The 142,834-nt window shown below is 45.8% G+C and overlaps 5 protein-coding genes, 1 long non-coding RNA gene and 1 other non-coding gene across 22 annotated transcripts in view; 4 read left to right on the top strand and 3 right to left on the bottom strand.

Annotated features, from left to right (window-relative positions):
- mier2 (mesoderm induction early response 1, family member 2) overlaps positions 1–16,920 on the top strand; it is a 19,167-nt gene extending 2,247 nt beyond the window's left edge. For 3 of the 6 annotated variants that reach the window (XM_023843853.2, XM_023843854.1, XM_023843855.2), the window contains exons 3-12: positions 1,250–1,375; positions 2,666–2,786; positions 3,111–3,196; positions 3,349–3,418; positions 3,642–3,793; positions 5,149–5,230; positions 5,888–5,982; positions 10,367–10,497; positions 10,878–11,014; positions 13,461–16,920. In XM_023843853.2, the coding sequence (XP_023699621.1) occupies positions 1,250–1,375; positions 2,666–2,786; positions 3,111–3,196; positions 3,349–3,418; positions 3,642–3,793; positions 5,149–5,230; positions 5,888–5,982; positions 10,367–10,497; positions 10,878–11,014; positions 13,461–13,939 (1,479 nt within the window). In that variant the 3' untranslated portion in view covers positions 13,940–16,920. Of the gene's footprint in view, positions 1–11; positions 44–1,249; positions 1,376–2,665; positions 2,787–3,110; positions 3,197–3,348; positions 3,419–3,641; positions 3,794–5,148; positions 5,231–5,887; positions 5,983–10,366; positions 10,498–10,877; positions 11,015–13,048; positions 13,172–13,460 lie in introns of all 6 variants that reach the window. The other 3 variants (XM_023843856.2, XM_023843857.2, XM_023843858.2) reach the window with 3 other exon arrangements.
- An 8,958-nt stretch (positions 16,921–25,878) lies between these two features.
- Positions 25,879–45,927, top strand: plpp2b (phospholipid phosphatase 2b). Its single transcript, XM_023843554.2, has 6 exons — positions 25,879–26,433; positions 37,426–37,577; positions 39,379–39,641; positions 39,786–39,843; positions 42,616–42,792; positions 43,637–45,927. Exons 1-6 carry the CDS (start codon positions 26,364–26,366, stop codon positions 43,784–43,786), a joined length of 870 nt encoding a protein of 289 aa, XP_023699322.1. The 5' UTR covers positions 25,879–26,363; the 3' UTR covers positions 43,787–45,927.
- A 5,801-nt stretch (positions 45,928–51,728) lies between these two features.
- LOC111860433 (uncharacterized) lies at positions 51,729–54,157 on the top strand. The gene is made up of 4 exons (XR_002842021.1): positions 51,729–51,771; positions 51,962–52,134; positions 52,782–52,886; positions 53,378–54,157. It is a non-coding gene; the product is annotated as an uncharacterized lncRNA (long non-coding RNA).
- Positions 54,158–56,369: 2,212 nt separating this feature from the next.
- Positions 56,370–56,441, bottom strand: trnaq-uug (transfer RNA glutamine (anticodon UUG)). The gene has a single exon. It is a non-coding gene; the product is annotated as a tRNA-Gln (tRNA).
- A 6,472-nt stretch (positions 56,442–62,913) lies between these two features.
- On the top strand, positions 62,914–93,793 carry tle2a (TLE family member 2, transcriptional corepressor a). 6 transcript variants are annotated; one of them, XM_072700055.1, is made up of 21 exons: positions 62,914–63,593; positions 70,953–71,107; positions 81,022–81,085; positions 81,980–82,024; positions 83,249–83,311; positions 83,954–84,028; positions 85,765–85,975; positions 86,216–86,222; positions 86,313–86,358; positions 86,497–86,592; positions 86,679–86,723; positions 86,817–86,978; positions 88,324–88,450; positions 89,129–89,316; positions 89,486–89,556; positions 90,678–90,927; positions 91,055–91,302; positions 91,415–91,562; positions 92,107–92,257; positions 92,592–92,668; positions 93,012–93,793. In XM_072700055.1, exons 1-21 carry the CDS (start codon positions 63,570–63,572, stop codon positions 93,117–93,119), a joined length of 2,361 nt encoding a protein of 786 aa, XP_072556156.1. In that variant the 5' UTR covers positions 62,914–63,569; the 3' UTR covers positions 93,120–93,793. The 6 variants fall into 6 exon arrangements, with proteins under 6 accessions (XP_072556156.1, XP_023699312.1, XP_023699311.1 ...); XM_023843544.2 differs by lacking the exon at positions 86,216–86,222 and having other exon boundaries at positions 83,954–83,995; positions 85,768–85,975; positions 86,342–86,358; XM_023843543.2 differs by lacking the exon at positions 86,216–86,222 and having other exon boundaries at positions 83,954–83,995; positions 86,342–86,358.
- Positions 93,794–95,294: 1,501 nt separating this feature from the next.
- tle2b (TLE family member 2, transcriptional corepressor b) lies at positions 95,295–124,672 on the bottom strand. Of its 4 annotated transcripts, none has more exons than XM_072700056.1 (24): positions 124,588–124,672; positions 124,059–124,196; positions 123,789–123,904; positions 123,406–123,521; positions 120,881–122,697; positions 115,598–115,695; positions 114,587–114,650; positions 109,883–109,927; positions 105,830–105,892; positions 105,279–105,353; positions 104,879–105,056; positions 104,090–104,106; positions 102,809–102,943; positions 102,109–102,162; positions 101,415–101,582; positions 101,027–101,168; positions 100,201–100,370; positions 99,923–99,996; positions 99,288–99,537; positions 98,913–99,160; positions 98,653–98,800; positions 98,201–98,351; positions 97,819–97,895; positions 95,295–96,560 (listed from the first exon to the last, which is right to left on the bottom strand). In XM_072700056.1, the coding sequence occupies exons 5-24, from the start codon at positions 120,902–120,904 to the stop codon at positions 96,453–96,455; spliced, it is 2,289 nt and encodes a 762-aa protein (XP_072556157.1). In that variant the 5' UTR covers positions 120,905–122,697; positions 123,406–123,521; positions 123,789–123,904; positions 124,059–124,196; positions 124,588–124,672; the 3' UTR covers positions 95,295–96,452. The 4 variants fall into 4 exon arrangements, with proteins under 4 accessions (XP_072556157.1, XP_023699533.1, XP_023699535.1 ...); XM_023843765.2 differs by having other exon boundaries at positions 104,879–105,053; XM_023843767.2 differs by lacking the exons at positions 123,406–123,521; positions 123,789–123,904; positions 124,059–124,196; positions 124,588–124,672 and adding an exon at positions 118,474–118,549 and having other exon boundaries at positions 120,881–121,024.
- Positions 124,673–133,544: 8,872 nt separating this feature from the next.
- tle5 (TLE family member 5, transcriptional modulator) overlaps positions 133,545–142,834 on the bottom strand; it is a 20,826-nt gene continuing 11,536 nt past the window's right edge. For 2 of the 3 annotated variants that reach the window (XM_023843821.2, XM_072699607.1), the window contains exons 2-7: positions 141,607–141,695; positions 139,269–139,332; positions 138,484–138,528; positions 137,433–137,495; positions 136,863–136,937; positions 133,545–136,481 (exon numbers count right to left, since the gene is read on the bottom strand). In XM_023843821.2, the coding sequence (XP_023699589.1) occupies positions 136,254–136,481; positions 136,863–136,937; positions 137,433–137,495; positions 138,484–138,528; positions 139,269–139,332; positions 141,607–141,695 (564 nt within the window). In that variant the 3' untranslated portion in view covers positions 133,545–136,253. The remainder of the gene's footprint in view (positions 136,482–136,862; positions 136,938–137,432; positions 137,496–138,483; positions 138,529–139,268; positions 139,333–141,606; positions 141,696–142,834) is intronic. The other variant, XM_023843822.2, reaches the window with a different exon arrangement.

The raw sequence follows: 142,834 nt of genomic DNA, 5'->3' as shown, positions 1-142,834 counted from the left end.
CTGGTCAACAGGTTTATGCAGTGGTGTAGTGGTGTCTTGGTAGGTGGGTATACTGTTATACAATATAATTGTGTGTATGCATTTCTCTGATTTATATGCATTTCTGTCCATTTTTAGGTGGGTTTAGGATAAATCAATTTTTTTGAGCGGGGTATATACCATATACCTGCGAATACTCATCACTACACCTCTGGGTTTGTGTGTAGTAGTATAATAGACATATTGGCTGTGTCTGAATTCAGGGGCTGCATCCTTAAAAGGATACGTTGTAAGAAGGCGTAGACTTTATAGACTGTGTTCTTAGAAGGTTGAACAGAAAGCGTTGTCATATGGGACGGTCTGGCTGTCGCCAGCTGTTCCCACCATTACCCTTGAGTCACGAAGCGCCGCTCCTATCATCTGGCCAGGACACAACCACTTTACCTGTGCATAGGGTGACCAGATAATCCATGTCAGGGAGGACACTTTGAGCTACTTCGGGTTTTACAAACTACTTTCAAACTGAAAGGCTCCTGTGCTCGGCTAAATAGTTCAGCTCTTCTTGTGCTTTGACTGGTTTGTTTCCTTGACTGAAAGACTCATCCAGCTGTTTCACATTAGTATTAGTGACACATGCAGGGGCGGATTAAGGTGTACGGAGGCCCCTAGGCTACAGTAGTCTGTGGGCCCCCCAACCCAGCCCCGCTCCGCGCCAATGGGGGCCCCCTTGCAGGCTGGCACACGTGGGGCCCCTAGGCTTAAGCCATATCTAGCCTGTGCGTTAATCCGCCCCTGGACACATGCATGATTATAGGAGACTGACCAATCAGCACACAGCAAGAGCTGAGTGCTCAAGTGAAATCCAGGCCCTTTTAATTGAAATTGTAATTTACAATTCCTGTCCTAGCTCAGAGTGTCCTCCCTGACATGGATTATCTGGTCACCCTACCTGTGCGCTGTGATCTTTTGCGACTCAGCAAAAGGGGGACCTTTCCAAACGGGACAGCCTTGTCGCGTCGCTGTGACGTATTCGGTCTTCGAATGCAGCCTTAGAAGGATGCCACCCCTGAATTTGGACTCAGTCGTCGACACTCATGGGTGCACACTTTGTGGACCCCTTCTGTTGATTTTTTTTTTTCCTGATACACTAAAATATTGGGTAATTATGTTTGCTGGTTTAAAGGTCTGAAAGCAGTGATACCTATGGTAAATTTCTATTTGTAGTTAATGGTTTCTGTTCAGGTTTTATCCATGTTCCTTCCATGTGTAGGGTGGCGAGATGCCTCTGGAAGAGTTGCTTTCTCTGTATGGGTACGAGGTGTCAGAGCCCGTTTTAGAGCACGACAGGGAGCCCAATGAGCTGACGGCCACCCTGCCCGACATGACACTGGACAAGGTCTGAATGCACTCTCATAACATTCCTCCCGTGCCCCCAAAATGAGCTGCTTCTGTGTTGGTGATGTCACGTGAGGGCGCCCCCAGGGCACCACGCCTTAATCAGTGTCCCATTCATAGTGAATCCCATCTCATACCCTGCGCTTCAGGGTATCCCTCAGATCACCGCCACCTTAATTGGATAAGCGCGGATGAAAAGATATCCAACAATCATGGAGTCATCCACGCTTTGTCACTTTAGCCGTGAGCTTTGAAATACCGACAGTTTTGCTAGCTTATTGGTACAAAAATTCCCAGTTAGTCGTGAAATACAATGAACCTTGTAATCTGTATTGTCTTGAACGAAAACCATTACGTGTAACTCCACAGACACTGGGAAAGAGTTGTAATTAAGAGAGAGCTCCCAAGTGTTTATGCAGATAAAGGCTCTTAAAAAAATCCTGGAGATGCTGGTTTGGTTCTGGTGTCAACTACCAGTTGTGAGTGAAAGTTCAACAGTGGGACCACATAAGCTGTCTTCTGGAGGAAGGTGGGAGCATTAAATGGACCAGGTCCTCAGCTGTCTGCAGAATAAGCCTTTCAGACAGTGTTTAATTGCAGGCCAAAAATAAAATGTTGCATTTTGAATGAGACAAATGACAATAGACCCCAGTTTGCAAGTAATTGTGCATTTGTTGCATGCCCTTAGTTACTTTTATTAGGTTTAGTTTGATTTGTCTCACAGAATATGATGCTGTTCTTTTGAATCATTGATTTAACAGCAAGTAACCACTGCTGCTGGTTGATCATAGTCCTTAAATTTCTTCCTGTGTCTGAGAATGATTTGACTTTTGAATTTGAACCGTGCCTTGATTATGAATATTGTTTAGGTGACATTGACTGATGCCTACTCATGGCGTTTGGCAATATTCTGCAGACAGGTGATTGAAGTACACCGGAAACACTGAGACCTGTCAGACCCATATAGGTTGCTGGCTCGCAGTGGTGTTCAGTTCTGCTTGGCTGGGATTGTGCTGGAGGATCTCCTTTAAGGAGTTTGGCCAGGGAGTTGTATGGATTACCAAGTATGGTACTGTGATGGTCAGGGAAGATAGGTAATTAAAATATGTTTTGATCAGTGAGTTAAGGAAGTAGATGATGGTGATATCTATTTCAGTTGTGTCAGTTGCTTCTAAGACATTCAGCATCTAAATTTACCACCATAATTCAAAATTTTTGGCCTGCGCAGCTAATTGAGTAGGAATGACTATGGGTCAGGTGATTTTGATTCATGGTGAGTTGTGCTCTCCAGGATCAGATAGCAAAGGATCTGCTTTCGGGAGAGGAGGAAGAGGAGACTCAGTCATCGGCTGATGACCTCACCCCTTCCGTCACCTCCCATGCCTCCGACATTTTCCGGCGCCACCTGCGTGGTAGGACACGTGACTCCCACAGTGATACTTCCTGTTCATTGGGAACAGTGTGTGCTGCTTAATACTGCTGTAGGAGTAGCTGTTATAACAAATACATGTACATGAACATGGCAGTATTGTTAGAGGAGGTTTTATGCTTGATCTTCAGTTTTTGGTCTGACGTATGGGATCTGGATAAATACATAAATGAGTTGCTCTGAGTATGATTGATCCATCCCTGTGCTTCTGAGATGAAGTAGTTTTTTCTTCTGTAGTCATACAGATGTGATACCCAGGTGTAGCAGTATGCTTCTGCCTAAGAAGTAACTAAGTGTTGTTTCTTAGCCCAGTCCCTCGGAGACAAAGACAAGGAGAGTTCCTCAGAGGCAGATTCCGACGGTGCCTCCATTCACTCCGGCGATGGTCGCAAGGTGAGGCACGGCCGAGATGCCCAGAGTTCATCCTCGGTGGCCGTTCTTTAACGAGAGCGGGAGGGGTGCACCCAGGCGGAGATGATCAAAGCTGGTATTAAAATTCATAATATCGCAGGATGTAAATGCGTGTTTTGTCTGAATTGTTCAAGGATATCATGGTTGGCCCGCAATTTCAGGCCACAATCCCTCCACTCAACACTCGCTTGTACCAGGAAAGAGGTAACGGCCTTGCTCTCTATTCTCTTTACATTCTTCGTAGTCTTCAGATTCTTTTGTGTTGCCTTTACTACGCCACCTACCATACATTTATCATAAGAGCCATCTTCTGCTTCTCATTCGCAGCTGTTAATCAGATATTAAATAACTGGTGGAATGTTTTCACCAGTCTTGCCATATGCTCGCCTGCACTGAATTTGCTGTCCAACCCTCCCTCTGTCCTCAGCCTATGAGAATGAGGACCAGCTGCTGTGGGCCCCGGGGATGCTGCCAGTTGCGGCTGTGGAGGACTTCCTGTTGCAGGCCCAGAGGCAAGGGGGCCAAGAGGGAGCGACAGAGACCCCCACATCAGGGGACATTATCAAGGACAACGAGCAGGTGACGTGCTGCTCTCACTGTGCTGTCCACAGTGAGTGGAGGAATGATGGTCTGTGCTGCAATTTTGCTGCTCTTTGGCATTCGTTGAAGTATTCCATAGGTTGGCCAAGAAAGGCTTGAACATTGATCAAATTAAGAACTGGTCTCATTCATTGCCTGACTTAACTCCCATTGAGAATTGCTGGGCCTTACTAAAGCATGAGATTTACCAAGGTGGCAAGCAGTACACTTAGAGCTGCTTCTGGGAGGGGGGTTCCAGCTGCCTCTGCTTATGTAGGATGTGTTCAAGTCAAAAGACTTGACTGGTTCAATGAATAACAGGCTCAAGATGGTCATTGAAAAGAAAGGTGGCTATATCAGAAAATAAACTTGGTAAAGTAGACTGTATAGACTGGCTGATAGTTTGTTATTCCTTATATAGACTGAATAACTGAAACCTTTTTATTGTTTCTGTTGATGGTGAAATAAAATCCACTTAGTTTCTGATTTCCTAATAACCATGCATGTTGATAAGTGTGTATCTTGTATTTTGTTTGTGACAGACTAACATTCTCTCTCTAAAAAAATTTCTTTGGAGCAAAAGAAAACTTCTGAATTCACTTTTATATCTAAGTTTTGCTAAAAATTATCTCCAGGAATAGTACTTGCCTAATAATTCTGCACAGAGTGTTGTGTTCTTGTGGGTTTGCTTTAATTCTTCTATTCATTACACACATTCTTTAGCTTGAGTTGTCCTTCATTGTCTTTCTTTGCCAAATACATCTTGTGCAATTTTGATGTGATTTGGGTTGTTATCTTGTTGATGAGTGAAGTGCTGCCCATTCAGTCATAATCCTGATGGATTGGCATGCTTTTGAAATGTGCTGTGATATAGCCATTTTACTTGAGATCTGATAAAAGGTCAACACCTCAGTCACCAGCAAAGCAACCCCAGGCTTTGAATCAGTCTCTTGCATGCTTGACAGTAGCAACCACCCATGCAGAATTCATGCTCACTTGTCCATAAGACCAAAACCATGCAGTCACTTAGTGTAAAGCATGGATGCAGTTTTGGTTTCAACATGGACATCCTGTAAGGTCACTGCTTCTATGCCTTTCTGGTTAGACTCCAGGTATAGCACAAGCCTCTACTGCAATGTTTCCTAAACCAGTCCTCAGGGACCCACAGTTGGTGCATGTTTTTGCTCCCTCCGAGCTCCCTGTCAGACAGTCCGCATTTTTCGTCCTTCCCCAAAAATGTGGACTGTCCATGGGTCCCCAAGGGCCGGACTGGGAAACTCTGCTGTACTGGAGGAACATTATATAGAAGGTTCTTTCCAGTGTCTCTTCACTGATGGGTGCTTCCTACCTTGCAGGCTCTTTATGAGCTGGTGAAATGCAATTTCAATGCAGAGGAAGCCCTCAGACGACTGCACTTTAATGTCAAAGTGTTCAGTGGTAAGTCAGACTGAACCTTCTCTTCTCTTGGTGTCAGCCTGTGCTTTTTTGTGTAACTGGAGTTTAATTGCTATGAACTGTTTTTTCCACCAAAATGCATGCAGGGTGTTTAATTGACCCAGGATGTCTAGTACTTCTTGGTCACAGACTCATGAAAAAAGGCTCAATTTCTTCAGTTTAAGTAGTTCCTGCCCCTTTACGCCAGTATTTTTCAAACCAATCCTCCGGGACCCCGAGACAGTGCACATTTTTGCTCCCTCCCAACTCCCAGGGTATTGGGAGAGCAAAAAGGTGGACCGTCTCTGGGTCTCCAAGGACTTTGAGAAACACTGCTTTACGCTGCTATGATTTACTGGGGATTCTCCTGGGATTTAACCAGGCAGCTTTAAGCTTAAGAACCAGTGTCCTTTGCTAAAGCACTACCTGTTGCCCCCTTCACATTGATTGCACTGGGCACATGAATATGTGTGTCATATTTTAATCTCCTCGGTCTTCTGTGGCAAACCTCACTTGTTCAGCAAAAGCCACCAGAGATGTCAGCCTGAGGCATTAGTGTTGTTTCATTGATCCAGCCACATCACAGTGCATGTTCACTAACACCTGCCTCCCTTTGGATCCCTCCTTGCCTAATAGTGCCTGTTTTTTTTTTCTTCACAGAGGAACTTTGTGCCTGGAGCGAGGAGGAATGCCGAAACTTCGAACATGGATATCGAGTCCATGGGAAGAATTTCCACCTCATCCAGGCAAACAAGGTGAGAGTGTTTGCCCTCATGCTGGCTTTTCCTGCAAAGCCTTGTCACTTTGACGCTGCGTTGACCACGTATGAATATTGATGGTGATTTCTCAAATTGGGGAATGAAGCAGCTGTGACATGTTGCCTGTGACTGTCCCCCGCCCCCCCCCCCCCCCCGCGCAACATTTACTATCTCTTCTGGTCTCAGAAATAACTTCGATATTAGTATTGTGTAGTCACAACCTTTAAGCCAAGGACTACTATAGGAAATCTGAATTTTAGATGTTCCTGGGTCAATTAAACTAAATTGGAAACCAGCTGTTTAGCTGTTTTTAACGTAATAATATAGATGTATAGTGAATTTTTCACTATGAGTGATAAGTTATTTTTAAAACTGTGTGTGTACTACACTTAGGATACCATTATCATATGTGTGGGTTGTATCACATGACTGAAATAGGTGTAAATATTGACATTAAAATACTGATTGTAGGCAGGATTAAATATGAGAGATCCCAATTTCAGATATTATCTGCCATTGTATTTACAATTCTCATTCTTTATCACTGCATAATTATTTTAGTTGTGAATACATGGGTGAACTAACTAAATTCCATAGACTAATTTATGGTTGGAGCAAGAAAATTACGTCAAGATAAATCTGTTGGTTTTGATATTGAAGATGGACTGATCTTTTATCTTTTGTGTATAATTTGTTGCTCTGTTTTGTCATTTATATGCCTCAAAAGTTTATAAAGGACCGTTGCAATGCTGGGCGTCCTTCTGTGGAATTGTGATCCAGTTTTTGGGCTAATCTGTATAAGAAAGAATAACCCGCTGTTATCAAACTGTCATCTGGCTACAAAAAATGTTACTCAATGTAAAATTATTCCCCTTTAATTTTAAATGGAGTTAAGAGCATTTTCTCTTTGTATGCTTGCCATGTGTGTGTTGGCACTTAGGATTTTAATGATGCGGTTTTCCCTTAAGCCTCGATTCCAAAGCAGTGGAATGTCTTTGCAGCCGTTCTGCTATTCCAGTATTATCCTAGTTCTGTGTTTCCCGATCCGGTCCTTGCGGACCCGCAGGCAGTCTGCGTTTTTGCTTCCTCCAAAAATGTGGACTGTCTGACAGGGAGTTGGGAGCGAACGAAAACATGGACAGTCTGTGTTTCCGAGAACCAGGTTGGGAAGCGCTGTCCCAGTTGTCCCAGTTGACTGTTTTCGGCTCCCTGAAATTTCCTGATATACAGTTTGTGATGAAGAGCATGGATGTGTTTGTGTAAGCAGTGGTTTCGACTCTGGGTAAATGGTTAGTCTGGAACATCGTACTATTGCTTTTCCTGTACACCTGCCTTTTAATATGGTGCCATTTCCCACACATCGGGATATTTTGGTGAAGGGAGAGATGTCCAGGCTTCAGGTCAGTACATGCTGGAGGCTGAAACTCCATAGAATCCACCAGAATTTGCATAAATCTAAGTTTTTAAAATGATCTCCTTGTAATATCAAAATTGGGACTTAAATCGAGAAATGTGAAAGGAAAAATAAATAAATGCCAAAATGTCAAGAGATATAAAAACAGCAAGGTTTCACGCATAAGTTTTAGTAAGAATGACACTGGCAGGCTTGTCCCGGTGTGACAGCCTGCTTCATGAATATCTCATGTCTCGGCTCTGATGAGCTGGCAGGGATCTAGCGCATGTAAAGGATCTCGATGAGCACCGTGCAGTGTTTTCTGTACCATCTTTCGTGGTGTAACTGCTGCAGGTTATATGCCAGCTTACTCGCTGAACAGTATTGTGGGAAAACATCTTTCAAGCAGTGTCGGTTGTATTATACCTCTGTGTCAACTGTGTTCCTGTTTGGTTTTTGTGGTTTCACCATGATTGGCTTTTAAAATTGTTCAATCAGATGATTTAATGAGAATGTATTTGTTTTGTAGAGATCGGCTTGTTACACCTTAAACCAGGGAGTGGCCAGTCTTATCCGCAAAGGGCCAGTGTGTATGCAGGCTTTTGGGATAACCGTTAGGTCAGCTGTTCAAACCCATGTGTGAGGACTCTCCAGCCAATCAGTCCTCTAATTAGTAACCTAATTAATTAATTAATTTAATTTACATTTATTAATCCCCGTGGGGAAATTCTTTTTACGCCTCCCTCAACTTGCTCTTTGTAGAGCAAGTTGTCCGCGAAGGGCAGCCACCCGTAGGCTGGGCTTGAACCGGCATACACAGCACTCCTTTCTGGATAAGATTGCATTTACGTTTACTGTATTTGGCAGACGCCCTTAGCCAGAGCGACATACATTAGTGCTTAGAAGTGGAGACATTCTGATACTGCTTCAGTAGAACCTGCCCTCCCCTGCATTAAATCCTGACCAGACTAAGTGGTTGGAACATGGATGGATGATTAGCTTGTTGCATACATAGTATTTCAGGTATTTGGTCTATAAACTTTTTTATGACTTACAATATTTTGGCTTCATTTTACTGAGCCTCACCCCCCCCCCCCCCCCACGCCTGGTTGCATACTTTTACTGTATTTTATATTTGACCCCCCATCATCAGCCTCATATCTTATATGCTTAATACATCTTTGCTCATGGAATATTCTAGAGTAGTCTGGCTTTGGCTTTCTTGAGAGTTGCCAGGATTTACCTGCTGGTGGCCTGTGCTGTATTTGCAATCCTACAAGTAAGGCAACACAAAAAGACAGAGTTAATGCAAAGCAAAGACGGAAGTAACATGTCATGCCCTGCCTGTGTATTCCTGGGCCTGATGCGGAAGTATCTCATTTGAGTCGTCCTTGATAGTTATTTAGCAGAACTCATATAAGAAATAGTCCCTGTACGTATTATATCTGCACAGTATATGCATTTAAAAGAGGTTTGTGGGGGGGGAAAAGTGTTTTTGGTAATTTTTTGATGATTGCATAATCTGAATCATTTACTCATTAATTCACCGAGATATAAATTTCATTGATGATGCAGAGATCAGGGTGCTGGTAAAGGATTAGTGTGTATATTCAGCTAACTTTGGTGACAGTCGGCTATTGTCGTGTGAATTTCCTGCGATCATGGCAGCAGTGTGTTCGCTTGGAAACGCAGGGTTTAGGATGCATGCTGAGGAGTTATTGCTCTTTTTCAGGTAAGTAGGAAGTAGGAGTAGGAATAATGATCGCATGGTTAAGCAGTCATGTAACACTCAGGCTTATAACATATTACACCCCATCACAAATAGTGTCTTTGGGAGCTTTACAGGGTATCTTACGGTGCCTCACCAGTGGTGTTAAAGATCAAATAAGTTATAGATGCCTTTGCACAATAAGCCCATGAATAAACCTTAAATGTACATATTTCATATATTACTAGGCTCTGCATGCTTCTTTCTACATGCGTCTTCCATCTTCTTTATATTTTGTAAGTCTTGTAACATTTATTTTATGCAGTAAAGAAGTGCCAGTCGTATTTCATGATGTGAAAATGATTAACACCCCAGCTTTTCTCCTGTGTAAATTTGCCTATGTTTTTCCATGAAGTTTTACTGCTTTCATTTCAGACATCCATATACCTCCATTTGCTTGTAAGACTTCCTGTCTGTACAACATCTGCAAGCTTGGTCACCTTTGTGCTGATTGCATTTGTCATAGAACCGGTTTTAACGCATAATGAATTGCGGATCCACAGTCCTCGACTAGAGCAGTGTTTCTCAATGCAGTCCTGTTTTTGCTCCCTACCAGACAGTCCACATTTTTCTTCTCTGTCAGCTCCCTGCGGAGACCTGGAAAGGAGCAAAAAGTTGGACTGTCTGTGGGTGCCTGAGGACCGGATTGGGAAACACTGGTCTAGAACTGTGCATGGCAGGGCAGCATGCATTTGAGCCCTCTGGCCTATTTGTCAGATCTGCAGATTGTAATTCCTCCAGGCCTGTGCCCCTTAACTGTTGGGTAAATAACCTTTCAGGAAAACACTGCTAAACTAACCGACCATGCCAGTTTCCAGCAAAGGGAATTGTTAATAATATTCTTAATGATAATCATCAATCATTTTTGTAACAAGATTTTGTCTGCACTGAAAATATTGGTCCCTCCGCTATGAATTTTAAAGAAGTCTTTGTACCTTCTCTCCATCCTGCTTTCCCTGCCTTGAGTCTTACCTGTTTATTTTCTTTCTATCCACTGATCCACTGGTACATATGCATTCATCATCTGAAAATTCCTGTTTTCTCATATTAATCCATGCATGCTGGTGTCTTGTTCCTTTATTTCTTGTACAAAAGACTGTCCTGCCATTTTGCTAAATGAATTGATGGAACGGTTTTCAGAGATTGTACTCGTTACCCTGTGACGCGCGTTAAACATTGGCGAAGGATGTGACGAAACTGGGGTTCCCCCTGTCTGGCAGGTGCGCACACGCTCTGTCGGGGAATGTGTGGAGTATTACTACATGTGGAAGAAGTCGGAGCGCCATGAGTACTTCACACAGCAGACCACAAAACTGGGGCGTAAGAAATACAGCCTGCAGTCAGGCATCATGTGAGTAAGGAAGCTGGGGGGGGGCAAATCACCGCTAATGACTGGTGCTAATATCACCTGTGCCTGCTGTAACAGCGGGCAGTCCCTCATTATGTACCGTGGGGGCTATAGGGCATGTGACTCTACGTGTGCTTTTATCCCAACCTGTTGGCGTTAAGTGTGTGTGTGTGTGTGTTTTAACTAGCAGCTTTAACCCCACAATTTCTAAAATGCAGAAAGAACGATTGCCTGGTGTAAAACAGGTTGAAGATGACATCGGTTGTATAGGTGGTATAAGGGAATCCCAGTAATCTAGCTGCACAGAGAGATCAGGCAGCAGTTTGAGGTCTCCTGATCTCCTGGCTGTTGTTGTGTTTGTGGCGGTGCTGTCTGCGTCTTAGGGAGGATGGGGAGCAGGATGGTGATGGCGCAGAGGTGGAGGGTAGCAGCCACCCTCTCAGTTCGCCGCCTGGAGCCTTGGCCACCTCTCAGCCTGGCCCCCCTTCTCCTGCAGCCGTCCTAGATCTGGAAAAGCAAGGTAGGTCTCACCCTGTCCCTTGGGAACCTTGAAAGTACTTTCCTCAGTACTGCCCTTTCAGATTGGTGGGGGGGGGAGCTTTTGTGATGTGAGACACATAATATCAATCATTCCAGTGGCTCTCGTGCTCACACACCTGAGGCCGGTAGCAAACAGAGAGAAGTGGGAAGTGCTGTTGAAATGATGGAGGCCCTGACGCTGTCATGATTTAGGTGGAGGCTAACATTGATCGTCTTTCTACCGTGGATGAGCTGTTTCCCATTCGCTACATTAACTGAGAAGGTGATAAACCAGGATGCTGAGTTTGTATCCTCTTCCAGCGTTTTATAGAGCTTTATATGGTCCCTGGGGTTGCTACCCGCCATTATAAATGTGCCATAACTGATCGTGTAAAGTACCATCAGTTTAAATGGTAGCAAAGATACTTTGGCTTTTGACTTCCGAGTTTGAGTGTATAGCTAATGATTAGTAATTTGTTTGTTTAATTGATACATAGTGGCATGTGCTGCCAGCCAGCAGAACGTCATCCTTGGGACATGGCACATGCATCGGCATGCTTGGTAAAATAAACAATGCACAGCAGCCATTTTATCCATTGTCGTCCGAACGCATCGCACGTGACAAACTGCATTGGCACGGCAGCCAGGCTGTGGTCGCTGCCTGCGGTTTATCCCCATGCAGTGGTACATGCCTTCACCTCCCGTGTAAGGTCTGCGCCATCTGCTCTGGACACCCCTCACTTTGGGGGGAACGAGACGTGTTCGGTTAGAATCTGCAGAGATTAGGATGTTTTCCGACCACGTCATGGGAGCGGGGATACTGTGGCACGTGAGGCATGTGTAGTTCATCGGGGTTAATTTGAAGGTGAAACGTTAGCAGGCAGTTCCCGTTTGTCTCCCCCGTCGGTTTATGGCTCTCTGCGAGGCCAGCGTACCCAAACGGTGCCAGGTCAGGTTAGCGTGACGCTCCCATGTGACACGCATGCCGCTGATGTTAACTCCCTGTGACACAGTCCCCATTGGCTAAGTCCCTCACTGAGAAAGAGCCCTGGGTAGCGGCTGAGTGGCCTAAGGGGACTCGTTAAGGGGGCAGACCTCATGTATTGGCCGCACATTCCCGTAGCAACTCCTGGCGTCTACTGTCTTGACTTCTGTTCAGCCGAGCCTTCCGTCCACTCACCTTGGTTTAGCTGTGGGCCCTGTGATTTACCTTTTGTAATGGTTTCATCATCAATCGTGGTAATATTATTATTTTTATTTATGTATATATATATATAAAACCACATTTACATGTGTATATACGTATATATATATATATATGTGTGTGTGTATTATAATCATTAGTGACATGATTTTTATAGTGATTTTTATAGTTTAGTTTACAAAGAGATTACAGCTGTGCTGTTTTCATTTTTATTTTACTAGGTTTTCTTTACTGTTTTAGTACTTACGAGTCTGTTATCCTAAGGGTTGAGTTATTAGTGTTTTAGATCTATTTTTTATGTTCATACCTCATTTTGTAGTGTTCATGTTTTGAAAATGTCCCGTCGTTCCTTGTCGCCCACATCTGCTGTGAACAGACTGGCTCCCCAAAGAGTCCCGTCACTACTGGGATCTGCCTCGTAGATTTGGTGCCTGATAGCGGCAACACAATTTGCACTGCATGATAAACACTTTTTTTTTTTTTGTAGTGATAATTGCACTTTGTTAATTTGATGTTGCCTTCTTACATTATCTTTCCTGTCAACTAAGGACTGCTCATTAAGAGGACATGTAAATTAATAAAGTTCATTGGAGCACCACGTGTATTAAACACTAGGGGGAACCCTATATACGTGGTATTTGTAATCAGTTTTTTGTTTCATTTTGTCATTCTTGCTACATTTTGGTTTTCTTCAAGGTTTGTGCTTACCCCGTCTGAAGAACTACGTTACGTTGCGTTCTTCATTTCTGTGTTTACCCATTCTGTGTGTGTATGTGTGTGTTCATATTTTGGTGTCGTCTGCGGATGCTCGTTGCCGGTTTTCCCCCGAAGAGGAGAGTCTGGCGTTCGCGGCTCACATGCAGGGCCGTCCTCGGAGGAAGCGCACTCCCCGCTTTCTCTTAAAACCCTGAGCTCACAGCACACAGACCAATCACAGCAGGCATATGCTCACAGGTAAAGGCAGTGTTAGCGAGTGCTGGGGGAGCAGGCTTCACTAACCCACACCGCCCAGACCGGGCCCTGTCAGGGCATTCGCCGGCAGCACACTAACCCCACTGTTATCCAGACTGACCTCTGATTGTGACTGGGATGCGGTGTTTGAATCGGCACTGAGCTTGTAGGCCTCACGCAGTTAGATGGTAGGAGCTTGCTCTGGTTGTGGGTGCCAATGTTGCTTGGGTGAAATGCGTGGGATGTACCTCTGTCTCTCTGTTCAGACTGTATCCCTCTGACTCCTGGGCAGATGCGGAGCTGGGTGGAGGGATTTCGGACCTGTGTGGGAATCCATGCCCGAGTCCTCCCAGAGAGCCACTCCTCAATCAGCTCTCCCTCTTGTCCACCAAGGAGGACCCGCCGCAGCCTGTCAAACACTGTCCTGGCCCCACCGGCCGCCTGGCCCCACCCTCTGGCCCGCTGGCCCAGTGCCACGCCCCACAGGGACCCTATGACAGCGCTCTCCCTCAGCCATCGGGACCTCAGCTCCTGGGTCCTGGGTTTTATCAACTGCAGCTGGGGCCGTTTGTCACAGACGGTATGTCGACAGAGTCTGGCGCCACCAAGAGGCTGCAGGTGGGCTTTTCGCTGCCCTCGCCACCCCCGCCCTCGCCTGCCGTTGCCTCCACGGTCTCCGTGACCTCTGAGTTCGGGGTCATCAGCAGCTTCTTGTGCCCCCGTGCCATGCACACCCCCCCCGTGCGACACCCGCGCTCCCTCAAACAGTGAGCGCAGTCGACGCCTGTTCCCTTTCACTTATTTATTTCCTTCCAACTTCATACTTCGCGGCCCACATCATGTGACATCCACCTTCCGTCACAAAATGAATATGGATTAACGCCACTCAACGAAGAAGCGCAAACGCGTAACGTGATGTGACCGTTATTTCGGCTTTGAGCCCCCCCCCCCCCCCCCGCTTCCACATAGCAGTTGCGGAGTTTTGTCCCAGGAGAGCATTTGCCCTTCAACTCAAAGAAGCTCGAATTTGGGAATTGAACCATACAGCTTCGAAAGTGGGACTTGGAGGTCCTCAACCACTACCGAGACCCCAGCAACAGCGTGAAGACACACTGCTTCCGAGTTGAGGATTACTTCCTGTGCAGCTTATGGACCTGGGATCTCCTGGGTTCTTATCCTTAATGGGGTGTTCCTGATCCTAAAGTATGGTGAATCTAAACATTATGAAATGAACTGATAACCATGTGCACCTACAGTATGCCGGGTCGAGTTACTGACACCCTAGATAATGATGTCTGTCAGGAGGGGCGTTCTGAACAACTACATGTATCTGGTACTGAAGCTGTGGATCATGGACGTTTAGCTCACTCCATTTACTTCATTCTGGTAATTTATTTTGTAAGGGGACTTTATCAGATGAAAGCTAGGACAGATTATGGCTAATATATATATATATTTTCCTTTTGAATATGAAGTGTTGGGTATAAACACAATGAAACTTACTTACTGTGTGTAAATTGCATTTTAGAAGTATACTTTTTCTACTACCCTGGACTTTCGGTGTTGTTCTCCTTCAAAGTTCAGTTCCCAGATCCTTTAACCAGATCCTTTCCCAGAATGCTCTGGCAGCTTCTGAAGACGAGACAAATGCCAATGTTTTACTCGCTGACTCAGGTAACATGGCTCCTGTTTTTTCTCTCTCTTTGTTTGTTTTTTAAATTTTGGTTTTTGATGACTAGCTGAGGTGCAGCTCTGCTGTGTGTCGAGCGGTGATGATGTCACCTTACGGCATTAACTGCAAAGCCAATAAGCTGCTCAGCTCGTCTGCATGACGCCTTGGCTGTGGTGGGACCTGACCTACCGCCCCCCACCCTGAAAGAGAGGGACCTTTTCTCCCCTTTCTTTGTATTATTGTGGGTATGGCTGTATTTTTCCTGTCCTCAGCTTTTTCGTTTACAGTTTCTGACAAGTTTTTGTTTTGGGACAAGGGTTATAGAGGAGAAACACTGCCTATATTCTTTTTTAGCAATTTGTATTATATTGCATCCATTCTCGTTGGTTTGTCATTTATATTTTGTAAAAAAAAAAAAAAATGAAAGAAAAATATGAAACGGCACATTGAGCCTCATAACACTGGAAATACACACACACACACACACTCACACACACACATTCACAGTAAAACATCCATTGTAGTTTTTCTTCTCAAAAAAATAAACTTGTGTTCTTTTGTTTCAGACTACTATTTGTGCTTTAAATTAAGTAAACTTGTGGCAATGCAAATCATCACAAAACTTAATATAGATATACCAAGAGCAGCCAGCAGGTGGCCCTGTCTTTCCATGAAACTCTTCAATATCTGTGTCTTGTGTGAGTTATTAGGAAAGTTGGCTTTCCGAAATGTGTCCCCATGGTGGTGTTTCTTGGTACAGCTGAGAAGTTATTCCTGCGTTATTTTCTTTTATTGGATATGGTGGTCAGGTCTTGTGGGCACCATTTAATTTTGTGAATCACAGTTAAGAGTCGGGCTCGGTAACCATCAGATGTTGTATTGACATGTTGAGACAGTCACCCAGTCAATGACTGACCTAATTATGAGTTCAGCTTACCTCAGTCCACATCAACAGATTCATCATCATCAAGAAGGAAAGTTAGGGGAGGTGGTGGCTCTACAGTACTGTATTTTTTTAAGCTGCTTGATCTTGAGTTAATATTTGAGCACACTGAGCCAAAAACATAGTGAAACCGTTGGCTGAATAAATTTCAGTGTTTACAAAATGTAAATGATTGCATCCCTGTTACAAATGGATCTATTGTCTGTGATTAATGAAATCTACATTAATGAGGTTAATTTAGCTCCCAGCTTATCATGCATTCCACAGGAGCAGAGCATGTGCAAACTTGGCACACTTATGCTTTGCATATCCCTGTTGCTCAACTGTTCTGCATTTGAAGAAAAGAGAAAAAAGAACATAGCCAAATTTGGCATTCATGAATATTTAACAGAGAAAAATTGCTACCTGACATTTTCTGGCTTCCAGCTACAAATAACCTTGTACCATCTTCTTAATCAGTGTTTAGCAGTTTTGTTTGAAGGTGGTTTCACCCAGTCACATTTAAATGTTTAAGGTTCATGGCGTCCCGATTTGAATATCAGACTTCCCTTAGAATCATCCCTCAGCTTGGAAGAGCTGCATCAGTTGGTTGCAAACAAAAGGTTTGTGGATGAACTGGAGGAATGATGCTGCAGTGAGATGATGCAAACTTCTTTTCAGTCTAATTCAATAGTGCAGGTCAGGAAAAGGCCATATTTACTCTTAAATGTATGAGGATTTCCATGACAGCTGGTTTTAGGGGAATTTGGCCGTTTGAACACAGCATGGTAATCTTTGCTCTAGTTGATGGCTGTAATCTGGTTTCAGAATGGCTGTATACATCTTTAAAACACTGACAGCAATCAAAATGGACTATTGTAAGATAATCAGTTATTTTACAGGTAAATACTAATTATCAGTATGCATTTGTTTAACTTTTTCAAGGATTTGCTGCTGCGTATTTTCATAAAGCTGCCCCACTTGGTCTGGTTCTAAAATTGTTGTATGCAACTTCTAATGGAAAGTGGGAAATTTTACAAACTTTCCTAAAATATTGAAGCTGTGTTTGTGGAAATATTTTTTTTTAAATCCTGTGAATTTAGTCATTTCCCTTCAAACAAACTCTTGTAATTACTATTAAAGATAATTAAGATGAAATGTTGTAATTCATTTCATTGTTTAAGGGCAAGGATCTGTTTTTACAAAGAATTTTAAAATGATTTAGCCTTAATAAAGTTAATTTTAAACATACAAATAACAGTAGGCTGCACTGGATAACTAAAATTTAATGCATTTGATTCAAAACACATTTTTTCTATTTGATTTTGTCAGATTGCAATTACCTATTTTCTTGTCTAATAATAAGACTTTTTTCCTCAGCCAAGTTGTCCCAGTTTGACACTGCTCCCCGAAAACTGCTGTGTGTCTTCACATGAAATTATGTTGTAGCACAAATGGGCACTAGCTGCAGGTCCGTCAAGTAGAGTTGCAGTGCGCACCACCGTGTAAATAAGTGAAAGAGCGGTTAATCTTAAGGGCCTTGCTCAAACCCACGACCTTCTGGACAAAAGAGTCTGCTAACTAAGTAATATATAAATGTTCTAGAATAGGGGTGGCCAGTCTTATCCGCAAAGGGCTGCTGTCTGTGTGGGTTTTCGCTGCAACTCCCTAATTAGATTAGTAATTAGAGGACTGATTGGCTGAAGAGTCCTCACACCTGGGTTTGAACAGCTGACCTACAGGTTATCCCAAAAACCGGCCCTTTTGCGGATAAGATTGCCCACCCCTGTTCTAGAACATTCATACTATTTGCGAAGGGAAATTTTAATTCTACATTTCTTTTAAAAATTTCCAGTGAGCGTTGTCTTGAAAGTAGATAATGCTATGAGAAAACTGATATCCAATGAGTATTGTGAATATGCAGTATATTCATAATGGAATCTAGTTTTCGGGATATTCCAGAAGAAGCAAATGATTACCATGCGATGAGGGTGAGGTGTAAGGAGCTGTCCAGCTGAGAATGTCTAATGCTGAAATGTAGCACATTTATGGACCTGGACATTAAAAATCATAGGACAGTAGGGAACAGCAATGGCCTGCAGAACATCAGAGAGCTTAATCAGATTCACTCCCGTCATCAAGATCCAAAAATCCCTTACGATGTAAGTGGAGAGCGGTAAAGAAGCTATAGTGCAAGTTCATGATCAGCTGGGTAGGACAGCTTTGTACCGGAGTCTCAATGCCTCCTAACAGAAGGGTTATCATACAGTTTTACAGAAATTCTGTGTATCTGTCCACCTGTCTAAGTCAGGGTTGCACTGGTATGGCCTGAATGGAATGTGAGGCCATTGACGAGCTCATATGTACAAGCAGGCAATCAAATTTTATGGGCAGTTATTCTTTGAGCTGCATGAAGAATGTTCAGCGCTGCATGATTGCAGATGGATGTAGGTGTGCAAGCAAAATACATTGTGTATTAAAAATGGATTGTTTTCATTTGGTATACTGACCCATGATAAATTAACTGTTAGATTTTTATCTAAGGCAGGGGTACCCAATTTTATCCGAAAAGGGCCGGTGTGTATGCGGGTTTTTGCTGCAACTCCCTAATTAGATTACTAATTAGAGGACTGATTGGCTGAAAGAGTCTTCACACATGGGTTTGAACAGCTGATCTACAGGTTATCCCAAAAACCTGCATACACACCGGCCCTTTGCGGATAAGATTGGGTTCCCCTGATCTAAGGACTACAGAACCAGTGGCTATTCTGACATATTGTCTCCAGTGAAGCTTTAATGCTGAATATATCACACTGAAGACTACAGTCTTTGTTACAGCTAGGAGACAGACAAATGGATTTTATCATTTTAAACAGGAAAAAAAAACTATTAGTATTGCCTAACCTCTAAAATGCAGAAGATGGACAGTGTTAAAGTTTTATGTTTTGCTTTGAAGAACAAAATGTGCCTTTAGGAAAAAAATCTAAGCATATATATTTTGCCATGGTACTGTACTATAGAAATTGTTGTACAGCATTTTTTTACTTCAGCATAATACAAAATTTAATTGCAAGAGCTGGTGTCATGTTTTGGTTTTGAAATGTCCATTATATATTTTTTTGCTAGAAATATACATTATGCAAAACATTTAATAAAAACATCAAGAATCATAACTGCAAAACAATGCTACTGTAAGTATCAGGTTTGTATACAAAGAAATTGTTAGGAATACTAACTGGAACGACCAAGCTGGTGGTGAATGTCTACCACGTGTCACCACGCGTTCACATCTGTCAGCAGATTCCAAATCGCTGAAGAAAATTTCAGACGGCAGCTGAACAGTAAAATGTTTCAAGACGTGATTCTTTTTCTGCAATACAAATATTGCATAGATTTTGTTTTGTCCCTCTTTGTGTTGCTGTTGTGTTATGACTGGAATGGAATGGAAATCGGCTGTAACATTACAGCTGCAAAGCATTATGGGAATAACTATTTCACAGGATCCTTGGGTGCAACATTATGCACTGAGAGTTTAATATGGGGGACACTACTTAATAATTTACAGAACTCTATGTAAATATTGTACACGCCCCTTTGGCTCCTGTGCCCCTGCTTGAGAGAATTATTTAGCAAAAAAAATTCTTTGCAGAAAAAGAAAATGAGCCTGCTGGTTCCACACACCAGTCCAGGATGAATGGAAGAAGCTGCTTGTCCGCCAAATGCTGTAGTCCTGTCTAAATCCTGCCAGCAGGGTGTGCTATTTCCACACTTTAGATGTAATAAATGCAGGGTGTCGGAGTTGTTCTGGACGTGCTTTAGATCAGGCCTGCTCATTCCTGCTCCCGGAGATCTACCACACTGCATAGCTCATGCACAGCCCTAATTTAACACACCTGATACAGTTAATCAGGCCCTTCTGCAGCATGTCAACAGAGTTGGCTCTAATACTGAGATGCAAATGAAGGACCAGTTTTTTTATATTTGGTTTCAAAGCACATCAAGGGATTTACATCAGGAAATTATAGACAGAAATCACAGTTCTTTTCAGTGAATATAAGAACATAAGAACATAAGAACATAAGAACTATACAAACGAGAGGAGGCCATTCGGCCCATCGAGCTCGCTTGGGGAGAACTTAACTAATAGCTCAGAGTTGTTAAAATCTTATCTAGCTCTGATTTAAAGGAACCCAAGGATTCAGCTTGCACTACGTTATCAGGAAGACTATTCCATACTCTGACTACACGCTGTGTAAAGAAGTGCTTCCTTAAATCCAGTTTGAAATGTTCTCCCGCTAATTTCCACCTATGGCCACGAGTTCTTGTATTTGAACTAATGCTGAAGTAACTATTCGGTTGAACAGCATCCAAACCTGTTAGAATCTTATAGACCTGGATCATGTCCCCCCTCAGTCTCCTTTGCTTGAGGCTGAACAGATTTAGCTCAAATAACCTTTCCTCGTATGACATTCCTCTAAGACCAGGAATCATTCTTGTGGCCCTACGCTGCACCTTTTCTAAGGCCGCTATGTCCTTTTTAAGATATGGTGACCAAACCTGTACACAATATTCTAGGTGAGGTCTCACCAAGGAATTGTATAATCTTAGCATTACCTCCCTTGACTTAAACTCCACACACCTGGAGATGTACCCCAACATCCTATTGGCCTTTTTTATTGCTTCCCCACACTGGCGAGAATGAGACATGGAAGCATCAACATACACACCAAGGTCTTTCTCATAATCAGCTACCTTTATTTCAGTAGGTCCCATAAAATACCTGTACTTTATATTTCTGCTCCCTACATGGAGTACCTTACATTTGTCTATGTTAAATTTCATCTGCCAGGTGTCAGCCCAGTCACTAATTAAATTAAGATCCCGCTGTAGCTGCTGAGCCGCTAGTTCAGTATCTGCTACACCACCCACCTTGGTGTCATCTGCAAATTTCACCAGTTTACTGTATATATTGGTGTCTATATCATTTATGTAAATTAGGAACAAAAGTGGTCCTAAAATTGAACCCTGCGGTACCCCACTATGAACGCAGGCCCACTGTGACATCGAGCCTCTTATAACTACTCGCTGCTTCCTATCCGTTAACCAGTTATCAATCCAAGTCGCTACAGTTCCTAAAATACCTGTCGCTTTGAGTTTAAGTGAGAGCCTCTTGTGGGGAACAACATCAAAAGCCTTTTGGAAATCTAAATAGATGACATCATAGGCCTTCTTATCATCAACTTCCTGAGTAGCTTCCTCAAAAAACTCCAACAGATTTGTTAAACAGGATCTACCTCTCCTAAATCCATGCTGGCTATCCCTCAAAATGTTATTTGAGTCCAGGTAATCTACCATTTTCTCTTTGATTATAGCCTCCATAACTTTACCAGTTATACAAGTTAGACTGATTGGCCTATAGTTTGACAAATTACTTCTATCCCCTTTTTTGAAAATGGGCGTTATGTTGGCATGCTTCCAATCAGAAGGTACCACACCTTCAGATAAGGATTTTTGAAACAGTAATGTTAAGGGTCGGCAAATAATATCCCTCATCTCTTTTAACACTATAGGTAAGATGCCATCAGGGCCCTGTGATTTATTTATTTTGAGCTTAGCTAGGCTTTGCAAAACATCAGCTTCAGTTATATATATATTAGTTATAGACGATGTTGAATTAGTAATAAGAACTGGTAAGTTACTAGTGTCCTCGACAGTGAATACCCGTGCAAAACTATCATTGAACTCATTTACTATGTCAATGTCGTTTTCAATTATAAGACCCTTACTATCCTGCAGATTAGTAATTTCAGCTTTTAGAGCTCTTTTAGAGTTAAAATACTGGAAGAAACTTTTAACGTCATCCTTAGCCTCCAATGCGATCTTCCTTTCGACATTCCTTTTAGCTCGTCTAATGTCATTTTTTAATTCAGCCTGTAGATTTAGATACTCTTGCTTTATTATGTCATCATCAGTTATTTTCCATCTCTGGAACAAAGCCCTTTTCCTCCTTACTTTATACTTTATGTCCCTATTAAACCACCTAGGTTGCAATTTCCTAGATTTATTCTTGCTAGAAACAGGTATGAAGTCCTCTTGTACTTGCAATAATGTGCTTTTAAAAAATTCCCATGCCTCTTCAACAGTTTTGTTATTTAACTCCATCCAGTTCACGGTTTCTAGTTTTAATCTCATACAATTGAAGTTAGCCTTCCTAACATTATATATTTTTGATTTGGACTTTGCTCTTCGGGCACTAAACTTAACCTCAAATTTAACCATGTTATGATCGCTACTGTCAAGTGGTTCTAAAACATCTAATTTACCAATCCTGTCCTGGTTATTAGACAAAACAAGATCAAGAATGGCATCTCCCCTGGTAGGGGTGTTAACAAACTGAGTAAAAAAACAATCCTGTACTAATTCCACCATCTCAAGTTCATTTTCAGAAGAGCCAGCAACAATGTCCCACTGTATCCCCGGTAGATTAAAATCACCCATAACTACCACATCATTTTTATTGCTCATAATCCTAATATCACTGTATAACAATCTGCTTTCCTCAGCAGCTACATTGGGTGCTCTGTAACAAACACCGACAATTAGGCTATTTGAGTTTGTAGCATCTAATTTTACCCATATAGCTTCCGTACTTTTACTTATATCAGTAAGCTCCCTTGCCTGCAAGATTTCCTTTACATATACTGCAACACCACCTCCCTTCTTACCTATACGGTCTTTACGGAACAATGTGTAACCATCCATATTATATTCTTGTCCATCCTTATCACTCAACCACGTTTCAGTTATTGCTATAATATCATAAGAGTCCAATGAGATAAGAGCCTCTAAATCATGAATTTTATTCCTAATACTCCTGGCGTTTAAATACAGACAACAAAGGGTAGGCTTATTACAGTGCCTACTTATAATATGATTTTTTTGGGCTTTCCGTTTCCCCCCAGTTACATACTTAACTAACCTCCCTGCCCCCCCAGTCCCTAGTTTAAACATTCCTCAACTACTCTACAAATACGCCTTCCCAGTACACTGGTTCCCCTCCGGTTCAGATGCAACCCATCCGGCTTGAACAGGTCCCACCTGTTCCAGAAGGTCCTCCAGTGCCCCATAAACCTAAACCCCTCTTTCCTACACCATCCTTTTAGCCACGCATTTAATCTCCTTAACTCAGCTAACTTAGCCTCACTTGCGCGTGGCACGGGGAGTATTTCGGAAAATACTACCATGGACGTTCTGCTTCTAAGCTTATTGGCGACTTCTATAAATTTATCCTGCAGAACAGCCCTTCTACCCTTGCCTATGTCGTTGGTGCCAACATGCACCACGACAACTGGATCCACCCCAGCTGGGGCCAAAAGCTTGTCCACACGATCTGGAAGGTCTCCTACCTGGGCACCAGGCAGGCAAGACACCGTACGGGACCCTCTATCACGCGTGCACACATAACTGTCTACTCCCCTAATAATTGAATCCCCCACTACCACAACCTCCCTCTTTCTGGGGGGAGGGGGCTCCTCAGTGCCCAAGGGCCCACCTGCTTCCCCAGTCCCTTCCGGCTCTAAAGCTGGAAGCACCTGAAACCTGTTAGACACAGACACCTCAGGTGATGCCGCCTCTGTAACGTGTGTACGCCTTTTCCTGCGTCTACGACCTACGGTCACCCAGCTCTCTCGACCTCTCTGCTCTTCATTCTCCCTCCCCCCCGTTAGTGGCGTACACACCGTCTCCCTAAACGGCGTATCAACTAGCTCATCTAACTCACTGTTGCATTGGATGCGAGCCAGTTGCTCCTCAAGGTCGCGAACCTTGACCATGAGTGAGTCCACTAGCTTACATCGCTCGCAGATGAAGTCCGACTGGACACTAACGTCCAGAAGGGCAAACATCTTGCAAACGCAACACTGAGCTGGCCCCATAATTAACTAACTCACTATGACCCCGTACTCCCAGCCCAGTAAATTTATATAGTGTATTTAACTATAAAGATTAATTTGCGTAACAATAAATGCAGTAACGTGCGGAGTACACTAAAATAAGTTATTACTTGTGTTAAAACGGAACTTAATTATTATTTTATTAAAAATTTTAAACCTGATAAACTTACTACTACTTACCAGAAGAACTTCTGCCTGAACCAAGTATGAACTAAAAACAAGGCGAAATCGAAGTTGCTCTTGGGAGGTCGAAAAACCACAAAAACCCCCTCACAGCAGGCTACTGCCGGAGCGGGAAAAAAGTGGAAAATGTCCTCCCGGCCCCGACTGGCGACCGAGCAAAGCTCAGGAGCAACTGTCCTTTTCCGACGCTTGGTAGCGATACCGACGTTAGATGTTGTTAGTTATAATCGCCCCGCGGGTGTTCGTTACTGAGTTTAAACGCGGACAGAAAAACGCCGCGCACGCGACACCCGCAGCTCTCCGTCGGTAATAATCGCGCTGTTGATTAACAGACAGGACAGACAAGCACTCACGCTGACCGAAATAAGAACAATAAATAGAAATAAACAGCCACCCACGTAAACAGGTAAAGCACACAAACACTCAAAACACTCCAAAAAAACAATCCCAAACAATCGCTGCAGCTCAACACCACTCTCTCGCAGCAATCCCAGCAATCCTCGCAGCAATCCCAGCAATCCCTGCGCCTCTATATCAATATATTCTTTTAACTTTGTTCATGGGGGGTCTCCCTATGACATTTTACTTCGGGGTTGTCCACCTTGTGATTAAATGTGATTACATAAAATATGTAAATGTTTAGCCTATATTGGGGATGGACGATACCACTGAATTTTCAATCCGATACCAAGTAATACCATGGTTAGTACCGATATTCACTGCCGGCCCAACCTGGACGAGGGTGGGGGGGAGTGGTGGCATTAAAATTTTCAGAGGGAGGGGTACGATCGTTTCGATTTTCAAAATGAAAACATTCAGACAGAAAGAATCAATATTTAAGTGCCGTTACGCACATCCCTAGTGTATATATATTTCTTATACAAATGTTTAAATGTTAATTGAATATATATTGACACTTTCGAACGTCTTTACAACGATACACCAGGGGATGGCGCCCCAGAGATGGTATGTCAGTCCTGAATAGTATCATCTATTATTCTATTTCACTCCTAAACAAATCAGTGCGGTGACTAAGATCATTTTGTTCACATTTTGTTCAAAACAGTAGTTTAAAATACAGAATCATTCAGGGGCGTCACAAGTCTAATTCACGCTGCGTTATGGGCTGTTCAAGTGCTAACGCTAGATCCTACTAGCATGTTATATTCGTGCATTATAAACAAGTTTTGTAGACTCTGCATGGTAACATTTCTTACCTGTATAAAAAAAATTGGTTCAAGTATTGTCTGATGTGCGGATTTTAGCGGCGGGAAGTGGACCAGTTTGATTATAGTTCCGCAATTCATCTCACAAACACTTAAAAGCACTCAGTCCTGCAGTTGAACAGTATTACTGAATAATGTCATCCTGTTTCATTTCTTGCACTCTCAACTCCATGCTTGGATTCCACTCAATCTACTGCTCTCTTCCCTTCCCTTGTCTGCATACCAGTCTTGATTTTGGGAGCAAAGCAAGATCACATACATTAAAGCCACCATATATGTACAATGCGTGGGGAAAGTATAGTAAAGATGTCGATTGCAATGTATTCAGTCTCAAATCGATTATTACGTATTTAGCGGTACAAATCCAAAGGATCAGTTCCGTAATATGAAATAGCAAAACTCGCACTTCTTAGACTTTATTGCGTTGTTACATGCTTTGTTATGGAATCAATGAGATAATTATGTTTTGCATTCAAAGAGCCCGAGGTAAATGGTCTTATGTCACTCTTTATGTCTTCAGTCGGAATATTCAAAGATCAATATATCAAAATACCACCACCAGTCCCATTCAAGGAGTATTTCCGTATCTCCAAAACAGTTGATATTTAAACGTAAGACGTACACCTTTTACCTCATACTATACGTTTTAAGAATGTATTTAAAAAAAACTGAAGCAGAGACCGTGTCTGTTCGCCTGGATTAATTTAATGGTTAAACAGAAGTCTGGAATTTGTCCGTCTTTGTTCTTTTTTACTTTTTTTTTCCTTTCCTTGGCATCGAGCAACCTGACGTCAGATTCTGGGAGTGGAGACAGAACTAGGAAGAGTGAGAAGGGATCGTTAGCTGGCCTCGTTTATGGAAAGAATTGGGTGCCGTGTACTTTTCTTCGGGAGTTACAACCTCCTACGTATAGCAATGTGCGCAACAGGAGACAGAAGCCGAGACTCCGATTTAGCCTCTTTTTGACTAAGCCGGTATCCTGCGTTTGCAGAAGTGTTTTACTATCCTTAATTACTACACCTACACTGTAAACAATCCAGGGCAGGTAGGGAAGTTAAGCCGGAAGAACTTGCAGTACAAGAAACAGTGTTTTCAAAATGCATTACTGAATTATCCTGTATTTTTTTTTCCACCGCTTGTGATTATTATTGCATGAGTTGCAAAAATCCTTAAGCGAATCGATAGCTTTTAAATAGAGTCTATATCATTTTAAAATTAAACCGTGGGTCCTTGGGACGAAATGGAAACAACCATGACTTTGAGAAAAAAGAAGCTTTTTGTTTTAATGGATGTCATGTGCGTTTTGGTTGGTAAGTAGATGTTTTTATTTTTAAAAGCATGTCAGAATTGTCACATTTAACCGTTTTCCCGACCAAATACTGGCGTTGATATAAAATGGACGTAGGCTATAGGTCGCCGTTTTTACTATTTTACAATACAGTGTGTTCTATACTATATTCATGGCGATAAAAAAAACTGCCAACGACATACGAAGCATTCAGTAGGAATAATGCCATTTTCAGTATACAGTAAATATTATAATTCTTACACGCAACGTATGCGACATAATTATTTAGATGAAGTACATAGTAATTGTCTCATTTATGTTGTTTGTCAAAATACCCAGTTGTGTCCCTGTGGTTGTTACTCTGTGCGGTGAATATCCTGGGTATTTTTTAAAATATTGGTTGCTAATTAATTACTATATAGTAGACCTATTCATATCTGTGATAAATCTAAGGAGACGTACGCTACTGTGAACGGTTAATTAGATTATTCTCCACTGCATGCCGTCTGTCATATTTCCTATAAACTGCTGGCCACAAAATAAATGTCCGCAGGAACTTGGCAAAGTTTCCCCTTGATGCAGATTTGTGGAGCATATTCCACTGGCTTTTCCCGGAGTAGTGTAAAATATTACTTACAGACATTGCCTACATGCATAAACGTGGAGGCTTACTAAATGCCTAGAAAACGTTAGATTCCTGTTGTCTGTGACCTGTATTTTGGTATGTTTTGTACTTTATTTGACACTAATAAGGAAAAGACTAATGGAATAGTATTCGCAATTTACTCTTGGACTCCAATATGTCATTTTTATGTTGCTTTTATATAAAACGGTTGTCTGGATTACGGTAACTCTTTAGAAAGTCAGGCCTTATGAGTGCTTTTACCCAATTGGTACTTGGGTCTTATTAATTCTCTGCTGGAAGATGTTTGTCAACAAATTTGTCAACTGAAAATTTTTATTTTTAAATATTTGGTATGAAATATGAATGTATCACAATCTGTTTCAGGCATGCACAAATGTGTAAATAATGCGCATAATTTTTCTGTTCATAACTTTCTATATGTAAATTGGTTTGAAACATAAAATAAAAATGTAACTGCCAAAAAGAAATAATTTAAAAATCTAAAAATGTCGATATGAGATTAGAAAAACTTCAGCTTGAGGGCCAGACAAGCCAAGCCAGATTTCCTAAGAGCTATGCAACAGAGGTGTAGTTACTTTATTTATAATAGTTGGTCACTAACCCTCCTCTCCTCTCCTCTCCTTCCCCTTCACTTGGCCTCTGGCTGCACATTTCTTCACTCTCGGCCTGCTGGCACTTGCTACCGGCTGCGTCCCCCTGAGATGGTACCTTACCGTGGCATTTTCCACAGTGCCACTAACACTTTCATTTTTACCGTGACTGGGTCTCGGATGTGGGGGTAGATGTTGGAATGCCCGCCTGTTGATGTTATTTTCCGTGCCTTTTTATGTGTGTACACAAGACGCAAACACTCCGTCACGCCTTTTATAGGTGTGGTTTAACAAATGCCTGAACATTACAAAGTTCAGATGCTGTTGTGCTGTCATGATGTGGGCCTGCTTATTGTGCCACAGCTGCGTATGCTGTTATCTAGACCTCACATAGTCACATGATTGCATCCTACATCCCAGCGTTATGCTGCCGGACAGCTACATCCCACACACTTTGCTGCAGTTTGTCCTTGAAGCAAAAATAAGGACGTAGAAAGTGTTTTGTGGTGGCAGTGTTTCTCACAGCCACCATTTATGAACTGGTTGGCTTTGATTGTATCAGAGTGTCACCTGCCCATTCACAGTTACACCCTGCACCCTTTCTTGCTCTTATTCTGAATTACAGGTAAGTGTAATTAGCTGTTGCAGTTGGATTGCTGTCTGCCACTGACATATTGGATAATGCTGCCTACCGAACAGCATGCTGGATTTAAAAAAAATCAAACATGGTTGCAGTTTAATAAAATGTTTTCTGAGCAAAGTCGGTAGAATGATAACTTGTGGATCGGGGTAGTGTGTAGCTCTGTGGATTAGGTCCCAAGTTCAAATCCTGTGATTTCACTGGGCCCTTGGCTAAGACCCTCATCCCCGAACTGCTCCAAGGGCTGTCTGACCCTGTCCTGCTTTTTCAAACGTTTTCCCTCTAAATAAATGAATATAAAGGTAATGACGCCTGGTGTCCACTCAGTGGTGCAAAACTTCACGCAGGTAGTGAGTCGCCAGTTACGAGGGCAACATCAGTCCTCCTGACTTAACCCGCCTACATGCTCTCAGCTGTGTTGCCTTTGTTCCTTGTAGCAGATGTTGCATAACTTATTTTGTGGATATCGGGCACTGCACATGCTCACTCTGAGAAACCCAAATGCACTGGATCATGTTAGATGACAGAAAGCTTCAAGGGCTGAGCTGTGGTTTAATCTGCAGTGGCATTCCCTGCGATTTTGTGTTTTTTTTCTTTTGTCTTTCTTTTGTTTGATTGGGCCGTTTAGCGTGTCAGCCCTTGGACTCCAGGGTGTTTGTTTGTTTGTCTGATGAAAAGGATTCTGAAAGGGGATTACGTTGTAGAGTGATTAGACTCTACTTCTTGGTCATCGATGCAGTGAGCATGTATTTGCGTCAGTCAGCCCCAAGGGGCATTTGCAGTGTTGCTACGAGTGTTAGCAATGGATACAGTGTGTGCAGATGTGTGCTTGATTAGTTGCTTCTCACTACCCATTACCTACAGACTAGTGATATTGATCAGTATGGTATTCACAGGAAATGGGCATGTGTCTGTACAGATAATGCGTCATGTACTGTTTTTCATCCTTCTCTGTGGCTCTTCCTGTTTTTACTCCCACCATAGTCTTTGTGAGTCTCCCACATCTCCTCCACATCACCCACATTGCCTCCTCCTTCCTCTGACTTTGCCCCTTTAATGATCCGTTCAACTGAGCAGCTATTATGAGATTTATTTTTATTTACAATCATAAACAAAATCACTGGGAAGTGTGCAATAAGGTATTTTCCTATTGCTTCTCTTGCCAAACCCAGTTCAAAGTATCAGAGCTGGTTTTGTTTGCACAGGTGACTTGTGGCAGCAGTATGATAAGGTGGTGAGGTCAAAGTCTTCCTGTTTCACCAGCTCAGCATGTGAGAACTTCTCACGCTGCATGACGTGGACGGGTGTGACTCCCGAAGAAACATGGTGATTTGAGCTGCTTAAAGCCTGCCACGAAGGCGTGGCCAGAACGTAGGGGCGGAACCTTCAGGTGGTCAGACGTTCTGAGCCTTTCCTCCTGAGGGGAGCACACCTGAACACTTTAATATGATTTAGAAATGACAAAATATGTGCAGTTTTTATTCTGTGGCAGATTTAAAGAAGGTTAATATGATCGATCCAAGTCCCCTAGATGTGCAAGACAGGCTGGACTTTGACTCTTGTATCTGTTGCCATAATTCTGGTCCATTATTGTTCCACATGCAAGCTCCTTCATTTGTTTATAAACAATAGACTGAGCACTCACTTGCTTTTTTTTTTTGTTTGTTTGTTTTATTTGTTTGTCTGACCCTCTCTAACAGAAACACCAGAAATAAAAAATATACTCAGAATCAAGTGAATAAAACACAAACTTGCAGTGAATGTCTACAGCATGTGGCAGAGACTATTGTGTTCATTGTTTCTATGGATATTATGTCAAAACATGGAGTATGCTTCTTAAATGTTTTGTTTTGCATGGAAATTAATTGTTTTCCTTTTCCTCTAGAAAAAATGACTCCGCTGCGACTTCTAGAAACATGATGAAAGATGTTGGTGTAGGAAGAACTTATTGTTTATAGAGGGTCCGTGCTGACTACGAACATTCTGTATGACCAGCAAAGGGTCGGAATGTCAGTGACTCATTATCCTTGAACTGTTTGCTCTCCCATCGCAGATTTTGAAACCACAGTGTGCAGATAAGTATGTCTGCAACACTCGGTAAGGTTCCCGAGATCAGACGGAAGGCCTTTATGACTGGTGTTCCGTGACTTTCTGAGAGGATGTGGCCCATGTAGTGCAGACCCTCAGCTTTCATGTGCTGCCAACCTTTTTGGTCGTGGAGTAACATTCAGGAGGGGTGGAGCTGTGGCGCAGTAGGTAGTACTGTTGCTTCACACCTCTGCTTGCTGTTTTCTCTGCCTCGCATGAGTTTCTGCTCGCAGTCCAAAACCATGCAGTTAGGCTAATTGGTGTCTCAAAATTGCCAGTAGTGTATGACTGTGTTTTGTATAAAATTACTATGAAAGCTTGTTTGGAAGAAATTGTTCTGTATAACATGATACCAATGAACATCTGGGTATAGAAGTAGTAGTAGTAGTAATGGTACTGGTGGTGGTGATGATGATTATGGTGGTGGTAGTAGTAGCGGTGGTGATGGTAGGAGTAGTAGTAATAGTAGTAGCTGTAGTGGTAGTAATACGTACTACTAGTAGTGGTAGTAATAATAGTAGTAGTAGTGGTGGTGGTAATAATAACAGTAGTGGTAATGGTAGTAGTAATAGTGTTAGGTGGTGGTGATTGTACTAGTAGAGGTAGCAGTAGTAGTAATGGTACTGGTGATGGTAGCGGTAGTAGCAGCAGTAGTAGTAGTAGTGGTAGTAATAACAGTAGTGGTAATGATAGTAGTAATAATGTTAGTAGGTGGTGGTGATTGTACTATTAGAGGTAGTAGTAGCAGTTGTGGTAGTTGAGATAGTATAACTTGTAGTAGTAGCAGTAGCAGCAGTTTCCTGCGTGAAGTAGGATTCTGGACCCTAGTTCAAAGTTTGTATGCTCAGCACATACCTTCCACATTACTCAGGCCAGCACGCAGCTAGCAGACTCAGGAAGTGGAGCCTTGATTCCTTCTCTTGCCGTACAGTGGAGGAGAGCATGGGGAGGCCTGTACGATCTTCAGACCCGAGTCTTTATGGACCACAATGCCATCTATTGGGAGGCTATTGTGAACAACCAATAACTCTACAAGTAGCACAGAAAACCACCTTGTCTTGGTTCATTTAATCATTAAGTGTAACTATCCCACATTGCTGAGATATCAGGCTTTGCGTCTATTTACATTTAACTTCTGAGGCATTGGAATGTATCTGTACTGATTTTGCACATGCACAAAATACTTCTGTTGGACCACCGTATTGGCTGTAGGGTGCTCTAACCTCATAAATCATAATATATCATAGTAATGACACAGTCCCACCTTTTCCAGAAGCAAACTGATTGTACTGCGTGATGGAAAACTTTTGCCTAACTTTAGGGCAGGATCTCTGTAGCGTCTCGTATAAGAAAAATTGTTTTAATTTTACTGCGGCACCTTGCAGTGACTTGCAGTGACTGTGAACGGGGATTTGCATCAGGATTCAGGTCTTTTGCTCCGAGGAGGCGGCGTCTCCTGGTTTGAGTGAGATGAGCAAGAATGACCCATTCATGCTGGTGTAATTATGTATCGTTAGGCTAAAACGGGCAAGTCTTCATTTAGCCTTCTATATTTATCCGGCGTGGGCGTGAGGAAGGTCAGTGAGATTAAGGAGTACGGAGAAGTGCCGGGCAGTGTGAGGGTGGGCCTCTGCACGGGTAGGGAGGAGGTGTAAAGCCTGCAGACGGCCACGCGTGGTAAACATTGTTATCTGGCCGAAGCTTTTATTCAAAGTGATGCGCAATTGAGAAAGTTGGGTCAGCCAGCCCTCAGAGAAATCGGGGATTAGGGGCTTTGCTCAAGGGCCCAATGGTGAAATCACTCTGCTGAGCCTGGGATTTGAACTGGCGACATTCTAATCACAGGCCCAGCGTCCTGTCCCTCTGAGCCACATGCTGCTTCTTGTCAGCAGTCGTTTATTGAAGGGGGTCAGGGCTCCTAATGCAAGGGGACCACGGATCGGACTTTCTCAGAGCTCCCAGACTGTCGGGATGGATGATAACGATGCTTCCTGCATGAGGGGAGAACATCTTTGCAGGCCATATCCATGACCAAGTGTGTGTGCGTGTGCGCGTGCGTGTGCGTGTGTGTGTGTGTGTGTGTGCTCGGTCAGCTGTTGACACCGGGGTTAAATGAGAGAGTCCAGTTTCACAAAGATAATCTGTGGGTTTGAGCTCACTGACCCCGTGTCGGTTTCCAGTAAAAGCTGGACTCGCTTTTCTTCCAGTAGCTGTGTGCGGCGTGTGCGGCTGAGCCTGGGTGTGACACACTGGCCTTGCCCGCCCCGGCCTTTCCTCGGATCTGCTTTCCCCACATCGCTGCTTCTCTGTGTTTAATGGGGTTTTTTTTTGGTGAGCTGTGTGGAAACACGGCCGTGCTGAGTTGACATGTCTTGGTTCCACTCCTGAAGTACTGAGTTTGTGTTATTGGGTTTCTCTTTTCCCCCATGTGGTAAAGTCATCCCTGTTTTTTCCGTTCATCTGCCCCTGTCTGAATTCACTTGTGACTGTTGTTTCTGACCGGCTCTGCTAGTGCAGTTTGAGCCTCTGAGTCTCCTCCTCTCAGTCCATGTGGGCAGGCAGTCTGCCTACTTCGCATTTCACTTTGACTCATCTCAGCCGGTGCCCTGCCCTCCTGTTAGGCCTGCCTACCCCTCCCGGGAGGCCTGCCTGCTCTTCTAGAACTCTCCATTCTGCCGTGAATCACATTGATTTGCAAATATGCTGTGCAGTAAAGACTGCGACTGGAATGCAGAACATTTGGTACCGAGAAGCCATCATTGTCACAAAGATGTTTTCTCTTATATCTGGTTAATTTTTATTACAGTCCCCAGGTTACGAATGAGATCTGTTCCCTAAGTCTAAGTCAAATTTGTAGCTAAGTTGGAAAAATTACAATACAGTACATAATCATTATTATAATTTTACAGTAATAAAAGTAACTATATACGGTAATGTACTACACCTTAAGATGACAAACCACTGAAGACGCACGTTTTCACGAGTGTCACAAAGTAGTGCGTGCGTGTGTTATTACGGACCATTGTGTTAACCCACATTTTATATATATATAATTGGCTTTATTGCACCCCGCAAATATGAGTTGTCCATAAGTCGGAGATTATTAGCCCAGGGATTCTCTGTACATTGCAAAAGAGGTACTTAAAACATCTGTCATCTGCAACAGACAATATAAAACTCAATGTAAGAAGGAACCAGGGACAAGACAATGGAAAGACACCAGAATCCCCCATTCATCGACTGTCATAGTAAGAAAACAATCTTTCATCCTCTATGTACCCGTCTGTTCACCTGATACTATTTCTTTAAATCACGCTATCAGAGAGGAGTTCCCACCATGAAAACTCTTTTGTCCCCCCCCCCCCCCCGGTTTGTTCTATCCAGCCACAGCATAATACTGCAAATGTAACCTGATCAGAGCCCTTTGGCTGCTTGTATCCGTTCGTTTGTATGGAAGCTGATTTTGTTTGTGTGTGTGTGTGTGTTGTTTGGCAAAATATCAATTGCATAAAGAAACCTTTATATGCTTCATTTTGTGCCACAGTTTACTTCTATAGATCTTTTTATCCCTTTCTTAAAAAAAATGACCTCAACAAGCCAGTGAGGCCCGGTTAAGGGGAAAACTGGGATCAGCTGGGAAAATGATTCCTTTAACTTTAGGGTTTCCAGCAGCCCGCGGAGCGCTGAGGGTCGAGCTGCCTTCCATCCCGTACGGAGTCACCCCATATTATTGCCCCTGGGCTCCCTTTCATTGTAGCCCTGCCACATCGCTATTGCAGCATTGTGTTAGCGTAGCATAGTAAGGCTAGCCTCCCGCCCAACTCCCGTGAGCCTTTCATGATGATCCCCCTGGAAGCTAAATGCCGGGCGCCAGCTGTCATCAGCAGCCCATCGCAGCTATGCTATCAGATCTCTGATCCAGCAGCACGCTTTAAGATTGATGCGATGGCCGGCGGCCCCGTGGGGATATGACTTTTGCTTTTGTTTTCAGCTTCCCAGTAAAGCTCTCCTGTAAACAGGGAGATGAACGGCCTTTGCGGCTCTGTGAGAATCCTGTATGGGCGACAGGTTGTTCTCACAGCAGCTGGCGCTGGTGCTCAGACACAAAATGGAAAAAAAAAAAGACAAGCAAAGGGATGCAATATTTGGCAAAAACCCAGTAAATGTGCATTAATGTTGTGCCTGAAGTGGAAATATGGGTAGTCCATCCTTCTGCTTTGGGTTTTAAGAATAGCCTATGGATGTTTTCTTGGATGCATGTGTGTGAGAGGTGTGTGGTCTGGAGTAGCAATCAGATCAGTTAAAACCAGCAATTGTAACTAAGGTGTATCTCTGTGTATGAGTGATGAAGTTCAGAGGGGAGAGGCCCAGACAGCAGGCTGTGGGAAGGTGCATTATCTGCCCCAACCAAAGTGGAATCCATCCGAATTGCTGTGAGTTTGTATTTGTGCTTGAGTTTGCGACGTTTATCTATTTTCCGTCCACCCAATCCCGCAGCTGTGATCGCCTGAGCGCCAAACAACAGTCGTCCTCTTCGCACCAGCTTTTGTCCTTTCTTCCTCCAGCACAAAGGCACCATGACGTGTTGTAGCCGAGACAGACATCATCTTTGTCTGCAGTAGGATTGGATCCCAGGCCTGTACTGCTTCCCACGTGCACACACACACGCATGCACACACGCACGCACAAGGTCCACTCTCGCTAGCATTGATATGTAGCATTGAAGCTCAAGCAGACCATTACATGTGATTGTCGATGCCGTTCAACTATCTGCCTTGTTCATTGTCAAATTTAATCAATTTTAGTTACGGCCTTAATTAGTTGATGGGCCGATCCACATTTTTTAGTTCCGATCTTTAATGTTTTGCTATAATAAATATATTTTAGATTTTTTACTTGATATATTAACATTTTTAAACTAGTAAATACAGATTTAGCCAAATAATCTTTAATTAGGCCACCAGAAACACAGAACGTACTGTTTCACCAAGTTATTGGTTTTTTTTTTGTGTTTTTTTTTTTTTTTAAGAAAAAGGCATTTGCAGTACAAACTGAATATCTTCCAAGCGAGGACACACAAGTGGCGAATGCTTAAAATGTCCCCCAATGTCTCTCCCACTTGCAACAGCGTCACACTTCACTGCGATAGCAGCCCCTCATGTATCTCAAGTTGTAGCGAGTGCGCAAAACAGCCCAAGCTAGCGACTCCCAAATCATCCATTGCTTTTTTTCAAATTAGTCGGGTTGTTTCGCAGTTTCACTGGCTTTGTTTAGTGGGATTCTCCAATGAATGCTACTCCCGCTTCTCAAAACTTTGTTTTTGCAAATCTCTGTGCTACTAGTTGCTGTTAATAGCATAAAATACCCCCAGAACGTCACCGCCTTACGTGCTGTTTTCACGCTTCTCCAAAGGATATGCGCATGATGTCATAGCAGGTTACACCGCGCTCACACCGACTGAGTGGCAAAAAACTTAGTGGCAGGATTAGCGTTTAGCTTGAATGCTGCAAAAACACATCTAAAATGGAAAAGAGATGTTGTGCGATTGATTGTGCAATTTAACACGAAATCGGAGCTGTCATTTTAGAGACTGCCAAAAACTAAATTGTCAGACGTGGATCAGTCATGCATGACCGATACGCGATTCGTCTAATAGATGTGGATCGCCGCCGATACAGACTCAGATATCGGATCGGTTCATCTCTCTAATTACTCTGAACATCAAATGTCTTCTCAAAGGTACAGAAGATCGCAAACATTTGTAACTGCTGCAGTCTAGTTTTATTATTGCATTTTCAGTTATTTCTTTAAGGTAGTCTTCAGATTGTTCCAAATATAAATTCTAGCATCCAAAGAGTGAAAGAAGGCTATTCATATTTCATTGCAATGTCCATATGGTCCTGAAAGTTATACACTGTCCCTCCCCAGCGCAGCGTTCGATTCATAACCCTTCCTTATACGTTACACATTTTTAGTTTTCTGTAGAATCTGGCTTTATTCTTAAGACTTTAATTCTCAAATCTGGGAACCCAACCTGGACCTATTCTGAACTTTGTTTCCTGAAAGTGTGGAAAAACCACGTATTTCCTTTAGAAGGAAATTTGCTGCTCTGGTTATTTATCCCCCCTTATTTGGATGAATGGTTCGTTCCACTTGAATCAGCCACAGGTGGGGTATGGGGGGGGGGGGGACTGCAAGTAGACTGATGTGGCTTCTCAGACGGGAGGGGCTCAGACTTCAGACAAGCAGGAGACGTGCCAGGGTTTCACCCTGGAAATGAAGTTTAGTCCGCACTAATACGTCAGGATTTACCTGCTTTGAGGGCTTCCCCCCCCCCCAAGATTTCTCTCACTCGCAGGCACAGCATGCAACAGTAATGCCATTTCCTGAGAGGTGAAAATTACAATTAAATGAATACTCCATATGTGTTTTACCCCCTAATTTCACTGAAACATGTTTCTCCACTAGGGATTGTTTAAGAGCAGTGACATTTTGAATTTTTAATGGACTGACTAAAGTGCTACCCAGTTTTCATACTGCTTTTTTGAGGTGGGGGTGTAAACGAGAGGCATTAAACAAATGCCCTGTGAATCTAAGGACCATTTTTCTCCTTAAACCCTTCTACCATTCCCAAACTCCACAGCTCTACAGGTTGAACAATGACTCATGACTTTCTTGGTCACTGGCGAAAGCACTTCTCATTAATAAAGGGCAATGTGAAGTCTTACATACAGATGTTACATACACAACATCCGTAGCCAACAGAGCAGCAGAAACTGGCAAGTAGCTTTGTACAAATGGATGCTTTCAGTCTCTTCACTTCCTGGGTCTCTTCTCTGTGAATGTTCATGCAATTCAGAAAGTCGATATTGTGCAACGGGAAATGTTGAGCACTCAAAGTGATAAACAGAGATCTTCGGGGACGGTGTTATAGCTTCAATACCAAACTCATTACAGGGCGACCTGGGATTCTCCTGCTGTAGCCGTTGCCATTATAGGCTAATGCTTGATGCTCATATCCCCTCTGGTGTCCCGCTTGTCTCTCTTTAGCCGCTCTGCCCTCCATAATCATGAACCTGCTCTGCAAGCCATACCAGCGGGAAGTTAACTGTGAAGACGAGAGCATCAGGTACCCTTTCAAGGAGGACACCATCACTCACGGTCTGATGGCTGCCGTCACCATCAGCTGCACCGTCATCATTGTGAGTGTCCCCCCCCCCCCCGTCCCCCCCCCTCGGATCCACATGTGTCATGTGACCCCTTGCTGATTCTCAGCTGTTCTGTCTCACTTTCACATTCAGCTGCTCCTCAGAGAAGCTTCAGTGCTGGTGTGAAAATCCCGCACAGTAATGCGCGAAAGTCTTACACAGTCAGAGAGAACGTTCAACGCTATTTATCTAGGTATTACGTTTACATTCACCCAGAAAGAATACACAATTTAACACGAGACGATATGCAAATGAACTGTAACGCAATTAAAAACTAGCAAGGATTTCTTCTGTTCTCCAAAGTGGCAGCTTTCACGCATCCATGCATCCAGTCTTCGTAGGGATTGCTAACATAAACATCTCACACAGTGTTTGGCAACATATCATAGTGTTTGTTTCTGTTTAGCCAAATTTTCCAAAGCCCATTAAATCTGGGAAGAAAACGCAGTAATAAAATTTTCACCACCAATCTGCTTAGCTAATTAAATGATTTGATTGATCAGTGTAATTAGTTAAATTACCTGATCAGGCATTGACTAGCCCGACAAGGTGTGCTAGTTGCCAGGTCACAAATACATGGGATGTAGTTGATGGCTGCTACACAGACTGGGGTGACTTTAGGAGAGGTTTTGGAGTGGCAAGTCGACATACTTTACAGATATGAAATCATAGTTTTACACCCAACATGCAGGTAACTTAAACATCATCTTCTTTCACTGCCTAAGGCTCTTGCACAGTACTGCCAATAAGAGACACCTTTGAGACCTTAGAATTCATTTCAGAAAATACCACTACATTCCTGAAAAATGCTCTAGAAAACCATTTATACCCAATATGATGGTATTGTAGCTGTTTCTGGTCAGAAGAATATTATACGTATTTAAATCTTGCTTAAACCGTTTTATAATTTTGTGAATTTACTCATTAAATCCTGAGGGAATGTTGGTGGTAAAACAATAACATGATAAGATAAAGGCAGTTTGTAGGGGTGTTCACCTTTTAGAGCATTGTGTCATTCCATTACATCAGACCTACCATTACCGCATGCTTTCAGTGTTAATCTTTGCCTGTACTTGTACTGAAACATCATGTTACACGGTCAGTCATTCATGGATTTAAATGCATTCACCAAAACTTAAATGTTGGTTGTCATTGCCAGTCCTATGATGTAATTTAATTTAATTTCAGGAATTTTAATTATTTAAATTAAGAGATTAATTTTTTTAAAATTTACTATTACTGTGTTATTGGTATCATACTAGCCGTAAACTATTTAACACAAAACGCAGGGTGCGATGGATATTACTTACAGGGTCATAAAAAACTAAAGTGCATTTGTCAGTCATCAAGAATTAATTAGCCGGCATTCCAAGACAGGAATTTTAAAAGCTAATTGTTGGTACGATCCTTAACGGGTAAATCAGGAAACAGCCCTAATACTCTGAATAAATCTGGATCAAAAATGGCCACTGGACAGCACGAAAATACTGACTTGTGTCACTCCAAACCACTTTGTGTTGGCAAGGAACCTAGAGAAGATCCGTTGCAAGGCTCTGTATGCTGTGTAGAATTCATTACGTTTTATTGCCCATAACATTCAATGCAGACCGATGTGAGCAAAGACAGCGCTGTTGTCCAAACATGTTTGTATTAGTCATGCTCGAAAATAACTTTATACATTGATGCATATGCTTACGCAAACAAGTTTCCAATTAGTTTCTGTGATGGAAAAATCTAACCGGTTTGGACGCCAGATGATGTTGATGGTCACCATGTGTCTTTCTCCTGTGTTCAGATATGTTCTGGTGAAGCCTACTTGGTCTACAGCAAGAAGATTCACTCCAACAGTGACTTCAACCAGTATGTGGCCGCACTTTATAAGGTGGTGGGCACCTTCCTGTTTGGAGCGGCCGTCAGCCAGTCCCTAACCGACCTGGCGAAGTATACCATCGGACGTCCGCGCCCCAACTTCATGGCGGTCTGTGCTCCCAAAACCTGCAAGGGCAATGTGCTGCAAATCAACTGCTCTGGGATCCCAGCCAACGTCACAGAATCCAGGTGGGCCACGGTGCTCAGGGAGAGGGCCGCCACGGTGCTCAGGGAGAGGGCCGCGCTACATTTGCACAGCAGCTGTTAATCTTTGTTCATGCTGTCTGCAGACCTCACCACAGAGGACTCAGTTTTCTCTTTACTGTGGTCTAGGTTGTCCTTCTACTCTGGACACTCTTCCTTTGGGATGTACTGCATGCTGTTCTTGGCGGTGAGTATCCGAGGGACGGCAAGTAACTGCGAGAGCCATAGTCTGAGGGATGTCATGTAGCTGCGAGAGTCGCTGTCTGAGGATCATCAAATAACTGCAAGAGTCGCTGTCTGAGTGACCTGAACTAATTGTGGGAATTGCTGTGTGAGGAGTTGCTATTCGAGGGGCATCAAATAACTGCGAGAGCCACTATCCTAGGGGCGTCAAATAACTGCGAGAGTCACTATCCTAGGGGCGTCAAATAACTGCGAGAGTCACTATCCTAGGGGCATCAAATAACTGCGAGAGTCGCTATTCTAGGGGCGTCAAATAACTGCGAGAGTCGCTATTCTAGGGGCGTCAAATAACTGCGAGAGTCACTATCCTAGGGGCATCAAATAACTGCGAGAGTCGCTATTCTAGGGGCGTCAAATAACTGTGAGAGTCGCTATCCTAGGGGCGTCAAATTACTGCGAGAGTCACTATCCTAGGGGTATCAAATAACTGCGAGAGTCGCTATTCTAGGGGCGTCAAATAACTGCGAGAGTCGCTATCCTAGGGGCGTCAAATTACTGCGAGAGTCACTATCCTAGGGGCGTCAAATAACTGCGAGAGTCGCTATTCTAGGGGCGTCAAATAACTGCGAGAGTCACTATCCTAGGGGCGTCAAATAACTGCGAGAGTCGCTATTCTAGGGGCGTCAAATAACTGCGAGAGTCACTATCCTAGGGGCGTCAAATAACTGCGAGAGTCACTATCCTAGGGGCATCAAATAACTGCGAGAGTCGCTATTCTAGGGGCGTCAAATAACTGCGAGAGTCGCTATTCTAGGGGCGTCAAATAACTGCGAGAGTCACTATCCTAGGGGCATCAAATAACTGCGAGAGTCGCTATTCTAGGGGCGTCAAATAACTGCGAGAGTCGCTATTCTAGGGGCGTCAAATAACTGCGAGAGTCACTATCCTAGGGGCATCAAATAACTGCGAGAGTCGCTATTCTAGGGGCGTCAAATAACTGCGAGAGTCGCTATCCTAGGGGCGTCAAATTACTGCGAGAGTCACTATCCTAGGGGCGTCAAATAACTGGGAGAGTCACTGTCTGAGTGACCTGAACTAATTGTGGGAATTGCTGTGTGAGGAGTCGCTATTCGAGGGGCGTCAAATAACTGCGAGAGTCGCTATTCTAGGGGCGTCAAATAACTGCGAGAGTCACTATCCTAGGGGCATCAAATAACTGCGAGAGCCACTATCCTAGGGGCGTCAAATAACTGCGAGAGTCACTATCCTAGGGGCATCAAATAACTGCGAGAGTCGCTATTCTAGGGGCGTCAAATAACTGCGAGAGTCGCTATTCTAGGGGCGTCAAATAACTGCGAGAGTCACTATCCTAGGGGCATCAAATAACTGCGAGAGTCGCTATTCTAGGGGCGTCAAATAACTGCGAGAGTCGCTATCCTAGGGGCGTCAAATTACTGCGAGAGTCACTATCCTAGGGGCGTCAAATAACTGGGAGAGTCACTGTCTGAGTGACCTGAACTAATTGTGGGAATTGCTGTGTGAGGAGTCGCTATTCGAGGGGCGTCAAATAACTGCGAGAGTCGCTATTCTTGGGGCGTCAAATAACTGCGAGAATCACTGCCTCTGGAAATACTGTATATTTACTTCCTCCATACAAAATGACAAACTGTGAATCAGTGGCGGATTTATGGGATGGCACAGGGTGGCGGCTGTCACCCCTTCCACACACACACGTGGCACTCTCTAAAACCGCATTGAGAGCTTGATGGGCCGAATGGCCTCCTCTCGTTTGTAAATTTCTTATGTTCTTATGTTCTTATGCTAAAGCCGTAGCATTAGCGATACCGTCACATACCAAACCAGGTGGGCGCGGGATATATTTTCGCAATTGCAGACAGGATCAGACAGTCTGAATTAAACATGCAGAATAATTGCGGGATAACAAATGTCTTTTATTCTACTCAATAAGACTCCAGCATAAATTCAAATAAAACTCTATCAGATCATACATATACATCTGCGCATCTGAGAGAATGTTTGTGTCAGAACCCTTTAAAATTTCATGCCATCCCTTTGCCAGCCCATGCATAACGTTGTCAATCTGCCCCTGCTGTGAATTAGAATGCACTTTTCAGTTCAGTTCTGTTCTGAACGATTCGGAGATGGTTATCATCGCCTTCCTGATACTTTTGTTTGTGTTCGATATAAACCAAATCGAACTGCACATGAGTTTAACCAGTCCGGCCCCAACCCTGTTTCCTCCACCGTGGGAAAGGGTGGGCGTCCCCGGGGGGGGGGGTATAGCTTCAGCCGGCTAATGCATGCAGTACATTTCTAACTGTGCCGTTTCCTACTGACTGGAATCCTTGATGCGCTGTAGATGCAAATCAGGTGCAAACAGAAGGGAACCTGTAAATGCATTATTGTAGAGATGTTTATATTGCATCTTAAAACCAGATACTTCTCTACTGCTCTAAGTTATTCTAAGAAAAGGCTATTAGACTATCGCCTGATTACTTTATCCTGATGTTATTCTAAGGCCGGTTTGTTTAGCTTTCCTGCGATTGGTTGATATTACACTGATGTTTGCGGGGAAACAACAAACTTTGTTTTGTTCCAATTTCGTTATATATTCTTTGTTTTGCTTGCTTATCCATACCTTGCTCACTACAGTTCTGTTATCTTAGAATTAAAATGGAAATGAGATCATGCTATCTTAAAATATTTGAGTTGATTCCCAGCAGTGATATTTTTCCCTGTACCTCCCACCCGCCAGCTGTACGTTCAGGCCCGGCTGGTGGCAAAATGGGCCCGACTTCTGCGACCCACAATCCAGTTCTTCCTCTTGGCGTTCGCTGTCTACGTGGGCTATACCCGCGTGTCTGACTACAAGCACCACTGGAGCGATGTTCTGACAGGTCTCCTGCAGGGGGCGCTCATTGCCATCCTCATTGTAAGTCCCCCCTTGCGTTTTCTCCTGGTTATTTCTGCACTGCACCTGAATGATCTGGTGACAGATGTTGCCGCCTTGCTCCCTTGTGGGATGACAGTGGTTTCTTGTGCCAGTGTGCCAGTGCTGTGTCTTAGGTTGCGTGGTGCTGCTGGAGAAGCTTCTGGAGAGGAATGTTTCTCCTCGGTCAGGGACTATGGCTAGCAAGCGACAATGGCAGCAGTACCTGCCTGTTTGGCAAAGGTGCAGAAAGATGCAGAAATAAGACTTACAAAGAATAGTGATTTATCTCAGCCTTCCCATATTCCTTCTTGAGACCCCCCCCAACAAATAAACAAACAAACAAATAAACAAACAAACAAATAAATGAATGGCGTGCTCTTTATCTTTTATTTCTTCTACTTCTACTTCTTTTATATCTTTTACTGAAGCCAATTCACTGCATATGCAGAATGTGAGGACAAAACATACCTAACAAAGATTGCAGTCCTGTATCAGGCAGACATTTTATCATATCATAGGTATTGTCATTTTTTTTTGTTTTGTTTACAGTGATGATTCTAAAATAATTTTAGCATCTTTCTTACATTGCATAGCTCACCATGTGACTATCGCATGTGCGGCCAATGTGCCGATATACATGCACCCCCCCCCCCCCCCTTCCGATTCCACTGCATGAGATTCACAGACATACCGATGAGAGCGGAGCTTGAGGTTGGAACAGTTGGGGCAAGAGACCAAATGTGGCGTCATTCCAGCAGTCGTGGGATTTGAACCAGCAACCTTCTGATCACAGGCACAGTGCCCCGCCCCCTAAAATAATACTATGTCCCACCCTTTCCTACAGGTGCGCTACGTGTCGGACTTCTTCAAGACGCGCCCCCCCCGCTGCTCGAGCCCTGAGACGCCTGATAGTGAGGAGCTGGAACACAAGCCCAGCCTGCAGGTCCGCGACACTGAGCGCAGCAACCATTTCGGCTACCCAAGCTCAGCATGATGGGGGTGGGGGGGGTTCCTGAATGCCGCTCAATCTTCGGACAGGATGGCGGCGGAAGCGGCGCACAGTGGACGTGCCCGGTGATCTGGACCCGCCTGCCCGCCTTCCCCGCAGCCGCGAGCTCGTGGCAGACTTGCTCCGCCGCGTGTGACTGCATTTTAATTCTTCCGTTTCTTATCCTGAGTTAGTAGTGTAAAGCTGGACTGTGAAGAGCGACCTTTTTATACTAAGTTGGTGGGGGCAGTGAATGTTTCTGTACAAACGGTGGGGTATGAGGATTGGGGTGGGGGGGGGGGCAAAGCAGATGCAGTGATTAATTAAAGGCCAGTGGACTGACATTGACAGCAGGTTCTTGTATTACTAAATTCCTCTTCCTCCCGGTACCGCCCATCTTGTGGAGGATTCTGGGTAGTCGCTGCACGCTTGCTGCATGCTCCCCCCCCGAGTTCGGGTATCTTAACCAGAGTGGATTGGCTGCTTTATCCTATGTATGTGCCTGTCAGCATATGGTAAGTAGTTCCAGTTTATATTGGGAACTAACTGACCTGGACACTACTGTAGGTGTTTCCCAGTCTTGTGCACCGTGTGACTAATCCACGCCTCTCCTGAGGTTTTTTAAATTCCTATATTAATTACATTACCATGAAGCCAAACTGGGCTTATGCTTTAAGGATTTTTATTTTATGATGTATGAGTTGGCACTGTCGCCTCACACCTCTGGGACCCGGGTTTGAGCTTCTGCCAGGGTTCCATGCGTGGAGTTTGCATGTTCTCCCCAGGGTTCCATGCGTGGAGTTTGCATGTTCTCCCCGTGTCATCGTGGGGTTTCCTATCGGTGCTCCGGTTTCCCCAAACAGTCCAAAAACATGCAAATTTGTTTGGAGTTGCCAAATTGCCAATGGGTGTGAATGGTATGTGTACATGGATTTATTCCCTGCATTGTGCCTTCAGTTCCTGGGACAAACTCCAGTTCCCAGCAGCCCTGCATAGAACAAGTGGGGATGGATGTATGTATGTATGTATGTATGTATATTTCAGAATAAAATACCACTATATATTATTCATGATTGCTACATAAACACATTTAATACAGGAAATATCAGCATTTAGGATAGACATTTAGAAACTGGTATATTTGCCATGCATGTTTGGTAATCTTCAAAATTAAACACAGTCCCTGCCATTCCCAAGCTCAATTTGCATCTTTTTAAAAACTGGAGCATTAGACCCATGTTGAACATTAATTAGACTGCTATTCCAGCAATTAATTATGCTTTTCAACATGAGAGAGTACATTCTCGCTTTATTTATTTTCTCTGTGTATATTTATAGTAAATGATGAGGCTAATGACCTGCTTCATAGAACGTTGTATGAAATGCCATATATCAGATATATCGGAGTTAAAATATTGTGCTCAGATTTCTAATGACAAAGGTTTTTTTTTTTTAATTATACAATGTGTACACTCAGTTGCATATGTACTACGTAACAACAATTTCTGGGTGCAAGTTTTAAGTTGACCTCTAAAGGTTGTAAGAAATATATATATTTTTCCTTGGGCCAGCCATTATTTTGTCCCATTGTGTTAATATGGGTGATATTAAACTCTGAGATCATGCGTCTTTAAAAAACGCCGGCAAAAGGACTATACTGGTGACGAAGGCCCCATTTAAGGGCTCGAGGACGAAAGGCCCCCTGACAGACTGAGTTTTCCATCCCCCGGTTCTGTGCCGACAGCTAACTGTGTCAGAATAAGACTCACGGACCAGAAGGAAGAGCCGCCGTTCACGTGGCTGCCTGGTCCGCCGGGCTGGATGCGCTACAATGTAAACCTCTGCTAACCTGCGCTGAGTTATTTTTGTTGAAGGTTTCAGGTGCCTGAATTTGACACCCTGGTATTTCTGGAATGATGAGAGGAGGTTGAGCAGCATCTAGTCATAAGGACCAAAATGTTTAAAGTGTGCCTTTATACTGTGGCTCTTCCCTGTGACCCTGTAATTTTCGACCGCCTGTCTTTTTATACGTACGGTTATACATTTGTAGGCTTGTTTTTAATCTTATGTATATTTGTCATTGACGTTTACGTGACTGTGAGTTGTTTTTTTCCCCCCCCGAAGTAAACATTGCTTGGTTTACATAACTGGTCACGTGACATGCTGAAGCTTTGTTTGCAGGATAATAGCTCTTGTTTTTTCCAGTTCCAGCCGGTATTGCAGGTTACTTATTTTGTTTTTTCATGGTTACTTTTCTTACTGTTCAAAAATTGGAGTCCCAGTCCCCACACACATAGCAACAATTCTTAAACCTTTCTGCTTTATCCAGATCACCATTCCTGTGTTTTATTTCCACTGAACCACTTTCAGGACACTCATTTTTTTTTAAGCCTTTGAATTCTCTGTGGTTGTTCATTCTAACCTTAAATTTCTGGATGGGGGTAGACTGTATTTAGCTTAAGTGGCCATTATTACATTGTAAATAGTCAACTTTAGTTATAGATGTCCACAGTTTTGTATCCTTACTCGGTAGCGTATGGATTGCGTGTAACCTTCAGCAGACAGAACGGCAGTTTGCACCTTTGTTTAACTCTGCTAGTGGCTGCTGTTTTTCCAGACCATATAACCTACCTGTTGTGACAGGAACACTTGGTGAAGCAATCTTTGGGATATCATAAGCAGTAAGTTGATGTTCACATCCGAGGATTAACTTATTATGAATATAAACATTTTGGTGTACATTACGATATCGTTGCTAAGCTAACGCTTTTATCCAAAGTTGAAAACGTGAAGCCATTGACATAACTGGAGTAATTCTCAAGAGTACTAAAATCTCTAAAAAGCCCACATTTTTAAACATCATACTATTTGCTTCACAACAAATGAACGCTGTCTTTGCAGCACCTGTTCGGAGTACCATGGGACATGATAAGGTTTGTTTAAAGAGTAGCTCTCAGATCCTGCTAGGAATGCTGACGGGTGTGTTCCTCTTCTCTTGGAGCTTTGACTGCCTTTGGGCTGGGAAACTCTCACGTGCGTGTGCAGGACGATGTAACTTTAAGAGCCCTGCAGGCATTTCACCCATGTGGAGTTTCGATTTCTCATGAAAGGAGAGGAGAGACCAAACCTGCCTGTTTCACTTGCCGCCTGTTTTAAACTTTTATTTTGACATGGGACTTGCATTACTCGTAAGCCTGGTTGTTAAGGTTGCACTGGGCCTTCCACCTCCTTTCATTAGTACGGTACTGAGTCCTGCATGAGTACTCACTGATCGTGGGCATCCTGCTGACATGTCCAGGCCTTTGATTTACATTCGACCGACTCTGAGGAATCCTCAGGAGAGCCTCGTTTAGAGCCTAAGCTTCCACTTTCCTTTTGAACGCAAGTCCACCACCTCTGCTTATTCCTGAGCCTTCAGCCAGACTTATGAAGCAGCACAGACACGATGGGGGAAAAACAAAACGAGAGTATTTCTTTGTGCAGGACTGGATTATTAACTGGGATATTTTAAACCAAAATAAACACCAATTTATATCTTAAATTATTATTTATGTGGCAATAGCTGTAAACTCGCATTTAAGATATTACTCAGACATTTGGCTTGTAGTTAGTGTTGATTTTGCATTTTAGGTGTCCTGAGCACTGTGTGTGAGCATTCAAAGAGTAAATGTAGCTACTCAACCTCATGCTAATGAGAATCGTTGCTGCCAGCATAGTAAAGAATAATATAAATACATACTATAACCAGCATAAATTATTTTTATCCTTGACCACTGAGCCCATGGCAGTTTACTAATCGGTGATGAACAACACGAACCAGAAAGCATTTTCTTTATGACATACTCCAGGTTGTGCAACCCGTAATGGAGTAATATTTTTTAATTTTCATTAATTTTCATCTAAGGGGTTTATTAATGACTTTGCAGTCACTTTAATAGCATGGTGTGGCCCAAAACACCTAGCTGTATCAGTACTGAGGATCAGTCATCTTGAGGTAACGGTTCATGTTCCCTTTGGTATGTGTGACACACGTCATTGTCATAGGAGAGAGACCTTTTTGTGCTGAAATGCATAATGTCTGCTGTCCGGAATCTATGAGGTCGCATTCCTGGTAAACGGAGAAGTTCTGGGGGGAGGGTTGCTGGTAAACTGTGGTTCTCAAGGACAAAAAATAGTCTTTTATGGCTCCAGACTAAGAAAAAATGTGGGCCCCACACAGGGGTGGTCTGTGACGCTTGTAAAAGAAGGTCTGTTTATATTTCATAATTAAATTTGGTTGTATTTATCTAAGCACATATTTATATTTTGTTACTGTTGGCCCTAAAAACATGCACTTCACAACAATAGTACATTCAAACTGGTAGTTCCATGGGAAGCTGTTTTTTTAATCATGTTCTTCAAACTGTCAAGGATGTCCTAAGATTCTACAATAAGCGTTTTGATAAAGAGATTTGATAACTTTGTTGTTTTTCCTCCCAAATGCTGAGGTAACGCTTGGTCTTTCTCACAACCTGCCTGTTGATTCTGGCAAGTGTAATGCAGGGGTCGCATTCCGGATTTAAAACATGCATCGCATGGTCACTCCTCATTTTTAATGGTCTCAGGCGTTCCAACATGCAAAGTGCCTGACCAAAGAGACACCTTGTCTTTGGTCTTGTCACGTATTAATGGTCTGACCCTCACGATTCTAGCTCTTTGCTGTTCTTTTTCGAGGTTTTATACCAGCAGCCAATGCCCTTCATGGTGTTTTGCGTCACACTGTGCTTCCTGAGTCCAAGAGACGGAGTAGGAATAGGTGCTGAAGGTAAGATGTCTGGATCGAATCCATGTTGTTAGCACTGTGGGGAGCAGACGGGGTGAACAGCGCAAACACACAGCCGATTAGGGCCTGACAAAAGACAAACCAACTAGGACACCATAAGAGCCAGAACAGAGGGATGGGGCTGGATGTACTGCATTATAATTATTCAGTACTCTTACAGGTATGTAGGGGTATTCCCTGGTGTGACATCTCTACATTCTCCCATTTACTTATTTGGTAACGCTTCACATTAACTGCACCTTCATAATGCATTCATAAAACATTCATAAGCATGTAAGTATACCTTAATGTTCTAACATACCTTAACAGCTTTAATAAATATTCATAACAAACACTGTAATCATATAATGTTTATTATTACTGTATATTAAAGTTAAGGTATGTTAGAACGTTAAAGTATACTTATATGCTGCTTATGAATGTTCTACGAATGCATTATGAAGGCGTAGTTAATGTAAAGCACTACCAGTTATTTTAAATTAGTACTGTGTCAGGGTTTTACACACTCAGACTGGAAATTAATTAAACAAGACATATGGCCTCCTGCCCAGCTTGACCTTGATGGTTTTATATACTGCTGAATTTGTTATTCTTGTATTTTCTCTCTTAAAAGGTTTTTGTTGTTTCACTGACAATTTTGAGAATAAAATGGGAATTGCAAACAAAATGAAGAAGATCCTTCCTTATGCTATATTTTCACGTTCTTCAGAATCTGATCTGACCCTTATTTTTCCTGCGGCTCGTCCAGTACAGCATCCTAGGGCAGGCTGGAGCCGATGCCAGGCAGTATCGGGCACAAGGCAGAGGTACATTCTGGATGGGATGCCAGTCCAGTGCAGGGCATACACACTCACTCACACTCGCACCCGCAAGCTCACACTGATCAATTCAGAGATTCGCCAAACTGCTCCTCTGTGGAGAACAGGCAGAATCCCTCACACACGGGGTGTGGTTTGAATCGCCGACCTTGCAGTAGTGGGGAGGCTGTGCCACACACACCATACTGTGGCAGAACCTTCTCTGTGGATCGCCGGTTCTGTGAGCTGTTCTTGTGCTTTGTTTTCATCGAGAGTATAATGTGTTATAATAGCTCCTGTGTAAATCCACTCGCCTCAGTCTCCGGACTTCTCCATGACGGCATGGAGGTGCACCCTTTTCCCATCCCACTGTAAACATTGATCCCCCCCCCCCCCCCCAAGGTCCGCAAATGTGCATTTCAGGCCTTGCAGTTAAATGACATTTCAGCATTTCAGTCTGGTTAGAAGGTTCTCTCAGGCTGGGACCTGGCGCATTGTGTTGGAAAGAGGGTTCACCTGGTCAGCGAGAATTACACTGATGACGTGTCTTCCCAAGCATCGCTGCTTTAATTAAACGTTCCTTCCCCCGTTCGGCGTGGAGGCCTGGAGCAGGTGTCAGACTGGAGCTGCACCCTCTGATCTAGCATCTGCCCCCGCGCTGCAAAGAAAAAATATCGACACAGGTACTGTGTGTTTTTGTGGGGGTTATGTAAGACCTGTCTCTCACACGGGCCAAAGCAGCCCAGCTGTTGTGCTGAATGCGACGCCTGCTTTTACGGTCAGCTAGTTGTACTTCCTCTGGGTTGGACCCAAGACAGCCGGGTGTCGACATTCCAGTCAAATCAAGGGATGGCCCTTTTAGTTAGGAGGAATACATGTTCTATCCTGAAGGAAATATGAATACTTTTGATGAAATTTTGGCCATTTGTATTAAGAAAATTCCAACCTACATACACAAAAGAGATCTCCTCAGTTCATAAACTTGCCCACAACCTCCTGGTATGCAGGGAACCATAATGATGAGAAAGCGACAGCAACCCCCTTCTTCTGGGACTGAGGGTAAACCAATAATGGGCACTTCTGGTGTGCAAGACAATGATGTGTGACAATGCTGTACTTAAGTCTGGCATGAACAGTCATTCTTACATGTTTATATGAGGCGTGTGTGTGTATGTGAGTGGGTTATGTATATATTAAATTTTGGGGACCAAATGTTCACAATGTGATGTTTTTTTTTTTTTTTTTTACAGATTGGGACCATTTTTTTGTCCCCACAAGGGGAAACTCAATTTTATAGAAAGCTGTGAATGCAATCAAAAAACGAAAAATGCTAGAAGTCTTGTACTTTGTTTGGTTACTTATGGTTAATGTTAGGGCTGGGTAGGAGTTAAGGTTTCATTCTTGGGATTAGGGTTTTTCCCATAGAAAGAAATGGACAGTCCCCACAAAGATACAAATATAAACGTGTGTGTGTGTGTATGTTCACACACTGTGGTTGCTCCTGTTATGCTCCTTGACTCTACACACCATTACTTCACAGTGGGAACGCTTCACCATCATCCCAACGTCCATAAAGGCATGTTTTGGCTGTCATGTGCACTGTGCTTAATGACCATCTGCACAGAGTACAGCAAACAGAACCTACGTCATGCTGCATAGACGAGTGTAATGCGGCTTTAAAACTGCCTGACTATGTTTCTCTGTATAATTACTTTAAAAGGATTAAAAATGAAGCTTTCTCCAGCTGACCGTCCCAACCCGACTGCAGAAAACTCTCCAGTATATTGACAGACACTATCATGCCGCTACCTAAGTCCTGTTTTGTTGTGTAACTATGTGCTAAGACCACTCTGTAGATAGATTTCCTTCTCCTGTGGTAATATGCAGAACAAACAAGTGGTTCCCAGTTTTTGATCTCTAAGGTTTGACTGCCAAAGGCAGAGCAAGCAAACATAACCCAACATTACTGGCAAAGTCCACGGTGAGGATACAGAGGGATGTCAAGCAGGGTATTAACAAGGAGATTAGTCATACATATTTCTGTTTTGTTACCATTCATATATTGTCCTATCAATCACCTGAATTAGCCTTGCTAGGCAGCTCTATAAGGTGCTGACCTACAGTGTTGGTGTTCAGACCCTGTGTGTGACTTGATTTACCAAATCTTTTTTTGTTGCCGAAATAGGGCATGGGAGAGATTTTGCAGTTCAGGAAAAAAATGACCAAGGTAAACAGCCGATGACCCTAATGAAATCTGAAACATCTGCTTCTGCCCAATGTAAATATTATGTAACCGGTGCTTTTGCATTTTTATAATGTGCTCTCCTAGGGCAGCGACACTGTGGTAGGCCCTGAAATCCATAATATTTCAGGTAACTGGCCATTCATCCCTGCTGTGTCTCCCACTGTCGCATGGCAAGATTTAATACTTACGTTTCCAGCACCTAGATAGAACCCCGCGGAGAAGCTGGCAGCTTCACATTCAACCTGAAAGCCTCCTAGTTCTGTTGATATTTATAACTTCCCTTCGCGACATCTGACACTTAAATCCTGCACCGGCAGGGTCCTGCCAAAGCAGGGTGAGGACCTGCAGTGGAGCTGGGTCTGGAAGAGCAGGAGGATCAAGAGGAGGAGAAGCCAAGGCCTGGAAAATGCAAACTCTGTTCTCTACCTTAAGTTGGAAGGGGAGGGCATGGCTTTACTACCCATAGGGAAGGAACTTCAGGAAGGGAATGGTAATCTGCAGCCACAGGACACAAAGCTGCTTGTTTCCTCTTTAAGGGCTCCTCTGCACTAAGACCTCATAGGGTGACGATACACAGGGCAACCTTTTCAGCAGTGTTGCCGGCCAGTGTTGCCGGCCAGTGTTGCTGACCAGTGTTGCTTGGCACATTCCCATTGATATTGGGCAACACATTTTATTTGGAAAACTCTGAACGGCAGTGGGCAACTTTTCGCAATCATCCAGATGCAGATAAATTGTCCTTTGTCTCACCTAGTCGGCAATTGCCCAGTAACATTGCTCAGTTGCTCAAAAAGTTGCCCTGTATCTCATCACCTTTAAGGCTTTAGACTGGAGTGGAAAAGGTTCAAGAAATATATTTTGACATGAAATCCTTATATACATTTTATTATACTATGTGTAATATTATATATTACATTTAGTTATTCAACTGCATAGGCTCCGGACTCCCAGAGACCCTGAATAGGACAAGTGGTTACAGAAGATGGATGGATGGATAATCTTTCATGTTCTAAATAAGCAGTGATGTGTTGATGTTTAATGTATGGTTTTATTTGTGTGCGCACCTACGACTGTGGTGCTCCTTAAAATAGCTAGATCTCATTGACACGTTAAGAAAGCTAACTGCATGTCTTTGAGGTTCAGGATTTACCTGGAGCACCTGCAGAAGGCAACGTGACGAGGGAACATGCGTAGCTGCACAGCTTCAGAGCAGAGGTGCCTTTCAAGTCCTCAGTCTTGGAGGTGAGAGGCCCCAGTGCTCACTACCAATATATGCATACACATATACTTAGATGGAACCTGATATTAATGCTGAAAATGTGACAGGCTGCCATAAAATGGAGAGGGTTTTTTGTGTCGTTCTGTGACCTACATTCCAATTTCCGTCATTCCTTTCTCGTCAAAAAAAAAAAAAAACACGAAACTGTGATATCAGCTGGTGTTAGATTTTATCATTTTATTTTCCTTTCAGCTTCTCCAAATTTCTGTTCTAAAGTCCATTTTTTAAATTCCTTTTTTTGTTGTTGTTCATAGACAAAAAACCATATAAACTTTTTGTCCTTCCTCAGTGAGACTAAATGGTTCTTAAATTTATGCTTTTGTCAATATAATTTTATTCATTATTCTTTACCTTTATTTTATATTTTATTTTATTTTATGAGTGTGAATCCAGCCATTTTCTTGCATTATTACATGAGATCTTAGGAGTGTGTAATTATTTTCTTGTATTCCAGAATTCCAACACGTTCCTTGGATGAAAGATTCAAAATCTTGGCCCAAGAAGAGCAAACCTACAGTTTTACTGGTTCAGTCAGTCTATAGATGTTTACCCAGGTTAAATGCTAATATAATTATACATTCAATCAGATAGCATGACTGTTGACTGTGAGTTTGAGACCTTGACTGAACACGACATCGTTTATTGTAGGGATTCCTTCTACGTCATTCATCTTCACAGCAGGCAGAATTACTGCAGATCATATGCAAATCATATACTGTATTCTGTAATATTTTCAAACATTTTACAATTTGGTTGTTAATGGGTGACCCTAAGACATAAAGCAGCTAATTATCCACTCACTCCATCCATCTCCCAGCCATTTATTCAGCATTTGGGGAAGGATCCTATCTTCTCAACTATTATTTTCTTTCTCACACCACTAAAGCAGATTTTATATTCTCCCTTCTGCTGTTTTTAGGCTGTAATGATAGTTTCACTATAACATATAATGGCTTTATATTTATCTTTGTAAGTTCAAGACTATTCATTTCTAACATTTATCAGAATTGCACTTCCTTTTTTCCTGATGATTATAGTTTCACTTAAATGTATGTCTAAGCCTACGTCCTAACCCATACTGGGTGTAACCTTTCCAAGTATGAAATGATATTCTTACACCTTCCAATTCAGAATTGTGGGCTCTATGTTGGGTAGAAACACTGAAGCTGGCTGGACAGAAATTCTCCAGTTAAAACACTGGCTTGTAATACACTGGGTATTAGTTGTCTATAACCCAAAAGACTGGAGATACTGTACTTGGATGGATTTTTTTTTTTTTTTGGGGGGGGGGGACCCCTCTCTTGTAGCCTGAGTTGAAATTGCAGTTAACTGGGAAGACCATCACTGTGCTATGTTCTATGCTGGCATTTTGCACTTTTGCATAATTAGCTTGTCAGTACCCTACAGGTACATAGAGTAATAGGTTATGTGTGCATCAGATACCTACACATACATAGCAGGATACGTTTTTTTGGGCTCAGGTAAAGGTCAATGGTTACCAAGTTCCATTTCATAATCGGTCTTAAGTGATGTTTTTTTCTAAAAATGTATAAAAATATGTCCTGAATTATAGGTTCTTGAAAATAAATATCTTTACATTCTTAGTTAACTTACACATTTCGTGTTTTTCTGGATACACACACCAGCTCCTTATCTGTTATCTGTCATCATAGCACAGTAAGCAAAGGCATATTTTGCACATATTTGCAGTTGATTGCAGCCTGATTGCAGTGCATGCTCTAACCCTGCACTTCTTCATACAGTTTGCTGGCTATGAATGCTGATACCGGCACTGACGCTGTTGGGGATTCTGTTCCTGGAGAGGAACGTTCCTTCAACAGCTTGGGGAAGGTCCTACAGAGATGGTCCAGATCACAGTATCTACATGCGGGTTCAAATCCAGTGATTATCATGCTATTTTAGAGATAATGTATCCATCAGCTTTTCCTGCTCGCTTTTCTCATTACAATTGTTACAGTTTAGAACCCATCCTAAAATAATGGGTTAAAAGGCACCGTAAACCCTAGAAAGGATGCCAGCAATTACTCACAGAAGCCAATATCCAGTGCAGTGAGTGGTTTCTGTATGTTTATGCTTATAATACTGTGAAATGTCATCTTAGATTTTATGGAAAATTTTAGTCAATTACCACTTCCCACAGTGGTAATGTTTGGGATTATAATTATTAAATTTCAAATATAATAGCGCCTTACATTTACCTTCGATTACAGGCATCTGTTGACTGCAAATATTGTAACTTTAGTCACATATTGCATCATGGTTCATGCCTCATTAAAATGTAGCTAAAGGAGTTCAGAGTGAATCGGAAACCAAGGCTGCAGTGGCCATGAAGTGTCAGCCTCCCCCTCCAAGTATTATTATTAATAACAATAATAAAAATAATAATATGCTTACGCTCTCAGAATAAGGGTACAAGGTTGTGCTGTCACTGGAGCTGTACCCTCAATGATCTGCCAATTGTACCTTAGCTGTAGCTAATTGTACCTTGTAGGGTACAGAAATTGACTCTGGGGAACATTTCTGTACCATTGATGGTACATTATTGTTTGTGCATTTGTGATGTTCCTCAGAGACGATTTCTGTACCTTAAAAGGTACAATTACAAGGGTACAGCCCCAGTGGCAAGCTATGGTACAAATTTTTACCCTTTTTCTGAGACTCTATGACTCGTTATTACTGTCAGTGATGAAACATGAAATGTAGGTCTTAAAGTATATGTAGTGTATATTTTATGCTCCGATTCCATTTGAAGGGGATAAAGCGTCATTGTCTTTGAAACATGTTAAACTCACACTGAGTAAAACAATCTAGACTAGCAAACAAATGCGCTTGAAAATGTCTAAGACGCTCTTCACGACTTTTTAAAAACAAATGCATAACGTATCTCCATCCATCCACTTACTATATACCATTGTCCTGAGTTAATTCGAGATAATGAATGGAAGCTGAAGTCGAGATACAGTAGGCTGATCTCTGGTGGGGAAATGTAACAATTACACCAATAAAGCGATCGGAAGAAGCATTTATTGGATGAAATTCACTTCTAAATATACATCACGAAAGAACAACTGAATTAACATAGATCTTGACAAAGAACCGTGCATAAAAATCACATGAGAGTACGTTAAAATTACATCAGAAACCAATTCTTTGCAGAAAAAAAGGGTATTTGACCTCGATAATTAACATTGTTTTATGTTTTTATAGAACGATTATTTTAGTCTTTTTAAACTTCAAAATAATATCGGATTGTCATAAAATAATTTAATACAAAATAATGAATAACGTCGCCATTTAAAGTATAAATAAAAACATAAACGACTGTATGGAAATTGTCATTTCATACAGATTCACTGTGTCCTTGATTCAAACACCCCTTTGAACAGAACCGTACCTTCAGTCACGAACCATGAGAAAACTTCTACAGGTTCTACCGAGATTTGAACTCGGATCGCTGGATTCAAAGTCCAGAGTGCTAACCATTACACCATAGAACCAAGGATCGAGCACCATCTTCAAATGAGTATTTTTCAGAACTTCGCCAATGACTTAAGCTTTTAAATGTTTTATTTATTTATATGTTTCTTATATGTGAAATCTTCATTAGTTTCAAAAGTCATAAACTACTTTGCAACTTAGATGCAACCGAGATGCACATATCAGTGCATTAATAATAATATGCAGGATCTTACAATATAGGCAATTTTTGTCTCTATTCTAAAGCCATATAATGTACACACACTTATAGGCCTATCTGGCGATTTTCTTACATAGGTATAGTTTACTTATTAATAGTAGCGAATTATGTTATTTGCTGTTCAAAAACAGTCCAGTTTTAAAGAGGACGTTTAAATTGACAGCAGGTCTTCTGTATGAGAATTTTATAGAAAATATTGTAAAAAGAGCAACGAATGTGCGGTTTTGGTCTTGGTCATTGCTATAGACAGCGCCAGTCCGACGAGAGGAATACAATGAAGTTCCTATGAACGACCACAGAGGGGCAGCCGGAGTTTGCAAAGGTGAATTAAGTTCTCCTGTCCTCCTGATCATCTCGTCAGTTTTATTAACTAAGTAGAAATGAGTAGTTAGAAGATGGATGGATATATGTCAAGTTCACCTGGGGCTTGACCTTTTTTTATTTTGTTTTATTTTATTATTAAGATAATTGGATTCTGGGCTGAAATACTCGGTGTTACGCTGGAGTGATCGGACCTAACGACGCCCATGAATCCAGTCTAACAGGTCAGGATGCTGTTCAACGAAATAGTTACTTCAATATTAATTCAAATGCAGGAACTCGTGGCCATAGGTGGAAATTAGCGGGAGAACATTATAAACTGGATTTGGGAAAGCACTTATTTACACAGCGTCTAGTTAGAGTATGGAATAGTGTCCCTGTTAGTTTAGTGCAAGCTAAAACCTTGGGTTCCTTTAACTCTGAGCTAGATAATATTTTAACAGCTCTGACCTATTAGCGGAGTTCTCCCCCAAACGAGCCTGATGGGCTGAATGGCCTCCTCTCGGTTGTAAAATTCTTACGTTCTTATATACATTACATTACGTATGTGATGTACCAGGAGCTCCTAACAGGAAGTACAGGGTGGGAAGTAGTAGGCACCTTGAATGTAGTGACAACTTAAGCCATTTCACAGTCACATGTAACTAGGGCCTTGTCCACACGTACACGGGTATTTTAATAACGGTGTTTTCCCCCTCCGTTATTAGAAAAAAAAATCTCCGTCCATATGGAAACGCTGAAACGCTGTCAATAGCATGCCAAGCCAACAGGCGGCGATATAACTCTGACCGTAAGGCCAGGTTGGCCAATCAGAAGCCTTATTACCAGTTCTGCTAGGCTAAAAACAGCTAATGTAAACAGCGAACGGCGCACTCTCTGACGTCAGACAAAGGGTCATTAATTGGGTCATTTTATCTCCCTGCCTTACTGTTTCACAGTCACAGAAGATACAGCAAGAGCACAAAGCAACCGCACAAGATGATGTTCTATGGAAATCTATGTTGAATCTCAGCCAAACGCGCCGAAGTCCCTGGAGCCAAATTCCAAACGTGGAACTTCAGCACATAAAGTGAAAAAATCCCAGCAGCAAAATCTGAATTACGAAAGCGACTATAAACTACAAAAGCTCAATGAGATCCACAGCGTGCATGGCAATAATACTAAATGCAATGTCGTCTGGCTTTAAAACCTGTTCACTGCTTTAGAGTACCTAATTAGAGGCCAAAACACAGAAAAATGCGAACGATGTAAAGATCGGAGACCACAGTCAAGAGCAGGGATATGAACCCATTGCAGGCTTCTATTAAAGGAGAATGTGATGTGTTATCACTTCGTTCTGAGGAGATCAATATGAGATGCTTCAACGTATTTCGCCCCGGAAAAATTGTTCAGTTGTTCAATGCTAGATATTACCTATAATAACAATCTCTTATTGAAATAGTGAATTTATAACTGGCTCTCAATACTTGAGCGACACGGAGCAGCATGATAAAGTGACAAATATCACCATATACAAAGGATAGTGGTATTCCACATTTCAGTATGATCAAGATGGCAGTTTTAATTGTGATGATATAGTTTATGCATCTTTGTAAATGTGCTATGACCAATCGCCCTCCTGCTTCCAGAGTAATTAATGTATGGATGATCTGTAGGTGCACAGGCAAATTTACACACAGGTATGTTTATTCAACATGTGCCTTTTGCTGACTGCTGTGAAATGCTTGTGCGTGTAGTACAGTGGCAAAGAGAAGCTTGATGTGTTGATTTCTTGTCATTCACTTTCCAAAATGAGGATGCCTGACAACAGTGTGGTTCTGGAATATGAGCTACAGTGACAAGATATTAAGGAGAATATAATCCAATCTGTCTGCTGTATATATGTGTGTCTGTGTTTTTTAATGCCTCCTCATCTATGTCATGCCAGTAAGCAAAAGTTTCCAAATGGGTTTTTGAGATCATACTTTGAAACAGAATAAAACTGACGTGAGGATTTTGCTCAGTGTCGGATGCGGATTCCCATCCGTTAATCTGTTATGTTGAGAATGTGATTTGAAGAATTAAAAATAAAATTCCAAAGTTCCCAGACACAACCGCCTGTGGGTAGTTATGCATATTAGTCTGTCTTGGTGCATTTGTATGTGTGTGTGTGCGTTGGCGGGGGGGGAGGGTTTACATTTGGGAACCTCAATTTTATGAAATCTGTGAAAGCAATCAAAAAAGTAAAAATGCCGAAAGTCTTGTATTTTGTTTGCTTATTTATAGTTAAGGTTAGGGCTGGGTAGGGGTTAATGGTGCTGTGACTGGGATTAGGGATTTTCCCATAGAAATGAATGGAAGGTCCCGATTTAGATAGGTATGCCAACGTGTGTGTGTGTGTGTGTTTTTGCGTGTGTGTGCATCATTGAATCTACGTAGGTCTGTGTGGCTGCTAATGCGAGTCATTACCCCCACCCTCCTCCAGGGGCCGAAAGGAGACAGGAGGGGCCGGGGGGGGGATGCAGGGGGAGGAGGGTTCCCAGGAGAGGGGAGGCCCAATAAATCACCCCGCTGTCTCGGCACTGACACCAGGCCTGTCTGATGAGGGGGTGGGGGGATAGCAACAACAGCATGGCCTTGTCTCCCCATCAGTCACCTCCACGCTGGGCTGGTGCCATCTTCCCACTGTCCTGTGGGAACCTGACAGACCTCCCTACACTGGTCCCCTCAAAACTCATGGTACTGTCCATAGGAGGCTTAGGGGGCTCAATGGGCTGCTGCCCCCTGCCTTTTTAACGTGACGTGCTTTTTGTTGAACCCTTTGAATATTAATGAAGTAAAACTGTTTACTATAAATCTGTTGTATGATAAGTGGCGAAACAACGAGAGCCCTCTTATCTACGTAAATGTTGATATGATAATTACGGTGATGTAGCATTGTTTTGCTTTGTTGTAAACAGCATTACCGTAATTTCGTTCACGAAAATGATTAGCTAATCAAGTCCCACTCTATTTCGGCTTCCCATCTCCCTCTTCCCCCCTCCTTGTACCTCCGCCGTCTCCACCCCGCTGCCTGCCCGCCCGCTATCATTACGGCAGCTGACATCGCCTCAGACCAAACGGCAGCTCACCTTCCAGTCAGCTGTTAGTCTGCGGCCCAGCCGCCCATCAGTCTTTCTCCCGCATGCCGCAAATCGTGATGGTGAAAGATGGGGGAAGCCGCAGGTGGCGGCCAAGCTCGCGGGCGGGTGGGAACCACGGCAGCGTGTGTATTTATGTGTAACAAAAAAGGGGGAAAACAGCCTCTGTAAATAAAGACAAAGAGTGTGTGTCGCTGCTAGATAAATCAGACCTGGTCACATTGCTCCAGGTTTGTCAAGACCCAGTAAACTATTTATACAGATATACAACTCTTTGCGATGTGATCTTTTTATTATTTTCCCATAAGCATTTATCATTTACATGATAATATGAATCTGATTGGGCGACCTAGTTCAAAACCTCGTGACCTAGATGTAGTGACAACTTTATGAAAGGGACGTTGTCCCCTCGCACAGACCTGATTTGTGGGCCCATCGCAGGTCTGCCATCCCCCCCCCCCGGGGTCTGGTTCAGCCCCGCCTCCCCCAGGCATGACCTCATCTGCAATTCTGTGCGCGCATCATCACTCTCGCCATTCCACCGTCTGCGATAATGTGAAATCCCCCCCACACATGCACAAATATGCATTGTGCCCTGCTCCCGCTTCAGCCTGAAATATCCAGAGGAGTCGGACAGCCATGCGTCGCATTCCTTCCTGCATAATAAATGCGATCCCTCGATCCAGAAGGGCGTGAAACCAGCTATGGGTGTTAAAATTCACAGAAGAAAATACAATACAATCTGCCTTTCATACTTTTCTCTCCCACATTCTATGTGTTCCACATAAATTGTCTCAGTCCTTCAATTTATAATCTTAGTCTCCCTCTCCCTCTGAACTGCCCCATTTAGCTCTCTTTCCCTTTTCCTGCTCCCCCCCCCCCCCCCCTCCCCGCTTTCTTTGTGTTTCCCAGCTCCACCTCTGGCAGGTTGTGATTTCCAATTGCAGGAATTTGCTTTTCCAATATCTGTCTCCCTAATTATGGGCACCTCTGAAGGGGGGCATGTCACCGGAATGCTAATAAATATCTCCAGTATTTGCCTTTTTTATATTCATATTCTCGTTTTAAGGGACACCTATAGGAAGTTACACGTACAAATTCTCCCATGCCGTGCACTGCAGGTTTTTCCTGCGGCCTTTTCAAGAACACATGCCAGACAGACTTCTGGGGGGAAAAATATTATTGGCACTGACGTAATTTATTTATTTATTTCTGTTTTGGCCTCAAATTGAAGAACAGAAAAAAAAACATGCCTAATAAGGGCGGCGTAATTCATCTAACTGCAGCGGCTGGATTTTGTAGCGTACCTGAGTCCCAGTTTGTGCTTCACCGTTACTAATTAGCTCTCCCACAACAACCTGCTCTGCTATAAGACCGCTGGTTTTTGAGCAGGCAGTTGAGTACAGTCATTTCTGAATAGCGGACAGTGTAATACTCCCAAGTATGTCAAGTACAAACTTTGTGACATGGGCTGATGTACCAGGGAGAGTTGCATTCTGTCTGCTGTGGAGTTTATGTCCTTGCTTGTAAATGAGATTAGCTTTCTTACTCTGTGAGCCTTTCAGATGTTCTATTGCTTGTTTATTTTTCTCTGTGTGAACAATGGAAACTTTAACCAAACTTGTGTCATGGAGCGTCTCTTTAAAAATCAAACATTTAGCATCCATAAGTAAGAATTAACTTTAGTTAGTAGTTTTAAGATATACCCCCCCCCCTCGCCCGCCCGCCTACCTGTGCCCACCTTGATTTGATCGCAAATGTTACATTTCTTTCTGCTAGAGGTATATCTGCAAACTGAGATATTTTTAGGATTCTTTCATGGCATGACCTGATACACACCGATGGTACTTGGATTTATTTGAGGAAGAACTCCCGTGTGACTTATCACCCTTTGTTACTGTAGGGACACTGTCCTTTAAAATCAAGCCTTTATTAAGTGCCACAGTATTTATACAATAAAACATCAATAGAAAATTACATTTTAAAACGACATGCAAATTCGCATGAATCTGTTATATTTCTTTAGACGCTGGTACGAATTAATTACTAACAATAAGTATGCCAGATGTAAATATATCATTGTTTTTATGCCTTAAAACTGTCCAACCAAGGATTTAACATGTGATTCCCCTATACTACCAGTTCATTCCTGAAAAGGAAGGGGAAAATGTATGCAAATTGCGATTACCATAACAACTCCATCTCCCTCACTTATTTTTGCCTCCAAAGAGTTAAATCCTCCTCGCGGCCATTTTGCCATTCTTGATTGACGTGTAGAACAGCGAGACACGGTCATCCTCCAATCAACAAACACATCGGGTAACCCACGTGGGGTATGTAAATACTCATTGGTTGGTGCTGCCCGTGTTGATTGTAGCTGGGTCGAACCCCACGTGGAGAGTTCATTCATTCATTGATCAATTCCATTGCATCCCCCACACCTCCTATCAGCAAATTTACATGAGCATGGAAAACCGAAAGATCCTGAGAAGTAGTTCAAAAGTGAGAAACACCAAGTAGTGTGCACTAAACAAGAAAAAGGGGTTTCAGTAAAACAAGTGCGAGACTATGGAATACGCAATGTAATAATGGTAGCATTCTTAGAACATTTTTTTTAAAGTACATAATTGAATTTGCCCATTTTAATTAGCATTAAGTAAAATTTATTCCACTTCTATTATGAAGTATATCATTTTTAAATAAATATTATTTTGTTTAACTCTGGCCCGTACTATGTGAATTATTTCATTCAGAACCAAGTAATTACCCGTATCTATTAACTGGGCAGCAACCTTAAGAAATGGGTAAGAGCGTAGAAGAGGAGACGTAGCTTATTAGCTATAGCCTGCCCAATATTGATCACACTGTGGCGACAACTATGCGTCTTGTTTCCCTCTCAAAGAAAACTCCTGTCTGTCCCATTCATTGAAAGTCAGAAGGGGAAGGAGAGAGTGAGAAAGGGAGCTGAGCAGAGAAGGAAGGAGTGAGTTTTCTGGAAAGCCCGAAGAAACCAGCGAAACAAAGGAAGCTGCGTTTGCGTTGCATGTCTTGTCCGTCTCAGGAGCTCGGTGATACTCTTAGACTGAATAGCTACCTTTTCTTGTTTGGTAGAATTGGTACGAAGGAGATACGTGGAGGTGGGAAACTGCGGATTTTTTTTAGAAGATCGAGAGGTTTTTAAGCAGCAAAGTGCTGAACACGGAGTGACCGAACCAAATATTTCGCTTTAAGAAAATCTGGTGAATCTGTAGCCAGTACTGCGCGCGTGTTATTATTTTTTTTTCTTTTACCAGTGTTAAATAAAACACGAACAAAGGAAGGCTTAAGTAGGGTATGTGTAAGACGAGCCAAGATTTACCATTATTGCCTTTGAAACAGGGCCTGATGCATTTCTGAAGCCAACAATAAATACTCCATACATTTTCTCTCGGGAATCTTTTGTTTTCTAAAAACAATCGGACTAAGCAAAAGGCTCACAGCCCCCAAAAATGTACCCCCAGAATCGACCCCCGGTGAGTATACCGCTCTAGAGTTCAAACAACAGCACTTCTTAAAATTACGATAAATGCTTCACTTTGTAGTTGTCTAGAAGATCCCATGTGCCCGAATTTTCGTTTGCTTGGATTCAAATGAGCATAAGTTTACCGAGTAAATATACGCCAGCGTTATTGGACAAAATAATGGGACACCACAACAGGCGACCTCAAGTATCGTTTGTTGATTTACCTACAATAGATAGAAGCGGTGTTTTAATGCCGATAAACATAAGCAGTGTGCAGAGGGTGATAGTATTATCTTCCTGAGTGAGTGATACGGGGCGTATTCGACACATTTCAGGTAAGAATGCGTTGTTTGCCGATAAAGCACGTTGGCTGTATAACCGAATTTGCGGGGGTATCGCTACACCAGTTATACAACTCCTGCCCTATGAATTTGCCGAAATTTGTAACAATATATCAAGTTGCACGGATTTTAATCTTTAATCTTCAATACAGTTTACTGTAGATGTAGCCTATACCACTGACGCTTGATCGCTTTATTTACCTCAGACAGCTGACGTCGTGTTGCCAAATTTTGTTGCTATCTCTTTTACTAATTTCCACCGAAATATAGCCTATTTAGGCTATATGGTATGTCAGAGCCAAAGGAATTCGTGAAAATGATGAAAATGTGTGTATAACATCCTGATGTGTGAGCCCAATTGGAATACCGCGGTAGGTTATTGTATGCAAAATTATAAATACATCTGTAAATGCCTTTTGTTATTACTTGAACAGGTATGAATATAAACCAGCAAATTGTCCCTGCTCCACCATTGGAATTAGTAAAGTTCCTGCATCCCGTGTTGACCTAAGTGAGTTGATGAGGCCTAGGAAGCAGCAGTGTGTGTAAAGATTGCTCCAGCTGATAAGGCGATTTCAGTATTATTTCCACCTTCCAAAAGGTTACACCAGAAATAAGACCGGAGCTTCCCAGGATAGAGCTTAGCTTACACCCCAGTTTATTCAATTCCACAAAGCCCAGGGTCAGTTGTAGCCCACCATGTGCAGGGTGGGGAATCTGATCTTACCTTATGGATACCAAAAACAACACCTGAGGTCGCTACAAGTGTCTAACCGGAGCAAGGTCACCAGGGTAACCGCATTGGACGCCCCCACAATCCCCTTTACCGTATTTACATCTATATTTACATCTGTACAATATCTATACAGTGCATCTATTTGCATCTATACTCTTAATAATCCTGTTAGATTTTTTTTTTTTTTAGTTTTGTAACAGAACTTTTAAATGCAAAGTATTGAATCCTGTGCACTTTTAAAATTGTATGTGTCATGAAATGCATACAATGTTATTTGCAGTTCAACAGTCAGTTTTAAAACCCAGCATTATATGAATTTGGGTGTTTGGTTTAATTTAGTCCACAAAATGGATACTGACACTATCCAAAACAGCCAACGTAATTCGTTATTCCAGTGCCAAATATTACAGACATGACATAACATTTATCCCAGCTGAAAAGCATAGAAGCCTGACATTTTTTAAGAAAATAAAATGCTTGGTAAAAAAAAAAATCATTCATGGTGTAGACAGGTTTTACAATTTATTGCTTGGTGCAAAACCTCATTCCCTAAAACCTTGTACTAAGTAATAGTGCTTGCCATCTATTCTGACGGCCTCCTTAACCACAAGGCTTTTGTTTCCTGGCATGATGTGGGCCTGGAAGGCAGAGCCTGTGGCGTTTCATGAAACTTGCATGAACTGCAGCGCTCTCGCAATACAGTTTGTCAGCACTGTGGCTGCGCGCTAAACACTGTGCTTCGCCTTGACTCTCTGCAGCCATGTTGGTGTTCCTGATTAGTCTGGTCCTGTACAGTGTGGGGGAGGCAGGCGGCCATTAAGTAACAGTAAGGCGAGTGGATATAGTATAGTACCTTTAATCTTTCTACATCAAAATGCTTTTGACTTTTGCTGGTGTGTGTGTGTGTGTGTGCGCGAGTGCATTAGTGTGTCTGCGTCCAGCGCTGTTGCAGTGATTGCACGCCCCCCACCCTGAAAATTGTCTAGAAAGTAAGGCCTTGACTCTTAGCATGGACCCACCTGTGCTGTGCTCACTGAGCTGTGTTTATAGGTGGTCAGAGGCATCAGTTTCACCTAATTTAATTAAGGTCTAGTGGATTTGAGGAAGCAGTTTTTTTTTTTCCTTCTATGTTTTGTCCTTTTGGGACGACTTTTATGCTGTTCTGATTTGCCAGTAATCTAGTGGTGAAAAAGTACAGTGATCAATTAATGTAATTGTTAAATATAACATCAACAAAAAGGTACTGAGATTATTTACATGAGTTAACATCTCTGAGTTGCTTGTTCAGGGTGCATAAACAATCCGGTCAGGAATTCACCTCCCCTACAATAATTTTAACCATTTTACCAATGAATTTCTTAATACTTAATCATGCAAGTTGTCAAAAAAAAAAAAACTCGGCGGTCATGTTTATACTTTTAATTCCTTAAATGTAGCGGGGAGGCGGCTCCTTCCCGGTTTCAAGAGAAGCTGTAGCCTAAAGTTTGTGCAATTTGACTCTGGTGCACTTTGTTACTTAGCAACAACTGGAAATGTAGGAAGCGGGGCTCGGACTGTGCGCGGAAATTTATGCTCCAGTTTGCTGGGATGCGAAGTCCGGGAGGGCGGGGAGCCTGCAGATATACATCAGCTAGCAACCTGTTTAGCAAGCGTGACCTTTACTTTAATCGTATTTAGCAGATGGACAAGTAAAATCAGTAGGGAGTATGAGGGAAAAAAAATCATACAACAATAACGTTTTAACTGAACTTAAGAAATGACCGTACCGAAACCTAGATGGTTTTAGAGATTGATGCGAAAATGTTGTTTGTATGTTTAGCTTTTACCAGTTTACGTTATGGGTAGCGCTCTTATCTCCAAATAAAGGCATCTTTATATAATCCCAGTGATATTCAGCTGATCCCTGATGTGTGCTGACCCTGTCTCGTGCGCTCTGGCGGTCTCGCGACGATCACAAATGAGAAATGTGTTACAAATCATTAAGTTAACAAAATCTGAACTTAATGATTTCCCCCCAAAACGGTATTGTAAGTAAAGCTAATGTTGCGTAACGTTGTCCCCGTCTTGACCCGCGGCGGTAGTGAGTGAGACGGTCATTTTGCAAGTTGCTCTGATGTGCATCCATGGAGGCTGGGATCCCTCGGGCGGCTGTGGCCGGGGAGGCGTTTGTGCTTCGCCTGTGGACAGCGGATCGCCCTGCGGTGACCCCAGCGGAAAGAGCGTGTCCGGGCCCGGTGTGTCTGTGTCGTGCAGGCGTGGCTCGGAAAGCCGCATGACGGAAAGAACACCCGGTCCCGTAGCGGTGAGCTAATAAAGCGAAGCACCTACAGCAATTAACGCAGCTGACAGGCAAGCTGTTCCCCATTGCTAATGCATTTTGACAGCACAGACATTTGAATAACGAGCTTGCAAAAAAGGGGGAGAGGGCCCTGGGCATTTCCCCGAGTATGGAGAGACTTGGGATCAATGGAGGGGGGGTGACCGTGTCCCTCAGCGAATCATTCTCGGGGCGGAAAATGTGAAGCGCTTTCAAATGCTAATATCTACTTGTTGTTGAAAATATATTTTGAAACGCGAATGTAATCGAGGTTTGAACTCCAAGCACTTAATATAAGAGGCAATAAGCAAAAAAACAAGGATCATATTTGCGTGTCGGCCCTGAGGAGGAGCTGGATCTGCAGACTGTGCTCAATGGCTAATTCAGATTTGCTAAATCCCCACCCCGGTTCTTACCCAGTGTTGGTGCGGTCTGTGAACGAACCCATGTTATCAGTTGATTGCTGACTAACAATTTTTTCCTGAGAAGGAATGATGTGCAACAGTTGGGCTGTAGGGACAATAAGCACCCCCCCCCCCCCTGGATCTGTCAGTGGACCCTGCTCTGCTGATCTGTCAGTAATCATTTATTTACTTTTGGACCTTCGATACTTAGTTACCAACAGCTTCAGGAGCAAACGCTTGAGGGAGTACGTCTGGTGTAGAGTATGACGCACACCGGCGGTGATCGGCAAAGAAGCTTTCAGTAGGTGGTGTTTGCAGTTCTTGCTGACTTTGAATCTTTGAATTCTCGGTAGACGCTGTCGGTGTTTCAGGTTGTGCGTTCTGTCAGCATGTCTGTGGGGTTTTGCGTTCCGGGGTTGTGGGAGATTGAGACAAGCTAAGATGACGGTTTAACCAAGGCTGTTTTCAGCTCCCCCGCCTGTGTTCGATTTGCTATTTTGATGTTTTTTTTTTGTTTTGTTTTTTGTTTTTGGGGAGGGGGGGTTGTAGAGGGTGAGGGTGCAGGGATTGTGTGATATGTGCGAGACCCTGCAGGGGGCATGTGACATGGTGACGCTGAGAGATTGTGGTGTTTTGAGTCTTGCGTGTAAGTGTTCCTGTATGCACCTCTGTGCGTTTATGAGAGAATGGATCTGAGGCCAATGTGACTGGTGTGTTATCTGTAATGGGGGGGGGGGGGGGTAAAGAGCCGGACAGTGGGGGGGCTACATGCGTCTGCATCTTTTGCCTTTGCGGAAGTTCTAGTAGCATCCAAGCTCTCAAGCTGCTATACGTTGTAGACCAACTACAGTGTCTGCTGGCTGTGTTCATCCCCAGCTGATTGCAAGGTGGTCCAGCTGCCCCCCCATATAAAAACCAGTAGAGTGAATGAAACCCCAGTTTAAATCCATTCCTTTCCCAGCCTCCCTGTGCATCATGGGAGGGGAAATTCTATCAGTGCGATTCACTGAATCTCTGAACGTCGTACAGATCGCTGTGGGGATATTAATGCTGACGCCGCCGGAGAGCCCTAATGGCGGCTTTTCTGAAGAGAAGATACGAGAAATCAGTGAATAAACATGCTGCTAATGTGAGGTTATCAGAGTTCCAGATACCAAATGTGATGTTTCTCCTGTGATCTTGTTCAGCCTTCGCCTCTGTGCTAGATCCTTTGACAAACTCATTAGGACGATACTTATGCTCTACGAGTGTTGTAGAGTATGTGTTTTACCTGGATATTTCTTCTCTCCCGACAACGTAGATTTGGGTATGGACGGTATAGACGTGTCCCTACCAAGATTGTGGGAGTACTGTGTGTGTTTAGGGGAGTACAGGCTTGGGGGCTGATTTGGTCCCTACTAGTGTCCATCAAAACCTACGCCCTTGTTCTCTCCTGTTGTGGTCTGTGGTCTGGCTGAATTCTGGCCCCTTATATCGTTTTCTGTAGCTAATGAGGTTTCATATGACTATGAATTGACGCTGCTGCTTGGTGTTGATGATTCTTCTCTCCAGCTCTTTGGGCTGAGCTGTAAATGAATGTGGCTGGGCTCCCCAAATAGTGTTCAGCTCCCCTGAACACCGCCTCAGCATCACTGCCGTCTAAGACGACGTCCTCTTTGGGTGGCGTTCGCTTCCTGCCTTTTCCGCCTCTCCTACCTCCTCTTTCTTTCAGGTTTGGGGGGGTGGAGACGGGGCAGGTGAAAAAGCCCCCCCCCCCCCCCCCCCCGCTAAATGGCTCCGACTCTGTCCCGCGGACAGCTTTCTCCGGCTGGTGAGGAGTAATTACCGCGTGCGACTTGGCAGTGCGCCGTGCTCCTGGGGCAGGGATCAGGGCGGCAGATTGAATCCCGCTGCTGGGGGTGGGGGGGTGGAGCTCGTTAGAGACCGCGACAATGCCTGGGCCCTCTTCCGAGCCCAGCGGAGGGGCCGCGCCCCCCCTGGCAGTGTCGGCTCTGAGTTTCCAGCTCGCTGCGTATCCACCTCTTCTGGGCAGACCTGGTTCCCCACCGCCCCCCCACAGACACGCACACATACATACAGTTCATATCTTTATGGGGACTTTCCATTCATTTCTGTGGGCAAAATCCTAATCCCAACAATGACAACCTTAACCATAAGTAACCCAACAAAATGCACGACTTAGTTTTTTTTTTTTTTATCGCAGTTACAGATTTTTATAAAATTGAGGTTATTTCTGTAGGAACTGGAAAAAATGTCCCCACAGGATAAAAAGTTGCCAATTTTTTATCTCACTGTGGGGAAGTCTGTTCCCACGATGTAATAATTACAAAAATGCACGTGTGCGCACACACACACGCAATTTGAAAGCTGCACCGTGCACATCCTGTCATAACCTGGGAAAAACACGCTGTTCTTTAACACTGGGTATATCTCATCGCTGTGTCTTTTTGCCTGTTTGTGTGCACGTGCATGTGAGTGTGTGACTTGTCCTTTCACTGATGGAAGGACCCCCTCCTGAGTCACCAGTATCCATTCTCAGCCTGACTATACATAACTCGCCCGTTTTTATACGGTTCCTGTTATGCTGCCCAGAGCAGCTTTGTAATTTATTGCTCCTAATTGGTGTAAGTTTTATGGAGAGTGCTGACTTGCAGAAATGATCGTTCATTTTTGAATGAGGATCATTTTCTGCTATATTCCGGCATCTTCTGCTGCCATATCCTCGACTTTTTCAACGTGTGGGGGTTCTGGGGGAAATAGCCAGAAATAAGAATGGGGGGGGGGGGTGACCAGGGGGTGAAATTCAGGCTCAGAATTTCACCCCCTGGCCATGTGCCTGATTGGTAAGTAGAAGATTTTTGTGGGTGGGGTTCAAATCCGTTATTTTACTATGTGGCTATTTACTACATGCCTTGGGGGGGGGGGGGGGTGGGCTATGGGCCTGTCGACCAGAAAGAGGGAGGCAAACTGTGTATTGGGGGAGGGGACTTTATATGCCTCCTTTTGTACATTACTGACCTCTAATTGCAGAGTCCTGTGGTGGGGGGGGGGGGGGGGCTTGGGTTTTTGGACTGCTGCCTAGGGTAAGGGGCCATGTGGTGCTTTTATTTTTTATTATTTATTTTTTAAGTCTGACTTCCTACAAAACTGCTCTTATTTTGTCCCCCCCTCTCTGGTGAGCAACCCCCCATCTGTGCACACCAGCCACTATCCCCTGTGTCCTGAAGTTGCTACCTCCCGTCTCTCCCGATTCGTCCTGACCTTGCTACTCTTCCCACCCCCCCCCCCCACTCCCCCCTGCTTGCTTTCGTCTCCCCCAGCACCCGCTATTCCCTTGGCCAAGCCTCCCTCCCCCATATCTGCCCTGTTCCTTTATAATCCGCTTTGATTTCACCATTTTCTTTGCTCTCAGCTGTGACACATTATTTATAAAATAGCACAATCACATGCCGTGTGTTTTCCTGGGAAATCTTTGAAAATGGAACCCCCCCCCCCCTTTTTTTTTTTGATGTTCTGACGCCTTTGTTTTGTTTTTGGATCCCCAACCCATGACACTACTCTTTCTCCGCAGGCACCTCTCCAGCCACCCCCGGGGTCCTCGGCCTCGGCGGCCATGGCGGCGGCAGCCACTGCGTCCGGGGCCCCCCAGTCTCTGAAGCTCACTTATCCAGAGACCCTGGACCGCATCAAGGAGGAGTTCCAGTTCCTGCAGACGCAGTACCAAAGGTAGGGAGGTCCGCTGGCCAGCTGACCCCCCCGGCTGCCGCAGTACAGGACACCTCAGCCTGATAGGCTGCTCTGCACCTGAATTTATTCTATTCAATCGAAAGTCATTTGTCTTAACAACATGGAGTATTAATTACACCATGTATAAACAGGAATTGTATTAATATTTAATACTGTATTAATATGAATATTCAGTAGAACCCTCCAGGTAATGGAATAACTAAAAAATCATGTGTATGCGTGTCTGTGTAACCAACTTAGGAGAGAGACAATTATCTAGCACGTGTGCATGTGTATCTATACAGAACTGAGAATTTAAATATGCTTAGTCATTTCATTTCCAATTTAAATTCCAGTGAATCGTTTTATTTCTCTTGTACATGCTGGCTTCACTGCCCAGTTGCAGTGAATAACTTTCCTATGGTATCTGCTACTCTTCAACTAGCCTGTGGTTTAGCTATGCTGTGTTAACATTTAATTAAATGTCAGATTAACTAATATTCATTATTGTAAGACGAGCACATTTTGTGGGGCCACATTCTGCAGGTTGACCGTTAAGAATGTCGTTCATCACTGGAATCCGTGAAGGGACGTGTCTGTTCTCTCTGTTTTTGCGCGGACGTGCTTCCTCCGGCTCCTTAAGCTCTCGGGACTCTGATGCCGCCGTGCTTTGACTCTTTGGCTTGGTGGACGTGTGGCTGGTCGTTGCCTGTGGCGTCCCAGGAATGCGGGACCCGGCCCAGAGCCGGCTGTGGCAGAGCGGTGGCTGCGGGCGGCTAAGTGCTGCCCTGCCCTGGCGTGGCGTGGTGGCGAAAGCCCCAGCTGCCGTGGTCGATCACCAGGAGCTCTGTAAACCAGGGTGGAAGTGGCGAACCAGTGAGCAGACCAGGGATGACTGGGATAATCAGGCTCTTCAGTTTGACTAACTGGACAGTTACTGATTTGCTGACGTTGTGGTGTTCCACTACTTTAGGGAGGTGTGATGTTTACGTAGCTGTCACGCTCTGTGTGGGAGGTTTTCCTGTTTGGCGAAAGCATTCACTGTTCTTTGCTTATATGTATCTGATTGATGTGCCATCTGACGAATTGGAATGCAGGAATCCAGAGCTGGTTCCTCCCCCTCCCTGGGCATCTTCACGCAGCCCTGGCTCTCATTCCACACGGCAGATTCAGCAAAATCCGCCCCCACACAACCTACGATTGATTGTTACCACAGGCAAACAGGAATCTGCTTGGGCCTGTCGTTACCACACACCCCCCTCCTGCTCTCGTCGGACATCGGTGCATTGTGCCATGAACTGCCCTTCATCCCCTTGATGGCCACTAGGGTGGGTTGTGGTGGGGGGGAGGAAGCTGACTGCTATTTTTGGCAAAGCCAAAACCACTTTGCCGACAGCGACGTTGCACTCGGTGTTTGCCTGGGAATCCTTGCTGTGATCTCGCAGATTTTTATATGGCTCGCCTCTGATTGCCGCCCTCATCGCGGGACGCCATAACCCGGACACAAACATCCCCCTCCGTGATTGTAATGGGCTAGAATTAATCGGGTCCCTCCGGTCCGTAAGAGCAAGCTCCTCTGCTGCTCTGTCGCCACACCCCTGCGGCCCGCCACCGTCTGATCTTCGCCACGCGTCGCTCCAGGTGTTGTCTCCTTGCATAACAGCGGGACGGGCCGGGGGGGGGGTCACCTAATTGGGCTCCCCGGCACACACGTCGTGCTGGGATGCCTGATCCACACAGCCGCGCTGCCAGACCCGCGCAATCAGAAGCGCAGCTCTTTTAAAGGCAGTATTGATCGTTGCCGACCCAACGCAAACCCCTGAAGGGTTAGGGGGCGGGACAGAGATGGAGCTGGTGAATAAGGCTTTGATATGAGCGCTGTGTGTGCGAGAGCGGGAGGGAGACAGCCGGTAAACTCGCCTGATGGGGTAAAGCTGCCGCATGGAAGGGCCACTGCGGCCTGATCTCGGTGACTAATGCAGTCGTTTTATTTATGGCCCTAAAATGCGCGCAGTGTTATTTATATTTTTGTTTCTAAGGAAAAATGGCTGCCTTCGAGGACCCTTTAGTAGGAAAAGCAAAGCCCCTAATGGTAGGATTGCGGTAATCCTGCAGGTTGACCCTCCCCCGTGTGCTCCTCTCTGGCCGGCATGCCGTGTCCCCCCATAGACGCTCGCACGGGGCACGTGCGGCACACAGATGCACGAGATCGTCATGTCACATGTCTCGCGTGCGACCGTGGAGAATGAAATCAAAGCATAAATGCCTGAGCCCCCCCAGTGTTCCAAAAGCTCGGCATACTCGCTCACGTCTGCTGGAAATAAGACTTTGCGTTCTGCACTTGAATATAAACCGCAGAGTGCGGTACACCCTGTTTATGTTTGGAATGGGGTTCACAGTTTAAGTTTTCCACGCCTGAAGCACCGTGTGTGTGATGATGTCGTCATGTGGCCACCCCTCACCCCCCCCCCCCCCCCCATTCTGCGTGTGACGAAGCATGTGGTTGTGGTTTATGGGTTTATGTGTCTGTGTGTGGCTGAAAAGTTCACATTTATCTGAGTCAAAATCCGGCAGATGTGTTTCGTCTGGTCCACAGCTGTAACGGGATATTTACAGCATTTCCTCAAATGGGGCTCATTGATTTAGAAATTTAAGCACAAGGGTGTCATTTAACTGATATATGCATATGCAGTGATTAGTCATTAGGCTGAAATGGATTCAGGATTTAAACATATAGCTAATCTGATGGATTAAAATCTTTCTTATGGCTCAAAACAACCTACCTACCAAAAATGCAACTACATATTACTGTGTTTAGTTTTTTTTTGCTGATTTGGTATGATAATTGTGGCCGGTATACTTGGATGCCTGCACTTGCACTGTATTGTAGATCTGAGTTACCGTGGTTTTTACTAATGGGTTAAATATGGCAGGAATCTCGTTCTGTTCATGCCACAGTTCAGTCTCCTCTCTTACAGTCTAGTGAGTTCAGTGTTTTGGTAACGTCTGCGGTGCTGTCGTTCTGGATCTTCTTGGAACAATGTATGATGACCACCTGTGTTCACTGTGTTCAGTTGACCAATAATTAAGTTCCAACCAAAGTATTTTGAAAGCTGCACTCGCTTCTTTGTGAATGACGTAAATGATAATTTCCAATTTGCGAAAGAATTCCACAGAGGTGGTTACCGATTCCCGCGGCGAAGCGGATGACCGATATGGTTTGATGGGATTTAGCGCAGTATGATTCACCCTACGGGCAATCCGACGGTCTGAGGGTTAGGCTCAATTTTGTGACCAGGAGGCCTTGTGAAGTAGCTTTTCAAACGTGAGCTGTCCTAATATTCATTTGAATCTCATATGGATTTTGTGTCAAGTATTGCAAGGTTGTGTAATTTATACGGTGACTAGAAAGTTATTGCTAAGGTCAAGTTAAGTTTTGCATCAGTAGATAAATTGAAAGTGAATATACATTGTAACAGTTTTCCTGTGGCTGGTCTTGTACGGTGTTTCTCATTTACTCTGTCTCCAAGCCTAAACTGGCCTTCTGGCATTCCGGGCATTTTCTCAGTGAGCCCATGGGTTTGCGGGCAGCTAAAATTCACCATGGGAGGGGACCCCAAAGTCCAGGGCCGCTTTTAATCCCAGTCCAGCCCTGTCTCTTTATCTGCGACTTTGAACTTTTCCCACCATTTGCTAGCTCCTGGTCGCACACGCTTTCAGTTCATTATCGATGGTCAGGGTGGGTAGAGTTATGGGCTGCAGAGAATGAAACCAGCAAAGGCACGGTGCCCAGCGATGCTCCCTCAGCAGCGGCCGCCGTCGTAGGAGGCTGGGGACGTCCTAACGCTGTGTCGCCTCACTCAAGTTACAGAATTCGAAATTTCTAAAACTTCCTTTTGTTTCCCGTAACTTTTTAAACAGTTTAATTAGTCAGCATCTTAAACTTGGATGTCCACTATTAGTATGGCAACAACATTATTAGACCTGGTGTTATAAGTGAATTATTTCCTTAATGACCGAAAAGGGCACATTCTGAATCTCCGTGTTGTGCAGATTCCGGTTATTCATCTGGTATCTGCTCCTCCAATTATCTCAAATGAACCCCCGCGACCCCATGGGTAAACTGTCGCTAAAACCAGCTTCTAATTAGACTTGATTGACCTGTTAGGAAACAGCGATGCAAATGTCATATCTAGTGAATTTTACGTTTCTACTATTAAACAGTTTTAACCAGTTCTGGCTTGTTCATTTATTAAGTAGTCAGAATGACATAATCAGTATGTAAACTAAGTCAGCGGTGAATAGTTGATTGGTTAAACTAGCGATTAAGCATTGTTGAAAAGAAAATTAGCCTACTAAAAATAATTAGAACAGCTTTATGTTAAATTATAGCAAGCTCTGTTTAGAAGGAAGTGAAATAGAAGATCTTTAGTGTTTGGGAACATTTTGAATACAATAGCATAGCACTAGCATAAAAATACCTGTTTGCCCAAGATCATTTGTACAGACCTGTGTTGTGTGAGGATCTTGTTTCATTTTATTCTCCCAAGAACAAAACCTTGAAACGCTGCAACCGATGGTTCGATCTTCAAATTTCGCACATAATAGTTGCCGGGAAAAATGACCCGAGCGGGGATTCGCGTTCAGGGCTGAGTGGCCGCCGCCACAAAACGGTATTTTAATGTTTTAATGTCTCACCGCAACTAAGGAGAGCTATTTTTTTTCAAGACACACCTCTTACAGGTTGTTAAAGTAATTGGTAAAGCAACGACTTGCTTTTGACAACCGCTGTTGTCGATGAGATGCCGCGGCTCAAGACTTAGCCGGCTAACAGAAACGGGGAAACTATACTTACGAAATGCCGGTGCATAAATTAACCTACTGTAAGCAGCTTCGTCACACATGGTATAGGTTTATGTTCTCATATAAAGGCGTACTTTAAATTCCTTCCTGGCAATATTAAGAATCGGTAAAATATACGCTTTATGGCAACTGGCCATGCAGAGTTTTTTAGTAGGTTTTTGTGTGATTATTGTGTGATTTGATTAATTCCGTAGTTAATTTTATATTTGCCCCCCAGGTCATTTCTGTACCTCTATAGCCTCCCCAGTATTAAAATGGTATAGTTACCAGTGGGATAGTTAAACTTTCTTGTGATGTAGAGCTAAAAGAGAAGAATCGCCCAGTTGGGTTTAAAAGCACCGCTTTATCCACGTTTTATATCGTTAACACAGAATAATAAGTCTAAAGTAAACAAAAGTACTACATCAGACTTGATAAATCATAATTTCATACCGATAAAACCATAGAACATAAAAATGTAAAACTACCCAGGCGAAGTGTCGATGCGATACTAAATCGGGCTTTAGCATTTTATTTTTCAGTACTGGACGATAACACAACATGCGAGAAGGATGTCAAAAAAACACTGCACAAAAAAATTATTCTTATTTACAGTATATACAAGGGTTTACCTACGATCAGCAAGGTCAGGATTTACAGACTAGAGTTTTTTTGTTTACCTCTTGGCTCTATCACTTAGAACACAGACACACACATAGTAATGCCATTTAGAATTAGGTGATGTGGGATTCAATAGAATCCCACAGTGATCAGTGGTCATTGTTAACACCACAGCACACAGTGCACAACAACGAAATGTGTCCTCTGCCTTTAACCCATATGTGACATCATGACATAGCAGGGGGCAGCTAATTCAGTGCCCGGGGAGCAGTACCCTACTCGGGGTACCTCAGAGGTGCCTTGCTGGTCGAGGATTCGAACCAGCAATCTTTCAATTGCAAGTGTACATCCCTAACCATTAAGCCACCACTGCCCACGACACCACTGCTCCGCCTACTGGGGGGCATTTTGAGTGACAAATTTTGCCCAATGAAAACGCCGCAGTCAAAACAAGATATTCAAAGCATACCTTACACTCCCCGCGTCTCCAAATAAAGTATCACGATTAAATTTTCCCATGATAAATTTCGCCGGCCTGCTACCGAACGGTTACGGATAGAATTTGCAGAACGGGGATAATTGTGTTCAAAAATTAGTAGAAACTTTATTATGGAATATTCAGAAAATCATCTCACTCCCTACAGTTTAAAAATTACTCACCTGTGCAAAGATCCACTGAATATTTGTGCTTAAAAGATCAGCAGAACATCCATGTATAAAAGACGGTGGCTGCAGGCTCTGTATCACTATACAGTGCTTCTTCAATTTTGGTGCGATTTATCTGATTTGATTTGGTCCAGATCTTCAACCTTGCAACATGTCTGCAAAGGGTGAAAATGATCTGCCAAATGCTTTCAGTTATTGCACTAATGGAATCAAATATCTGCTGCAGTTTTGGGGTGATCTTTTACTAAATTTGCTGACTTCCAGTTTGCTACCCCATGTGCCTGTGAAGTTTGAAAAAGATCCATACAATACTTTTAGAGTTACCGTGTTCACATGAGCAATGGTGCTTACGCACTGGCATACATGAAGCTGTACCTCAGCTGTACCATGAAGAGAGACTAGTTACTGCACTGTACCAGTTTGGTTTGGTTTTCCACTGCAGAAGGGTCAGCTCAGTAAAGGCACTACCGGGTTGGAGAGTGACAGTGCCGTAAAACAGACGCTTTTTTATTGTTCACACGGTGTTCATCATGATTTATTATGTGCAATTATGATTATATATATTTTTACAGTGTACTAATGCAAGCGAATGCTAATTCTGCTAGTGTTTGATAAATTTGCATTAAAAATCCATTCCATTCAGCTGTTTTATAGTACTTTAAGTAGGAAGTTTTGAAGTTTTCAGGTTCTGAGTTTTTGAGAATGCATCAATATATCACAATGTGCTAATAATGAATAATATATATGCTTTTTCCTTCAGATAATCCATGTGCAGAACACTGGTACCTCCATGGATTTTGACCAATCAGATGGTGGTCACACAAGCAGCTTGGTTTGCTTACGCTTTTGTCAGGGTGCTTACAGCTCGGGTTCGGCTCGCACTTTGCAGTGGAAAACCGCTAGTTTGCGGTACAGCTCAGGTACGGCTCCGTTCTTGCTGGCAGTGGAAAAGTGGCACGCGGCACTGCTGCTTCACTTTTGGGGCAATTTGTTTAAAAATTAAACCAAACGTAGATCTTCATCCATATCATTTTTTTGTGTGCAGCACCGCGCAATGAGGTCTGGGCGTCCCTGCTTAGACTGCCGCTCCCGCGACCTCATCCCAGATAAGCAGTGCAAAATGAATGAATGAATATGTGGCACTGCTTCAATTTTGGGTTGATCGGTCTCAACACGTAACCAGTTTTAGCTCCTCAACTGTAAAATGTCTGTGGGAAGTTTGAGAAAGATCCGTTAAAAGGTTCTTGAGTTGTTGTGCAGATCAATGTGTCTGAGGAGTAGGTGGGCCGATGCTGAAACTACAGCAAAATCACTAATACAGTAACGCTATGTGTGCTGTACAAACATAAATCATTAATGCGATGCTGCCTTAAATTTAAAACAAGTGTGTGCCGGGGGGGGGGGCTTGCATTAAATGCGGCTGTGTTTGATTAGGGACTGCGAGTCGAGGAATAAACAGGATACACAAAAATTAATCCGTACAGTTCCTGTAGTTCGAAAAAGATTTATTCAATCCTAGTCTTGAGATTGAGGAAAAATTGAGATTTGCCCAACCAGTAGAGAGAGTCTGTCACAGAGTATTCAACTGGTTGGTTGAAACAAAACATTGGTCTGGATTTGTACTTTCTGGACCTGAACTTTCCACCCCTGCGTGACACACATTTTGCATTCATTGTGTCTTGTCACAAGTGCCTTGTTACCGTTTCAAAAATACAAAAAACACGTTTAAAGAATACAAATTGGGCCCACGAAGCCAGTTTTTAATAAAAATGTCCTCCGTCTGTCAGAGTAAATGCATGCATTTGCTGATATGGATGATAAAATGTGTTCAGGTCCGGAAACATACTTCAGCTACAAATGTGCAAAAGGCCAACATTAACGGAAGAGCGTTGTTGGTATTTTAATTATAAAAGTTAAGCATTTATAAAACTTGTAAGGCAAAATTCCAGTGTGCATATATCTTTCATTCTGCACTGGAATATTTAAAAGAAATGTGACGGTTTTGTGACTGTGTGTGTCAGTTTGTGTATGTACACATGGCGTCCAGGCAGCAGAGCGCAGCTTTGTAGCGGGTACACAGGAACGCCTGGCTCGCTGTCGCTATGGCGATGAGGCTGCAAGCACACGCCAGTGCACCTCAGTCATCCCAATCCCCTCCCTGTCAGTGTCTCACTGCCGCTCAGCCGGGGACTAATTATCACTGGCAGTAACTCCTGTTTGAAATGCATGCCTGCCCCCCCCCCCCCCCCCCTGCTGTACCCGGCCAGTCAGTCTTCTGCTCCTAGCTTTGAACATGTATGTAAACACATGGTTTTCATGCGACGCTGTTTGTTTTAGCACTGTTCCCTGTGGCATAATCGGGATCAGCTTGTAAATATTACGAAATGGTCTTTCGTTTCTTTCGTTGGGTGACATTGCGCCAGGAGTAGTTGCAGATGTGAAGCAAACGGATTACTTTCAAATGTTTATCGTTTTAGGTAGCTTGATAGTTGCAAGAGTGATTCAAGTTCCTTGAATAGGAGGCCGACAGAAGATCATCTGGAATTTGAAATCCGAATGTTTTAAGGCTGCATGGTATAACTGAGCAGGAATTTTGCCTGCATCAGACACAGTGTACTATTTAACATTGTGCTGTTGGCACTGGTACCGTATTAATGTATTTTTTATTTTAGGTTTTGTGCCATTTCCAGCTCAGTTTGGATATTAGAGGTCTGTATGGGGTGCTGATTTAGATCATAGTACATCTATGGTAATCTGAGCGTAATAAATGCGTATATGTATGTATTTATTGCACCCAGTTTCCCCACTCTGTTAATACGCTGCTGCGAGGATTGCGATGGCTTCATCTAATATTTTTAATCAGGCCCCCAAGCTTAGTTCGCTGCCACTCTTAATTTTGAAAGTTTTAACGTATATTAATATTTGCCACGAAACATAGCGACTTCAGCGTCCCCTGTAGTACGCAGCGCAGTTGAATGTTACTGGATTCATCCTTCTCTAAAACGAGCTCGTGTCAATTTGCCAGAATTCAGAAATTCTGCATGGTGGGCTTTTACGTGGGGACGGTTCCCCGATAATAAAATCTATCAAGGGAATGAATTTAATCCTGCTGCCACCCGCCTACCCCCCCCCCCCCCACCCCAAGCTTACAGTGATAAATGAGTCAATTTTCAGCGGCTCCACGAGACCGCTGAAGGGGGGCGGATGTGCGCCCGTTACCTGTCGCGGGCGTCTAATGTTGCAGCATTAATCATATTCTAATTTCCTGGGCTCACGCGCTCCCTCTACATAAATCTGCAGCCAGAAAACAAGTCATTGTGGCTGAGAGCAGCTGGAGGGTGGGGTGGAGTTGGCGAGTCATGGAGGACGGAGGGGAGGGCCAAAGGCTTACTAAGAGGACTGCATGCTCCGCTAAGGACCCCCTGCTGTCTGGTAGCCTGTCGTTGACTTGAATGTGGTTGCAGCAGAGGAAAACGCTCCATTTCTCCAAGCAGATCCTGACTCGCCGCAGATGCATCCGAAATGATAGTAGAACGATTGCGAAGTTCTGCATAACCTCAGCAGAAGACTAATAAACCGGCGACAAGATGTGGTTCTCTGTCGCTGGTTAGCACGCATGTGCCATGTGGCCAGTAAAACGACCTGAATGAAATTGTGTGTGTGTGTGAGTGAGCAAATCGGTGTATCGAGTCCTGAGAAGACCCATATAGATTGGTAGCAGTTCCAAGACACATTGACTTATGACATGCCTTCCCCCCGTCCTGTTTTTTTTCCTCCTCTCACAGTTTGAAGTTGGAGTGTGAGAAGTTAGCTACAGAGAAGACTGAGATCCAGAGGCACTACGTGATGGTGAGACACCAGACGGCAGCAGCCGCTCGCTTGTGGCGTCTTAAACTTTACCGGGCTGCAGGTAAAGACTGAAAATGCAGGGGCGCCCCAACCTTTGCGCTTCACGTGCCTCCATGCTAATCAGAAGCAGCATTTAAACTCGGCATGCAAGTCTGCTGAGTTCAGTCTTTTTTGCAATCGAACTTTGACTTTGGCACGAGAGGAGCATTTTAGCAGATTCACTGAGCTGGGATGTAATTCAAGATTAAGTGTCAGGTCGTAAGGAATTTGTGACCAATCGATGCCTTCTCCCTAAATAAGGTGAACCGTTGTGGGAGTGGTCCAGCCTTGAACGGGTATAACGTCTCCACTGTGTTTTTTTAAATGGCCTGAAGTGCAGTGATAATTTTAAACAGAGAATTGCAGAGTTGGCAACACTCTTTGGTAGTGGACCTGAAAATATGAGCCAGATTATAAACACCAAAAAATCCAAGTTGAGTACTGACCAGAGCTTTGAAGATGACTGTCGTGGGCCCGGTATGTTGTTGGCGCTTGATGCATCTTGGCAAAGACTACTTTTCAATTTTTTTTTGGCATCTGACTTTGGAGTTTAGACGTCGCCTAGCAACAGCCAAATCCTGGCACAAGCGTGGCTCCGGCAGCCAGCTGTCAGGAAGAGCTTATTTGTTGAAAAGCTGGCGGCTTGCCGCGCGTGGAAGCGATCCAGCGTCTGCCCGTGCCCTCCTGTTGCCTGTCATTCCCACTCCGTTACTACTTAAACCCTCGCTTACTTGTTAAATCACACTTGGACTGCCGAAGCAGACGTATATTGTTATAAGCCAGCCGCTTGTGGAAGAGCTGCTTTGTGTAGTAAATTAATTTAGCCTAAATTGTTCTCCTTTCCCCCTTTTTCAGTACTATGAGATGTCGTACGGCCTTAACATCGAAATGCACAAGCAGGTGAGTACCTCCCCCCCCCCAGGGACCTGCTCGCCTTTTAACGGATGCCTACAGAACCATCCTGCCCCCCCACTCGGCATTTAAATCTCATTATTTCAGTCTGCGCGCGTGTGCATTACAGCGGGCTGCCTTGCTGTTGGTATTTACCCCTATTCTCCCTTCCAGAGAGCCCATCCATCCTCGTGGGGGGGCCTTTGCCCCTCTGCCGCCTTCCCCATGTCCGCCTTCCTGTCACCTCTCACCGGTCCCCCACCCTCTGCAGTCAGAGCTGAATGTCACTTCTGATCAGGTCACTGCCTTTGAGTGTCTGGCTCCTCAGCCCCCAGCTCATTCAGTTTTGACCCCCACTGCAGATGACCTTACTAATTTACCCCTCCCCCCCCCCCTCCACTGCTGGCCTTGTTTTCTTTCTCGTTCTTATCGTGTATCGTTTCCTTAGTCCCACTATTCTGACTATCCACTTTCCCACACTCCTTTTTTGTGTATCTCTCTCTCTCTCTCTTTCTCTTCCCCCCCCCCCATCCTTCCTGCTCTCCCGAGGATGTAATTTGGTAGTTGGTGTTCTCTAACAAGAAATCATTGTGTTTCTCAGGGTAAGATGCTGATGTTTTTTTTGTAGAGTGCTGACAGGGGTGGGAATGGTAGGGGGGGGGGGGCGCATCAGGGTATATTTTCCTGTGAAGAGGACGGGGGCGGCGGGGTGGTGTGGGGGGGGGGTGCAGAGGTGTACAGCGGCAACCCCTGGGCAGAGAGGGGAACTCTGCCCCCCCCCCATTTGTAAACCGAGGGCTGCGACTTACCGTCTGCTGTCTCGTGAGGCCCGATCTCGATCGGGCGCCACCATGTGGCTGAGTCAGGGTGGTGCTGGGGGCACGGTGCCATCGGACCGGCTGTCTGATGCAGCATGGGGTGCTCCGTCAGCCTAATTGGTGCTCTGATGCTGGGGGGATCGCTGGCTCGGCTGGGCGAGGCCGACTCCCATGGTTAGCCCCCCCACTCCCCCCCCCAAGCCGACACCAGATGCTGGCCGTAAATATTTCAGGCCTGCCTGCTCCCCTCGTGCTGAATTTGCATGCAGAGCAGATGCAGGGCGCTGAAATATTTACCGTGCACTGCGCAGGCGGGGCATCCTGTGTTTGTGCGCGCGCTCGGCCGCGAGTGTGGGGGGGGCGGGGGTCAATGTGGACTTGCCCCCCACGTGTGACACGGCCCTCTCTCTTGCAGACGGAGATCGCCAAGCGGCTGAACGTGATCTGCGCCCAGCTCGTCCCATTCCTGTCGCAGGAGGTGAGCACCGGGCCCCCCTCCACAGGAGTGACATGAAAACGAGGCGCACATCTGCTCTGGCATAGGCCCCCTAGTGGTGTGTGTGTGTGTGTGTGTGTGTGTGTGTGTGTGTGTGTGTGTGTGTGCGTGTGCGTGTGCGTGCGTGTAGGGTCAGGGTGTGTGTGTCTGTTCACCATGTTTGAACCTTGTGCCCATAGCAGGCGGTGTCACACTGAAACACCGTGACCATTCACTCTGTGTGTTAGCTCTGGGGAGCATTGTGGGTAATAGCGTGGGGGGCATTGTGGGTAATAGCGTGAGGGGAATTGTGGGTAATAGTATGAGAGGCATTGTGGGTATTAGCGTGAAGGGGATTGTGGGTAATAGTGTGAGCGGCATTGAGGGTGATAGCGTGAGGGGGATTGTGGGTAATAGCGTGAGCGGCATTGTGGGTATTAGCGTGAGGGGGATTGTGGGTGATAGTGTGAGCGGCATTGTGGGTATTAGCGTGAGGGGGATTGTGGGTGATAGCGTGAGGGGAATCATGGGTAGGAGCCATACAGCTAAACTCCTCTCCCATAAAAGCCGTGTCCTACAGGTCCCTTAAAACTTAATTTCTCATTGAGGTCGTCTGTCTCTCTTTTTTTTGTTTTTCTTCTCCAGCACCAGCAGCAGGTGATACAGGCCATGGAACGCGCCAAGCAGGTGACTATGGGGGACTTGAATGCTTCCATAGGGGTACGTGGACTCTTCCCCCCCCCCCCCACCTCCCCCCCCCCCCCCCCCCCCCCCCCGTCTGCTCTCGCTTCAGCTTTGCTATTGCGCACGTTCTGTCTTTTTTGGGCCGGGATGTCGCGGCTGTGCAGCTCGTTCTCTGGGAGTGCTGGGATGGAGAGCGAGACAGGGGGAGTGGGGGGGACCTGGGCCACTCCTTTCGAGTGGCAACGGGGGGGCGGGGGTGTCACTCTGTATATCAGATTGAGGCTGAACACAGGGTAACCATCCACGGTAAAATAATATAATCGATGCTACAGAAAGCTGGAATCGTGCTGCAGACATCTGCCCCCCCCCCCCAGTATGAGGGCGAATAGGGCAAAACTGGGAGGGGGGCATCAATAAATCAGCCACAGTCATAACAAAGTGCTATGACATGTATGCAGGGGCATAGTTAGGAATTCTGGACCCCCTGACATAATGTCACCCCCCCACCTCCCTTATATAATGTATTTTACGTATCCAAGGCCCCCTGTAAAGTGCTGCCCCCCCCACCCCGAATCTGCCAGGGTATCTAAGCCCCTCCCCTTGCGCACGCCTTAGAATGAGGACAGTTTAATTGCACGTGGAGAGATTGGTTTGTATACTTTCCTCTCTAACTCACTGCTGTCGGATGATATTTTCCCGCTCTGATGAAGCCCTTCTCCTCCTTTGCCATTTTTATTTGTAAATGCCTGTGAATTGGTAGCAGAGCAGCATGTCCCGTGGTGGCCGGCGGCCCGTGGGGGCTTTGGGTCCGTGTTTACAGAAGGGGTCACTCGCCTCAATCCCAACCCGCTGTCCTCAGTTTTCCCAAATAAGTGAGAAGAGCAATTCCCCGCTGGGCCGCTTGTGCTGCTCTCAGTATTACCATTCAACAGGATTGTTTTATTACTCTGAAGAGAATGATTTTAAATACAATTAGCATTTGTGTAGCCTCTGAGACCTTGTACTGGGTATGTGGAGGGAAGATGGATGGCTTTATGTAATCATAACCAGGTGTTTCAAATTAATCCTTAATGAAAGGTCTAACTAATTGTGAGGATATGTTTTTGAGGAGTTTTTATTTGAACTGTACAAGGTTATAAAAAATATGTAAGGGTAACATAATGATAATCTTTCCAAAGTGTTATGTGGTTTGTAATGGAGTCTCTCTGCTCGCTTGTTTTGGGAGATAATTGGCTTTGAAGCCAGCTGTTGGTAGTTTTGGTTGGTACTATATCACTGACTGGTTTAATCCAGGCGGTCACCAGAGGTGGACAGTTCGGGTCCAGAGAGTAAAAGTCCAGAGCGTGATTTTGTGTCTACCAACCAGTAGAGTATAAAGAGTCACAGATCACTCATCTGGCTGGATGGAACATGGTCTGGACTTCGACTCTCTGGACCTGAACTGCCCGCAGTACCAATACAGTGGGGGGGGGGGGATTGCTTTGTCTGAACTTTGTCACTTTTCTCAGTTCGCCTTGTCACCTTGCCTTCAGTCTCTCAGACTTGCAGCTTCTGTATATTTCATGCCCTTAATGGCTTCTGTTTGTCTCAGTGCTTTCAGATTGACGTGTTTGTCTCGGCAGTCTGAGGATTTAGAGGCGTCTTGGTCTGTGGGAGAAGCCGAGCTGAGCAGTGACGTCCTCCAGCCCGCCTCCCCAGCCCGTAGCCCCTAGCTCATCCAGATGGGCCCACCTGTCTGAATGCGCTCTCTCTCTCCTGCCGCCCCCCTCCAGCAGCAGCTCCAGGTGCAGCACCTGTCCCAGCACGCCGCTCAGGGCCTGCCCATGCCCCCCCACGCCTCAGCGCTGCAGCACCCTGGCCTCGCCCTGGGCGGGACCTCTGGGCTGCTGGCGCTGTCCGGCGCGCTGGGGGTCCAGCTGGCCGCCAAGGACGAGAGGGCCCACCTGGCTGCGGTGGCGGCGGCGGCGGCAGAACACCACAGAGGTACACACACGTCACCATGGACACGTCACCATGGACACGTCACCATGGGCACGTCACCATGGGCACGTCACCATGGATTCCGTTCTTTAGATTAGCTGACAGCAGACATGGTGATCTGATTGGACGTTAATCCCAGTCATCTCTGGGTGGGGCGGCGGCTGAGCCTTGCCCCCCCCCCCCCGATGTCACCGTACGCTCCCCCTGTTCCTGTTAGTGCTCGTAGCCTGTGGGGTCTCACAGATGGTCTGTGCTGGGTGAACGAGTACCGACCTACAGTTCCTGACTGACAGGAAATTCTACCACCTCTGTCTGTCCCCTGTTTTCGGTTCCCACGCCACCGCGCTGCCATGCCAACCGTGTGCACAGATCGTGAGGCAGGACCCGTAAGTGCTAATGCTTTTATTTTCATGATGTCGTCCCCCCCCCCACCAAAGTGCTGTCAGATTCACAGATGATAATTTAACACAGACATTTGATGGGTTTTTACTATGCATTTTATCTGCTGCTTCTCTGCCCCCCAGAGCTTGCTGTCCAATGGGGATAAAGGTCGTCCATCCGAGTACCTCAGCAACGGGAAGAAGAGGAAGGCAGACGAGAAGGAGTTAATGGCGGACTATGTGAGTGTGGCGGCCAGCAGGGGGCGCCGAGAGACCCCGCCGCGTGCATCGTGCATCTCATCACTTCTGCTCTCTCTGTCTTCCAGGGCAGCGATGCTGAGAAGAGTGATGATAATTTGGTCGTGGATGAGGTGCGTTTGGGCCACTCCGTTTGCCGGGTTCTGGTTACTTCGTTTTAAGGTCGCCGTGGTTACCGGCAGTCTGAGCGTGATCTGTCCCCGCAGGATCCTTCGTCCCCTCGCAGCGTGCAGTCCTACTCCTCCCGGGAGAACGGCCTGGACAAGCTGCCTGCCTCCCGCAAGGAAATCCCACCCCAGGCCAGCCCCACGTCTCTGGCCTCCTCCAGCAGTGCGGCCTCACCCTCCCGTGGCAAAGACCCCCCCCCAGTACGGTGCCACGCTCTCTGTATGCTGCACAAATAGTAGCACACGCGCTCCATTAATGTCATTATATGCAGAGGTGGAAAGTTCAGGTCCAGAAAGTGCAAATCCAGACCATGGTTTTGTGGCAGCCAACCAGCTGAGTACTCTGACTGTGACTCAGCTGGTTTGTTGAAACAAAACCTTGGTCTGGATTTGTAGTTTCTGGACCTGAACTTTCCACCTCTGGTTATGTGCCTTTCAGAAATGTGGCTCCTTTTTGTGTTACCAAGCTGTTTGCGATACACTCAGCTGCTGTTTATTAGGCACAGATTTTGAGCCCCCCAACCCAACCCAGACCAGTCTAGTTATGTTCAAAAAATGTTTAGGGCCCCTGTCATTCATGGTCCTTTGGAATTGTCCTAACTCTGACCCCACCCCCCACTTATGGCGCCCCCGGGACACCCCTTAGTAATGTGAACAGCCTACTCCTGCAAGCGGCGAATCGTGTGACTGCAACTGAATACATGCAGCAGTGTAGCGTCAAGACGGGGTCACAGAGTTCACTTCCTGATTGGCTAAGACGGCTGATCTAAGCGGTTTTAAATGTGCTGTGATTGGTGGTTCTAGCATCTCAGAAACGGCCGTCGTCCTGTGATTTTTTTTATTTTTTTTTATTTTTATTTTTGTCACAGATTGCACTGAGGAGGGTGTGATGGACAAAACACATCCAGTCTGGGACACGTTATTGGCTAGAAACATCTAGTTAAAGCCGAGCTCAGAGGAGAAAGGCCAGACTTGTTAACGCTAATGGAAAGGCCACAAATGCAAAAAATAGCAGCTCGGTACAACAGCGCTGTTCTAAACGAACGACCCTTAACGTGCTTCTGGAGACAGAGGACTCTACCCTGTAATGCAGCACCTAATAAAGGGGATTTCAGTCGTATTTTAGCAGAGCGCTGGCCCTTCTACAAAATGTTTGCTTTTTGATGTGGAATTTGATGTGATGTGATATACAATGATGTGATATACAATTGCTGTATGGGTTTCTTTGAAAATTAGTAGAGGTCACCGGAACTATTTTTCTTTTCTATTCTTTAGGCCATCAGACTGCTTCTCTCTTTCTCCATCAATGGCTTTGAACTTCCTAAATTAACATTCCGCTGTTATATTATTTATATTATTGTATTTACATAAGGGGACCCCCTATCCCTTATTCACATCTGCTATGCTATAAAACACTAGACTGTGGCATAGAATCAGCAGCATAGAGAGTTATTTGATGGGCTGTGTGAGTATGACCAAGCTAACAAACAGAGTGATCTGGCTACACGGCAAATGGTGTAAGGATCTGTTTTGTCTTGTTTCTCAGAGGGAGAAGTCTAGCACCCCTGTGATGAAGCCGGGAACCCCCATGCCCTCAGAATCATCCACCCCAGGCCCCAGTGCCCCCCCGCAGTTCCGCCCGGTTCCAGGGAAGCCTTCGGTCGACCCGCTTGGTGAGACGTCTGGAGCGCTGGTGGTATCAGCCCGTAAACAAGCAGGCTGCGGCACGTTCACCGGGGGCGATTCTGTTTGAGTGCCGCGGTGTGCCGGATTGGCCAGCGGAGGGCGGTGCGAGTCCGAAAAGGGACGTCCGCGGTGTCCTCAGTCCCGTTAGCGGCGCCGAGCGCGGCGCGTTAGCTAGACAGATGGAGCTGCCTCTAACGGGCATTATTGGGCAGCTTTGGTCCCTCCGTGCTCCCGCTGCTCTCCACTGCTTTCCGCGAGGGTGACGGAAACAGGAGAAATGCGGTCCACGCTCGGGTGGCTGCCGGCTTTCATACGGAGACTGGCGATTTTTCTATTCCCATTTTGTTGAAAGTTAAACTCTTCTTACTTTCCTGTTTTTGTTTTCAGCATGATTGCTGAGAATACCCCGATTTGACCCACTGTGCGGTCGATACCATATTTCCTTTGAAGTGCTTTTTTTTTTTTTTTTTTTTTGCCTCTGAGCAACTTGGTATTTCCTTGGTTGCCAGATAAGTTCCCCTTTCATTATTAATTTGCTGAGTTGCCTTCCTCCCATTGGCTGTCATCCTCCCTATTGTCGTAGCTGTGCTCTGATGTTTGCTGCTGATGATGATGATGATGATGATGATGAGGTAACGTCTCTCTGGTCTTTTTCATCCTCCCAGCTCTGGGCCTGAGGAACCCTCTGGCGGTGCACGCCGCCTATCCCTCCGGGGCGTTTGGGCTGCCCCCTCCTGGCGTGAACGGGGAGATGAGCGCCGCGGCGGCGGCCGCCGCGTATGGAGCCGGCCTGCACCTGGTCTCCCCGCAGCTCAATGGGGCGGCATCGGCTGGCTATGGGAGATCCCCTGTGGTGAGAGACCGCGGGGCGGCGGAGGGGGGAGCAGCGTCTGGAAGGGGGGGGCTGCCCGGCTAAGAATTTGGCTTTGGGCGTGTGGGCGTGAAATTCAATGGAAGTACTGAGGTATTTGATCCTTTGTTGCTCTCTGCTGGTGCCTGGTGTTAAATCTCCCGTCTTGCAGGTTGGATACGACTCCCCCCACCCCCACATGAGGCTGCCTGCGGGCTTGCAGGCCTCTGCTGCCGGAAAGCCGTGAGTCACCCTCCCCGTCCACCGTCTCTGTAACCCCCGTTACCCCATGTTCTCTTTGAATCCCACGGCCTCTTGAGTTTGACGCCGTCTCCGAAAGGCGAAAGTGGCATAAGAGAGTTTTGCAAAACTGTCTTTGTTTTTATAAACATTTTGTAATTAAAGGTACTTTTCCATTGACTTCTGGTTGAGAACCAGCACCAAAAATTCCAGTACCAATAGTGCCAAACTAGATGTCATATATTTTTTGTCCTGTAAATATAATAATGTGATTTTGTTGTAATAAATATTGAGGTATTTAAAAAAAACTTAAAAGGAGTTCATAAATTTCTCACAAACCTGTCTTCAAGTGATTTAATCAGCAAGCAAATGATTATGATCGTCTCTGAGAACGCAAGCAGCGCTCATGCAAATGCAGCGGAGGTAAATTTGAATCTATAACAGGAATAATTACAGGAGCAAAAGGAATAATTAAAAAAAAGCTTGCTACGTTTTTTTGCTAAGACAGTAACAGAGTAAAAATGTTTTAGTGAAACTTTAATCCCCCGCGATATAATGTCTGTACAGAATTGAAAGTAAGAAAAAGCCTGATTTTAATCTATCTGACTAGCAGTGTAAGAATTGCATGGGCATAAAATGCGATGTTGGTATAAATATCCCACGTCATCTAACCCTATAATACACTGCAGCGATTTTTCAAATTTATTGCAAAAATACAAAAAGAAATACAAAAATTCAATTGTGATGTCATTCGGTGCCAGTTCTTTTGGTGCCAGTGGAAAACCAACACCTTGAAGTACCAAAAGTACGGCATCTGGTGCGGTGGAAAAGCGCCCTAGGGGGTAATGGGATTTGGGGCAGGTATGCCCATCGCACTTTAGGTTTACGTCTCGAGCCGCTGGGTTTTATGCAAGACCGGCAGCCAGATACTGCCCCCCCATATCTTCCGGAAGCTTCTGTCTGCCACTGGCTGCATGTAAATGTGCTTCAGTGTGCTCTTCCTCGGTGCATCTCTCCTTGTCACTTGCATTAATTTCCATAAATGGTTTTGTGTCGGCCATATTTATTTCTGGTAGTCATGTGTCGTACTTAAGCTTATTGGGTACCCCCTTTCTACCCCCCAGCGCCTACTCCTTCCATGTGAGCGCAGATGGGCAGATGCAGCCGGTCCCCTTCCCTCCGGACGCCCTGCTGGGCCCGGGCATCCCGCGCCACGCCCGGCAGATCCACACCCTGAACCACGGGGAGGTGGTCTGTGCCGTCACCATCAGCGCCTCCACGCGCAACGTCTACACCGGCGGCAAGGGCTGCGTGAAGGTGTGGGACATCAGCCAGCCGGGCAGCAAGAGCGCCATGGCCCAGTTGGACTGCCTGGTGAGGCCGACCTCCTACGACTGTTGCCACAGCATCCCGGGCTATGTAGCGCTCCTATGGCGCCTCCCGGTGGAGGGGAGGAGGTTCTGCCCGCCCTCATCTCCACGCTGCTCTGTCTCCCATCCAGAACAGAGATAATTACATCCGGTCCTGTAAGCTGCTCCCCGACGGGCGCACCCTCATTGTCGGGGGGGAGGCCAGCACACTGTCCATCTGGGACTTGGCCACGCCCACCCCACGCATCAAGGCCGAGCTGACGTCGTCGGCCCCCGCCTGCTACGCCCTGGCCATCAGCCCCGACAACAAGGTCTGCTTCTCCTGCTGCAGCGACGGCAACATCGTGGTCTGGGACCTGCACAACCAGACCCTCGTCAGGTAAACGCGAGTGATCCCCACTGGGGGGCCGTGCTCTAAAGCCGTGTGTGCGAGCCGGTGCCGATCAGAACCTCATTAAGCCACCGACTGACGAGGATCTGGGCTCCCGCAGGCAGTTCCAGGGCCACACGGACGGGGCCAGCTGCATCGACATCTCTAACGACGGAACCAAGCTGTGGACGGGGGGGCTGGACAACACGGTGCGCTGCTGGGACCTGCGGGAGGGTCGGCAGCTGCAGCAGCATGACTTCACCTCCCAGGTAGAGTGGGGAGGGACCTGGGGAGCCACATAAAGGCCGGCCCACAGCGCCACCTGGGGGCAGATCCAGGAGGCGGGAAAATGGCGGCCAGACTGGGACTAATGGCAGTAATTGTGGGGCATAATCAGCTATTACTGCGTGAGTCAGCAGCGGGCGGCTTTAACATTTGAATTGGAGCATGGGGTCCTGGTCAGTTTTAGTAATGTGCCATTGTCTGTACAGATGGATAATTATGTAATGGTGCTGTTTGCGCTGCTGTTTCTGTGTGCGTTTGCGTGTAATGTATCGGAAAATGAAAGAAAAATGGAAGAGTGGAAAAAATGTGCTTTTGATTGAAGGAAGCAGTGTAATAGGGTGTTTGGGGGGGTTATGAAGAAAGTTGTGAATGGAGAGACGTGTGAATGCATTTCGCAGCGTATGATGATAGCCGATGTCTGTTATCCTTGCCAGTGAAACAGAGGTTGTGTCTGTTTTTAGCACTTCACCCACAAAGCCAGATAATTGACCCCACCCCCCTCCCCACCCCCCGTTTGTTTCGGTGCAGATCTTCTCCCTTGGATACTGTCCCACCGGCGAGTGGCTGGCTGTGGGCATGGAGAGCAGCAACGTGGAGGTTCTGCACGTCTCCAAGCCCGACAAGTACCAGCTGCACCTGCACGAGAGCTGCGTGCTCTCGCTGAAGTTCGCCTACTGCGGTGAGCAGCCCTGCTCTCCTCCCTCACCCTCCTGCGTCTGAGAATCTGTCTTTACAAAAACAAAAAAAAAAAAAACCTTAAAAACATACCTGCTGCTAATTATGCAAAACTCTCCGTCTGGAGCGGTGGGAGGGTGACTGCAGCCAAAATGCTGTTGCACGCGTGTCAGCGTGGTGCCGTCACAGAGCCCCCTGGCCCCCGCCTGCTCCCCTCTGCCTGTCATCCACACCCCTGTCATCAGAATTCAACTGCCCATCTGACTCACATGCTCTCGCTCTCTCTCTTTCACTCTCTCACTCTGTCTCTCTCCTTCCCTCTCTCTTTTGGCTTGCAGGTAAATGGTTTGTCAGTACGGGCAAAGACAACCTCCTGAATGCCTGGAGGACACCGTATGGATCGAGTATTTTCCAGGTACCCCCCCAACTCTGAATCCACACCCGTGGTTTTGCTGTTAATTCTGACAACGGCTTCTTTTGGTGTGCAAGAAAGATTTTTGGTGAATTTTTGTGTGTGTCTGCGTAATTTTATATGCGTGTGTGTGAACTAAAATGCTTTAAATGAAGCATTTCACCAGCAATATAAGGTTAATTAATTTTCTTAATATATTATTAGACATTTACCTTAGTTTACCTCACATAGGGGCTGTGATACCTTTGAGCATAAAGGCCCTGTAAGGCTTTGTGGAAACACTGAGTTACTGTTGATAAACGTGAGCAGAAGCATCTGATCCTCGTATCTCGTTCTCCTTCCTCAGTCAAAGGAGTCATCTTCGGTGCTCAGCTGCGACATCTCTCCTGACGACCAGTTTATTGTCACGGGCTCAGGTGACAAGAAGGCCACCGTGTATGAAGTCATCTACTGAGGACAGTGCTGATTGGATTTTTGGGTGGTGGCGAGGACCAAGCAGCCAATCAGTGACTGGAGTGGGGGGGGGGGGTGCTTTGAACCAGAAGGACACCTGTATTTTTTTTTCTTCTTCTTGCCTATTAAATGGATTTGAGGGGAAGATCGGATCTTCAGGAGTCAGAGCTGTGCTGAGGCTCAGAAAAAGCTAGCAGTCTAGCTACAGAAATGTGATTCTTCCAAAGAATGTTTGCTTTTGTTTTTTTCTTCTTTTTTGAAACTTTTTTTTTATTTTTATAAATCTCTACATGTTCTTCACAAGCAAAGTGACTTGGGCTTGTGTAACTCGGGACCCCCAGGGCTGTGGACGCTTCTAAAAGTCACCGTTGACTTTCTCCTACTGGGCTGCTTTCGGTCAGTGTCTCCTTGTGCTGACCTCATCTTAACGGCATTAATTAGATAGCCGGTAGTGGGATTCAGGTTTGCATTAGTGGTCGACTTAACGGCACAAACGATGACCGAATGCAGTCAGAAGAAAGATGCTGAGATGTTTGTGGCTTCAGGAAAAAAAACCACTTACAGCAGAAGCAGGTGTCTGAACCTTGGTAATTTTTTCCCCTAAATGAGGAATCATCTAAAGTTTTCTACTGGCTGTTGACATTTTACCAGCCCTTGGTAACTTGCCTCATGCCCGCCCCCCCCCCCCCCCAAGCCTTTTTGAATTAAACAGCAGTGCAGCATGGTACCCTGAGCTGGCGGCAGACGGAGTGAGCAGACAGTTGGGTGGAGCCCCCTGCTGGATTTTGGATCCTTTGTCATGTAGGGCCTCCGGACAGCTGATGATGCATCTTGTCTTTCAGTACAAAGTTCCAAAGGTTCCGCTGGTCTTTGACAGCCCCGTGCGTCCCTAAGGGGGACAGCATCCGGCAGCAGGCAAGAGCCCCTGCTTAAGTCACCCGTGTACCTGAACGCAGATCTCAGTCTAACTTCAGTCAGTTTTCAGCGTTTGTTTTTTTTTTTTTTTTTTTTTTTTTTGGAAAAACAGTACCTGTGTGTGAAGTCTTTGGAACTGCTGTGCGATTCACGCCACCTGTGAACCTTGCTGAGTCTGTCATGGTGAGCTGAGTGCTTTGACCCCCCCCACCCCCGCTGCTGCCCCCCTAGGGCTTCCAGGTGGCAGCATGCCTCAGGTTGGGCCTTTTGCTCCCAGAAGTTTGTGTCAGCCTGTGGATTGATTTTTGGAGGGTGGGTGGGGGTGCGCATGAGACTTATGCTCTCCCACCTCCTGTGCAACAACCATGTTCTGTATACAAAGAATGCAGGGCTTGTGAAATATTTTTTTTTTTTGGGGGGGGGGGGGGGGGCAGCATGAGTGCTGGAAATGTTGGGTCTTGCAAAGTTGGGAAACTGTAGTTGTAGGTGGTGTAATGGAACGATTAAAGCTAATTTTGTATGTGTGCTGGTATTGTGGAAATTGTCGATCCATTCATAGCGAACAATGGATATTAAATGAGAATTTTTATTTACATTTCATTTTTGTAGAAGTAGATTCAAAGCTTTACACATAACCAGTACCAATGAAACTATTGTTGGGATAACAAATTACATAACAAATGTTACTTAAACCTGTTTAATTTGACAAATTTACAGTTAACACTTAAGCTAAATGATTAGTCACATGGAAAGTTAATACTTATACTGTATATTCAAGTTATACATTCAAGCAGGGGGGATGAAAGCACGTAAAAAGGTCAATGTAAGCCTTTACTTTCTTTTACAACACGTGGGAAATGCAACAGGGAGGATAACACAGTGCACCTGAAAGGTCCTTGGCTTTGAGGGTGTACTACAGTGGAGCCTGAGGATATTGGGGTGACCAGTGGCATCTGTGTCAGATCTGTTGCAGTGGCTGAGATGACACCCTGAACTGAGATGTGCTGCATGGTGAATGCAGACCTAACTGGATCCATCCATCTGCTTTCTGTAACTATCCTGTTGATCCTTTATCCTGTTTATGTGTGGGGTGAGTGCAGCCTATGGGAGCAAGACAGGGAGCGAAGCAGGATGGGGTGGCTGCCCATCGCAGTGCACGCGCACTCGCACACCTATGAGCAATTTGGTAACTCCAATTAACCTTGTGTGTTTTTGGATGTGGGGGGAGGAAGCTGGAGGAAACCCCATGCTGGATGGAGGAGGGGGGGGGGGGGGGGGGGGGGAATGTATAAACTCCACATGTAGAGACTTGAACCCTGGTCCCAGAGTTGGGAGGCACCAGTGCTAACCGGTGCACCACCATCCCCACCTCCTAGGAATGCAGTGCAGTGCAGTGCAATGCAGTTAGACAGCTAGTGGGTGTAATAGGTATTCAGGCTTCTTAAAGTGGTATCACACTGGTAACACCCTCCCCAGGCTGCCTGCAAGCAACAAGCCCCCCCACCCCCCATAATGCGTAAGCAGAGGGTATGGATATAGTCTTTCTCATGGCGTAAATAAGACTGCGGGTTTTCTTGCCATATGACAAGACCTGCTTTATACGGCCATAGTCCCATTCCACTCTATTACAGACTGACTATACCACATAGAACAGTAATATGATGCTGAACGCTTCAGTGATCAAAGCTGGGGAATCGGCGAGAGATTAGCGGGAAGGCCAACGGAAACAGCAGGGACAGAACATGGCGAGTGATGCGTGTTTCAGCCTTGGCTACCGGCCTGTTCCAGAATGTTACAAGGTTCCTGACAGACTAGCTGACCACCATAAACAGTTTAACGCCATTACCAGTTCCCTGAAAAGCACTGTGCGATTCCTAAATATATGAAATTATATCATTTTGTGTGATTTAGAGTTTTTCAGGGCACAGGGAGTATAAACAAGAATGTTAATCACATCGTGCGTGTCTGTAGGCCGTGACTCATTTATAGCTTCCAGCAGCCATAAAAAAATGTGTTAGTGCCGTGGTTAAACTGAACACTGGCGGCTGGTGTCATTTTGCTTAACCTGCTGGGACTTCCACCCATTAAGCGGCGACTCCGAAAGGCAGAAATAAAGCGCGTCTTAAGGAGACGGAGATGGGATATTAATACTTAATAGGATGAAGGGTGAGAAGCGAATGTGGCTGCTCTGGGGACAGCAGACTGCCTCATTACCGCATGACTGACGGACTAATGAATCGATTGTCTGGTATTGGAGTTCCTCCGCTCGGGCCCCTGAGTGCTGTGCCGCTCCTCGGGGTGATCGCTCCCACTGAGCACTTAATCAGGAAACTGGACTAATTACCCACTGCATTTCTGCCCCTACCGGCCGCCAGGTGATGCGGGCCGGGGTCGGGGTCGGGGACCCCCCCGACGGGCCTCAGTAGACGACCTCGTACACTGTCGCCTTCTTGTCCCCAGAGCCGGTCACGATGAATTTGTCGTCCGGGGAGACGTCACAGCTCAGGACGGATGAGGACTCCTTGGACTGCAGCGCAGGACGAGAGCAAAAGCGCACAAATGAAGCACGTCGGAGCGGCTGCAGAGCACCTTCTCCCCAGTAAGCCTTAGATTATCGCCATTAATTAGCTGAAAACAAAAGCAGCAGCAGGGTTACCTTCCTGGGACCCTGTGGGATGGAGTGCGTCACGCTCCGCGCGGAACACCTGTCTTTATGAAAAATGACGCGGCACTGATTTCCATTAGTTTTAAACCTGATTAAACTCACTGTTTATCGTTTTTATCACGCACAAATTACGCAGCAGATTCTGTGTTTCAAAAACATTTAAAATTAATTAATGGAGACTGGAGCAGCCCTCTGAAGCCTTCGGGAGTGAATCCCGTCCGCCGGCCCGCGAAAGGGGGCGGAGTGTAATAGCCATCAGCTGACAGCAGGCGCTACGGCGATTTCCTACTACCTCAGACACAGAGACGCGTGGATAGCCCCCCCCCCCCCCGAACGCCCGCTTATCCTGACGTTCACCTACGCGAACGTGCAGGTGACACGTGTGCGGCGACCAGCCGGCAACCATCCGTCTCCCCGTCTTGCCACACAAATCTTGCTACACCCCCAGCATCCCCCCCCCCCATCCCCCGCCCGCCGTTCATCGCAACAACCACTGTGTACAAAACAAGGCCAGCCGGTCGCTAAATGATCCAGAAGAGGCGGTGCTGATACGGATGCAGAGACAAAAGGCCGAGAATGGGCGTGGAGGGGGGGGGATGGGCTACAGATGGGACTGTTGAAAGCAAATAAGGGGGGGGGGGGGGGGGGCGGAGAGCCCACAGAAGGGCCACCGAGAAGCAGTTGGCATTTCGATAACAAAGCTGGTAGCTCCTCTTCTAGCCAGAACCTCGAGGGTCACACTAAACACCTGAGACGTCATCATTACGGACCCCCACCAGACAGCTGTGTCGCACAACACGACCCGCATCCATCCTCCTCCACACAAACACCTGAGGAGTACACACCCATCCCTCAATTTCCAAGCGCCCCCTTTCTCTTAATGAATTAAGGTTTCATCATTTTTTAATTATTTGCATCATCATGAATCTTCATTGATTTGTTACACCAGGCTGCCTTGGGCGTTTCCTCCGGATGTCGTACGGCGCGGCAGCCGCTTCGAGGTCACTGTGGCAGAGCTATCTGACGGGACCCCCTCCATAGTGAAGGCTCAGATCATCTCTGCAGGCTCCCTCTCAGCCCCACGTTACCCAGCTGGTGTCAGGGGGGGTCGATATCTCACCTGGAATATGCTGGCTCCGTAGGGAGTCCTCCAGGCGTTCAGCAGATTGTCCTTCCCGGTGCTCACAAACCACTTGCCTGAGACACCCAGAAACACACAGGTTTGCTCACAGTGGATCACGGCACCGTAAATATCCGCAGTCATACATGTGCAGGGATCCACAGACACAATCAAGTGCTTCTTGGCCCATGAATACAGCAGCATTTCAAGTCAACCACCACGTCTGGGCACTACTTGTTTCTGCCGGCAAAGATGGAATTGCATGTTTTGCCACAGTACCAGCACAGAGGGAGGGGGGTCTGGTTACACTGGCACGCAGAAGGAAGATACCCAGCACCGGCGGTTGGCGAGAGACGGGCACGCCAGAGTCGGGTCGTCGTACCGCAGTAGGCGAACTTCAGCGAGAGCACGCAGCTCTCGTGCAGGTGCAGCTGGTACTTGTCGGGCTTGGAGACGTGCAGAACCTCCACGTTGCTGCTCTCCATGCCCACGGCCAGCCACTCGCCCATGGGACAGTATCCAAGGGAGAAGATCTGCAGAGGAGCACAGAGGGTCAGAGAGCTGAGGTCTGCGGCGGAGGCTGACTGGGAGTAGGAAAGGGCCAGTCTGTGGCGGTAACGGGAAAAGAGCGACGAGTCCAGGGGCTGCGTGATGCAGCTGATGCTCAGAGTGCCAGCCGCCCGCTGCTGACTCACGCAGTAATAGCTGATTATGCCCCACAATTACTGCCATTAGTCCCAGTCTGGCCGCCATTTTCCCCGCCTCCTGGATCTGCCCCCAGGTGGCGCTGTGGGCCGGCCTTTATGTGGCTCCCCAGGTCCCTCCCCACTCTACCTGGGAGGTGAAGTCATGCTGCTGCAGCTGCCGACCCTCCCGCAGGTCCCAGCAGCGCACCGTGTTGTCCAGCCCCCCCGTCCACAGCTTGGTTCCGTCGTTAGAGATGTCGATGCAGCTGGCCCCGTCCGTGTGGCCCTGGAACTGCCTGCGGGAGCCCAGATCCTCGTCAGTCAGTGGCTTAATGAGGTTCTGATCGGCACCGGCTCGCACACACGGCTTCAGAGCACGGCCCCCCAGTGGGGATCATTCGCGTTTACCTGACGAGGGTCTGGTTGTGCAGGTCCCAGACCACGATGTTGCCGTCGCTGCAGCAGGAGAAGCAGACCTTGTTGTCGGGGCTGATGGCCAGGGCGTAGCAGGCGGGGGCCGACGACGTCAGCTCGGCCTTGATGCGGGGGGTGGGCGTGGCCAAGTCCCAGATGGACAGTGTGCTGGCCTCCCCCCCGACAATGAGGGTGCGCCCGTCGGGGAGCAGCTTACAGGACCGGATGTAATTATCTCTGTTCTGGATGGGAGACAGAGCAGTGCGGCGATGAGGGCGGGCAGAACCTCCTCCCCTCCACCGGGAGGCGCCACAGGAGCGCTACATAGCCCGGGATGCTGTGGCAACAGTCGTAGGAGGTCGGCCTCACCAGGCAGTCCAACTGGGCCATGGCGCTCTTGCTGCCCGGCTGGCTGATGTCCCACACCTTCACGCAGCCCTTGCCGCCGGTGTAGACGTTGCGCGTGGAGGCGCTGATGGTGACGGCACAGACCACCTCCCCGTGGTTCAGGGTGTGGATCTGCCGGGCGTGGCGCGGGATGCCCGGGCCCAGCAGGGCGTCCGGAGGGAAGGGGACCGGCTGCATCTGCCCATCTGCGCTCACATGGAAGGAGTAGGCGCTGAGGAGGAACGGGAAACATCTACAAAAATCCTGCAGCGATGTCTCAGGCAAATTAACACTAACACTACACCAGTGCTGAATATATTAACACTGACAAATAAGCACCTGGGCACAGCGGCACTAACCCAAGTATTTGTGCTGTTTGAACATCAGAGTGCAAACGTGTGAGGGCATTCAGCCTCTTGCATGTCATTACCATTTCCACAAAGGCTGTCTGTAGCGTGCACACGTCGGACAAAAGCTCTGCAACGTGGAGCGTGAAAAGTGCTACTTGTGATGAATTTCCACAGTCAGGAGACTGTGGCGGAATTTAATAAAAGAAAGTGAAAGTGCTGCAAGCCTGAGAAAGAGCCTGTGTCTTTCAAAGAAGGACAGACACTCACGGTTTGCCCAGTGTAGCTGCAGGCAGTGACGAGGACAGCCCCGGGGGCCTGAGGTGAGAGCGTGACTCGTATGTCTGTGGGGGAAAAAGTAACAAATGCTTTTATGAACTCCGAAGAAGCAACTTTCCTCATTCGCAGAATGGATGCTGGCCAACATAACAATGATGCTTCTAAATGTGGTATAGAGAGATGTATGTAACTTTAGCACTTAAGCGAGCCACACAGACACGATGGACCATAGAAGGCAATGTGGGGAGGACAAATGGCGGCCTTCTCACCATCGGACTGCGTGTGTACGGACTGGAACCCACGCTGATCTGTGGGGACAAGGTCAGTGCTCCCCCAAATCCCCCTGGACTGGTGAGCTCTCCATTGAGCCCCGTGTGGGACACCACGCCAAAGTGGGCAAGGTATGAGCTGGGGGCAGCAGACAGGGAGCTGCGCAGAGCTGCGGCACACGGAAGGAAACACGCAGTCAGTAGCTACCGGCGCCACGGAAACGTTCCGGCTTCACCCGGGCTTACGGTCCGCTTTCATCTTTTTTCTGTATCACAGGAAGAAAGGCTGAGATTTAGAGGAGAGGAAGAGGGGGTGGCAACGCATGAAAGACTGGCACTAAGCAGCAGTAACATGATAGACCATAAAAAGTAACATAAGGGCAGAGGATCGGGGGGGGGGGTGTGGGGGGCCCAGGAGACCCCAAAGCAGTGCTTCTGAGCCCTTAAGCAGGTCACTTAACCTAGACTGCTGCAGTAAAATATGTAGCCATATGAATGGGGAGGAAGGCTTCGGAAATAGCATCGGCTAAGCAATAAAATAACAGAAGAACAGGGTGAGTGAGCTTCTGCGTGAGGCTGAAGAAAGCCTTTGACGCAAATGTGCCCAGTGACTCAACATTCCAAATAAAATGCGTTGATCTCCTTCAGTATGCTTTTTTGGAATTGAATAAATATAGCCTCATGGGAAGATGACAAGAACAACAACATGGACAACAGTGTTGGCGACGTAAGGGGACCACAGACCTCTGCTCTGCTCTGGGTGGGGAGACACAGAAGGCTGTGTGAAAGAGAGCGGTAAGCGGGCACAGCGAAGGGTTATCCTCACCGAGGGGGTCGGCAGACGAGGCCGCCTTGCTGACCAGGCGCAAGCAGGATGTGCTGGGACCTGGGGGGGCCGGGGTGAGGGTGTCGCGGTGGGAAGGGGAGGGGCTGCTCGATTTCGAACAGGGCGACTGCGCCTTCTCAGCCTGGGTGGGAAACAGGCAGGACACAGGAACTGGCAGCTAACTGGTGACAGCTACTGGCTGGCTGCTCAGTTCGGGATGTTTAGAGTCAGGGATCTTTAATGGGGTAACGTGCTACTGACACAGCCGAGGGAGACAAATCAGCGTCATGCTTAACTTAGAGAATGAGCCAGATTCGATTCCGGAACGCAGACTGCATTACAGCAGGCGAGGGACCGGAGCGAAACACGGGGCCAAAAATGCACACACCTGCGGGGGATCCTTGGTCTTGTTTGGTGTGGGGCTGGAAACGGGGGATGAGGAGGGGGCATCGGAGGGGCTGGGCGACCTGGGCAGCTCTTTCCTGAGGGTGGGGGCTCGGTCAATCCCATTCCCATGGGGGGAGTTCATTTGGCTTTCGCTTGGAGAGATGGGCTCCTTGATCCCGACAGAGAAAAGCATGTAGGAGATCTGACATGCTGCACATTACTACACTGACATGCTGCACATTACTACACTGACATGCTGCACATTACTACACTGACATGCTGCACATTACTACACTGGATCACTAATCAACTCCACCCCTGACAGAGAGGCAGAACAATCTATCTTTTAAAGGTATAAGGACACAGCGAAGGGTGTCCGACATTATGAAAGTGAATTATAAAGTTTCATTACATTTTTCATTGAAAAATCAAGAATGATTGTAATAGTCTTCTGTACTCTAAGGTATCTGTAAAAAAAATAGTACTCTCAATTGAAATCTAAATTCAGCTATTAAGTCCTTCCATAGTTTAATAAGCCTTTCAAATTAAGCACTCAATAATGACAGAATAACCAGCAAAGGGAGGGAACCTGTATCGTTTTAGTTTGTCAAAAGGGACGAATGAACCTTTTAGAAATTTTTGGTTTGGTCGATAACTCATCTAACACCTCGGGGGTCTGAGGCAGGGAAACACACCTCGTTGGAGACGTCCACCACCAAATTTTCTTCACTCTTCTCCCCTTCGCTGTCCTGTAGGGCAGGGATAGAGGGGTTCGAGTGCCGTATCAGACACTCTCCGATATGCTGAACATCCCACTGGGAATGCACATTACGCAGGCCTGTCTTTAACCGTGGCCCTCCCTGCACTGCCCTCATTATCCTCTCAAGCTTATATGCTGTCTAATTGTTCAAATCTCAGTGCAACACATCTATACGGTCCCCTTCTCTCCCTGGAAACAAGAGTGACAGTAATGGTACTTAGTGTCCATGGCAACAGTCCTTTGATGCGAGCACGGCCTGGAAGTCTCATCGACATCGCCATTCAATGACATAACCCCCTCATTTCACTTTGCCCGCTCAGGTCCATGTTATTAGAGAAGGTGCTATTTTATAGCAAAGCAGAACGAAACTATGTCTCATTTTTAAATGGAACAGAATAGTGTGGCATCAATAAGCCAGTCAGGGAGACAGGCGCAAGCAGTGGAAAAATGTTACTATAAATATTATCTTCATATTCGCTACTTTGTAGCTTTTCGTGAGACATTACTTCAGCCCAAAGTGCATCTCCCTTGTTAGAACAGGACAGAATGTATTGTCTACTGAAGCAACCTGCCATCTTTGACCAGGGGGGTCACAGTGATCACATCCCACCCCTGTCAGATGGCATCGAACCTACATAGTGCGACGGAAGCGTGTCCTTCTCCTCACAGCGCCTCCTCTTTCCGTCGCCCCCGCCCTGAGACGAGAACCCCCCCGAGGGGCCCTGGCGCTCCTCTGGTGGCTGGCTATCCGTCGAGGACACGGACTTACTCTGAGGATCGCAGACAGAGAAACCAGGACAAGCACAAACACAGACTGCCTTAGCGCTGAATGACCCAGCTGCATTTTGGACATGAAGTTATAAAACACAAGTACAGACGTCATATATAACACATTATGACACTTCTCCTTGATTCAGTTGTGTTAAAACCACCATCTTTTTAAATCCCTTGAGTTTAAACTAAATTAAATAAATAAATATTAACTCCATGACTGATCATCCATAACGTCATGTGAGACAGACAGGCAGGCAGGCAGTAAACATGGTTTGGGCAAGACAGGGGTATTTTGTACAAACATACAAGCTCGTGACACACCCTGTACTCCCCCAGGCTTGTTCCTTACTCCTGTTTGTTCCTTACTCCTGTTTGTTCCTTACTCCTGTTTGTTCCTTACTCCTGTGTGTTCCTTGCTTTGCCTAGATTTTTTTTTGCCTTCCTTCATTTCAGTTTATGATTAACTTAAGTTACTAAATTACTAATAAAAGTAAATGTATATAAATTGGTGTGAAGGAATCAGTAATTAGTACCTGTCATTACCATACAGGTAAAACGTGCTGTTTGCAACCAAAAAGCAGCATATCACTGTGCGCTCATCTGTGCAACACAAACTGTGCAGCACTGAAAGAGTAAAAATGTCTCCCTCTCTCCCATTTTGGTGCCCCCCCCGCCCCTTCCTGTGAGCCCCCGTTGCCAGAGAGACAGCTGCTCTGTATCTGTGTCAGGAAGCCGTACTCTGGTGAGGCAGCCTGGGGAGATCCTGGTACAGGCCAAGGACACCGTGTGGAGCATGGTGGCGGGGACAAGCACGCCCATTCCCCTGCCGCCACACGCCCACCCCGATAGACAGCAGAGCCACAGTTTGTAGCCAATTGGGGAGCTTGTTAGACACACACTACTGCTTAAGCCAATCAAGGGGCTTGTTAGACACACACCACTGCCCTATCCCCGCCCCCTCCCTCATTTTCTTTCCCAGTCAGCTGAAAATGGGGATGTAGTGTTACTTTCACTCCCGCGTGCTTTCCCAGGGTGTTGCAGGTGTCTCAGATGCACAACTGATTATGCATAATGGTGCACAGACACATGTGATGAATGGACACATGCATGCGTACACACATACACACACGCTTAATACTCACTCGACTGGGTACTCCCTCTGAAACGAAAAGGGGGCTGACATCAATAAGGGTAATACTAACAATGATCCCTAAATAACAAGGTCAGGCTAAAACAATCCCGTCCTTGTGGAAAAAATATAAATAAACACAAGCAGAGCAGCAATTTTTTTTTTCCCCGACGCTGTTCCTAGGCCGCTATAAACAGGGTTCCCACAGCTCGGTGAGTCACTGCAGGCCAGTAAGTCACTGCAGGCCGGTGAGTCACTGCAGGCCCTGCTCTCTTGCCAACACACCCGAGGGACTGAATAAGACACAGCAGTGCGCTGGACTGGAAGTCTGACCTGCCTCACCGGGGAACCGAAACCATCAAGCATTAAGGAGTGTATCAGATCTTCTAATAAACACACAGGCGTAAAAGTAAAACAGTTACAAAGTTACCTATATTTCATTTATCTATTAATGAAAACAGCAGCTTATTAGCAGTTAGTGAAGCAGAACAGCGCATGGCAGTGAAGGGAAAGGTCAAAGGTCACCAGTCACGGTTAATGGCCTTGTGCTGTTGGCCTCTTCAGCAAGAGGCTGAATCTGAATGTGACTGAATCATAGAAGCAGAAGTGAGTAGTTCAGGTCCAGAGAGTAAAAGTCCAGACTGAGACGTTGTTTCAAGCAACCAGTTGAGTGCTCTGTGACTCTTTATGCTCAACTGGTTGCTTGAAACAAGCTGTTGGTCTGGACTTTTATTCTCTGAACCTGAATGACCCAGCTCTGGATAAAAGGGAGAGCGGCGGGCAAACTGCAGGTGCCAGCTACCTCTCATGTGCTCCAGGTCCAGCAGGTTTCGCTCCTCCTTGCTGGCCAGGTGCGGCGGCATGGACAGGGCTCCAGTGAGGGCCAGGAGCCCGGAGCCGCCCCCCAGGGAGAGTCCCGATGGGTGGGGGATGAGCGGAATGCCGGGGGAGTGGTGTGAGAGGTGCTGGAGCTGCTGCTGCTGTACCCCCGTGAGACAGAGAATGGGGGGGGGGTAATGTGAGAGGGTTCAGGCGGGTTAATGGGGGCTGTTTTGGGCCTTTCCTGTGACATCAGCTGGTGGTTCTGTGGGTGCTGGTTACAGCCGAGATGCTCAGAGACAGGTGAGGAGGTGTGCTTGGCGGCGGGGGGGGGGGGGGGGGGGGGGGGATGGGGGTGCGGCAGGGTCCGAAAATCGACTCACCCCGATGATGGCGTTGAGCTCCGCCATGGTGACCTGTTTGGCCCTCTCCACTGCCTGCACCACCTGCTGTTGGTGCTGGGGGAGCAGGAGGGGCAAGGGGCAGGCCTCAGGGTGAGGGGGAGGGGTGCGGCCCCGTGACGGAGTCCCCATCCCAGACTAGCATGCCCGCGCTCAAAAGAACCCTTTTTTTTCCATCCCTGAGGCGTTTAAACAGCCCTGCGGCTTCGTTTATTAGCCTTAATTAGTCCGCTGAGCACGGCAGTGAGCCGCGCTTCACAGACTCCCCGTCAGAACGTGCATAATCGCCGAGGAACATTGGCAAGCAGAGCCTTTGCTGTCAGAACTTTTAATGAGGGACTCGGAGGGCCGAGCCGACATCCAGTTTAAAGCTTAAGACACTGACAGATCCAGGCGGGTCCCTTCCGACAGAAACCTTTGAGCTGGAGAGGAGCCGCACTCCTCTCTCCTGAGCGGGAGCCGCATTCGGGGTGTATCTGCTACCACCCGGCGGGAGGCGGAGCCGGTAACCCCCGGCGACGACGAGTACCCACCTCCTGAGACAGGAAGGGGATGATCTGGGCACAGATGGCGCTGAGGCGCTTCACGATCTCGGCCTGTAAGACAGGACACAGCATACTGGTGAGCGACCGTCTCGCTTACCCTCTCCCACCCCCCCGAAACCAACACAGGGGCAGTACTGGGAATAAAGGGGCTGGTACTGGAAGAGGCTTTGTGCACCATCTGCACTATTAGGCATCTGAGTTTCACACTGTGAGACGGTACAAACTACTGTATTGGAGAATGAATGACCTTTTCTTCCACTGGCTGCCTGCGTACACAGAACGCTCTCTGTTGATGCCTGAACACATCGCATCCTCTCTCTCCCTCTCTGCTGTCCATTCTCTCACGTGAAAGTCTGTCTTTCCCTCCTTCCTCTATGTCCCTCCCTTCTTCTCGCAGCTCTGCCTCACCTCGATCCACCCCTCTCCATCACGTAAGGGTGTGTGTTTATATGGGCGGGGCCATCTCCAGCTCTGGCTCCAGCTGATTGGCCCTCGGAGCACCCCTTCTCCTGTCATTCACCAGTTCAACACATATCATTGGTTAATGATAAGATTGCCCTCTCTGTATGAATCACGGCTCCTCTTGTGTCCCTTCTCCCTCTTAAAAAAAATCCTAGACTCGCCCCCTGCCCTCACGCACCCTGGGTGAGGGGTACGGACAGCAGGGTGAGACCTGAGTGTCGCTCCCAGTGCCGCCCCGAGCAGATTCCTCTCATTATGTGGCTCTGAATCCCAGCTGCTGTGGATCTGGTGTTGGCACATTACCATATAAGACGCCGGGCTGTGGACGGCAAACACCGCGGCGTGTTTCGGTGCTCGTCACCTTCAAAATGGCAAAACAGCACAGGCACAGACCACAAAATCCCATCCGTCCTCCCTCCGGTGCCCAAGGTCCCTCTCCCAAGAACAAACTAAAAATATGCAGGACACAGTTTGCCTGGGTAAGCGTTCATTAAATCAATTACTCTCAAACCGGACGAAATATCGCTAAGACAAGAAGACATTTTCAGGTAACCTTGAGAGTAGCGATAGGTCTGGAAAATCACCGGTATAATGATATGGAAGACATGTTTAAGGGATCATCCAAGGAACGGAGCTCGACACTATAGCCCAAACCGGCACGCACAGGAATCCCACCTTCCTGACTGGCTATCCTACAATTTAACAACGATATTATAAATAAAATTAATTTTTTATAAATAAAAAAAGTAATAGTCCCATGTCTGGCAACAACACATTAAATGTGGGCTGATTAAATGTCTGCAGGAATATCTCATTTCAAAATTTTTAATTAAACTCTATTTAGGGGCACTTTCTATTTGCAATGAATCGAAACTTAACGTAACGTGAATGTTTCGGCCACTGGGATGGTAACTAATGATAGCATTAGCATTCGCTAACGATAAGAGTAGTTAGTGGCTCATTTATTTCCGGGTAACCCTCACCGATCGGGCACAGGCGATGCCGCGGACCAGGCGGAGGGTCGGGGGGCTGCTGTGGGGTGGTGGGGGGCTGCTGTGGGGTGGTGGGGGGCAGACACCTGGCCGCGGCCACGGGGGAGTGTGTGCAGAGCCCCTACGCTCTTCCCATCCCGGTGCTGGCAGCAGAGAGCCCGGGCTCTGTGCTAATGCTTATCGCTTTTCCACCGGCAGGCTAATGGAGCTGCCTCCCTCTCTCCACAAACATTTAAAGGCAAATATTTGCAACGAGTGATGGCCTAATCACTCAGCGATTGTGGTCACAGGCCCAGGGGTATTCAGTAACAGCCCAGAAATCTATTGCTCTCCTTTCATCCTCCCACATTCTCCCTTCCTCGATTGCCTGCCCCCCCCCCCCCCCCCCCCCGGTCTCTCTAGGCAGTGCGCCAGCCTCTTCTCCCTGGCACCCGACCAGTCACCCACCCTTCCTCATCTGATTGATGGCCTCACGGTTCGGGAGACGAGGAAGGAAAGGAGAGGAGACAAAATACACGAAAGCACCAGCAGACGAATGCAGAAACACACGCTCCATCTCTCTCATGTACAAACACACACACACACAAAGCCATTAGGCACACAGGGTGCAGGATGCACAGAGACACAAAGCCGCATGCGGGCACGTCCCCCACACAAGCGAAGCCTCTCTCTGCAAACACGTGTGCAGACAAATCCCACATTCAATACCCAAAACGCGGACAGAGAAAGCTAGCAGGAGCTAAACGCTACGGCACACAGAAAAAAGCCACACGCATCGATTTATAACAGCCGCACACAGAAATGAGGAGCGGGCGCCTGAACAGAGACAAAAAGGGGCTCCTTTACAGAGCGTCTCCAAAAATGGAGCCTCGCATCCGAAATTCAGCCCTAATCCCCCCATCAGGGATATTTTTAACAACGTCCCTTATTGCCTCTAAAGTAGGGGTTCCCAACCTTTTCATTTTCACAGACCGGTTTACATTGCACAAAAAATTCATGGACTGGTACTAGGTCCATGCATCGGGGTGTGGAGACCCCAACTCTAAATCAATAGGGTTTTATCTCCTCACTCCACACACCAAATCATCCTAACGGACTGGGCAGCATCAAAAGAATAAATCCATAAGACACACAACAGTCTTTTTCAGCAGTACGTACCGAATAGAAACTGAAAGTTCACAGATCTTTTCGTGCACTTAGCTACTTACTAGTGGGAACGTGCACAGTCGCATGTCCCCACACAGGTGGCAAATGGATAACGAGCTCATTATGCTTAAAGACAAACTACACAGGATGTAATCGCTTTTAGCCAAGGTGATGTCATCACCGCCGGCGAAGAGGGACAGCAAGGCACCGTAACACACGTTCACAAACACGGGCACAAACACGGGCACACTCGCCCCAGTCTACCATTCCTGCTGCCCCACATAAACACCCACATCCTAATCTGGCTCCTTAAATAAATGGCAGGAAATATAGCTAAATTCACCGAGATACGGCCGGGAATACAAAAATGGGAGGAGGTGGGGAGAGGGGGGGGCAGACCGAATCCTATTAGGAAGCAAATGGGTTTGTTGAGAGGGAAGGCGTGGGGGCGCAGCCCCAGGATGGCTCACAACCACAGACGATCTGGGATTCAGGTCACAACACACTGCTGAAACTGAGCCAGTATAGTAAATACTACATTATAGATATTCATCCCAAATAAACAGGCATTTACATATATCTGGACAGCCAAAATACCACTGCTGACCATCTGAATGAGGACGGGGGGGTGGCCCACAGATCAGTGGAGAAAGCGGCACTTCGGGTCGGGTAGGATTAGGCACATGTGTTGGATGGTCATGTGACCTAGGGAGAGACCAGTGTAGCAGATAGGCATAGTGCCTCTTTAGGGCTGTCAGTTAGGGCCTGACTGCTTACCAGAAAAAGTAAAAAAAATAAACTAAATAAATCACCATGCATCCCCACCCTTGTTCTGAGTAGGATCTATCCCTGGATCCCATTTGTACCACAAAAAAAAAAAAAACTTTATAGTGAGAATCAGGTCAATGTGTGGAAGTCGCTTCAAGAAGACTCAAATTAGGGCAAAAGCTAAATCAATAATAAAAAGCAGGATTTCTCCAAACATTATAAAGTAAGTAAACACAAAGATGGTAAACAGAGATAATGTACAGCTGACGAGCACAGGACAGATTTAGCCATAATCACCGGCAGCTATGTGACGAGGCAGCCGCCAGTCTACCATGTTCCCCTTCAATCTCAGTCCCAAGGGGAGGGACAGTACCCCCCCCCCCCCCCCAGAGCCAGTCCACCGCTCACTTCCGTGCCATGCAGGTTGCTGCCATGCCAACGGCGGCATGCGTCAACATCTCAGGGGCCCGCAAGTCACCTTGGATGACGGCCCCGCTGTAGTGCAGAGCGAGTGGCGCGGAGGCTGGCTGGAGCGGGTCAGCCACGGCTCACGCACAGGGCACCGCTGCCAGTGGCAGGTCCGAGCCTAACACACCGGCCAGTACTACAGCGGCCATCGGGCTCCATTACAGAGCTGAAGCTGCTGGATCGCCGAGTAAGAAGCGCATCTTACCTGTTTGTGCATTTCAATATTCAGGCCGTAGGACATCTCGTAGTACTGAGGGGAAAAATATGGAAAAGCCATTAAAGCAGCTCAGGCACAGTGCAGTTTTCCACATTCACAGTGCACTTTTCCTCCACATTCACAGTGCACTTTTCCACATTCACACACTGTGTCAGTTGTATAAATCCACATTCACACACTGTGTCAGTTGTATAAATCCACAGAACGCCTTTGCGTGGCACATATTAACAACATAAGCAGCCCTCGTGGGTCTGTCTTTGCAGAGAGGCAGGGGTAGGGCTGATCGTAGCTGTTTTTAGGAGCTGACAAGCCCAGCTGTCCTCCTGAATCCCCTGTGCTGACCCGTGGACAATACCTGTATCAGTTACCATCCTACGTCATGTATGATTACAGCACCGTGGCAACATATTGTTATATTGTTACATTGTGCCGCAGTCGTGATACATATGGCCACACAGAGACTGCAGGTGCAGAATACATAATTCATAATCCATGGCAGTAAATTAGAAATATGTGGGCCGATTTTCTTTAAATGACCAGCCCCATACTGAGGATGAAATAAAAAAGTGATGAGTATTAAGTGCTGAGAAATGAGGACACGGACCATAACACCCCCCCCCCCCCACAAACCAGCCCTGACCTCCTCCCCTCTGCTTCTGTCTGCCCTCCCCCTTTCTTTTTATCAATCCAAATCATTAGTTTCTCTCTGTGAGCCTCAACACTTCCACCCCCCCCCACCATCATGCCCCCACCCAAGTTCAAGATTTTTCAATAACATCCTCCCATTTACATCTTTAATCTGGGTATAAAACCGCAGGGATACGATCCTACATAAAACATCTTTTGTGAGACGGGCCCTTTTTCAGCCGGGCGATCTCAAACAAGCGCGCGATTAAAGGGAACAGCCGATTCAACCTGCTCAGAAAAAGTAAAAACAGAGAAGAAGAGACATGTATAGACAGAGAAAAGGAGAAGGGGCTCCTCGGCTGTGCCGTGCCAGGATACACAGCGCTCTGTCTGCAAGACGGCAGTGCGCTTCAACGAGAAAAGGCTGTTATATACAGAGCGGCCCTTGAAGAGTTAGTATCTGGCTGACCGATGAAAGAGAGGCGGCCATCAGGAAGCTGTGGGCATCGTCACAGATCAGGATCGAAAGGGTTTCTCAACCATCGACGACGTAAATGAAAGTATGGTGTGAGGGTCAAAGGACAATTTATATCTCAAACCCAACTAAAGGACACCTGATTTTAGGGATGTTTTTTTTGGACTGATGTTAGTCATAATCAAGCACAGATTTGGGTTTTGGACGCTATTGATGTGTCCTGACCAATACCGTGGGAGTCCTGTGTTTGTTTAGAGGGGCGTGGGGTTGGCGCTGATCTGTTCCCTTCCAATGTGGAAATCAAACCTGCGTAATATGATAATAAGTTGCACATACTCTAAAACAGGGCTGTCAACACTCACACATCTGGCGTGACACTCACGCTTTCAGACTCTCAATCTCACGCAAGAAATCTTACGCCGGATCTATAATATTCCATTATAAACTTAAAATTAGCTGCACCAAAAGCGTTACAAAGCAAACCCTACAAGCAAATCAAACTACCTGTATATGCGTATGTGTCTGCTATAAGGTGTAGCCAAACGTCAGCGAGAGTCACTAAACCTTCTCTATCTAGCTAAACAGCCAACGCAGAGATTCTGTTGCGGTCCTGCTCAGCCAGTGGGAGATGCTGTTATCAAGTCAGTCAACGTCATACGATCTCGGCATTGCACGCTTTCAGCTGTCACTCAGCACAGCACATAAACTCCCCTTTTGTGTTTTGTGTGTTTCGCCCTGTCAGTCTCAGTGCTCAGTGTGAGGGAAATGTCTCCTGGCCCACCTCCATGACAGCGGGGGGCGCTGTCCCACTGACACGTCAACACTGTGTCTCCGGAGCTCTCCTTTTTCCACGGGACTCTAAGTGTGTGTGTGTGTCGTCTGTCAAGGTGTTTCAAAGCTGGAGAAGCAGGTTCTTAAGCTCTACCATTGAACCAATGCAATTTGCTGGCTTTAGTCCATGTCTATATTCAGAATGTCCCCAAATCATCTATTCATAAATGTGTAAAATCTTCTACACAACAAAATCTAGAAGGACAGGAGATACTCAGTGTGCTGTAAAGGTTTAATGGAAACATTAACTGTTCTCTCTAATCCAGAACTGCGACTGCATTTTCACCCACTGAGCGTTTTTGCGTACGTTGCCCCTAGTGAGTCACCCTCCACCTGGAGAGGCTATTGCCGTCATCGTTTATCTAATGGGGGGGCAGCCGGCTGGCTGGGGTCAGAGGTCAGGGAAGCTGTAAACAGCAGCTGGTCTGTTTGTCCAGGGACCATGGTGACGTCTTTGAAAGAGAACGCCCGTATTTATTGTTGAACGTTATTAGATATACAGTTATTGATGTACTTTAAAAATTACATTCTTAAACACTGACATTATTCTGTGGTTACATGTGTATATCTACCATGTGGGCCAATGTACTGGTAGGTTTTACAGGTGAAGCATATCAAGTCTGCTATGGGTAAAACATACTTCGGGCACCATATTTTAAATTATGGGTTGTCCTACAGACAGGCTACATTCACAGTAGAGAAACCTACTAAGTGCTGCAGTTGGGGGTCCGTCAGCGTACTCATGGTATGTTAGTGCTCATTTTCCCAGAACGCCTCTAGTCGTGGACCTTCGAAACCACATATTGTAAACTCACAGTCACTAAAACAGACTGTTTTAGAATAATCTTTAAAATACCAAGAATTAGAATTTAACAGCATGCTTTTCAGTAATGAGTAAACGACCCAGGCAATATTTCTGAAAATATCTGAGCAGCACTCACATGTCAGCAGACAACCCAGACTTATCCGTGACGGGTTTAAGTCTCTGAAAACAGATGCGATCCTTTTGTGCATCTGGCTCATGTTTTCAAAATCCCCTAAATCACACTGTTGTATGTCATGGGAACTTAACGCTTACTGGGGGAGGGGGGGCACGGGGCAATTATTATCATAACTGGTCTCCTGCCCCTCCCTCATTGCTCAGGACAAGGTTGCTGGAGTGAGGGGGGGCAGTGGGGGGGCATCAAAACGCATTGGAGAGACGAGCTGAGAGTCCTAAACTAACCTTCCCTTGTCCCCCCCCCGCCGCAGGTTCCCATCAAAGACGCAGGCTGTCAGGGGCGAGTGACCACGCGGTGTTGCGCCCCCCCCCCCCAACCCATCTTAAGCACTACATCCTTTCAAACACCGATATACTCACACCTATGCATCATACAACCTGTGTGTGTCAAACGCGCCATAAGCTCAGTGTATTGCCTTTGAACGGGAAGCCGCATGTAGCGCCAGCTGTACCCGCCCGGTATCGGCCCACTCATGCCCCGTTTCACCGGAATCTGAAGCGTCTCCTCACTGGTACCCAGCTCCCAGCTCACACACGAAATGTGCAACATGCTCAAAATGGCTTCCCCCCCCCTCCACACCGCGCTCAAGTCGGGCGTTCCTACAGACCCAACAGCCTGCCTCACCCCCCCCCCCCCCCGATTATTCCCACGCGTGTTTACAAATCCACCGCCGTCCCACCGTAAATTATCCGCACAAACGTGAAGAGGAAAGGACATCCCGTAGCTGTGTTTTTAACGCAAAAAGGAAAAATGGATTTTAAAATTTTAAATCAATAAATGGAATGCCTGTTGAAACAAGTCTTAGCGCAGACAACAGGTCTACGTGACTAAATATATTCCTCTGAGTTATCTTCACTCTGGAAAGCAGTGAGTCATCCTTACACTTTATTCACGTGTCTGTGTCTGCGCTACCCCCCCTTTCGTCACACATACATACATCTTCATGCGTGTACAGACTCCCACCCGCCACGCACATGCAGTCAGCACTGCATCTCGTCCGAGCTGCAGCATGCTGTGTACAAGGGAATACAGAAACGAATCCAGTGAACTAATCCATTGACAAGCCAAATTCTGCACTGAACTTTGGTCCAAATCACTGGGCTATAAAAGTTTCAGTACTGTTCTCTCATAATAGCAGCCTTCGATTGCCAAGTCTTTTTTTAAACAAATACGGCAGTTATCATGCGTGATGTAGGTTTAACTGTCGATCAAATGCCACAAATTGCACCTCTCTGATTATCGGGGGGACAGGGGACCCCCTTGGGACACTATTAATGATGACCAAAGAAAGCTGGTTTGCACTAGGTAGACAAGACAGTGCAAAATTAATGATTTACAAAAACCCAAAATAAGTCTACATCTGGCTGGCTTCTGTATTTTGATCTAGCCAGCTAATATTAAACTGTGTGGTATTAGGCGGGATAATTGCATTTTATTCTGGGCTGATCTGTCTGTTTGTATACTACAGTTGACTCATAATACATAAAGTATCCCATCGCCTAAGGAACACAAATCAGCCGAGGCTGCAGAGATACAAATGCATCTGTTATTTTCATACTCACTCTGTCTCTTAGAACACTCACTCTGATGTAACGCATTCCAGTTTCCCCCCCCCCCCCCCCCGTATTTAATAGTAGTAAAGACAGCCCTGATCAGAGGCCAAACCACAGCTGTATTAGGAGCCGTCTGGGACAGTCGCCCTGAAGATGGCCTGTCCCTGCGAAGGGCTGGATCACGCGCGTCGAGCGCGGCACTCACCATGATGTAGTGCCGCTGCATTTCTGTCTTCTCGCTCGCCAGCTTCTCGCACTCCAGCTTCAGGCTGAGGGACACGCGGCAGAGACGGCCTGCTTCATTATGACACGACCCACACGCTGTCCCACCTGCATCTGCTCTCTCTCTCTGGGCCCAGACCACCAGGACCTCCAGGTCAGCCATCAGAGGTATTTACCACAAACGTTACTACTTATTGCCCAAAGGATTTATCCATCTCGTGTTAAAAGGTTTTTTCCTCATTACAAATAAGGATTTTCTCCCTTTGCTTATAGAAGGGTCTGGACTTCTGTTGCTGTAGTGGATTACTTCGGGGGGGGAGGGGGGGGCAAGAATGTAGAATGGATGTGTCCTCTAATGAACTCTACAACCAAGCGTGTGACGCTGTGTCTGTAATGCACACAAAGGTCTCAGAATGCATACAGCGATGAGGACAGGGTGCGGCATTGTGGGGAAATGCTGATTTAATACCAGCGGCTGCCAGTGGTCCTGCAAGTGTTAATATTTAATATTATTTAATATTTACTTTAAGGCTCCAGGCCCACAGCAACCGTGACCAGGATAAGCGTTTGGATGATGGATAAATGGATGGATAATATGTATTATAAAAAGATATATATGAACCTGGGTCTTCATGGTGGATCAGTGTGGTGTCATTCCCCCTGGGGCTGTGTGTGTGTGTGTATTGGGGGGTGGGGGGGGGAACATCCCATCCAGGGTCTTTCCGTGCCTTTTGCTTGCTGGACTCTGCACTGGATAAGCAGTTATGGATAGATTAACCACTAATATGCATTACACTATATTAACATTTGATATAATTTTATTAATAGACTTTGTTAAGTCTTTAGTGTCCTTCATTACCCTTCTTAAAGAGTGATTCCCTAACACACAGTCGCTGTATCCCATACAATGGGGGCAGTAAAAAGGAGCCAGACAGACCAATAACCTGCCAGTGAAGCTGGAGGGTCCCAGTGCTGCAGGAGCCACTGGACCTACCTGTGGTACTGCGCCTGCAGAAACTGGAACTCCTCCTTGATGCGGTCCAGTGTCTCCAAGATAGTGAACTTGAAGGACTGGCCAGGCTGCAGAGGGACCTTAGGAGATAAAAGTGGGGGGGGGGGGGCAGTTACCAGACATTCTCTGTCTGCATTTCTGTTGTTAAGTTTGAAAAGTTAAGCCACGGCTACAGGCCCCACATACTAATGCGGCGGCAGCCCCCGGTCATCGGACAGAAATCGATTGGAGGCTGTAATTAAGTGATTATGCAATTATGAACTTGCACAGGCTAAGAGAATGAGAAGTGGCACTAAAGAAAGAAATGGGACTGAAGCACTCAAACACAAGTATCCTACAGGCATTACGAGCCAGGCCTAGCAGGCACTCTGTGGAGGAAGAAAATAACTCACTCCTATTACTTTAAATTATTTTCCCCCAATGTCATCATGCACTGAGGCATATAGACAATGACAACAAAGGGAGGGGTGTTAATTCTTTCCATGCTGAGGAATGTTTGGATGAAATTCGGATCGTCGGAAGTCCCAGCTCCAAGGATCAGACACAAGGACGCCATCCGACTTCACGGTTAATTGTAGCGACACGGAGCCCCACACTTACTGTGGGTCAGTCTGATATTCTTCCGACAGCATCAATGCCCTTAATCTAAGATTTGAAATGTGTGGGGCATCAATGGTTTGCTCAGAAATGTTTTTGCAGCAGTACTTATTGAGACCAACCTGAATTAAACACATTCCTGCTGATAATTATTAATGTCGGGGTGATTCTTTGAGAGCCAAGGCCTAGGTCAATGAATAAATTAAATTTTGAAATGAATTGAATTTTGAACTTGTTCTGTAAATGTGGTGTCCAGTTCGTGGCACACAGGTGACCATCTCTGGTGTTTTAGCCCAGTGTTTCCCAACCCCGTCCTCAGGGACCCACAGACCGGGAGCTGGGAGGGAGCAAAAACGTGCACTGTGGTGATCACCACAGACCTGGTGGGGAAACACTGCTTCATCCCACTACCTCCTTACCCTTGACTTTTTGTCATTGCCTGCCAATCCATCGCTCTTCCCCCTGACCTGTATTTCTCATGTCTGCATGATCCAACAGCCCTCATAGCATCCAGTGGCCTTTGACACATACAGCAGCTCTGCACTGCAGCACCCCCCTCTCCCTACAGGCTGAGGGTTCCCTGGCTCAGCACTGTGCAGTTAAAGGACTGGTGGTTTCAGTAGGAGCCTAATTAGTCTAGACAAGCAAAATTCAATTAAATTCCAATTAGGCTAACGGTGGAGGTCAGACACTCCGCAGGCTTTCGAGTAATTAAGCTGCAGGCTCAGAGCTGCCTGGACTGGCTCAGAGTACTAGGGTGACGGGAGGGGGGGGCGCAGAGGTCTTTGCCACCTTCTCCCCACTAACCTTTATTCACGCTACATTGAATCCCCCCCCGCTTCATTTGAGAATAGTGGTAAAATCGACCGGTTGCCTGCATTTCAGAGCTAGACTTCATTTGCTTGTGTTTTTTTTCACACTGCATACTGCCTAGGGTGTGAGTGTTGGCCTGATTCATTTTACTCTCCTTGGAGTTGGACATTTTGGCATCAGGAATACACATTTCATAAATGCGGCAGCATCACGCTTGTACTTTAACTACTAATAAAGCTGCTAAATTAAATATATTTCATTTGCGTCTTTTACAATGCATTCATATTGAAAGCTATGTTCTAAATGCGTTTCCACCTTGGTGGAGCAAACACACCAGCGATATAAAGGTGCCAGAGACCTCGACGGACCATCTCTAGACTTGTATTTAGGGTTAGACAGCACGGGGTGTCCTGAAACTCGAACTGATCCAGTTAATCTACGAGGGAGGAAAATAATACAAAGCCACGTGGGATTCGTGATTTTGGCGAGCCGGACCAGGTCACAGGATGTTTGTAAGGGATTATCTGTGGGGAGGATGACCGAAAAGAATGCATGGGGGGGGAAAAAAAAACAAAAACTGCAAGCACCAATCATGTTGTCAATCACCAGCGAGAGCCAACTTTCAGAAAGAATAGTGACAGGGGACAAGGATGGGGCTCCAGTTACATCACCTAAGCTGGCCAATGGGACGCCAGGGTGCCGTGAAATTATCATCCGCCAGAGGAGTTTTTTTAAAAGGGGCATAACGAGATGAGGATTATAGGAATATAGTAGGGGGATCTGGTCACGCTGGTTCCCATCCCACCCGTCAACACCCCCCATTATGATGCCAAATCCCACACCGCAATCCGCGTGCGGTCAGACCCCAGCTCCCCACAGACACGGGATACAGAGCCCCGCCTTCTCCGGGCCTCAGCCCTCGTACCGCAGACCACCAAGCAAAAGTGTAACCACACGAGCAGGCACCAATAAGAAGGGCAGTTTGCGATGGCGGCCGTCCATTGTGGCGGCAATGAGAAACCTCTCGTAGGAAAGAAACTGCCGGAAAAAGCGGGGGATTGGCACCGCGGCGGACGCAAACCATAGTCACATATACTCTCAAGATATATTTTATAAAAGTTCTGAAAAGTGACACAGAAGAGTTTAGTTTGGGGAGTGTAGCAGCTTTAGGGAATTCCACGTCTAAAGCACACACTCAAGTAAGCCCAGAATTACAGAGAGAGAGTTGTGTTGTACAGGAACTAGACATAAATGCAGAGGCATGTACACGCAAAAACACACAACACCCCCCCCCCCCCCTTTGTTAATGGGAAATTTGTGAACTCAGAAGATAGAAAGCTCTCTGTCACTGTAAATGTCAGTCCCGGTATAGCAGCCACACTTTTCTGATATAAATCTTGGGATTTAGAGTAAAATGAGCTAAGTTACAAAAAAGCTGCTGTCTTCACCTGGTGTGTCACATGGAGATGAGAAGAGGAAGGAGGTCCACACAGGCCCAGCGAGCCCGACGCTCTCGTACGGCACCTGGGGGATTAGCAGCCGCTCAAGCGACACACACAAACAGCAGACACACACACGCTAAGTGACAGCGAGCGAGAGAGAGCCGCCGTTCTGCACATGCTTCTCCGAGTTGCTGATAGCCATCACAGCACTAATTATTTTTTTATTGTTTATTTTTGGTGGTTCTCAGGCTTAAAGTGATATGGGAGAGCAGGAGAGAGAGAGAGAGGAATTGCATCAGCAGTCTTTTTGGAGATCAAACGCTCTCTGACAGGCAGAGCCTAAGCCAGTCCATCCCAGAGCCCCTCTCCCAGTGCACCCCCAGCAGATCAGGGCTCCTTCCTGCTCAGATAAACACTCTCCAGACGCATTCTATCACCAGGAATGACAAGGACTACTCTGCGGAAACACGGCCTTCTTCCCCAGTTTGGTCTGCCCTCGAGTATAACCCCTTCCGAAGCTTTTACGTTGCCCTCCTTTCCACCTAATTTAGTCCTTTCCCACCCCTTCCTGCTTCCCGATCTTCCCAATCTCCCCTCATCTCCTGCCGCTCTCCCGCTTCCTCTCGCACTCTCTTGGTGCCGACGTGGAAGAAGGCCAGCGGGCAGCGGGGGGATTCATGATCCTCACGAGGATTTCCCAACAGCTTCATGTTCGCGGAGCCCTAACAGATTCTGAGAGGACCCCGTCGGTCCTGTTTAACGCACGGCAAAGTCGCGGTGTGCAAATCCGCGTGGACTTCAGCTGGAAGTTCCTCTGACCGGGGCGTCATTTTAACAAAGCCGTTGTCTGGTGGTAATTTTCCATGAAGTCAGATGGCCTCTGACAAGTCATCTGGTCATGTAAAACAGCAGAGATTAAATAAACACTGAGGGTTTTCCAAACCTCTACTGCAGCATCTAGTGTTGGTCCAGTGTCTGGGGATGCTTATTGGCCATTGTAAGTTTGCATTTCGCAACTGTTTAAACTCTAGGCGTGGCACTTAATGCATTCACAACCAACTCCCCCCCCCCCCCCGACGGCCCCCCTTATTGTTATTGTTTTTGGCAAAGCGTTGCAGTGCGCAGGCCCTGTTTTAGATAACGCTAACCACAAAAATCCAGTGGAACTAATTACTAGTCCTGCAGCTGTTTGCCGTGCAATCAAGTCTTAACCCTTTCCTGAAGGCACCACAGAAAAACGAGGACATCCATGCGGCTTCATACATCTACTGACTTGTTATTTCCAACAATGTATTTTTGTCCAATCAAGTCACATGGTCCCAGAGTTAAAAGTCCGCTGCCATTTGTACCTTTATGCAAAATATCTTACATTGCCAGACTTTACCATTAATAAGAGATGCACCTCAGGCTATACATTTAACTCGAGCTTGACAGAAGTTATGCTTGATATATCAAGAACAGGATAATGATAGACACAGGCAAAACACGGACTCAATGCCAGGTCCTGAATCTATTACCTCAAGGAGTTAAAGGTGAAGAACCGCACACGCAGGGACACACACACACACACACACACACACACAAACTGCATCAAACACAGTGTTGTGACACCTCAATAATTTGTACACAAGGATGTTTTCGAAAAGGTTTTTCCAGGTCTTCTATACACTCCCTCTTTTCAGAAAATTACACATTCCACTTACTCTATACCTGGTCGTCCTTAATATCTATCTGAAGCCAGACTAGCAAATGCTGCTAACGAATGCCAGCTGAATTAGACTCGCATGTTGCGTGAAGAAAGGTACGTCTGGCATGCTTCTCAGTTACACTGTTCTACTGCCTATTGTGAGTTTTTTCGCGCTGCTTAGAAACTGCCTAATTTCTACAGTTTTCAAGACTGGCTTAGCGCACTACAAAATTCAAGACTTTATAATTCAATCTCATCTAAAACATGAGGCAGTGAAACAGTTCACACTTCTCGGTGATCCATTTCAACCAGATAAACAGGCTAATTACGTACAGGCCATTAACTCCCGTCTACAACATTAGCGGCTAACTATTTTCCCGTCACTCCTCTGGATTACACGCCCCCGAGACCAGAGACTCTGGAGGCTCCGGCGAAGGTGAGATCCTGCCCTTTGCTGCACTCTGAGCACAAACACAAGCTACAGGCGCTGTAGAGAGCCACCTACATAACTGGAAACCGGCTTTCAAGAACAGCTGGTCAAAGCGACACTGGAGCAGGAGCTGATCGCTTATGCTGGGCAAGATAAAGAGGGCTGACAAACAGGTGTAATCACACTCAGAGTCGAGCCGTTCACCGCTAACACTCCGTCACCCTCAGAGTGATCTCTCGTTACTCTTTGTGCAGATCTCACTCTTTGGTAGGTGACTGTACGGAGGGTGTGCTTACCGGGTGTCGTCCCTGTGGGTACATGGTCCAAGCAGAAGAGATGCCAGAGTCCACTGAAGGACCAGCTCCAGTCCACCCAGCAAACCCCTTACTTCCACCCTTGGGGAAATCCTCTGCTGTGAACCTGGAGCTCCGATTCTTCTGGGTCACTCCAGAACAGAAGTGTAACGAGGGTATCGTAAATCAGATCCTCTTGAATACACTTTTTTCTCTCTCTCCCTCTCTGTCTCTCTCTCTCTCTCTTCCCTTCTGTCTTCGGAAAACCGAAGTCACACTCTTGTTCCCGGTCTTCCGCCTGTCAGTCCGGGTTCCCATACATTACCATGGCAGCAAAGTACACTTGAGAATTAGTAGTAAGTGCCCCCTCCCATCTCGCCTAGCCTTTCACCACCCCCACCAAGAGGACACAAACATAAACACGTCCCTCCATCCAAAATTTACCAACAGTCCTACTCCTCTCTGTTTCTACCGCTCCTCCTCATTAAGGGAGGGGGGGGGGCGTGAAGCTGGCGGGGGGGGTGGTTTCGGGGTTTGCTGGAAAAAAAAAATAATAAAAAAGCAAAGAGAGACCAAGAACTGTTTTTAATTTGAATCCAAAAGGGAAAAAATGCAGGAAAGCAGGAAAGAACAGCAGGTCACTAGAAGATCCAGCAAGCTTTTCAGCAGCAAGCCCTAGACTGTAATATATTGTGCCTGTTGGCTCCAACACAAACACTGCTACGGCTGCACTTAAGGTGGAGCCGCGGAGACGGAGACAGCCATGGGGCTGCCTGTCTGTCAGCTCCGATCAGGTCCGGGGGTATTGAGCACAAGCACATGACACACACACGAACATTAAGACACAGAAAATCCGTGAGTGAAATTAAACTCTTTAACAGACACCCGTAGATGTTTTCAACCACAAGTTGAAAGCCACGGGTCTATGTGAAAGGCAGACAAAAACGCACATCTGAAGTAGTAGAACGTCTTCTGAAGGTTCATCCTAGGTATTCGCAAAATACCTCGGAAATAGAATGTACGGAATCTTTGCACTTAAGCGCTTTGTCCCATTTCCTCTCCGGAGGCGGCCTGACCAGCTGGCTCTCGCTGTTTGCTCGTCCCTAATGGCTGTTTATTTAGGACGGCAGCTCTGCTGAACTTGATACGCCAGGCGTGAATCCCGCCGGACCCAGCGGCCCCACCCCGCAGTGACAGTGTCGCTGTCAGGGGTTGATCGCCACGACATCCAGGCATTTTGCCGGACCCTTTGTTCTGGAGAAAAACCCAAGTCACACAACTTTCTGTTTGACATTTTCCACAAAAGCCTTAGGAGGTCATTTTCTTTAACCTTTATGGGGACGGTTCTCTCACTAATGTTACATTTCCTCCACACCCAGATCATACTTATGTAACATATTGAAGTTACAAATCAATATGCATCTCCAAGATTCTAGAAGATTTTTCATCACTTTTGCCCCTTGTTACAGTGCACTTCTGTGAATGGCCATACAGCTCTGTACATTTCTATCCCATAAAAGACCAAGTACTCCCCCTACTCCAAACCCACCCATGGTTCTCTCCCATCCCAAATCACACTTGCTGTTCCGCTACCTCCTACCTTTCCCTCCCACCCCAATAATTTCAAGTCAGGAGTAGCACTAATTGATGACATCTAATTGCAAGCATTAGACAGGTAATTATTCTCACAACTCCTGCTCAGCATCTCACTACGATAACGAGCGCAGTGCAGTGAGACAGGCTTCAGGGCCGCAGTGGGACTTCCTCTGTTCGCTCGCTTTGACTGTCCGCTCTCAGTGCATTGTGCATACTGACACCATCTGAGGAGACAGAAGAAAGCGAGTGAGCGAGACACCCACTACGAAGTTTGCTTTGTTCATTCCGCCTCTACTGAAATTTACTCTAAATATTCACGGCCCAAAAGTACAGCCGAGAAAAGGACACAAAAAAGCACAATCTTATTTAGCAACTCCCCACACCCAGAGTCCCAAGATATACATACTGTTCAAGATTTCCAAATTTTAACCTGTAATTAAAATTGAAAAACCCCACAATTGCAAGGCATTAAATCTCTGCGGAAGGATTCAATCCATCAGAATTACTACTGCTATAGATACTAGATAAATCCAACATTTCCAATGATTATTCTATAAATAAAGCTCAGCATTTTAATCATAAATAAAGCTTTTTATGATATTTATCTGATAAACATAAAACATGAGAATGTAGGTTTAAATATACATTGGTGTATTTTCAGTTACGCTTATACAGTTGATGGGCATGGTCAGATTTTAATATGAGTATATTTGTCTTTCTTCTGGGCATCTGGTGGCATAAATGAGATGGACAGTATGGGAACAGGTCCAGAGAGAATGCAAAATGAAGACATCTGATTCCATTTGTATAGAGCATGTTCCAGAACAATATATTCGTTTGGGTCTAGCCACAATAGCTGTGTTATTGGCTGATCCAAACTCTAATGACTGTTCCAGTCCTTTGGTTCCGCCAGGACAATGGCACATGCTAACCTCTTAATTACACCCTCAGCCGTAACGGTGGAGTCTTTGTCACTATTATTCCTGTTTTTCTCCATTGTTGTTCATTCACCCAATTAAAATGTCTGCCATGTCCACAACTTGATGCCCTGTTAAGAAAATGAAGAGGCAAAACACGGGCAGGCTAAAAAAAATCAGCCTTGTATAAAAGGAAAGTGCATTTCAAATGAACAGTGAATGCTTCTCAACTTCCATTGACCTTCTGTTAACAGGACCCTTACAGTAATTCTGGTGGTATTTTTAGAACTACACAACAATCTCTTGTTTTGCTATGAACTACGCCAGTCAACATCAGCCAGCCATGTAAAAAAAAAAATGTCTCCATAATGTTTGTGCACTGCAGGGCAAAGTCCTACATCTATTCTGTTAATTGGCATCTCTTGCACGCCATTCATCTTCAGGTCATTTTTGTGTCCTCAGGCCACATAATCCAGCAGAGCTTCAATCCTCACGTGCGATGGCGGAAAATTACCTATTATGGGAACCGTATTGTCATAGTGTTATTTGTTGTGTCATTCAAGTATTACAAATATCATTTAAGTGAATTATTATATGCCTTATATTAGAAGAAATAGAACTAGCAGGTAGTCGACAATACATTTCAGTTTAATCACGGAATTCAATACCTCACTATATGGGGACCATTAATAATGTTGTCTTCATTGTGTCCAGTGTGCGGGCGAAGATACCTAAATGAACAGAAACCTGCTAATCCTGGGAGAGACTCTGCTCACCGTCCGCAACACACCTATTTGTGCGGTACTCTGTGGAACAATGAACATAGTTTACTTGTACGAAGAAACAGGCACAACATTTTTAGTAAAAAAAAAAAGGTGCCGTAAAAGCACGACCTTCATCAGGAGAAGCGATATCAAGATGGAAGAACATAATGTTTCGTATATTGAACCACTCATGAACATTAATAATATTATTAAAAATCGGTAAACTATAAATGCTTTAAATCCACAAAGTCAATTACGACTACTGCTTTGGCTATGTGTATAGTACTAGAGAAATTACGTGGTTTAATTGAGAACTCTTCCTACGACGTGAAAAACTCTTCGTATTAGCGGGTTACCCCGCTTTATCTCAGTCAAACTTTACATTTTTAACTTTGCCAACATGTTAACAAAGTAAAGAGCCACAAATCGACACCTTGTAAGAAAATAGCAAGTCTTATACGACTAAAACAGGCACAAAGCGCGTAACTATCCGCGCCACCTTAAACGCCCACCGCCGCTTCAACGTATCTACCGCCACCCTATTGGTCGGAAAAACACAGATGTTACAGCCAATAGAAATCGGACGAGCCCACGTTGGGTCTTGACATCAGAGGATGAAGTTGACCAATCGCGGCTATAGTGGCCAATAAGTAGCTGCAGGCGGTGGTGAGGCAGTTGTGATATCGGGGGGGATTGTGGGCAGTGAAGTTCAAATTGTTTTAAAGCTCCCCCCCCCCGACACACACACACACACACACACACACAAGCTCTCGGCTTTCCTTGTCACTCACTCACAGCATCAACGCTTGGTAAACCCTGCCGTGACATTTGTTTTGCAACCGCTCAAGTCCCGCAAGCTGATAGATTTCCACTGCGTTCATTTAAATTAAAGACTAAAATTCTCCTGTTTATACATATCGGCAAAATTTATATGTGTGTTACAGCAGCTAAATATGAAACTTATTTCAGGCAAGTTTCAGACTTTCATGTCCAGTGCGGTGAGATGAGACACACGAAGAATTGCCTAGTGCATTAGATTATGATGTCCATTTGATGTCCCCAGTCACTGTAAATTAGAAGTGCGGCGACCCCCCCGTTTCCCCGCAGAGACCGAGTTACTCTCCCCCGTGACGGCGCTGCCAGCGCTGCGCTGCTCTTTGAACGCGTTGCTGGCTGCACGCACTCAAAGTCCCGCTGTCAGCGTGTATCGATCGCCCTGATAGATGGGCCGTTCACCTGACACGAGTGTCTCGCCCACCTCCGCCACCATACCTCATTACCTTCAGCCACACTCCACAGTACGTATTTGTCTCTTATATAATTTAACACACTTGTTGCAGCTGTTGTATAGTCAGAAGCATTCTAGGGACTCTGGGGGCCTGAGGCAAAATACTCAATGGGGCCTCCAACTGCCCCTCCTCCAGCGCGGTAAAATTTATTACCTTTATTTTAATGTGAAGTGTAAATTAATAATATCGAGAAAAAGAATTTAATAAACACAAGACATTTATTTTCACTTTTGTGAAAAACAGAATGTGCAAATAATGCAGATTTGTCGTTGCAATGTACTATGTAATTGGCGGCCCTCGGAGAACCCATCCCCCCCCCCCCCATCTCGGGGGCCCCAGGCCATTGCCAGCCCTGGCTATCCTGTGTAGTTCGATTGTCTTATAATATTAATCAATATTTTTTATAATAATAATATTTGACAGTACTAGTTTGGGGAGAGAAGTGCCCCCTAAACATTAAGAGGAAGTTAGTATGTAGACGTTGATTGAACAAAATTGTAGTATCTATTAAAAATTACTGCTTAATTTCAATTAAATGAACAGCAAATGCAAGCATTAGCTTGTTTGTTTCATGCCAGTTTCCACTGCTTGTCTTTATTCTGTTTCATTGCCTTTTATAACTCTTAATTAGATGTGTCCCGCTGACAGGATGTTGGGTTGCGAGCTTTGGGGTCGGTCTCCGTGTTTCAGTGTGATGCCGTGCTGCATAATGACAGGGAGGTGAAAGATGCCACAGGAAGTGAGTCCAAAATAAAACTGGACAAAGTGCTCCTGGGCTTTGCTCTGTCTTTAGCAGCTGACGTGCTGTCTTGCTCACGTCCTCATATGTAATGTGTCGCGCTACACATCAGGAAGACAGCTCAGTCGGGCTGTCCTGCAGTTTCCCTGTGTGCTGTAGTAATACTCCTTCTAACGGCTTATCCATGGGCGTAAATTATTGGAACCCCTCTAATAATAAAAACCAGCCAATACAACCCCCAGGACCCCCTTAAATGGGTGGAGACCTCAACTCCGCTAATGCTCAACCCAAAGTTATGCCCTTCCACACATCCAATACAGGGTCACTGTCAATCCCATGAAGTATTGAGCACAAGGCAGCAATACACCCTAGATGGAATGCCAGACCTTCACACACTATGGGGTCTTTAGAGACCCCAATTAACTGCATGTTTCCAGGAGGAAACCCGCACAATCCAGGTAGAACATTCACACCCCCGATACTGTAGGCATGAGGCAGCAGCAAACCGCTATACAACCTGCTGCCTGGTGTGAGCTGTAATGCAGACAGCAATATGGTTAGCTTTGCTTCATTATGATATAGATAATCAAATACATGTCAACAGTATCAAGACAATTACCGAGCCTCAAGCTTATACTTAAAGATAATACTTTAATAGATACTTTATTCATGCCTGTGGGGAAATTGTCTTTTCACCCCTCCTGTCTTGCTCTAAACACATATACAGGTGAGAGTAAGTTTTTTTTTTGTGGCGGGGGGGTGGAGGGGATTCCATAGTATAGGGTCAGTCAGCATGAAGCACCCCTGGACAAAATTGGGGTTTAGTGCCTTGCACATCAATCTGCCAGCCATGGGATTTGAAGCAGCAATCTATCGCTCGCAGGCAGGGTCCTAACCTACTGAGTCACACAAGAATCTGACAATATGCGCTATCGTTAAAATAATGTCGAGATTTGAACCCAAATCCTACAGATCTAAGGCCACATGCTACTCACTGAGCTGACCTTATAATACTAATGATACAACATGCATTTTAACTCACAAAGCCAAACACTGCATCCTGTTTTTATTTGAACACTCAAGGTGAATGTTTTGTGTAAATACAGGAGCATGACAAGCAGAAAACAGAGTTTATAAATGCTTCTATGCACAACATATACAGAGATGTGTGACGCTGACCCAGAATGTCACACAGGCTGAAATCTCAGCTAATCTGCCTTCCGACTGCACTGAGCACCTGTGAGGGTCTGGACAGGAACACGCGTCTAGCAGGATATCTAACACAGGAGCGAGGAAGACACAGAGTGGTCAGGAGACCCAAGGCTGCTGTCAACAAACTGACCTGGAGCTTCACAGACAGGTTAGTGAATGATAACATAGAGACATGTGTTAAATGACCCTTAAATACTCAGTCATTAATGGGATTTGTGATGCTTCACAGAAGCATTTGGTGCCTGATTACAATCATCACTTACCTGTTCATATAGTTTCAATAACATGTTGGCATGTATGTTAAACTGGAAGTCTGTCAGTTACACCAAAAGATAAAAGGTAATTGTACTAATACATGTAATCCATGCAAATGGTGACTGTTATTAATTAACTGCACCATCACCTGGCACTAATCCCAAAAACAGTGAGTTTGCAGAAGTCAGATGTACCAGCTACACGGGTTCAAAGAAAAGGCTTTTTGGAAACTTCGAGAACTTATGCGCCGATTACGTGGAGTAATGACGGTGCCACAGACGAAAATGAACAGGCACATAATCGTAGTGAGTTGAAGAAACACCAGGCATCAGCACTTTGGGAGATGCGAGTAGGTTTCTCACGTTCACTACATGTTCTGGAATATCAAGGAACTCAGATGGAAAAATCCTGATAGGTCACCTGGAATGAGTTATTACAGCAGATATGAAAGTCTTAGTCAGTGGACCTTTACATAGCAGGAGGCAAATTAAACTACAGGTTTTGTCGCTTTATAACGATAAAATCTCACAGCACATAATGAGGGCTCTGAGAAAATGGTGGTATTGCAGATACAACAACGAGGCCAAGGATGGGGCCATCAAAGAGATTGGGGAGATAATATATCTGGAATAAAAATATCTCAGGAAGATCTGAGAAGAGTCCAACTGATGGAAGAAAGACCATCTTATGCCTTAAATGTCTAGTATGCATGGGCATAAATCACAAGGGCGTGGGTATTATACCACCTTCAATAATCATAAAATGGGTGGAGACTTGAACTCCCCCAATGTTCAGCCTAAAGTTACTCCCTTGCTAGTGCACATAGATCAAACTTCCCAGAGAAGGCATCAGTTATTAGCTCTCAGTCACCAGATGTCAATCACCTGACACAAAGTATCAGTCACTGAGGCCTGCCTTCTTGAAACAGTCAACGTGGGTGTTGGACTCATATATTCCATGGAGGAAAAGTAAATTACTCTTGATTATAAACAGTCCATCTAAAAATCGCCAGACTCTCACGACTGCCGATAATTGATTACACTGAATTTCCGAAATTATATATTTATCGTCAATAAATTATTTACGATTAAGAATCTTTTACAGAACCCGGCCTTGGCGTGTCAGTCGGAGGAGCAGGTAGGTAGGGACACAAACGGTAAACATGGGTGGGGTAGCTTTCTTCGTCTGTCCCTCCGTCTCCGCCTTTCGTTCTCTCTGCCCCTTTACAGCTGTGGAATGGCTGGTCTGGCTCACTGCCTGGGCTGTGTCATGCCAATTAAGTTCAGCAGCTAAAAAACCTCCATCTGGGACTGCAGCCCATTACTGACAACATTAACCTCCCCGACCCGCCAGTCACATACACCCACACACCACACAACAAGAAATTTCAGAATATAAAGTCACTTTTTGTCAGGCGATCTATGGCAAAATAATATCCATATGTTACCTTCCAGTAATAACATATAATCTGAGTCGCTTACTTAACATATTGCATGCTGCCTAAAACAAAGCGAGAGAAATAAAATGTGGTGGAAAATAAACAGGGTAGCAGACAAACAAAGTGGAGGAGGGGTGAGATTGAAGGGGAACCGCTGGGAAATGTTGTTAGCTGGCCAAATGACACCATCTGGTGGATAGTTGGAACAACCTGGCAATGTTTACAGCATGGAGCCTAAGCGGTAATGTTTTCAATCTATGTTTCTCTATATTTCCCTTCTATCCTAGCCTAGCATCTTAGCACGTTAGTTCTCCAGTATTTCAGAGCAGCAGCATTTGGTTTGTTTAAGTGGAGCGTTTTATGCTGCTGTACCAAGCAGGGCTGGGATTGAAGAGGGCTGAAGGCAACCAGATTTATTAGCTTTTTCCATTAAAATCAGGCGCATAGACTGGGGAGGAAACCAGTCCGACGCCCTCCATCGTACTTCTACCAATCCTATGGCCAATCACAGCCACCAGCACTCTCTTGCTCTTTTGTGAGACACCAGTATTGCCTCGGCCGTTTTCTGCGGTGGTCTAAAGCCCATTACACGATACACTGGAGGCCGCGGCGGTCGGCGCTCTCTGTGCACTGCGCTCACTGCCAGAACCACAGTGTTGTCACCAGAGCGAGTCGAGATGCCAGCCAACACACCATCCCACGGCCTGGCCTCAGAGGGCGCGGGAGTTGGAGAGCAGTGACCGCAGCGGCGGGGCTCAGCTACCGTCGGTCAACCACATGTCACTCCCGAAGCAGCCGCGGTCTTGTGGCGGAGACAGCTTGTCCGGGATGGAGGAACAGCCGTCACCAGCGGAGGAACAGCGTGTCACCAGAATAATGTACCATGTGGCCCAGACATCGTCCTCAACTCCACGATCACTCTTTTTATTGTGAATTGTAACCACTGTACCATTATTGAACTAATCTGAGTTAGTAGAAATATGAATCCTTGTAGTGCTGCGATATTGTGCTAGCATGACAGAGATGTTTTCATACTTCAAAGGCTTGGCTAGATAGCGGTAGCAGCCGGATGAGTAAATGATAACGATCTGGACGGAACATGCTTTTCGTAAACACACCCCCATTAGGGAGATCTCCGCCTATTCTGATCTCTCCTGCCCTGCCCACCAATCGCAGAAAGCCTGCCAGCAGTGCGGCGTGCACTGGGAAGCTCGCAGCTAGCTGGAGGACAGCGGACGCCAGATGGCACAGCGAGGCGTGGAGTTTCAAAATGTCACTGGTGCCATCGTGGAAGCATGTATTATACTATTGCTGGTGAATGAGGTGGTGATACAGGTTGAAGGGGAGGGGGGAAAAATCAGCTACCCTGCACTGAAAGTGGTGAGCAGGGGGCTGAGAACCAGGGCAGTATTGCCACGGGTTCAGATGCTGCAAGGGAGAGAGAGATGCCGTCGTTCCATAGCCTCGCAGGTGTATGCTGTTGGCTGAGGAACAGTGTGTAGGAATATCATTTTGGCTGAGTTAGAAGGTGGAACAGGAAAAGTGTGGATTACATTGAGGGCTGGATCTACTTGTATGGAATGTCATATAGGACTGTTTCACAAGTAGAGAATGCAATCATTAGAACCCTAATAAGAAGATAGACTCTGGGCCCGGAAAGGGAAGCACAGTGATTGTAATTGGATAATGTCTGGAACATCCGCTGTGATGAATATCTCGATAAGAGATATGGAAAGTGTATAAAAATCAGCGTAATATGCAACGGGCCACACTACTGCCCAGCTTTGGTTGTAACCCCTTATGGATGCAATAAAAGACTGACTTTTGGATTCTACACAAGCGGATTCTGACTCCTGATTTGACTCAAAGGGATTAACCACAACCCTTGTTTACAGCTAACCCCTACTAGTGTTTCCCCGACAGAACTCCGGCTCTAACATTGAGATCAACTTGATGAAATTCACTATGAAATGAAAAAAGCTCCAGATTTTACAAATTGGAGAGAGAGAGAGAGAGAGAGAGATGTTTATCAGGTACATACAAGCACATATGTGTCATGCATAGCCTGAAAAGGGGGTCCCATCAACAGGTGTGGCCCGTACAATCCTTTCACGTTCCACAATTGTGTGCTGATGCAGAAAGAGCAGCACAGAAAGGAAATGGGGGCTAATGAAAAGAGGAAGGGGCTGCACATCAGGGGTGAAAACTGTCATGGGGGTGGCTGGAACAAAAGAGAGCAGTACAGGCAGTGTGGAGAGAGACGAGCGCGGGAGGGGGAGAGGGGGCGGGGGGGTTGACAGCTCATGCTCCCTGGGAATAAAACAGCACAGTGTGTATTGCCTCCACCAAAGGGAACGTCTCTATAATCAAGCCATTATGGGGAGCGGGGGGGGAACAGCAATGGCCCTGAATGAGTCAATCATGCCTAATCAAGGAGCATCTCACTACTCAGTCCCATTTGACGTTGGTTAGAAATTAAAGAGCATTGTGTGTAGTAAGAGGGAGATGGACGTCGATGGCGGAACCGCACCGTGTCCTCTCCTCCGCGCCCTTTGTGTACTGCGACGGTGTCTCCTCCACCCTCGTGACGGCTGTGGTGTTCTGGGCCTGACATCTTCATCCAAGACAATTTGCAGGGTTTCTGAGGCATAAACGCACAATCTGCCGTATCACCGGAAAAGCCGCAGCGCACCAGCGCCGCCGAGAGGAGCCAGGACCTGAAACCGGGGGGGGGGGCTGCTCCACCGGGCGCGGATCCAGGGACAGGGAGCGTCAGACGGATGTGGAGATGCGGAGAGGGGTGGTGAGCGCTGCGAGTGCGACAGCCAAACCACAGGTGGCGCCATTCCAGAATAGGGCATCTGGACGTCACTCGCCGCAAAATATTGTGTGTGCGTGTGCTGGAGATGTAATGTGGACGGTGTCGAGGTGTGTCATGGCACACTTTCAAAAACGTGACTTCAATCATATTATGCCGAAAAGAAAACATCGCTTGGATTGCCCATATACTGTATACGTGCATATCGTCAATACAAGTGTACCGTCAAATGAAAGATTACTTATGTTGTTCCTAAATCAATACTCCCCTCCTGTGGAAACAATGTGAACTCCATGTTTTTTGCTGAGTTTGAAGCTCCCTGAAGGACGAGGTTTTCCAATTTGCGTAGCCTTTATTTGTCAGGTTATTGGTGGTTTTTGAACCTGTAAGCTGCCTATACATCCGTCCATCTTACCTGCAACGACTCCCCTAGAGAACAAGGTAGGACAAGGCCCTGGATGGTAAGGCTTTTTTAGTGTCTTTACCTCGTAAATATTTCTAACCCTATTCCTGTGATCCATTTGCACTATGTATACAACATCTGTAGACATACAGTTCTAAACAAAATTCTATTTAGATATAGTCTGTCTTCAAAGGCCACTTCAGCCTACCTGCTTTAAAGCATTACAGGTCCCTAAAGGAGCCGTTTGAAATCTGCGTCCGCTGCCAAAGACTCGTCTGGAATAACAACCGATTTCAGCACGTTCATGTTTATTTAAGATCTGAGAAACGAAATCCCCACATTGTTAATGAGGTGAGTGTCTACGGGTGTGGGGAGGCCGACTTTATTAACAAAGGGTGGATTTCTGCAAAACTAAATGATCTCAAGCTGGCAACCCCGCTCTCATACATCCAAAGCCTCTGTCGTGTGGGGAGTTTGTACGATCTCTCTGTGTCGCGCGCGATTCCTCCTGCAGTCCTTGGACACACGATCAGGTGAATCTGAGTCACGGAATAGCCTACAGTGTTTTCCTGTGTCTATGTCCACAACAGACAAGCATCCTTCTCACCCCTGCCCCAGACTGCAGTCCTCTACTGGATAAACAATTAGGAAATGGATGGATACATTAATGTCATGTTTGCCTTATTAACGATTACATCAGATACGAATGTGCACGACATCACCGTTTTCGCACTTCTTAATTAATATGTGGTACCCAGTCAGCAATTGGGGAGCTCTCCATCACGTAGAATAAGGTTTACTGATTTACGCAGATAAGGCTTCAACAATGCTGTGGAGGCTTAGTCTCCAAACTGCTTAAGCCAATCTAGATGTGTATTTGTTTTTATTTGTTGATGTAATATGGAAGAAGTGGAGAATGAAATAAATGTGTGAAATGACTGTGACACGATCACACCAGGTTCTATGGCCGATACTTTCAAGGTTAAGACCGTGAAAAACAGGCCACAAGCAGGAACATGATGTCAAACATCTGGACACCAATAATTTCCCAAGCATCATTCACTTGTGTTCAAGATTTAAAATGAATCTGTGGAAAACAAACAGTATAAAGTACGGAAATCTCCAAAATGAGCTCCAATTCTTAGCTTTCACACACCAATTTATCCTGCAATAGAAATGCCACTTTGTCACATTTAACACTACATTTCGAGACCTTAAACCACACATACGCAAAAGTTGATTCCACTGTTTTATTTGTAAGGCACCATAAATATTTCCTTACTGCAGAACTTTCGAGTCACTTAAATCATTATCAAACCGTTTCAAAAGTTGTATCCACACCTCATTTTAAAATGGACATGTTGTCTTTGTAACACTAAACATAATTACTTGCAGAAGTACAGAGTTAAAGAGCTTACATACATCACTAAAAAAGAATGAGAATGGCCTTCACGCAGATCTATGCAATGGTATCAAAAGAGAGGATGTGCAAGCGGGGGGGGGGATGGGGGGGGTGGGGGTAACCAGAAAGGGACGCAGAGAATGCAGGTTCTCCTCGGTGCCGTCGTCATTTTCCGGCACCACGGTGATGCTGCAGTACAATACATCCATTCATAAAAACGGATACTACAGATGCTGTCAGGACGCACACAATCTTCTGCTTTATATGTATATCTGAGTACATAAGATGCCTCTTCACAACACGTACAGTAGATACCGTTCATATCTCTGAGTCTTACATTGTCCTGCTTTCTTTGTAGTTCATACATTTAATACTTTAACACCTCACAGATGGGACACGACCGACTCAGAATACAAAGGTAAATCACAACTCTAGTAGGGATTCGTGTTCTGCTATTTAAATAATGGCACCGCCTTACACTTCTACACAGAGACCACACCTGAATGCAGTTATTCCTGTCCAAGGTAACTTAGCAGTTAGTTTGATTATTCGGGCTAATCTCACACATACCAGGTACAGCGTGTTCACATTCATACACGCACAAATAAATGTACACATAAGACAGTGGCCAATTTAAAACTAGGTCACCGTAACATTTACCGTGGCAATTTCTCTGTAGTTCTAAATACATGCAAAATTACTGCACCTAAGATACTGAATACTTATAAGGAATTTGAACCAGGATGTCAGAAGTGAAGAAGGAATGTCCGTGTCATTGTTTTATATATATGTTCCGGTGCTGTTACAGTCCTACAAAAAAATTAACGCTCCCGTTGTGGGTCCTTGTGAACAGAGTATCATTTTTTTGAAGAATGAAGAATACTGTCTCACGAAAATCTTGCACCACAAAGCAATATAGTGCTTATTTCCTCCGTGTAGTAAATCATCTCATGATCTTAGTACCATCTTCTTTCCATGATGAGTCTTAACATGGAAAATATAAAGTACCATGCAATTACAGTCCATGTTGACTGGATGAGATATCAAATATCCTCCAAACACACAGAAAAAGCTAATGGCAAATCTATGCTTCAACTGATTGTAAGAATTAAACCAAAACTCAGTGAAAGGCAAGATAAGGCCAATTCTTGCAATAAAATAAAGCAAATCACATGGACTTTCATTTTACTACAAATCCAGTATTTTCAGGCATGTTCCCATGGTAACTGGGGACAGTTTAAAAAAAAATCATGTTGTGGAATTTTGTGGAATGTTTATGTACGGAGAACTAGTTAGACAGGAAATTAACCTTTCCTGAAAGTTAGAGGATTTTTCAAAGTTGGGATGAAAACTGATACCCCAGCCCAGAGCCGTAGCGGTGAGTACGCAGGCCTGTGGTGCACACCCACATGTAAGAAATGGATTTACCAAAATAGCGAGAAATGTGTATCAATCAGAGGAGAAGTGCGTACACACAATTATACAGTATAGCAGTATGCCCACCTACCAGGACACCACAACCCCTCTGCCTTGGTCAGCGCCAAAGTGCTTCACCCCCCACCCCATTTCCATAACAGAAAGAAAACCTTTAAGTGCTTTATATATACAAAAAAAATAATCACGTGTTATGATTTTTCTTGTTTTGTGACAAAACTTACAGTGTTGCATCCAGTCATTTTTCACACCACTGCTGAACTTTCTCTCTCTCTCTCTCTCTACAGTAATTTCCATCCTTTTAAAGTAAAAACATTGGGGTCTCTTGTTAGTTTAGTACGATGGAACGACACAAAGAAACAAAGGAGGCAGTAAAATGCAGCTAAAAGGTGTTTTTCATCTTATGGATATTTTGATCAGACGCACGTCGGCGACTGAACTGCCTCGGCCAAATTGAGCCCCCTGGTTTGTTAGCTTCTGTATTTGAATCTCCAGCGGGTCGGGGGGTCAGGGGTGTCCTACAAAACAGCCGGAGTGGAGGCCCGATTCTCCTTCACGTCACAAGCAGACGTTAAGAGAGCGAGTACCTGAATGCGCTGTGATCAAACCAAAACACTTAAACCAAGAACACACCTAATATACAGGAGCTTTTAAAAGATGAAGCTAATTTGACCCCTTTTCTTAAAATATTGGCTGATGCGTGATTAACCTTCTGTTTTATTCACTATTCTTTATTATTATGCATTATTAGGCTTACTGCTGTAAGCATGGGCTCCACATGTGCTAAGGCAGGGAGGTCCTGCCTACAGCAGCACCAGGAAGGAAGTGCAGGGAGGAGGCCAGCCAATCAGAATTAAAAACCAGCAGCGGAGGCCAAAGCTAATGCAGCTGGCGGCGGCGGCGGGGGGGGGGGGCGTCCCCAGAGTAGCCGGCTGAACGGAAAAAAAAAGTATAAATGCGAGCAAGAAATGAAATTTGAAGGAAAAATTAAATTTAAAAGAAAGGAAAAGGTGAGCAGGAGACGACAGCAGCAGAGAGACAGCGAGCAGGAGGGGGGGGGGGAGCAGAGCCCTGCCCCCCCCCCTCCCCCAAAGCCAGGCAGCTGTGGATCAGTCCGACTTGTCGCCGTCTTCGTCACGGTGGCCGTCTGCCCCGTCGCGGGTGGCCTTCTCGTCTTTAGCCAACTGGGCCTGCGAGGCCAGGATGCTGGAGAGGGAGAAGAGTCCAGAGCTGGAGGTGACAGGGGGCAGGCCGGGCTGGCTGAGGCCCAGCGGGAGGGGGGTCATCGGGAGGGCCAGGCCCTGGAGCTGAGAGAGCTGGTGGGCCTGGAGCTGCTGCTGCGGGTGACACAAAGCCACGACTTAGGAGGGGAGGGAACATGAACACACCCAAGCCCCCCCCCCCCAGCAATACAGAAGGACTATCTCTGCAACCAATAGAGATGGGCTATCCCCCCACCCCACCTCAGCAATAGAGATGAACTATCACCGCCCTGGTATACAGATGGAATATCACCCCCCCCCAGGTACAGAGATGGACTATCGCAGTAGAGCCAAACCGCCGTGCTTTAAGCAGTACGCACAGAAAAGGAAGCGGCACCCAGAACAACAAAACAGCATAAAGAGCCGAATAAAATCAAGCAGAACTGCAGCTGCAGCCTGGATGCCCCCCCCCCCCCCAGGAAGCTCTCTCCGCTTGAGAGAGACAGAGTAGCGTACCCGGATGATGGAGTTCATTTCCGGAGGAGTGACCTGCTTGGCTCTCTCGATGGCCCCCAGTACCTGCTGCTGATGCTGAGACAGAGGTGAAGCAGAGGGAGGGGATGTGAATACACACAGACTGAGTTGGGGAGGGACAATCGGTGAAGAGCCAGCAAGCAAGCATTTCACATCAGCGGCTAACTGACAACCACACACACGGGTCTGTAATTATACTTTTGTGGGGACTCTCCATTCATTTCTATGGGAAAAACCCTAATCCCAACATGGCAACCTTAGCCCCTACCCAGCCCTAACCCTAACCATAAGTAACCAAACTAAATATGAGACTTTTGACATTTTTACTTTTTTGAATGCATTCACAGATTTTTATAAAACTGAGGTTATCCAAATGGGGACCTCAAAAGATGTCCCCAAAAGTAGGGACATTTCAGGTTTTACTGCACTTTGGGGACAATTTGGTCCTCAAATGTGATCTATGTAAACACACACACACACTCATTGCAATGCTGCCCCCAAGAGGCCACGACACACAGCACAGGCTGTGGAGCCTTCTGCAGCCTCTCTTACCTCTTGCGACAGGTAGGGAAGCACCTGAGCACAGATCGCGTTCAGTCTCTTCACGATCTCCGCCTGCACCAGACAGGACAGCACATTACATTTCAGCTGATCGGCTAACCCACTGTCTAAGGGACAAGTCAGCCTTTTATCTAGGGAGACATATCCAGGCAGTCATTTGGGTTGACGGTGTCCCCTCGGCCCTGATCCAGCCACCTTCAGGCTGCAAGCTCTTGCCCTTACACATGTATCACAACACATCAATGTTAAGCGCCTTGGGATGACTCTGCCATGAAAGGCGTTATAGAAAAATAAATTGAATTCAACTGAATTAAACACCACGCTACCCACTAATACACGGGCAAATGCAGTCAGACGCAGCAAGGAGAGCAGCCCTCACAGTAATGAACCACCCGTCGTTAGGAGCAGAGATGGCACTGCAGCGCCTTCCTGTCGCACAAGCCCACTTTTAAACAAGGGGCGTGAAAGGATGGGGATTGGCGGGTGAACGGCTGCAGCAGAGGATTATGGGTAAAACGTATGAATTCGGCAAATTGCTGAACCACCAGCAATCACCTTCCTGCACCGCTGCCTCTCTCTCTCTCTCTCTCTCTCTCTTTCCCCTGTGCCAAGACACAACCCTGTCTTCTGCACAATAGGCTGCCCCCCCTCCCCCCCCACCGTGTTTCATAAATGTCAGATACGGGGGCAGTATGGATAATCAGCACAGGCTCGCCATCTCAGCTGCGGCAGCGAGAAGCCAGACTGCAGCCCGCAGGGGACATGTCGCTCAGCGTACCTTGCTGTGGCCCCCAGTATCTGACAGTCGGCTCAGGCGCCAGCCTGTCATGACATAGCCGGAGGTCTCCTGCCCTCTGCTGGACAGGTTTATACTGCTACTGGCCTAACAGGCACTTGTACGCTGCTGGCACAAATTATCACTTGACAGCGAACCGACATGTCCGACACCGACACCTCTTCATTCTGATATTACATCAGCACACTTGGAGACTTAACTGTTGCCCCGACATCATGAAAACATGCAAGCTTAAAAATGACTTACCTGTTTGTGCATCTCAATGTTCAGTCCGTATGACATTTCATAGTACTGTAGGAATAAGTTCCAATAGGTTATTCCATGTTTCATACATATTTGTGATATTATTCTTGGAAGTACATGAGGGACACATGGTTAAGGGCAGGGAATCAGATTTCAAACATAACGAGCCCTGTTCTCTAATCGCTATAGCAGCTTATATCTGCACAGCTGTGTGTTGGTTAATATTATCATTGAGTTTTATTAATATTATAATTATTGTTTAGATCTCATTTTAGGAGTCATCCATGCAGAAATTTAGACAAACTTTGCTCACAGCTGTAAATCTCTCCTATTTTTCTGATGCACGGATCGGGGTCTCCTAAAACAGGCTCCCCCCGCCGCTGTGTGTGGGACGAGGGGTGTTAGAAACAGCCAGAGAAGAGGCGCAGGGTGGGAGTGCATTGGCATGTCCCCGAGGCAATTACAGCCTCCAGAAACGGCCGCCCCCATTTCCGAGCCGGCAGAGTGCAAACCCGATAGGCAATTAGGGGCGGCAGCGGGCGGGGCCTGTGGGGGGGGGTCTGATGGATTTAAGTGCGACGTGGCTGAGATTAAGGGAGATTAAGCCTGCAGACGGGTCAATTAGAGGCGCAGTGTCAGGCGGCTGCATGAACACGACCGGAGACAATGAGATTAGAGAGGAGGCTGGCTGGCGCAGGAGGAGGAGCAGGAGGAGGAAAGAGGCACGGAGACACGGGAGGAGAGGGAGCCAGAAAGAGAGCTCGCCGGAGCAGGCGCCTCACACCCACCATTATGTAATGGCGCTGCATCTCAGACTTCTCAGTGGCGAGCTTGTCGCATTCCAGCTTTAAGCTGCAGGTGAGGAGAGGAGAGATTCACAGTCAGATGTGGCCCCAGGCGCCCAATCCGCACTGAAGGACGTCTCATCCGCCAAGCGCCTTACGATCCCGCCAGAGACAGACCCTGGGCGAGGGGCACCGCAGAGGGGCGGGCCTATTCGCTGCCCTCCCTGCCTGCCCGTCTCCCACGCACTGCATCACACAACGATGTTTACATCCTCAGGTGCCTGTCATCTCGAAATCCAGGTCTATCGACTGACAGAACTGTCCAGATAAGCGTTCCGTATACCTCAGCAAAACCTCACCTCAACCCTTTCAAAAAAAAAAAAAAAATTAACAACAATTTCTGTCTTTAAAAAAATTAAGGAGACCCAGGACCAGATTCCGTGCTTTTGCATAAAATCAGAACGAGAGCAGTAACTGAAATGACTGGGGGGAGGAAGGGTGATAAGTCACTGAACATTCTTTCTGGCTTTCTAATGACGGTGACAAAGGTGACAATAGACATTTAAGAATATACACTGCATTTAACAAAAGCACACGAACGCATCCTACGCAGGCGGGCCACGTCCGGCCTTGCTTCCGCCTCTGCCGCTCACACTTCTCCAGGTCCAAACGGGTCATTTATGTCCCTGACGGCCCTTAGCCTGGGCGCGCTGCCTGGTCCCGCACAGAGACTCCAGCCCGCTGTGGACCTACCCGAGTAGGCGGTTATTAAAAACAAATGGAGAGGAAACAATGCACAGCGAACTCTCCCATTTATCACTAAAATGGTGGCATTAATATTCAATATTCTGGCTGTGGATCTACTGGAAAGGCTGCGTTTGTTCATGTGCACATATTGTAATTCTCTATTATTTACATTATTGCACCCTTTCATCCATCTTCCATGCTGCTTATCTTGTACAGGGTCACAATAAACATAATAATATAAATAACCGCAGGCCCTCTCCTCGGCAAGCAGCTGGAAGATGGATGGAAGTTATACTCATGTATGAATGATGCACTTAAGACCGGCCTGAGACGTCTCCCATCCTCTTACCGGTAAATAAGCTGTAGGCTATCAGCGTAACTTGAGCAAATATTTTCCCGGTCGGACATACTGCAGGATGCTGTAGCGTAAGTGTGCGTGCTGGTTGAGCTCTGCCCCGGAACGTTCCCTCAGTCTGCCGACCCCTCATAATCGCTCCCTCGCTTTGGAAGCACCGACTGCATGCATTGTTGTTGCCATGCCAACCTGTGCCCGCTCCGGCAATATTACCTGTGTCTAGCGTGGGGCGCAACTGCGTGGCACAGAAACAGGCTCCCGGACTTTCGAGCACTAATGTCCCTCCACTATATTTTTACTTGCTCTTGTTATTCCATTCCTTCCATTTACTACAGTAAAATGCTGGTACAAGGTCCTGTTTCAGGCATTTCATTCTACCAGCTGGAGGTAGCATCCGAATGGGCCACATTAAAATGGAGGAGGAGAAGATGCAGAAAGGAGCATCTTCTGCTCACTGAAGGGGGTTTAGATGTAGGCTTCTCATAAGACCATGAAGCAGCTGCTGAGAGTGAGAGGCCAGCGAGGCCAAGAGGGGAAGAGAAAACATCCTTAAATTATGAGCCAGGCTTTTGCGGGTCCGTGTCAGAACCGCGCCAGCAGGCCTCGTAATGATGGTTGGCCTCGACAGGTCGCTGCAGCTTAAACGCAAAGGGGAACCTTAGCGAGCTGCGAAGTGGCAGAGAACGGCGGGAAGACGGGTCCCATGTGCCGCAGGAAAAATCTCTCCCGCCCGCTCCGCTCCCGCACACACCGCTCCCGCCGTTCACACGTGCACCGCCGTAATAAAGGGGCAGCAAAGCTCTGCAAGACCCAACTTCAGATAAAGTGAAACAATTAAATGCTTCTCTGAAGAAACAGCGATGAATGACGAGGAGACCGCTGAGTCCGTTTTAGTTATTTAAATTCCAATGAAGGCTAAAATCCTAAGATAAGGCGGTCATGGTGGATATATATACATAGTGCCATTTGAAGGTTCTGGTTTTTGACTGAACCTATTATATGCACTGAAGACACAGGAAACAAGTCAACATCCATCCATCCATCCATCGCATATCCTGGTCAGGGTCACATGTGGTTTGAAGCCCACCAACACCACCATAATAAATGTAACAACATGTAAATCGAGGATCATCAAGGCGCGTTTCATGGTTTCATCAGTCCCACCTGGCTTCGGCGCCCAGGAAGAAGCCACATAGAGAGCAGCACTCCACAGAAAGGCAGGGCTCACTCACCACCCACCTGTGGTACTGTGCTTGAAGGAACTGGAACTCATCCTTGATCCGATCACAGGAGTCCGATGTTGTGAATTTCAACTGCTGCGATGAAGCCTGTACGACATAAAGCGAGAGGCATATCAGACACATGAAAAATTTAAAAGTGCTTGTGTTTATTAAAACATGAATCATTTTACAAGCAATAAAAAGAGCTGTGAGATACGAACAAGAGATTAAAATAGAAAGAAACATTCTCTAGTTAACAAGGGCACTACCCGTAGGAATACTTTACCATGCCAAGACAATTTCTTTTGTTAAAAAACATACCTTATTACTTCTGCTCAGTAAGAATCTGAAGGACACTGTTTAGGAATGTTGCCGTATTACACAGATTTGAATTAAACACCACAGTTCAACAGTTTTATCTTTAGCAAGACTTTTGTGGACAAACTGAAAGGACGGCACTTAAATACTGAAAATAATGTCAAGCCCTTGTTTCTCTACAAGCCCTTGTTTCTCCACTGCGTGATCTGCTGGTTATGACTTAAATGCTCTGGCTTTGAGGAGTAAAGTTATGGGATTATGACCTTACCAGCAGCAGGGCTGTATTCCTGGTAAGGTTGAAGGCTAACCACACCCGCTTTTTACTGGTCATTCCAATATGTGTCCAACACAACGCAAATACCATATGTGCACAAAGGGTTGACTTCTTCCTGTTGCCACGGCAGCACAAATAGCTTATTTAATTTCAGGGCAACTGGTGGAGTAAAACATAAACCTATGCATCTTCAAAGCGCATTACTGATAATATTATTTTTGGTCTTTTCTTGCGTTGGAGGCAGCGTGTCCCAACTGATTTAATAAGGCATAAACATTTCAGAAGAAATGAACAACAGGGGATTAGATCAGGATTGTGAAGGTCTGCCTGTATTTACCATGTTTGTATTAGGTTTCAGGCATTCAGGGCATCATCTCAGAGTGCCTGCAGATTTCCATACAAGGCCAATTATGTTTAAGCAGGAAAGCGGTACAGCTGCCCTCTTTACGTCCATCATTCAGTGCACAGCGATTCCCAGTCTGGTCCTTGGGAAGCCACAGTCAGCCCTGTTTTTGCTCCCTCCAAACACCCTCCCGGCTTGCGGTGGGAGCAAAAACTTGGTCCTTTCCCGGAGGCTACGGGCAAAAGGCAGGGAACCACCCAGGGTGGGGCGCCAACCCAACACAGGCTACTAAACATTACAGAAATGTTGATT

This window comes from Paramormyrops kingsleyae, chromosome 15 (genome assembly GCF_048594095.1).
Source record: "Paramormyrops kingsleyae isolate MSU_618 chromosome 15, PKINGS_0.4, whole genome shotgun sequence".
In the NCBI taxonomy this organism is placed as follows: Eukaryota; Metazoa; Chordata; class Actinopteri; order Osteoglossiformes; family Mormyridae; genus Paramormyrops; species Paramormyrops kingsleyae.
Note: the sequence above shows the minus strand (reverse complement) of the source record. Positions and strands in the feature narration are given on the sequence as shown.

Bases quoted from the DNA above. Each gene is read 5' to 3' on its own strand.
- plpp2b (XM_023843554.2), top strand. From the start codon at position 26,364: ATGGAAACAACCATGACTTTGAGAAAAAAGAAGCTTTTTGTTTTAATG. The intron at 26,434-37,425 runs GTAAGTAGATGT...GTCTCTCTTTAG, and splicing joins TGTCATGTGCGTTTTGGTTG to CCGCTCTGCCCTCCATAATC. The intron at 39,642-39,785 runs GTGGGCCACGGT...ACTGTGGTCTAG, and splicing joins GCCAACGTCACAGAATCCAG to GTTGTCCTTCTACTCTGGAC.
- tle2a (XM_072700055.1), top strand. From the start codon at position 63,570: ATGTACCCCCAGAATCGACCCCCG. The intron at 83,312-83,953 runs GTGAGCACCGGG...TTTCTTCTCCAG, and splicing joins TCCCATTCCTGTCGCAGGAG to CACCAGCAGCAGGTGATACA. The intron at 86,979-88,323 runs GTACGGTGCCAC...CTTGTTTCTCAG, and splicing joins GTGGCAAAGACCCCCCCCCA to AGGGAGAAGTCTAGCACCCC.
- tle2b (XM_072700056.1), bottom strand. From the start codon at position 120,904: ATGTACCCACAGGGACGACACCCG. The intron at 99,997-100,200 runs GTGAGAAGGCCG...TTTCCCCCACAG, and splicing joins CGTACACACGCAGTCCGATG to ACATACGAGTCACGCTCTCA. The intron at 97,896-98,200 runs GTACGACGACCC...TGGGTGTCTCAG, and splicing joins GCTGAAGTTCGCCTACTGCG to GCAAGTGGTTTGTGAGCACC.